Genomic DNA, 144,179 nt, shown 5'->3' on the forward strand with positions numbered 1-144,179 from the left:
TTATTATCAACTTGAGTCTCAGGCCGTCCACGGAGCTTGTTCTGCAGATCGAAATTTCCAGAACGAAAACGTTGGAACCAAAAACGAACTGTGTTTTCTTTTGCAATACGACCGCCATACACATCATTCACCCTTCGAGTCGTTTCCGCAGCACTAGTGCCACGGCGGAACTCGTACTCGTAAATAATGCGATATTTTAAGTTTTCCATTTTGTAAAATGAGTGACGCAAACAGAAAAAAACAGAAGAAAAAAAACAAATGAATGACGGTCATCGAACCACAAATACATGAGTCTATAGCTGTACAAATTTGAATTTGGAATTCCTTACCAAAGAGGAGAAATTCGTGATTAAAGTGGCCAGTACGAAAAACGCCAATTTCATATGTAAGGACCTAATATTATCAATTAATCAGGGGATTTAGACTGTAAATAGTTTTACAGGAAAATGGTTACTAATATCTAAATATAAAATTTAGTTCACACCATCAACTTTTATGAGACAAGACCATATAACACTTAATCTATACAATGAGATACGAAACATTATTTACAATAATTAGCACAAACGATATTATAATTTATATTTACGTAGTAAAGTCGATGTACCTTTCACTTAAATGTAACGCATCACTTGATAGCACTATGTGTCCGTTCAGAGTAACGCTTCTTCGAGTTGATCGAACGTGTCGCACCATCAGTCACTCTCGTAAACCGTAGAGTTTGAACTCTGGCGGCGGCTGTACGGCGATGAGAACTCGATCCTGGTATCAGGGAGCCAGGAGTACGCAGTGCGCTCGGTAGATGCACTGAAACAAAACAAAAATATATTTATAGTAGCCATCCATAGTTTTTTTTTTAAATGCGCTTTGATGAGCTTTGAATGAGCTTTGTTTTTTTTGTATGGGTGCTCCGATACAGCTGTCATTGTCTATGTGAATATTTTATACGCAGATTTATTACCGAGTTATTTCAATGGCCTATATTGCAGTTATCCCGCATTGAATTAATTGCAGTTCAATGGAAACTGTTAATTATTCTAATCATGATTCGAATTGATGATATAGATAACTTAAGTACGTGATTATCGTAATTAAAATATTTAATTTATATTTCAGCCGACGAATTTAGCACTGTGTCAGATCTCTTCTGTTAATTCATTTAGCGTTGGCCAGTAAAATCGTTTTTAACTATAAATTAATGCCAGTCTATTTACAAAGGAACGTTTCGATCGAACCTTTCCTGTGTCATTCAGAATCTGATGCGAGAGAAGTAATTAATGCCTCCAGTAATTACATTCGTCTGGTCTTTTATTTTAAAACTACTATTTATATTAAATATATTTTTAATGTTATGTCGTCAAACTTTAACATATAGAGCCCTTATGTAACTAAACTACTAACATTAAATATGAATAAAGAAACATAACTCCAACACTTTAAAGGAAACTCCAAATAATGCAGTTCGACATTGTTTCCTTAAACGCTTTGACCGCCAATGATTGATATTATGGACGTCAACGTTGTTACAAATGAGTATGATGGACTCTTAAATATTTGTTATTTATTTGTCAAGATCGAATTTTGGAAGTCAACGCACAATCATATTTCAATAATCATTGTTTCCGGGTGGTTGACATATTATGTGTAAGCTAAAATGTAATTGAAACACTATCAAAGTTCTTTATGGTAGCACAATATGTTTGTTTATGTATTTCTGTAATGGTGGTTAAATATTATTTGAAGTTTAAAGCAAGATTCGATTGAGTTCCAAATTTCAAGTTTCCGTTGAATAGTTACAAGGCAAGGCTTCAACCGAAAGAGCCAACTTAGTGTCGCCTTGTTTCACGTCCAATTAAAGTTTACACCATTCGAAGCTTAACTTTCAACATTGCTTTTGTAACGTTCACGCTTTTAATGGAAATCGAGAGCAATATTTACATAGAGACACACGCTCTCTGCCGTAGCTACGTGGAATTAACAAAGGCTTGCTTACCTCTAGACAAAGGTAGCTGTTTATAATAATATCATAGTTTGTTATACTTCCCAAATATAAACCTTAGCTTAGTTTAGGAGACAATGTAGTATTTTCTTCTTGACAGCAATATTTTGAATATTGTTATTTATTGCATAAATATTTATAATAGTTTATAATTTTGTGTTTAGAATAGAAGATAGGGTAGTTTAATCTTTATGATTGTAATTGTACAAGACCAATTGTATAAGACCAATGTGGTAACGATATTTTGGGTTTTTTTGCATACATTTTTTTATAAGAGTAGGAGCAAACGATCGGCGGGAACACCAAGGTGATCATCGACGCCCATGGACATCCGCAACACTAGAAGAACTGCAGATGCGTTGCTGGCCTTTAAGAAAGATATTTGTTCGCTTCTTGAAGGATCCTAAGTCGTACTGGTTTAATGAACCGCACTGTTGTGTAATGTCAGCCATCCAGATGGTATGGATGATACCTGGCGGTCTGTCGGGTCGTCCGATGACGAAATTCGGCGGCAGGAATCGTTCCAAACAGTTCTTCGGAACACTCCCCGTGGTATATACCTACGATAAAAAATACAGAGGGAACTGACGGGCCTCCACAAGGCCAGAGTATCGAGCCGATCGGTAAGAAGCTGGTTTTGGGGTGCTCCGGCTCAGAGGAGCGTGCAGTATTCCATGTGGGGCCGAACTTGCGCCTTATACAGTTGTAGGCGGTGGCTCGGCTGGAAATACTGCTTCGCCCTACTGAGTACACCCAGCTTTTTGGAGACCAGCTTGGCCTTGTCTTCCAAGTGACCGCAAAACTGAACGTCACTCGATATGTCAACGCCGAGAATACCGATACAGGCTGAGGCAATCAGGGGAGTGCCCTCAAAACGAAGCTCTACGACAAAGGGTTTTTTTATACATTTGAACTATATCCTGAAAGTTAGATTTAATCGTATTTTTATTGCAGTCAATAAGCGTGTACGTGCGTAAGTGTTTACTTAAAAAAATCATCAAATTTGTACATTTAAAGAATATCTTTATCAGAACAGCGGTAGCGAAGACATTCGCGCCCCCGAGTGCCACCTACATGCATTTGTGTAAACACAGCCGCTGTTTAACTTTACCTTGTCTAAAGTTTGTTATTTTAGTGGGAGCTTCTTCAGAATACAGGTCAACGCTATTGACACGCCTTCTTAATGTGAAGTGGTAATGTCGAGGTATTGTTATGAGAATTCTTTTATTTTTTTATAACCACAGTTGGAATTTATGGTGTAATTGCTTCCACCAATAATGCATTTACGTAATAAGATAACATCTTTATTGTTTGATGTATAGATGAAAGAAAGATTTGTTTGAACAAATGATTGATTATTTTACAAAGTGTACGGTGTTAGATAACGTTGTATGTTATTTTATGACTATCGAAATATAGAAAGTGTATAATCAAACTTTGTATACCATAGACTTGTATAGAAAATAGCTCAAAAATACTATTTTCTACTTTGAAATAAATATTATAAGCTAGTAGAAATTAAACAACAATACTATCTATTGAAAGTGACGACAACATAACGTACTCGCATTGACCTCTCCTGTGAACCGCACGGGAGGTCGTTTGTGACACTATTAAAAGGAAATGAAGACGGCATCAGAGCCACGGCGCGAGCAAAATCCAATTTGAAATAAGTGCCTTCTGAATTAATCCGACCACTTTGAGCGAACCGGATGAAATTTCTGGTATTTTTCACGTCCAGCAATAAAAACGAGCCCTCGACGAGGAAAAGATGAGTAATAGCTCGCCCCGAGTTCTCACGGGCTGTAAGGAATAATAATATTATGCTCGCACGATGGAAATGTTTTTAATGTTGACGCGGAAAGCAGCAGTGAAAACAGTAGAGTAAAAAGAATTAACCGCGAACAAGCGGAATGTGTCTGAAGATGATTTAAGAACTTTAGAGTAAAACGTTTCTTGTTTGAGGGTGAAAAATATGTGGTAAAATTTTAAATAAACATTATTGTTCGTAAGTGAATAAAACTTAGTCTTTTTTTCGCGGAATAAAATGGTTCACATAATTTTATGTGACTGTTTCTACATACATATAGCCAACTGAAATCTGAAACACAACAAGGATTTGCAGACGCTCGAGAGCTATACATCTATTGAATCTTCTTTCACAGTGGTATCTTGGTATTTTTCCTTTACAATTCTAGAACCATTATGACTGTTTATTAGGAATATTAGTTTTTATATTTTACATCTGTCATTAGTTATGGCAACAAGCGCGTTTCTTGCGCCATCTGGTTTAGTTGAAGTTCAAACTAGATCAGTTAGCACCCGGTCTTAACGCCTGCTTGAACATTTATGACTTTGAATTATTAAGTTACAGTTGGCATGTGAAGTTGAATGGGATCATATTTTGTTCTTGCCTTACATAACTTGTTTGCGTGTCGATTGAAGTGTATAACCGCATTCTAGAGCCGTTAAATAATTTCTTTAAAACTGCAGCATAGTTTACATGGGAAAATAATATGTGTGTATACCTTTTTTTTTTTAATTGTTGCCAATTCCATTGATTTAGTTAGCTTTTAGTTTTTTAAGCCGATTACTTTTTTTTAAACATAAAATTCTGCGATATCTACGTAAACTTTAACATAAACGTATACATAATATGCATTAACAGGTTTTGTTAAAAAATAAGTGCTAAAAGTTGTAAAGAAATGAGCATTTTATGAAATAACTTTGCACACTTCATATCACCATTTTATTAAAACGTTTTCTGTACAATAATGTGTAGACAAACAAATTAATATTACTGACTTCGAGTAATATAAATAAAGATTACGTCATTGTTAATTATAAATGAAAACGTGAGATATAATTTATGAATGGTAGTACTCAATAAACACTGGTTAATCGGGCCCGTATAAATTATGCATAGTCGGATTACAGTCGGTTTTGTGACATCTCTAATGTGTCATTAAATTTTAATAAACCGAGATTTAACCAATGTAGGGCAAACTTCCCGTCGGTAAATAATAAAACAGATTATTTATGTATGGATTTCTGTAAAATATTCGCCTTTGTAACTACGTTAGTTATAAATAATAGGCACGTAGTTTACATATTGTTTACTATTGATGTTTGTTAATAATAAGAAAGGTAATGCCTTTGATACGATAAAGATCTGTTAATGCTAAGTACTACTTAATTCTTTGCATAAGTTATTAATGTAATTGAAAAAAAAAATGTTTACAATCTTTACAACAATTATTACTGGCAGGTTTTTCGACAGAGGTGTGTTGAAATACTTTTAAAATACCCTGTGATTATTTACTGACTTTCAGATTGCAAGAAAAATCGTAAATAATAGTAAAAATTTACTCTTGTTTAATCTATGACCACTAAAGAACTTTTTTAACTATGTGATTTCATTGCCGAAACATGTGTGCCATTATATTGAATAGATAAATTTAAAATTTCTACGTAAATATATACGTTATTATTATTATATTGTGTACGCATGTTATATAAAGTTTCCCATGTTTTCGTAATTGAGAAATCTCTTGTTACGGTTTTGCAAATCGAAGTTCCAACCCTTAAAGTCTTAACTTACTTTACCGTCCTTATTAAATTTGCATGATACCCTTGTCCCGTTAAATAGATTAAGCAGAGGACAAAACGTATTTATTCATGATTTAGAACAAAATACACATTGTTTATTGCTTTGAAAAGGGTACGGTAATGTTTTTTATCTATGTTGTTGTATTATCTATCGAATCGATTCAAACTATGTATAAGAATAAAGTTTTTTTAATTAATAATTGTGTTTTAAGTTTCACATAACATAGACTATTTTATTAAAATAGAACATGTTATATATTCGTTTAAAACGATTGTAGTCATTTAATATTGTTTATGAATTGTTAATAGTTATCGATAAATTAATTAAACTATTCTTAAACTACTCGCGAAAAAAAACAAAAATAGACCCAATAAAAGTTTTATAAAAAAAACTTTGACATTGAGGAATTCGATAAATGTCGTTTATGTAAAATATAGTAGAACCTAAATAAGCGGGAATGATTTGCCAGTCCCGAAGAACGACACCTATAAGCGAAAAACTCAGGTTATAGAGATACCTTTATAAACGATAAAAATATCACAGTCTTAGTCTCTCGCTTATCCATGTTCTAGTGTATACATATATAAAATTGTGAGCAGTCACCGCACAATAGCTAGTAAGCTATAAAACAAAAGCAACCGGTATACGTCATTCTTCGGTGGCATAAGACGAGGCACCGAGAATTGCCTGAACAAACACTTGCAGCGGTCAAAATGGAAGCTCTGTTGTGTCAAAATGTATTCATTTGTACATCAAACGTTATATTGACCTTAGAGAACTTGTTCCCTCGATGTAAATATTGAGACAGTGCGAGTTAGTAAGATGTAGTCATCCATTCCATGATTGTATTCCTTCTAATCTCATTTTTTTAAATTTTTATTACGAATATTTGTAAATTAATTGGAATAGAAAATAGAATGGAATATTTTAAACTAAAAATTCTACTAGACTTAGGTTTTTTAACATTGCTTGTGCTTTACTTATTTGCAAATAAGGGAGAGAATAATTAGCAAATTTTTACGTAAGTAAATTCCGATTAACCACTTCAAAATTCAGATATTGAATTTTTTAATAATCAAACGAGTTGTCACATGCGACTCTTTCCGCGCGGCATAGAAAAAAATTACAAGTAGCCTTTGTGTTCTTACAGACTATGTTGACTATGTTGAGCCGTTCAAACATCCATCCATTCATCCATCTAATTTTCGCATTTCTAATATTAGTAAGAAATAAGATTATGTTCTCCATAACGTTTACTTTATATCTTTGTAATGTTTACTTTATATCTTTATACATTTAATCAACAGTATGTACAAGCTACACAAAACACAAACATCAAATTGGATTTAATTTCCAAAATTTTGATTCAGTTCGTTAGGAATTAATCACGTACCGTGACCAATCCTTAATAGTTGAATGCAAGTGAACGTTTTGTTTTCATACTAAATACTATTTCTTTTAATTTTAAAGCCCGTAAAATTATAAATTGGTATGAGACCTTTAATAAAAACGATTACTTAGATCGGAATGTTTATAGATATTTTTCTTATTAAAAATACATGAGATACAATATCAGGCTATAATTGCACAAAAATAAATTAATGAAAGTACAAAAAGAATGGAAAAACGGGGAGTTTGTGTGCTTAGACAATTTAATTCTCAATTACACAATGACAATGGTAGACGCCAGCAACAACAGCATCAGTTACACGAATGGTCGGCTCGCCTGGTGCAATACCACGACCACACAGAAGACAGGCGTGAAGTGGAAGTAATTCCGTGTTTCGTCTAATGAGTTTTCATGCCGAAGGGCTAATTTTGGTCCTATTTTCTTTCCTATCCTTTTTATAAGGATAGGATGGGAAGGGAAAGAGGTTTTGACACAGAAGTGGTCGAATAGGAAGGGGAAATATTCTATTTCTTGCGTATGTCTAACAACAGCGGTCGCAATATCGGCGAATACAGATGGCCGCTAACTCGTTTACCACCTAAAATATAAAAAAAATGTCGTCTGATTTTTTGGGTAACCCATTAGCGTGGATTCGATTTCTAAAAAAGATTGCTTAATTAGCTAGATGAAGTAGAAGGTTTTTTTAACGACTGGACTTCTCCTGTCATATTTGTGTCCTTAGTGAATAAACGAATAGGTGTTGTCATTTCCATCAAGTTTTAAGAACATTAAAGAGGCGAGAATATTTTCCGCAAGTGCAAAATCAACCAGATTTGAATTTGAAATGTGTGTTAAAATAGCTGTTTTCCAGTATTCCGTGGCATTTTGTCGCTGTAAGTTTAAAAAAAAAACAATAGATGTAGAATGCAAAGACACTATGAATAAGAAAGAATGAAGACAATGCATTAGTATTTGCTGTGTCGTTTTAAATATCCAAGTTGTATTCAAAAAGACGTTTCCTGTTTTAACAAAACCAGTTCAGTTTCCTCATTTTTGTTTATGATACTGAAACAATATGAGCTTTAAATTAAAATTAGGGAGCAACAAGAATCCGAAATAACACAATCAAAAACTATATCTATATATATAAAAGAAAGTCGTGTTAGTTACACTATTTATAACTCAAGATCGGTCGAACTGATTTAGCTGAAAATTGATGGGGAGGTAGCTTAGAACTAGGAGACGGACATAGGATAATTTTTACCCCGTTTTCAATTTTTTATTCCGCGCGGACGGAGTCGCGGGTGAAAGCTAGTCTATTTATATAAAAGAAAGTCGTGTTAGTTACACTATTTATAACTGAAGAAGGGCTGAATCGATTTGACTGAAAATTGGTGGGCAGGTAGCTTAGAACCAGGAAACGGACATAGGATAATTTTTACCCCGTTTTCTATTTTTTATTCCGCGCGGACGGAGTCGCGGGTAAAAGCTAGTTAAAAATATAACAATAACCCTGAAACGGTTTAAACTCTTATACCTTTTTTATTCTAACGAAGATCAAAAATTTGACGGCTGATTTTAATTTAAGTTTAATTAGTAATGTTCAAATTATAACGTTTTACTATAAATCTTCTTTCTCGGGTATTAATAACGAACTCCTTTGGTGGTCTCGTCTATACTAATTAGCATGCGATGCTCTATACTTTCTCATATCATGCGTTAAATGTTATACCCCATAAAACGACTCTCGGCATTTTATTACTCATCCGAGTCCCACTCCAATGAATTCCACTTTTTCTGCATTCCTAACTTCAATTCGGTGTTCTTTATTATTCTTGTTAATTATCAATACATCTTTAATTGATTGCTAATGAGTCTTCTGGTAACATCAAAACTTTATCTGTGTACATAAAGTCACATGCCTGTGTATCTGTTTGTTTGAATCTTATAAAAAAGTGTATAGATTTGTGACCAGTTTTTTGCCTAATGTCTGCCTCATGTTTTGCCTTATCTGAAGGAAGCTTATTGTATAAGACGTGTATGGATTGTAAGACATCGAGTCATAAAAAGATATTAACGTAAATGTTCCTACTTGGACGGAGCCGGGGCGGATCATTTAACCGGATATTTCATTATAACAAACATATTTAAACTATTACAATAACCGTCAGTATAATTAAGATCAATTTCTTTGATGGTAAATCGTTACATATTAAGTGAATTAGTTGAGATGTTTATTTAAGCCCTTTAATACGTTCATTGTTAGTAAACCTTGCAGTTGACGTGTGTGTGAACAGTTATTGGTAATAAAAACGTTAAAAAAAGTAATGATATGTTATTAAGCGAGGAGAAATAAATTAAACGTTCAAATAAACTGTAATCCTCACGCGAACCCTATGCAACCAGCGGATATAAACGAGGGAGTGAAATGTATCCAAACGCCGTAATGAAGCAGCATGGGAACAAAATTATAAACAATTCCCGAAATCTGTATAACAGCTAATTTAGTTTAGAGATAAACGGAATCTAAAATCCCAACAGATGTTGTATCAGCCCCATGTCGGTAATTGTAATATGCAAGAACGGACACGTCGAATAGATGTGGGGATGATAAGGCTATTGTTTGGACTGAAACGATATCTATGGTTACCGAAATTTAATGAAAATTCTGTTTTGAGCTATGTACTCCATTGTTATGTTATCATGCCTAAGTGTAATATTACACGTAGACATGATATTTAGTTCATAGAAAATATCAAAATAACTATATGATCTGTTTAATTATTAAGTAATGTATCATAGTTTAACAAAATCGCTTCTTTCATCTATCACTTCAAATATAACTTTACTAGCTTTTACCCGCGACTCCGTCCGCGCGGAATAAAAAAAAATGCACACAAGATAAAAAAGTTCCTATGTCCGTCTCCTAGTTCTAAGCTACCTCTCCATCAATTATCGACTAACTCAGTTCGACCGATCTTGAGTTATAAATAGTATAACTAACACGACTTTCTTAAATATTATAGATGTAAAAAAATCAGATATCAAAGTTAGCAGAAGACAATTGAATAAAGTAAATCGTTATTGAAATGAGTAACTTTTACATTGAATGAATGTTTTCATGCTGATAATAACACTATTCTGTGGATTTGATTGAATCCGCAAATAGCTTCCCATGGTTACGCCTCGAGTGATGTAACAACGTTTGTTTCAAATATATCGACGAAGTGGGTGTATAAATAAATAAATAAAAATAAGGTTTAACTTAATATTTGAACAAATCAAAATGAAATGTTGCATGTTGGCCATGAGTATGATTCCGAATAAACTATCACTTGTACTGTTATTTCGTATTTATATTAGTAAGGTCAACTTTCTTTACTTTGAAGTAAAACTAGATTAAGATTTTGTGACATTTAGTCTTGATGATGTCACTGATAAATTTGTGTTCGTTCAAAAGTTCGTGATAAAATATTATTACAATAAAAAAACAAAACTAAAATCGATATCGATACAGAATTATTAGTGGTACAGGCACAATAATATAGGGGAAATGACACAGTGCGTGATATGCGGAAATGTATTTAATGAAAGGCGAGGGGTGCGCCGCGCCGCCGCCGCGTGGGTCCGCACTAGCACCCACACATGCCCGAGACATGTAAATACTGCTAGCAAAAAGAAGTAGGTTATAAAAGGCGGGAGTATTAAATGGTATGTTTCTTTAATAAAAATGTTTTAACCTTTAGGAACTATTTCATTATATGACATAGGTATTAAAAGTTAGAAAGAGCATAAATGTAAGCGATGGCATAGAGTGAAAAATGTCAGAAATCTTTTAAGAACAAAATTTTTAAGTAGGTACTCCGACAAAATATTATTTTCATTGCTTTTTTTAAGGTAACATAAACATTTTACATTTCCAGATGTTTGTAAAAATAAAACAATATTAATATAGAAGCACAGCGTGACATAAAATTACTACCACACATGTGATGTACTCGTTTAACTGATTTCTGTACAATTGTAAAACCATTAAACATATTTTAACAAACGTATGTAACATATTGCACAGATGTAGTTGAAATAGAAAGGTGAACTCCAATAGAACGAGCAGAATTTTGAAACTTAAATGCTTTCGTTGCATTCTGCAAGTCCCGCTGGGAGACGTCTATTCGCAGAGCATCTGGCAAAAGCGGTTCACAAAACTGTAGCATTATTTTATTCATTTGACAATAGACGACATGGCCAATTAACGAATTTAGCAACATTTCACCCAAATAGCTTGGAGGCAGACCGATAATATGGGGCTACAACCCCAGGAGACGATGCCTGCTATTCGAACTATTCGATCGATTCGATTAACATACAACGATTTCCCTTTGTATAGTCTCGTGGTAATTTTAGAATAGCAATTTGCACTAGAGCCATTCGAGCGATTTGCGCTTACATTATTAAGTATTATTAAGTGTTATTAAGTGTGGCCTGTGGCGATAATGTATGGACACTTATTTAGTCTAATTTCGCTATAACTGTATGCTATGTTGAATTTTAAAATTTAGGGTCATTTCGGTCAGTCACGTTGCTCAATCCATCATCATTATGGATTCTAAATCGGATTTTCGTTAATGTAAAGAATAAGAAGTTTTAAAGTCAGTTACAATTAAAACTTTTTAGTTCGAGAAAAACCTAGTTGCAATTCTTACACTATCCTTGGTCTGAATAAGTTCTCAAAAGTGGGTCAAAGAACTTAAGCCGTTCTTATTTCTGAACTCAATTATAATTTTCAGGCTATTACCACAATAAGATCGGTGAACTATTTACCACCAACTTTAATACTGCTTTGTATCATTTTTCGATTTACTGCAGTTTAAGAACAAAAGACTTGAACAACTTTAACATTAGAGCGACCTATTTACTTAGGTCTACGTTCATTAGAAGTTTAGAGCGAAATCTATTGTGTCTCTTGATATAAGAGAAGTTACTTCTTAACAACTAAACTTTAAAAATCCAAGCCCATTTTGTTTCCGTAGAAAGTCTGTATTATTAAATACCAGTTTATTTAAACATAACAAACAGCAAAGTGCTTTGCCCAAGATATTTAAGTTCAATATTGGCAATATGGCTAGCACAAGTCATATTAAAATACTAATATTAAGTTCTACATAGGTATCATGTCTAGATGCATGTATGAAAGACGTGAGAGGTGGGTGCGAACCGTGCAAAATGAGAATGCGTAATCAATTCCTACCCCTCTGCTTTATAGAATCAGTTCAATGCCATAGAGTATAAGGGTGAGTTCGTTCTTTATTGCAATTTTAACTCTCAGCACTTGTCTACTAAAGTTACGTAAAAGGTAATAAAATTTTTATATTATCATACTATAGTGCACCAAGAAATTATTTTAATGTGTTTTGGTATGAATACATATTTCTATTTTTCATTCCGGAATACAAATCTAGTAGGTTTTTAGTATTTTTGAATACCATTTTATATCTTATTGCATTATATTTTTTGGTTTAAATACGCAGATAAATATTAAGTGACTCGTGAGAAAAACAAACATCCAACTCGGTAATAAATTATAACCCAGTCGCTACAATGCAATATAATGACCCATTTTTGGTCGTTAATAAAAAATAATTCATAAAAAATATACGCACCATAAGCGGTGGACTGCAACAAAATATTGTAGTGTAATAAATAATGGTACACCCCGAATTTAGCGATCGTTGTGTGGGGCACACGCTCGACTAAATTATTGTACAACCCTACGTTAGAACATGACTCTCAATTCATTGTATGACATAAACGTTAGCACCGATGATGCAATACTTATAATTTACAACCACCCCGCATTTTGAATTAAAAAATACAAAGAGACATTCGAGATTATCACATCTTTTCATGTTTAATTGTACACAATGGGTAAACAACAAAAGCCGCGTCCTGCGTGCGTTGTCGCATACGCGCTCTGAAAGATAGCATCCATTCGTCGTGGCATCGACTTTCTATGCTCGGTGAAATTTAAATGATAAAAGTTTGAGGATACCCGTCGCCGGCTGCACGTGAATAAATGAAGATATATTAATCCAGTCCGGGTTAAATTGTTATTAAAACTGTGATTAATGATCGATGTTAATGGGCTACAGATTAAGGAGCGGACAACACGCGAGTAAGATCGAAATCCGGCCCGTACACGACACAAAGGATATTTATCTTCATCATTAGCATGTTACTTTGGTTCAAGTTTAAGTATATGCTTCATAACACGCTTTATAATGACTTAACTACGGAGATTACTCTATTTCTCCAATACTGATATTGTATTTTTTAATGCTAACTGTTTGCACGCTCAAACATATTTGAAATAAAAAGAAACATTACCTGTTGGGATTTTTTTTAATACGATAAACGGGCAAACGAGTAGCGTGAACACTTAGGTATTCAACGATGCCCATACATCTAAAATACTAGAGGAACCGCAGATGCGTTGCTGGCCTTTTAGAAAATGATATATAACGAATTATGCTTAATATGCTATTAATAAATGCCGCGTATGAATAAAAAATATAACGATTTATATAAAATTAGAAGAATCTTTTCTCTGGTTTCTAAAAAACAAAATTGTCTGCTGACAATAACTCTATTAGATTTTATGGATTGTGGAAGATTTTATTAATATTTGCTTAAAATATGAGTTAAATACAGTATAGTATAGGATATAGCAAATATAAAACAATGAATAAGAAACAAAACGTTGATTCGATACGGAATTTCCTGTACCTATAGTATGCTGTAAAATTTACGATCGTGTTTACTTTACGGCGATATAAGTTTGTTTATCATACAAAATCGAAGGGAACCAAACTCCCGGGGCAACGAAAGCGGATAATTCTGTTTGCCTACTGACAAGCGGTTAGACTTGTACGTGAAATGAAATTCTCTTTTACTGTAATGAGTTAATAATACACGGGATATTTTCTCCACTTTGTTTTCTTTCCTCGTATTAGCTGAGAGGTTATCAAGCGTATTGGTAAACAAATAACTACATCATGCTTCTTTGTTTGGACGAATTCGGGTGGCCGCTTGCTCGTTGGTAAATTAAAACATATAAGGGGCTTTATATAAATCTATGTATTTTATAGAAAAAAATGTATCAGGTTAATCCTTGCAGCAGAGTGAGGTGGATCTTATCTTAAGTATTATCCATCGAGAGCGTATGATATAGGTCACGACGTGACGCGACGCATCCTTCACGAGACTTGTAGGTACATTATGTGTTTTGTATGACGTCTCCTTCCCATATTTTACTATTACTTCTTAGTCTTTAGTCTTTACATTGTATAAAATAATAATAAGTGATCAAGTAAAAACTATTAAAAACTCAAGAAGAAAAACAGTAAAGGCATTGTATAAAAAAACTGTGTTGCTAATTAGATATTTTACCGGTTTTCGACGTGTTATCAAAATTTTACATCCAAAATTGAAAAAAGCAAGTTGTACTATTTTACAACCGGACCATGTTAGTTTGATTATAACTGTGTGCAATCGTATGAAATCAATGAATGGCCAATAAAGTGCCTTTATTACTGTCTTTATTGTTATGCAGTATGGCACCGCAAAGGACGCCAAGTTAAAAAGCGTCCGCGTACAGTCGTGACGAATGAAATTTCGATAATAAAATTAGCATAATCAATGCATCGAAGCCATTCATGTACCCTCGCGACCGCGACGCAAGCTTTCCGACTCATAACGATGTGTACCGAAGTTTACTGGCAACGTTCCACACAAGTTTACATATGTACTTAATGCACATGGAATTGAAATTAAGCATTATTTTATGCAAACGACCGAGTCTAACGACAATTATTGTGATACAATCTATTTGGTAGCGTGTATGACTCTTGTTGATTATTGAAACCACACTCAAGTCCTCGCTATTAATTTTTTTGTGGTATGTTATAAGAAAAAAACAATTTGTAAATGAACTTTACGTCACTTGAAAACGTTGTTTAACGTTAAACGTTGTTATACGAAACATTGTTTTTGTCCATAAAAGTATATTTTTAAACTGCATGGGAACTAAAAATACTGAAAAGATAAGAATTCCAGCATTTAAAATACTACATATTATTCGAAATTACAAATTAATACCATGTTATTCTAATACAATTGCTGTGTTGATCAGATCCCGTCATACATTCGCTAGTGTTGATATCAAAGTATCTAAGCACAATGTCTGACAACGGCACGTTTGAATTCAATTACGCTGCACTGGCTCGCTTATAAAGGAAATCTATACATGAATCATTTATGACATGACTATGACGCGATCTCATCAATCCAACCTACATCCATCCATCTAAAATTTCTCATAAGTAACATATAAAATAATATTAATTTTAACGTTGGGATTTTTCATAACTTTAAGATTAGGTTTTCAATTATGAAGCCTGACATGTATGAGACTGCCGACTCCCCGTAGGGAAATAGGCAGGAAGAAGTCGTTTAGATTTTTTCTGGCTTAAAAACTTTATTATACGTTTACATTTAAATTATATTTCATTTCATTCTCTAATAAATAAAGTTTCTAAATGACAGATGATGATATAAATTTATAAATATAATTTATATTAATTACCTATATATTTATATCTGTATTACGATCAACATGATTGTACTCAATACATTAGATCATTATTGGCTTATTTGTAATTAAATACAGTATTAATACATATATTTCCTTGTATATATTGCTTAATTACTATGGGTCTGAGCAATTAACTGTGTACGTTGTATATAGCTATATATGTACTTGTATACATATTGTGTTGACAATATCAAAGCTTTGTTGAGCCAGCTTAATTCCGGTTCATCGGTGCGACGCCGCTCTTGGTTATACTGAAACTTGGATGTGTTATTGTGCGTGCCACTACCCAGTGTGTTGCAGTATTGGTAAGCACTTTTTTTAATTAACAATTTTTACGTGTTTGTATTGTTGTCTTGAATTAAATAAAAATGATATGGATCAAACGATTATTTTCTTGTTTAATAGATAACAACATTTTCTTTTCGTAATTTACAAAGACTCTATGGTATATAATGTAAAACAAACCTAACGTATTTTTAGTAACGATTGAGGTTAAAGTCAGCGACAATTGTCTAAATAACACAGTTTAGTAAATTATTCTTGAAATTAATGAATCTAATATCAATTTATTGCATAGACACTGCTATGAGGCCTCCGACTAACACAAGTCAACTGAACTAATTAATTTATTGTGCCATAACTAGTTGTATTGGTGAGTTATGTCTGCTCTGTTTCCATCGTAGGCGCCACAACAACATATGCTTTAATATAAAATATCGTAAGTTATAAACAAAAAATTATAATTACTATTTGAAGCTATCAATGAACTAACATAATATAATATAAATTATTCAAATAATAAACTTTAACAGAAGACGGTTACTTCTAGTGCGTAGAAAGCCTAATTCTGCATAACAATTCTTCGTACTCGTAGTTGCTTGTACAAGATAATGGGGAGCAAAAGCATAAGTTCACGAGGTAACTAAACAAGCTCTTATTAGAATTTATGACAATGAACTAACTTTTGCGCGGCGAGAAGTTCGTGACGTAGCGTGTAATGGAAACAAACTGTGGCTCCTCACAAATTTGATGAAGATTTATGTTATTCTTGCTAAATCACGTGTGTTTTATCCAAAACAGCATTAGACTTACAGAGTGTGTTTCTATTTTTGTCGATGATAAATATGTATGCTACAATTTTTCAGTGTAATGTTTCCGAACGGTGCTGACAGACAGCTTTGACACCTTCTGGTGGCATGTTAACTAGTGCAAAAAACATGGCCGTCAATCAACTTATCTACAATTTTGACTGAAATTATACACTAATTTCATACGTTATGTTAAGAGATATTTTAAAAATGTGTAAGTAAACTTGTTTATGTCTGTTTGAAAAATATTCCGATGCTTTTGAATTTAAATGTAGGGAAATACAAATAAAGCCAAGGTGATACAGTAAAAAAATGTATACGTTATTGTTGGAAACATGAATGTCTCTTTAATACGATAGAATGGAAGTCACCCCTAACCATTAAACAATGCTCTATAAATAAACAAGAACCATAGAGAGCAGATTAACTACTACAAGCAATGTGGGGATGTCGTTGCTTTGTATACAGGCAGTATAAAAATATTGCCAGAGATACAGTTCGTTCGTTTGTGACATAATATCAAAACTTATAGACAACACGATGCCACCAGCCGTCCATAAATCTATTTTATAGTAAACGTTGATAACGATTAGCAATAGCGAAACTATAACTTGGCAGTGATCCACGAGCTTTACAGTAAAATTATAACATATGGTCTTTGGCACGCATGTTACAACGATGCACATGCTACGTATTTGAATATACGACGTAATATCGTGCGGAGTACTTCATAGCACCATAAATCGGGACTCGTAAAGTCATCCGACCGCGTTGCATCACTAAAATTAAATCGTTCAATTAGAGAATGAATGAATAGTTACAACGATCATACATGTGACATATCTTGCATTGTAATAAGTTCAGTATTTACTTATTATATGTGACAGAGTATAAATAAGATATATTATGAGGAAAATTTGGTACCACAAATCGCAACCCACACCAGCAAAGTTCGTGATTCTGTAGTGTGCGGGTTCGAAACTTTTGATCCCCTGACATAAATCTCCATCAGAAAATAGGGAGGGACGTAACCGGCTTAAGCTTAACCGTGACTAGTGACTCGAACGTTATTTTAAATATATTTATAATAATGATAAAATATACAGGGTAATTTCGATCTTTATTTATTTTGTAGTAAAGTGAGTTTTGACATAACAATGCGTTATTTGTTCGGGTCGCGTGCGGGAATACTCAAATATTGTTTCATATTTCGTCTCCGATATCACTGTTATTTTGGTAAAAAGATTTGTATTATCCAAGTTAATAATCCTATTCCTTTAGTCGGCTTTAACGTTGTGAGTGTACTCTAAATATGTGAACATTATTTGTGTTATGAGACGATATAATCGGCTATTATAAAAATGATGGAAAACATACGGGAAACATATTTATATACATATACATGTAGGGAACAATGATTTATAAGAGACTTTAAAAACATCTTAGGTAGGTAATGTCTTTTTCACATTATTTATAGAAAGTTATATTTTTTAACTGAAACGAAACCAACAAAGTATGATAAAAATAGAATTTAATTTACAAGTAACACGAAAAAATAACGTTCTTTGGCCTAAAATGTGTATTGAAATAATAACTCTCTTCTGTTCTCTGCTGACATAGTTCTCACAGTGCAATATAAAGACATAACATTTTTGTAAACTTATTTGTATTTCGTAGTTGCTATTGTTACCGAAACAAAAAAGAAACATTTTTATTATCTTAAGCACGAGGCTTTGTTTTACATTGTCTTCGCTTGCATTTAAAATTCTAAGGATGTATGCCAGAGTTGTTATGAATTAAGAGAAGGTCATATATTTCATTTATTATTTACTAGCAGTTACCCGCAACTTTGAGCGAAATTAAAAATCTAATTAAAATATAGCCTCTGTAACCTGGGGATAGTATAGCGTTTCAACAGAGAAATTTTCCAAATCGGTTCAGTAGTTTCGGAGCCTATTCAATGCAAACAAACATCAAATCCTTCTTCTGTACAATATTAATATACATCCCAAGTGCTTTCGATCTCATCATCATTTAACATCAGGTGGGATCGTGGTCTAGCGCTAGTTTATTCGATGTAAAATATATATGGTTCAGAATTCAGTGATCGATTAGAAACCTTAACTTTTTCGATTTTATTCAGAACAAGATAACAATGCCTATGTTTAGGTCCTTTGAGTCACTGCGCTGGCGGAGTATGTTCAGATGTATTTCTTTTCAGCTCCATAAAGCACTACGTATGTCTTAGTTAGCATAGTTACACTAATAATTACACAAATGACATTAGAAATATTCGTTTTATCTATAGGCCATAAAATCAACCTACACAGTGTTATTTTTTGAAATATAATATGTTTATAGTCCCCAATTATAATAATGACCACGAAAATTTCTAAACATTGTAAATAAAATATTTCAAAATATCAAATGTGCAAAGAGAAATTTCCATCTCCCTACACACCCGTATCAAATACGCTCGTCGTATCCATGCCACAAATTTGCGTTAATCATGTCATATTATCACAATACTTTATGTGTATTCCGAATGCTCTTGTGGTTTGGTTTTCACGGACGTGATTTTACGTTGGAAAGTTGTAGATACGAAACATTGAGAAAACAGACAATAAACAGACAAAAAATGTTTTTTCAAAATAAGTTTATCTTTGTAAGCCGTACAATACTTCTGGTATAATTTAATCGTGGCTATCTAGGAATCAGGTCGGTTTAGGTTCACCTTAAATTTTCAATTTGTTAATATTACTTCATTAATATTAAAGTTTAGAGTAAACATCATATTGTTAAATTTATTAAAAAAAAGTAACTATGAATTTATGTTAAAAATCATAAAATATAAAACTATAAATTTAATTGAACTTTCGCAAAAATATTCCATTCTAAGCTTTCGTCTACGCCATTCATTGTCATTCCCCTGCGGTATATTGAGTTAATGGTATCATTTGGCTGTACTTCGAACTTCCATAGACGCCTGTTTTTTTTTTTTTTATTTCTGTCCATTTGACAGATATCGATGCCGAGTACATTGCCTCCAAATGTTCTATGGACAGGTTGAGAAAGGTCCCGTAAAACGATTTTCGTGTTTCTATCCTTGGAGTGTGATTTATTATTTTTTTGATATAATTATGCCTACACACTTAGATTTTGACATTATTTTTAAGTGATTTAGTGCAATGTGATCTTTTTTTTAATTCTTCATGTGTTTAGGAAAAAAATAAATACCTACTTATTACTATTTTTACATTATCCGCATAAAATCATATAAAATCAATACACCAATGAGCCTATTAGGCACGGATAATTATTTTTTGGTATGTAACTACCACAAATAAAAAAACGTATGCTATATTAGATCCTCCAGAATCAAGTTTTTAAGCATGAATCCTCAACTAAATATCCACTCACAAAATTTCCATACAAGCCATTAACCAAATAATATATTTCAATATTGATTAATTACACGTTAACTCGACCGTAATATAAATTAATATCTAACGTGTAAATTGGATACAGCGATATATCGGGTCGTAATTATACCGGCAACAATAGAGATACCCGACCACATAATCGCGTAGTCACACAAATATGGGTGATCATCAAAGAGTCGTGTACGTAGATGCGATCTGCTTACCTTTAGGCAATACATTTCTAACGTACAAATTTGTGGAGTATATGATAAGATCTTTTTTGTTGAACAAACAAAGGTATTACTTATGTACCATAAATTATAGAAAAGAAATCTACATGTTCGTATGTGTTTTTTTTTGTTTTTAATAAAGAAAGACTTCTAAATTTGATGCGACGTAAGAAAGTAATTTAAACATAAATATAAACTGTTTGAGAGAAATTAAACCTATACCTATGATGAGCGCATAAGAAATTACGATATAAGATAGGTTAGGATTACACTAACATTGTGTAAAATTTGAAATCTAATAATTACGAGAACTTATTATCTGTCATTTCTAATATTTTTTAAATGTCGTAAAATTTGCTTTTTAGACATAATTGTACACATAAAGGACATCTTAAAATATTTTATAATCTTTAATGTTTGTACCACATTCCCCAATGTCGTTCATACGGCCAGGAATTAAATAATAACCAGTGAGCGTTGAATTTTTCAATGGATTCATTAAAATTTTATTACAGTCGACAATTATCGTTAAAAGTAGCGGCGGTACTATAAAAGGAGCATTGTTCTTAATGTTTCAGCTCTATAAATTGACGCGGTATTTATTATTACTCCGATTAAAATAAATACAGCCCTCGTATATTGACAAAAACAACGCAATAAAATGTTAAATGCCTCAGCCTTATTCAATGTTAATATTGTATTTAGATAATTTGGATATTCTGCACCCTTATTAAAATTATTTAAAAAAATAATTTAATATTAACGTAATCCAATTCTCGAAAAATGAATTGGTAAAATAAATATTAAGTAATAACTTTTAAAATTTTACAATTAAATACATAAAATCGTATGGGAATAAAGTCTCTTACACTCACTCAAACAATTGAAAATTGCGAGATGTTTGTTAAAGAGGGGGGAGGCTCTTAAATTTTCGCTCGCACAAGCGTCGCGAGTTCCCGGAGTGAGCGCGACCAAATCGTATTCAAATTCCTCGATCCCGACACGAGATAAGCAAAATCACGGGATAGGTTGAAAGGGTTAAGGAAACCTGCGGCGTGCGACCGCATAATTCCGTTTACCGTGGGGTGTCGCCGTTCATAAAGTTCACGAAGATATCGGCTTCGTAGGAAACCTCTTACATGCAAATTTTGTCATATTTCCTACTAAGTATTCGCTGGATAAAAAAGGTTAGATAGCAAATGTGCATACCCTTGTATAGCTTCATTGTAAGGTATAAAAATCGCAGTTTCATAACTTATTTTTGGTTTTTCATTGCCTATTACAATATCAATGAATATGCGTCTTGGCTTTATATTACCTGAAAATATCTTAATTTTTCCATCGCTTTTAACAAAAAGTGCGATGAGAAACAATAAAATAAGTAGTAAATGGCAAGGATATGCAATATATGGCATTAAATACAGTCGAACATGGATAAGAAGAACTGGATAAGCGAAAAACTTCTATAAGCGAGAGTCATTGTCCGATGCCGACGAACTACATAAGCGAAAACCTAGGGTTAGAGATATCCCTCTATAAGCGAGAAAAATATCGCGGTCCCTTGGACTCTCGCTTATATAGGTTCGACTGTACATAATGTGTCTGTGTTGGGAAATGTGAAAATACCATATTATATCAAACAGTATAATTTGAAAATTCCTTATAAAATATTCTTATAAACCAATATAAGATCCTCGACGACCCACGTATTACAAAAGGTTATTATGCAAATATGTTACGCTGTTGGGTGTCACAGTTTATTTCACGTACAAGGTTTTTTACCCGGGGTCCGACCGTTATTTAGGTGCCCTAATCCACGGCGCTCAAATTCAGCGGCCGGGGGGTGCAATAGCGAAAAAATAAAGGGTGATTAAAGATAAATAAAGCTAACGTAAGCGGGCGACCGGAGTAATTTGCAACTGTACATCTAAAGTTGTAAATTAAACGTAATTTTAAGTTATCAATGAGAAATAATAATAGGAGAATGTTTTTCTGAATGAGATGGGAATAATAAGAATGTATACATAGTAATAGACGCCTGTGAGCCCAAATCCTTAACGAGAATGTCTCTGTAAAGAATTTATTTTCACAATATTGAAGCTATCTTTCCAAAGGTTTACTTGAAACTTAATTGATTCGCACACATTCTTTCAAGTCGTGGATACCGTTCAAATATTTCTATAGCTGTAATTCATAAAGGTAGAAAGAAATATTAGTATGATGTTGAAGTGCTATTTTGATCGTTCGATTAACTTTATTTATATATTTAACAATTTAATGAGGTAGTCATTACACGAAAATTCAGTTAGAAATACATGTTTTAGTTTAGCCACGTACAGCTACGAAAACACGGTCGTCGCAATGCGGCATTTTCAAATAATTACTGATTCCAGATAAAGAAGGACTAGTATTAAACTTAAATACACTCCTTCAGCAAGCAATGTAAAGAATTGGTAATGTGGATATCTTTTGCGGAATCCAAGTGATCGACGTACGCTTGTTCAAACTTATGTCAAAATAAATAAGTAGGTGGCTACCGTGCAAGTCCATCACCACTTCTCGTTATGCGCAATAACAAGAAGTCTAGAAAATTATATAGCTTACTTTATAAAGAGAAAAACCTATTTAAGGTATACGAGAGATGTTCAGTCATTTTCCTGTTATAAAATATTTTTCATTTTGCTAACAATGCAGAAGTTATTTATTCAGCTACGAGCCACAATAGTCATCTAGATTTATTAACTTTTTCCGATACCAATTGCCTTGAGACTATTTATTGAAGAACATTAATAAGTGCAGTTGCAGCTATTGAATAAATAATAAACATTCACAAAGTACCAATTTTTGTCTTTTTAAGCTTTATCAAAATGAAAAAGGATTTTCAGATTGCATTTTTTATCGGTTGTGATTGCATTTTATGTTTGTTATTCTTTTTTATAATTAAAAGTAAGTTGAAATGTTTAATTGAAAATGATATTATAGAGAATTTATAATTTTAAATAATTTAATAAGTTATAAACGTTTAGAATTGATACATTTCAAAAAACGTTCCTATTGATATTGTTTTGTTATTCGTCATTTCAACAAATAGGTTTGTGAAAATGATGAGGCAATAAAATATGTCGTTCGATTCGTTTGTTTATTACAACTGTCAGCGGAGCACATCCATCTTGTTTTAGTTACTATTTTTCGGAGTTCAATAAATTTCGATACACTGTAAAAAATATTGTTTTCTGTAGTGCGGAAATGGGTCAATAAAATGCGTTGGTGATTTTTATGAAAAAAATAAAATAAAAAATAAAAGCGAAAATGAGAATGAGGTTACTCCAAGTAGGATTGTATTTAGAATAGATATATTAGTTTTAATTTTTTTCAAAACTAAAATCCGCTATTTATCCTGACTTTGGATCATATGTGTTTAATTTTAACTTATTCTTTAATTATTTTTTACAGGTATATTAAGTACCAGCAATTTCTTACTTTTAAGCGTAATTTTATTACAGAAAATCAAACAAAATATTCTATTCTTTAGCTATTTCTTTAAATACCGATCTCGTTATAAATTAATAAAAATCAATTAATGTTAAAAAATCATAATAAAACCATGATAATGTATAAAAGCTGCAAAATTTAATGCAATATTTATACATGAGTATGAAATAAACAAGAAGCATTTCCTAAATATGTTGCGTACTTTTCATCACGTAGAGTCTGTATATCTCAAGGGGATAAGCTCTATGAATATTTTTAGGTACACGAATTTGTGTTACAAAATCAACGAAAATCGTATCTTATTTTATATTTTTCTTACACCAGTACTGTTATATTGAACCTTGCTCAATAATAATGCTTGCATAACATTTCTGTAAAGGCGCAGGATTATTTAGACGTCGCGTTCCTCTGAGGTTTGCCTTTTGTTCTTGTTAAGAGAGGATTTTCTCAAGAATTAGATTTGAAGATTGGATCCTTAAGATTCCCCTTTTAGGGTGTCATTGGAGTTTGAATATTTTAGGTCGAATGACAGGGTTTGCTTCAGAAGATTTTTAGTATTACGCCACTCTGTCTTATTCAAAGACAATGATAATATTACTGTGCTGTCCTGTCCGCGACTCCGTCTGCGCGGAATAAAAAAAAATAGTCCTTTGTGTTCCTCCACACTACATTCTTCATCTGTGCCAAATTTCATCGAGATCCGTTGAGCCGTTACAGAGATACCTTCTAACAAACAATCATTCATCCATCTTAACTTTCGCATTTATAATATTAGGAAGATAAGAAAACCTCATTATCTTATTAATTAATATAAACAAATAATTTATATTATCTTCAATATATTATTATGTGTAGGCGTACGTCAAACTATGTTTATAAGTCATTTATATGTTACAAACACAAGCCGTGTCCGGTCAAATTTATATTGTTAAAAATGATTTTTTGATTGGACTTGCGGTAATGGTCGGTTGAAGGAAGTAGCTAATATAGAGTTGCTACAAAAAGAAAATATATCCACAATACATTATGACATATCTATGTAACAAAAAAAATGTGTAATAATTAGTCTAAATCTTTGTGAATAAGTATTTAAAAAATGATTTATTTATTTAATGAGTATATTTCAAATTATAATGTAATTTATTAAGACAATAATCGGAAATAAATAACTATAATAAAAATGCTTTTTTTAAAATAGTAAATATCATATAGTATGACTCTAGGTTCCGTTTGTAGCGACGTAAGTACAAGGCATTTTTATATCGAACAAATTGTAACTAAACATACTTTTAAGTGCTAATAATATAAAGATAGTTATGTTAGTTGAAAGTATCCTGAATACAACTTTTAAAAATATTTCAAATTATAAAACATATTTTATTCGAAGTGAGTAGGACAACTCTTTGGTATATACTGTGAGGGTGTTTGGTCATCGCAAGCAAGTAGGACGTCCCGCTGACGGTATACTTACAGATGTTATTGACCCTGCCCTATTGTTGCCATATGCCAGCCGAATTTCTTTAAATAAAGATTACGATATATTTTTTACCCATAATTTATATAACTCCTTTATTTATACTTTTATTTGGAGACTGGCAGTTTCATTTTATACTATATAACTCGAATTTCCTTATATTTCTGTTGTAGTACAAAATAACGGAACTAAATAACAACTTAGTACCGTACCTATATGACTTATTGAAGCATTAATGGTGAGTATTTAAGTATTGCATTGCTAAATAAACTTTAGGATTCGGCTTCCAATAAGTTTATTTTCCATTCTCGTCAAAGTTAGATTGGTGAATAGCGAATAGTCTTTGCTTATAAGAGAGAAATAGCTACAAACTGAATATTATTTAGTAGTATGTAAACAAAGAGCCTGTATAAAAAAACCTAGTTTTAATTCTAGTGCTTACTGCAGTTACCTTTTAATTCAGGTTGTTGCTTTAAAAAACATACAAAGTTATAGCCTGAAGCTTCTACTATTGATTGCTTGTTAAAAATAAAAGTCTTGTCTTGCCGATGCTAACTAGAACCCGTATATTATCTTCACATTACGTGTCACCATATGGTGATACGAATTATGTGATGCGTTGAAAACGGACACGGCAATCATGCAAAATAACGAACAAAACAAGAACTCAAATTATTATCCCATAGACAAGGGTGGACGTGATAAAAACAGATCTTCTAACACGTAATTACGTAATTGTGCGCCTCGGCCGCCGCGCCCGAGGTAACGATGCCTCACGAATATGGGGCTAACCAGAGAGTAAAAAACTAAATTGATGTCGATATCAAAGAATGGATTTGCTAGCAAGTGTTGGTATTCAAATAATTTTTCCTCTCATATAAATCGTACATTCATTAATACAAACATTACTAGAGCATTATAAAAAATCGCAACTCTATTAAATATAGCATGTATTAGTAATCTGCTTAATTGAAAGTTAAGGGATGATTAATACTTGTTTGATATATTATTTTAAAAGCTATAAGGTGCAAAATATTAAGATGGGACACTTTACATTTAATTCCAGAGAAGTTCTATAACATTATGTGATAGATTTCGTGTTATTAAGGAGAGCTTAATTTTTGAAAATTAAAAGTTATTATTTTTTTTTCTATCAAATTGCAAGTCTTATCCATATATTGCAAACAGATATTCGTATACATAGAACAGAAAGGGCCGAAAAACGAGTTTAATAAGAAGGTGGAAGTAAAATATTTTCTGTACCGGAATTGTTAATAACTGTTAGTTGCGGTCGACCGTCTCCACTGGCCATCGACGATTCCCTTTTAATTTAAAGCCTGCGCAGGAAAGAGAATGTTAACAAGACACCGCCTAATAACAGCTTGCATAAGAACAAACAAGCCTCAAAAAACGATATTCGATTATTTTAACGCCATATGGTATGCATTAAATATTTTGCGTGGTTCTTAGGATTATGCATTTTTTGTACCTACCTATTAATTCGTTTTATACATAAAGGTCTGTAGTTATTAAATCTCATTTAGATATCTTTTAATCTGAAATTATTATTTAACGAACAATGTCAACAAACAATTGTATTGTAATATTAGTACCAAAGGAACTTACAATTAAAGAAATTAGTATTAACTTATAGAGAAAACTAAATTATTTGTTGTAATCAGTTTTATAACTTAACTAGCTTTCGCCGCCGAATCCGTCTGCAACGGTATTAAAAAAAACTTTGTAAGTCGCCTACGTGTTCTTCCAGATTATGCATCTATCCATTCTAACATCCAAACTTTCGTATTTATAATATTAGTAAGATGTGCTTAGGACTAGCTTAATATCGAATTATCTGGTGATAAACGTAATAGAAATATCGGCGTAATAAGCCATATTCGATCTAAGACTTTGAATTAGTTACGTAGTTAATATCTGATATTACTCTCCTCTATTGATGGTGAGCTTATAACCGCCATTCTAGCGTTATGCATATTAATGAGTTCGCATGTTATTAGTTGGATATGTTATACGATCTATTTAGTATGCCCTTTAGGAACGATGCTTGCTCCACTGAGCTCGAGTATGATGTGTTATTACCTTATAAATATTCATACAAGCGTAGATTTCCGTATAAATTTGTTTATTTTTCTTGACTCATATGAAATTTACAATGTTCTTTTAAAATCAATCATATTCAAATAACAATCATTTGAGAAAATTAACGACGTAATTTAAAACAGAAATAACAGCTAAATCCACCTAAGCTTGAGCACTAAAAATTCAAACATTTCTTAATTCTCCTGACTTGTACAGTACCAACTTAACGATTTACTTTATTTCCAGTTAAAATTTAAAAATACAGAAATGTAATATAATTTTCTTGTTTGTTGGTATTTCGAGTTTATGGAAGATATTAACATTTTTCCCGAAGCATTTTCATAATTAACATTCAACAAGGGGATGATTATTTTTCTTGGTATTTAAAAAAATATTTTAGAAACATTTATACCCTATAATTTTATGTCAAAAAGCATAACGCCCAAATGTTTGGTTAATCTGATAAATGAATATCAATTCACGATTTTAATTAAACACAATCGAACATACATAGTTAGAAGATAAATATTATTTATTTAATCGACTAACGGTTGCCTGTTCGTGTATTCTATCTAATCATATTTCTCAAGTAATTAGCCAGTCAAAACTTTTATCAAGCACTTTAATGGGATAAGATCTTTTGACCTTACATTTACGTCAAAGATTATCTCTTAGCGAGAGTGGCGACGTTTAATTACGTTATCAAATATTAACGTCTTCAAAATAATGTTATTTTGAACGAACTGCTTAGAAACTTAACAATGAACAACTTTAATGACATTGAAAACAGTTTCCTTAATATGGTTAAATATTAAACACGTACACAGGAATATTTTTAATGTACATAGGTACCTATCGTAATATCTAATACTGCAGCGATCGGTTTTTTTTTTTTTTTTCAATTATTAAAAACTATTTTTTACCGATGTGATGATAGTTATGGATATAGTATTTCTATGGATCTCTTTAAACCTTTAGGTAGCGTGGAAAAATTGGCTTTAATTTTTCTTTATAGTTCATGTCACGAAGTAACTATTAAACAATAAATATTAAACGTAAACAAAAATACTGTGAGACTGATGTACAAAGAATTTCCTGTTTGTTTTTAAACACAGTACGAAGAACAATATATCAATGGACAGGTTTCACCAAATCTTCCAAAAACCCAACAATTTCTTAGAAATGGACAACAATTATGATAATTATCACGCCATCACTACTTTAATCTCCAAGACGGCCATAACAATAATTAAGACCGTATAAAGTGCTATCGTCACGAAACCAGTAAAGTTCAAACAAAAACACTGTCACCGTCGAGTTCTTGATTTCGATTTACGACGCCTAACCGCTGTTCAACACAGATTGTTTTTGTGCATCCGAATATTATGGAGCTTGTCATTAATAAAATAGTTTTAAAGTTCAAAATTGAATAACATCGATTTAAGTAACATCATAAAAAGTAGACAAACTAAAACTCGTATCAAAAAGATAAAGTATCAAATTCTCACAGGGCCATTACAGTTTCAAAACGAAGACGCGGCAGCGACTTTCTTCTAAATTTAAATGGATTATAATTATAAACAATTACGGGCTGATTTAATGAATAAAAAGAAGCGATGAAAAATGCGAAAGATAGAGATAGTCAATCTATCATACAGCGTGTAAGAAAAGGAAGTGATATAAAGAACGCCTACGTAGTATCTTCGGATATACGATTCGGCGAGCGATAAAAATCGCCGGTCTTATTCGTCAGTCTTTTTTTAATTACTAAGGGGTCCGACATGTGAATCGAGGTGGCAGCGGCCATTGTGTTGGAATAAATACGACGGTTATAAATGATCGAGCTTCCGACATAGACACTGAGAAGGACATATGATAAAATAAGATTCGAAACGGAAGGGTAGAACTTTTATATTAAAATAAGTTCGGAAATACTACGATTACTAAAATATTTTCATTCCGATGATAAGAAATTTAAACATTTATCCCAGTTATTTAGCCTTTTAAATATAAATTGGGCACGTTTTTATTCAGAGTTTAGTGAAGAATTGCGATATTATAGCATCAAAAATATAAAACCTAAACTAAATTTACTTTATACTTTTCTTCGGTAAAGATTCGAAGAGTATCATTAATAATATATCATTTTGAAATCTGTGGATACGTTCTTTCCAAAAACCATACAGTGAATTCATTTCAACGAATTATAATTTGCATAAATTAGTAAAGTTTAAAACTGTATAATTTAACGATCTGAATTTAAGTTGCGGGAAATTAATAACTATGAATTCTAAGTTCAGTGTAATTCATTACTTCGAAAACTTGTTTTACTTGTAATTATTTGTTTGTAAATAAAACATAATGCAAATTACTTTCAGCAAATCGTTAAAAAACAATATTCTTAAGAAATTTAAAACACACGAACTTTCTATACTTGAAACAGTAACGGATTGAATAATTAACAAATTTGCTAGTGTTGATTCAATTCTAGCACAAAGGTCTATTGTGATTCACTTGTCATAAGTTACAAGGCTACAAGGTTAGATTTTCTATGAATCGATATTAATATAAACATATACTGAGTTCGCACAGGTACATAAAATATATATATGTGTCTATTTTAGACCGACTGGAGGAAATATAGAAAATAATTAGGCGTGTTTTCCTAAACGGTTTTTCATCGATGAAACGTATTTTGTATGAAAATAAATATTGATTTAATTAAAGTTTGAAAATTTTATATAAATTTATACCGCATACCCGGGAACCAGGAATACAAGCAGGTGGCAAGCCTATGTGAACTCTTTGCTAAAAAGCGGATTCAAAACGCAATAGATGCTTTGCCATTATAGAAAAAATTACAATAGGGAGGATATGTGACACGGTAAAGGACTCAAGCACAAAGGTTTTTAAGAGAATGACAAAAATATCTGATCTTCTATTGTGTCTTATTTCGTTTGTAATAAGGTTTATTTTAGAAACGATTAAATTTTGAATGCTAGAAATTTTAGAGCAGCACTGAGTGATCGTGAATGACATGTTCAAAAGTGTCTCCGTTATAGGTTTTTTTGACAATACCCTGTAATTGGTGGGTTGGGTACCTGGGTTGCCTGGCATTGTTGTCCCACAATGCATCTGGTTCCATTACAATGAGGCTGGATGAATTTTAAAGTAATTTACTCATTGAATTCATCGAAAACATAAAAGAATGCAATGATTTCGAAAAAAAAACAATATTGCTTAATTTTATTGTAATGAAAAAAATTAAATATCAACAATAAAAACGTCATATTTTTTTACGTACAAGATAATATATAAATTACCCTTCAGTTAGGGAAACGAGCGGAAAATTGAAGAAAATTATTTACTAACCTGTTTACCATGCAGAGACCCCGGAGTAGACATGAAAGAGATAAACAGACAGTTTTAGGTTAATGCTTGTCATGCAAAAGAAGTTGTATTGTACTATGATGTAGAAAGATATAAACTTTATAAAACACTTATATTTTAGATAAGGTATACTTTTATTATGAAACTTTAAATGTAATATATATATTTATATTTTTATTTATTTGTAACATAAATAATTTCTCTCTAATTAATAGTATCGTATAATTTAAATAAAATCACGGTCTTTGTATTATGAAGATAAAGCTAAATCTAATATTCCCCAATCCACTGAAAGTAATAACTCTTTAAAAGAAATTTCAAGTCGCCAACCTTTAAAGTTATTCGACCGCGTCGATTTTAAAATAACATTTTAGTCTAATAACTGAAATTTGCGAAGAACCCTTAATTCCAAACGGAGCTTTTAGTTACGACGAAATTCGTAAACCACAACATCTGGCGTATACCTTTTATCAGAGTACTCAGAGATTGCATTTGTCTACTTTCCTTGTAATTTATTAAAGCAAGCCAAAGTCCTTCAAATTTCAATTTTCTTAAGGTAGGTATTCGTCTGTCAAAGTAAGCAAAATTTTCTGGGTAGTTTCGACGTTTCGTCACAAAATTGCGGGACTTCAATCTGTTGTCTCGCCTGTTCCGGTACTATCGAGCTGTAACAGCTATTCCGTACAGATGCGGATTGTGGGATGAAGAGGCGTAAACTCGATTTCACCGCGACGAAATGAAATCTCTTTAAAATTAACATTAAACGCGGACAGGCCGAAAAGTATGCTCAAGGAAATTGATTTTGATGAGGGTAATATAATAGGAGAGGAAATTTTTGCATATTTTTATTGTAAATGAAGAAAATTAATGCCACTGGAGATTTTGCATGGAACAAATAGAAAATCCAAATATTGTACGCATAGTTGGCTATTCTTTTAATTTTAGATTTATCTGTTTAAGATTGAAACTTAAGAAGATGATGGCAAATCTAAATTAAATTGACTGGGGAGGTGATGGAAGTATAGGAAGGGGACATACCCACTTTATGTAAGTCCCCTCCTCTGTCCATTAACGGTATGTAACACTGACAATGGTCATCTATATTATCGTGAAGCCGCTTGCTCGTTAGTCAATCTCCGTTCCTACAGTTTATTAATTTTGACGCTATTAATAAAATAAAATGACGTTAAGTATTTTATGTCAGTGTTCGAATCGAATAAAGAAAGTTTTCATATTTCCTCTTTTTCCTTTCTTTCTTATCGTTCGCAGTTTAGCTTATGTGTGTTGAAAGTATATTTACGCTGTATATGTTTGGGGAAAATAAGCCATGATGCTTGTTATATCCTTACCTCCATACTTTCCTTCGTGTGTGCATTGATTTTGTTTATTTTATTGAAATATACGATATTATTTTTTTTATTTTACATTAAATAATATTGTTAAAATGTATCTGCATTAAATTCTATAACATAATGTATTGAATAGAGAAAAAATTGGCGCTGAAATTTGACTATGAACTGTCTTGTTTACTTTAAAACAAAACCTTATATCTCCGTTAACTATTATGATGTAATGCAAATTGTAACTGACATAATATTTTCATACGCGATTAGAGTTTATCTTTTTTTATGTATGACTATACGAAATTCATCAAAATCGCAAACAACCTTTGACCGTATTCGAAATTGTTGCTAATCCACTCAGTTACGAGTTATAATTACTACTCATGGGTAGACAATCAAACGTATTCGTACAAGCATAAAATTGGAGACGCTTAATAAATCAAACACATTATATTACAGTTGTTTCCCTATCCTTATTGTCTCTCGTTGGGTATTATTTACACAGACGGTAGGCACACGGGGAGTAAGTACGCCGCTTTTCGAAGAAATACCACGAACGAAATGTCTTGGCACGCTCGAAAACACTTCAATTTCTCAGTCCTAAACAAATATGTTACCGGTGTAGTAATTGCTCGACGTATTTACAGGCTTTTATTGAATATTGCAAAGCAAATATTGTTTCTGTACGACTCACTTGTCTACTGCAGCTGTGCTGCATTGTTACGCATTTTTTTATCTCCCTGTCTACTAAAAGTTAATTTGCCATACATTCGATCATAATTATATTTGCTCTATGAGACCCTTGCCAGGAAAAAAAATGGATGGTTTAAGTTGCAATGTACACATTACATGACATCTCTAATTTCAATAGTCAGGAAAAGAACTCGATTGACTAGTTGTATTGACATTCATGAAGAAAAACAAATACAGAGTGTTTTTTCCCTTAAAAGATAATCCATAACGTTGAAATTCAATAAATGAAGACTCTAAGGTTAAATTTCATTGTGAAACATTCGCTGAAATGTATATTAGCTTAGACTAAAAAGTTATGTGTACTTAAATTTTTGGCATTTCACCACAAACTTGACTTTGTTCCGCCCATAGCAACACCCACTAACAACCTAGTAGCTCCACCATCGTACAATAAACAAGAAAAAGATTGCGAAAACCGATATGAATAAACGGCACCTATAGTCGGCACTCTAAAGTTACAGAGCTGCTGAGAGACTACCGTGTAATTCGAGATTATAAAGGAAGCTTAGGCGACAGCGCGGGACAGTCTAAAAAAAACACTTTCAATCGAGCGAGAAAGAAATTCAATATGTTAACGGAACGTGGATTAAATTTGCACAATCTAGTGGCGGAATCGACAGCTGCTGCCTAAATTTTAATACTTCGAACTTAAACATTAAGTAAATGGGAAACAAAAATATCATATACCGTAGCATATGCTTTACGATTTCATTAAAACATCCCATGCAGTTAAATTAAACAACCATCTACCAAATATTTCCCATAAAATGAAGGAATAAAGGTTTATGGTTATAGGGATGTAAAAAGAGAAGTCTCTTAAAATAATGGAAAAATCGTAAAGATTACGTGGCTTACATAACTCACTTAAGTCTCATAATAAATCTTTACAACAACCTTAAATTCCTTTAACAAGAAATTAAAACTAGAATATTGATCTATAAAATATTTCTTGTAATCTCATGATCGAATTTAAAGCTTCCTGTGTTCACCTAAGGTTTTATCTACGATATAGTTTTCCTTGTTGTTCCCTATAATAGAGTAAGAAGAATAGAGATACATCATAAATAAATAGTTAGTTTAAATAACTATACCAAAAGAGCAAAACTATTCACTTAGTTTATTTTTCGTCTTTCATTTTATTTTCAGCCACAGTCAATAAACCAAAAATTCTAGCTAAAGCGAATATCAAAGCTAAAAATTACATATTATGTTGAAAAAGGTCTCCAGATATAAGTAATCTGACACTGTTCTCGGACCACTAAAGGGGAAAACATTAGTTGGAGTGTGCAAACAAGTCGAGACGGAACGACAAACAATCAACCAGTACCCGGTCTTCGATGTGAAATCGGATACAAAACGGTCGTAGTCGCTTCTCAAGAGCTCGTTGCTTCACCAACAGTAGCGGATTTTGAAAGGAAATTGCAAGAAATTATGATTTTTTTTTTCGTGATCGGGAATAAATTATGGTATTATATATGAAATTATTTTAGTGGTTATTATTTTAAGATATGTGATACAAAAATAGAAACTTGTATTTTGCTATTCCTCTGGGTAATTACCACTTGGCTTTAAATCGTAATATTACCATCTATACCATTACCAATAATTGTGAGTTGTATGTGCATACCTTCAACCTGATAATTTCATTTAATTTTATCTATATGCATATACATTCAAGAAATAAAAATGATTCAGCAGTCTCTTTATAACGTCAGCTCCACTTGCTCCAAAATTGCTTCGGCTCGGGATTGAAAATGCGTTTTTATACTCATTCGCGTAGAACGTTGAATTTGTAAGGTAGGCAATCTGTAATGATGGATCACTGCGCTGACTCCTTCAATATCGAGCGAATGATTACTCAATCTGACGAGCTTCGATTTATAAGACCACTTCATCTTGGTAACAATTTTTTTCTCACATTTAGGACTTTTTCTAATAAGTTTATAAAACGTGTATTCATACTTTATGAGGTAGCGAAGTCTTATCGTTTATTAAATCTATCGCACAGTATATTCATAGAATGGAATATTTTTTGTTCTTTTCTCACAGTATTTTTTTACTGTAGATATTTTTAAAAGTTCCTTTGCCAAATAAAAAATTACGGTAGACGCTTTGGTGACATTTCGAAGATCTTATCCGGGTTAAGCGACTGAACAATAATGGTTAGGAAAAAATATTGATATAAAAACATAGGTTAAAAAGGACAGTTTATAAACCGTTGGTGTGACAAAAAATGTTGTTAATGCTAGCGTATTCATAGTAAAGGATTGGAAGTTAGTAGAATAAAAAAGCTGAAAAGGCGGCAAAGAACGTATTATTTAAAATGTTTAATAACAGAGCGGCTTATAAAACTAGCTCAGTGTGTATCAGCATTCTTTCTTTGCTTTTTGTCAATCTGATCTTTAGATATGATATCGCCCTCGGCCGTTGGGCACTCTCGTTAATGGGGTAGCTGAGCCCGCGCCCGCATTATGTGCGCGGCCTACACACGCTGGCGACCCTACGTGACAAAACTTCGACCCTCCCCACATTCAAATTTCTGAAGGAGCAATTGAAATCGGAGATCGTAAAAAGAATTAGAGCGGGGCCTTTTCGAGCGCCCGTTTTGTTTTGTGAGCGCTCAAAGCGGGGCTTCCTTTGAATCTCGAACAGCCATCGATGAGGCGGTGGGGGACGTTCTTTATTGGGTTTCCCTATGACCTACCAATCGGCCCGTGCGACATCACGTAATCTAATAGCTTATTAATGAGGGGAAGCCTTCGATAGTCCCCTATTCTCTATCCTAGTGAAATTTAAAATAATAGATTCCATCTCGTTCGCTTGTTTTGTTCTTTGTATCGCCGTCTTGTTCCTGTGGTTCGAACAGCAAAGTGGGAAGGTCGTTCGCGCGGGTGATGGCTCCGCCCATTAAAATTGTAATACGATAAATGAGTGAAGTCGTGGCTAGTTCAAGGAACCGGCTTCGTGGATAACAAGTAATACCAGGGCATCGCGTGAAAACAAACGGCAAAAACTGCGCAAAAGTCATATACAGTCTCTCATTGCTAAACTTTATGATCTGCGTTCGGCTAATTCTCAGTGCGCCTCAGATATAACCGACGTAATCTTTATAAGAAACAAATCAAACTACTTTTGTTATTATTTAATATATTTTTGTGAAAGATGGCCATGGGTGAGTTTCCTTCCTTAAAGGTACAAGTTTTTCCTCTTTCTATTTCCTAAACGAGCAATTATTTTTAGTTCTTGAAACACATGAGAAATGTTTGCAAAGCTATTAAAATTATTCAACATCAAAATACCGTCATAAAATAAAAGTATTTAATCGGTTATAACATTGATTGGTAGCACCACAACATGAAAGTTGCATTAATTTAGAACTTTACAGATGACGTAATGCTTACTTTTCGATTTAAGTTCATCAAGTTACCATTAAAATCTTAAGGGAAATTGAAAGTCTCTAACTAACCCGGTTCCAACCGTAATTGCATAAAATGAAATCGTATAAAACTTTTGAGTGCAGTCTTATTTTTTGTTCCGTAATAACCATGAAAATAGGAAATGACTTCTTAAGCTCAACTGAACGTACCGTAGCCAGTTGCAGTTAGCGTAAAATCGAAACAGATTTTGTGTTTATTAAAAAAAAACTAATCGATTGCTTAGAACAAAATGTAAAGACCACCCCTGAAAGGGATATTTTTTGTTTGAGTACAAAAATACATCTAGAACTTTTGCCAATGGAATTAATATAAATTAGTTAAAATAAGTGCGTATATATTTACTGTGACTAACTAGTATTATAAATGTGAATGTTTAGTGGATGGAAGGATGGATGTTTGTATGAAGGTACGTCCTGAACGGCTCAATTAACTTAATGATTGAAATCTTATTTAATGCGCTAGTAAAATCTGAGAGATTGAAATAAAAAAATACTTTATAAACACTTTAATAAGACAACGGGTGATATTGAACATTTCAATAATTATACTTCATACTAATATTATAAGTACGAATGTTTAGATGGATGGATGGATGGATGTTTGTTTCAAGGTATCTCCAGAACGGCTCAACGGATCTTGATGAAATTTTGGCACTATTGTAGATCATAGTCTGGAAGAACACATAGGCTACTTATTAAGTTTTTTTTTTAATTCCGCGAACGGAGTCGCGGGCAACAGCTATTAAGTACATATTTATAATAACGACTTATAATATGTGTATGTAGGCTGCAAACTATAGCCGTAGTGTATTGCCACACATGATGTCCTGAACAGCCTAATGGACTTGTCATGTCTATTGGAATATGTAACAAGTTGTTGAATAATTTATCATTTTATTACTTTATCAGGGCTATAGCACAGCAATGGAATACTTAATTCCGGTAATACCTTATCGTAAGGCCGAAAATTTTGATTTATGTGATGGCACGCCTGCTCTAGAACGAGGGAAGTTACGTCCACCGGCGATTCCGGTTCAGATTATAATGAAAAATATTGTGCTCGTGTGATCTCGGTGATATATGATGTCGTTTACTTTATCGAAATAAAAACAAATGTCCGCAGCTATAAAAATAGTCGACTGAGAAATGTGTTATCTTAGTGTTAATGAACTTAAATTTTTCGGTTTATCAGATGAGCTAGGGTCATAAATACATCGATTTTAATGTTTACGAGCAAAACTAATGCGTTCAGTTAGTAATTACATGTTAAATATTAAAATTTATCTCTAACATTTAATTTTATTGGATTAAATATAGCACGTAACTTTACACTATTTCAAAATGAAATTTATTTAAAAGCAATTTTTGAAGTGTCATTATTCTAACTTCAACTTTACGTTTAACTACATTATCAGTTATTACAAACTTTACATTAAAAATGAAAAGAAGATTGCTTGTGTATTTTTAATGCTCATATTCAAACAAAATATCATTTCTAAAGAAATGTTCCTTAGAGATAAAGCTGCCAGAGATAAATAAAGCGTGACTACGTAATAGTAGAGTTTCTATGATATGCTAATTTAACTTATTTAATTTAAATCAACACAAATTGTGTCATCGCATCGATTGGAATTTTTGAATGTTTTTCGCGGAATTGTTTCATAGCGGATCCTTCTCCGAATTAGTATTAGATGATATCTTTACATCTACTAACCATGCTTGCTACATTCACATACAGTTCCAAACAAAGACAAAAACGTCTATTGAAAACAAAGTGTAACAAATAAAACCACATGTAAATCGTTAAAAAACATGAATTGTTACATTTACATAGAGCACGAAGACGTTTAAAACCATTCCGTGTTCCATTTTTGAATATGTGAACGCATAATTTTTGAATATGGAATGAAAGTTGAACAAACACAAAAGAAAGTACCTGTTCCTGCGTTGTTCGAGCGCCTACTCGCATTCGCTATGACAAATATGTTTCTATTGTTGAATGACAGCAGATATTCTTAAGAAGAAAGGTATATGTTACTTAAGAAATATCGTTTTGTCGCTACTTTGTATGGGTAAGGTATATAAAGATAAGTAAAAGCCTTCACGTAACATTAAAGGGTTAGTTTTTCAAAAAGTTAAACCACAGATTTATAACAAATAACAATTAATAATCTTTTCATAAGATTTTGTTTTAATGTATTTACAGTGACTAATTGTACTTTAAGTCTTATTAGAAATGGGTCAAGGAAACTAGTGGTAAGTGAGCAATTAATGAGGTTTTGGCCTCGTTTTATACTACTTTACAATTCTGGCCGCAATTACACTGGATGGTTTTCACGACATACGAGAGAAAAGCACTTAAGAAAAATATGAGTATAAAATTATTCTAATGTAATTCTTGACTTACGGTGACTTAAAATAAATTCTGAAAGCTATAGTGTGACCTTGAATTCTCTCCTTTAACTATAATACATATATTATAATTAAGACATATGACTTATAAATTAACTAGTTTAGGAAACATATCATCTCAAATACAATATTTTTTCTGTATTATCAACAATTTAATAGTATAATAAATCAACTTTTTAAAGCCTGAGATATTCAGATAGTGAATGCAGATACGATATTTATTTCATAATATTATCTATGTAAATATAATAGAATAAAAAAAATCTTATGTAAATAAGAAGCAGTGTATTAAAATGGAGGAGGCATTAACAATAGAAGGCAAACGTCGGTAGTTGTAATTGATTATATGTTTATGAAAGACCACGCCTGCCAATCACTGTGCGGAATAATGGAGGCACAATGAATTTATGTAGATTAGTAAGTATTTAATGAAGCTGTCACATGCCATGGCTTGTTGAGTAAAAATAAACTTAACATTATAAGGGTTTAATCATTTTCTAACAAAATAAAGAAACTATTTTTAAAGCAACTGATTATTTTTAAACTGTAAAATACTAACTTGTTAAATTTATATTTTATCTTTTTTAAATTAAAGATTGAATGTGGATGGCTATAAAGGTAGAGGAAGACCAAAGAAAGTATGGATGGATTGTGTGAAAGAGGATATGCGTAAGAAGGGGGTAAATTCAGATATGACGGCTGATAGAGATGTATGGAGGAGTAGTACATACTGTGCCGACCCTCCATAGGGATAAGGGCAGGTTGATGATGATGATCTTTTTTAAATTAAAGAATGCTGTGTTCTAAATATGTCAAATTTCCTACAACAAGAATTTTTAAAAGAAGATTTAATCAAAATTAAATAATTTATTGTAATCTTAAAGAGATAGTTGAAATGGAATCATGAAATTCAATTAATCTACATGAATATTATAAAAAAGAAAAAATTGTAATTTTGTATGTTAGGAATAAGCTAAAAACTACTGGACCGGTTTTAAAAAATTTTATTAATTAGAAAGCTACATTATTACACATTAACATTAGGCTATATTTATAACTTTTTTCGTCTGCATCATCTTTTTTTCTTTGACTGTGTCCACAGGAAAAAGTTAGTTATAAGTATATATTCAAAAAACTAAAAACATAAAACACAAATATTTAGGTTAGTCTCATTTCTTATCAGTTAACTTACTTAAGTTAAGCAAATTAAAATTTTCTACTGAAAATCAGTAAACAGTTGGCGAGATCCCAAAAGACGCATTGAAATATTTTTGTTCTGGCTTAGAGTATAAATCTTTTTTAAATGGCCAGTAATAGAAATAGGGTGGAGTTAAATACAAATGACTACGAATGAAAGAGTGGAAAGATCGCGCTTGGTGTCTATAATAGCCGTTAACTGTTTACTAAAATAGAGGCACTAACTCCTTATAATCCATGGGATCATCGTTATAGCTGCTCATGGAATTTCGGGTTAGTTCGTGGTTCAATGTTTATCATTTTAAAATAAATATTTCTCTAATATTTTATAACTACGGTTCCAGGAATATTGAATTGGTGACAAAGAGTGAACGAGTTACGTTATATGTGTGTATTTAAAATAGAAATAAAAATTCACAACCATGAAATAAGGCATTGCTAGCCGAACTAGAATAAAGGAAAACGAGCATTGGTCCACTCCTAGACGGTTGCGTCGCAAGTGGACGTCTCGCGCACCGCGCGCTCTCAACCCATACAAGCGAAAATCACGTAACCTTTTGTTGGCAAATTAGTATTTTCATCCCGCTCAATCAGCGATGTTGAGGCGACTGCGAGTGTATGCGACGTGGTGCCAGGGGCATGACGAGTTGACGATTCAATGTCAACCTTAACCGTTTATGTTGTTAAAAGATCTTAAGGTTAGAATGATCAAAATTATAACACCCACATTTTCGTAATTCTTAGCGTATTCGGTACATGTCACAACTATTTAGTATAAAATCGGAACAAAAAATTGTTGTAGCAAAAAAAAAAAACTAGGACGAAAAATATAGGTAAGTATTCTCGCACCACATACCTCACGTACTTTTTTCGTAATCGGCTATCATTTCAGCAAAGGTTCTGAATACGTAAGTACATTTATTTTTGAACTTCTATATCTATTATTTCAGAAGGAATGACAGTAACACGTTCGCACTGTTCTTACAAAGTATGGAGCTTATTCTCTCATGATTTTATAAGCATTCGAGAGTAAGACATGGTACGGAATAGACAATGGCATACACGATTGACGAGGGTTGAGGAGACATGGAGAAACTTCATATGTAACTACTATTGATGTGTGAGAAATTACGTAATGCGTGAGCCGAATTCTACTTAGTTTATTTAACTTTTATATATAGTTTTAGTAATAGTATTTTAGCATATTATAAAATTTTATTATCCATAATATAAAAACATAAAATAACGAGAGTAAACTGATAACGAAAAAGTAGTTTCGAAAAATTTCGATAGGCCGAAACGCGTTCATTCATACTTTAGTCGTGTGGCAAGATAAATTGTCCCGGCACACAAATAAACGCGTCCGAGAGGGAAGCGAAGGCAACAAAACCTCACGTATAGCAACGTACGTACGTCTTAAAGGATAGGCATCGTAATTTATTATGTTCACCTCGCTCCGATCCATTGACTTTTGTGGTCGTCCGGAAAGCATCTTTTGTCGCCATGTCAAGAGACCTAAGCGGCCATGTAATATGAATTAATAAGCACAAAGGATCATTATAATGCGTTTATTTGTCGCCTCGAATTCTTGGGGTTTTGATTTTATTGTCAGTCAGACGAGTGTCTTTGTTGCGGCCTGGAACAAATTTTGTTGCATCGCTCGAGCATCGCTAGCATCGATTACAAAGATTATTGACAGCCGTAAATAAATTATGTACATTACGATGAAGGTAATCAAGCAGTTAGTTTGATAGCTTATATAATGACGTAAGATGTTAATTAAGAATATATTTTTGTATTTGTTAATATGCGAGGTATGTAATTTTAATAGTACAAGAACCTTATACCTTAAAATAGTCATACGTGATAGCTTAAAATAATAACTGACGTTTAGCTACAGAATATAAACGATTTATAAAACTATTTGCAGCAGAGGCAATTTCAATAAAAAAAGTTTCGCATCTCTTTAACATTATCCACATTTTGCAATCACGGTAATGTAGGCGACCCATTTTGCTCGGTGACAGGCCGCGCTACTTTATTTGGTTCGGTTGTCATTTGTTCATTTTAGCCGCTTCTCCCCGCACCACCTTCATTTATGTAATGTTTCATATCAGTTCTGCATCGCCTGGATTATTTTAAAACTATTTCCAACCACTACACGATTTAACGCATATAGTTTGACCCAGATTGTATTGATAATGTTTCACATTTTAACGATTTAATGTCGTAATTTATTTCTACAACATTTTGAAAGTCTTGGAAATTAGTCTGTCCTAATCGTAAACTGTTAATATCTTATAGTTAAAATGTTATTTTTTACTCATTTGTCAATAACATCAGGTTAGTTTAATTCTTACTATATGGTCTCATAGTTGACAAGGAAGTGTCATAAAACAGGAAAGAGTCGAACTCAGCTCTTTGTTTCAATGTCGTATTATAACAAAAAAAAATCCTCAGCTGGAACTGTAATCATATCGTCTAGTAACTACGTCGGTATGAAATCTATTGACAGTTTTTGTTCAATTATGATTTTGTTGGAACGCCAATTTTTTTTCTTAGTACTGTACCACCCAATAATTCTACAATAGCTTTAAGCTGCCAAACATAAAAAGCTTAAAGAAATTTTGTCACAAAGTGAAATAAAAATTGATTCAATTTTATAATGTAACAAAGAACTGAAAGGGATCATGTCAAATGTCTCATCGGATTTATTAGAAGATTAAGAAGTTACAATAAAACACTGAACTATAAAGAAGCTAAACGTCGCATGTGTTGAAAGATAAAAATAAAGAGAATTAGGGACGTCGTTATAAGTTTTAAAGTTCATAGCTTTTTAATTTTTATTTATAGAGACGCTTTAATCCTACTTATAAAGTTTAAGTTATGAGAGATAGTACCCCTTGGAACTCAAAATACAGCTTTATTTCCCAATCAAAAGAACCTGCAAGTATACACAGTTTATTGAAAAATATGTACAGTTAAGTTGCAAAAACCGTATGATATTAAAATGAGTATTCTTCTTTGTATATATATTATATATTTATATGAAATTCTTTACGTAGATACATAAAATATTATGTTGACAAAACTTTCGACATCTGTATTACAAGCCGATCACGTAGAAAAATAGTGGCAAGCTTTACTGCGCGATACGAAAACCTCTGAAGTAGGCAGTATAAATATTTACCAGATTTTACGTCCACTTATCCATAACAATGGGCGAAACTGACTGTATCCTATATCATTATACTTGAGGGCACTTCATACAATCTCATGCATTCGATAAACATGCTTTTAGAATAGTATTCTAGTGATCTGTTACGAATTTGTTAGTAAAATCGGCATATTTTAAATTAATAGTGTTCATGTCAATGCTTGTATTTATTTAACTGTAGATTATAACTAGCTGTCTGTAGGATTCAACCGAATAAAGTGACGTTCCTTTGTTTATATAATTAACTGTGGGTTTCTGATTCTAAAATTTCTGTATAAAACGTGTCATTATCGTTGACAACATACAGATAGTAATAAATTTTAAACGGTGATTTTTGTCTCAGAAACTCGAAGTTAGACGTTCGATTAAGGCAGGTATTACTTGAACAAACTGACTCAACTCAACGCATAAGAAAGTCCGAATCAGTCGTGTCATAATGATACTATTACATATTCGCTTCGCTTTTTTGTGCAAATATTATAATAATAGGAGTGTAAAATATGCTCAATTATTTTCTTCCTGCTAAAATGTTTACACGGGATAATATTATTCTAGATTGTGATGTATTACCTCCCCAAACAAACCCATCAAAAGGGTTTAACTTAGTAATTAGAAAGATATAGTATATTTATACAACCATTATGCGGTTAAAATGTAAAAATTTTCCGCTTTGGTAACATTCCTAAAAAAACAACGAGGAATTAAAGAAAATTAGTTTAATGGGCACAGTAAGTAATTTTACAGAGTTATCTACCATATTATGACCCGTAATAAAAACATAAAATGTAAAATATCTATTTACTTTCAAATTTGGCACAGTAATTGTTTATTAAATTTCACCGGCAGGAAATTCTAGGCAGGAAACTGCCAGGAAGATGGGAGAAGGTGACTGATAACGGTTGTGAATACTTAATAGATCAATGTACCTTATTCTTTTATTTAATGAGAGCGAAATTTACATCGAATTAAGTAACGGAACTTTTGAATCGACCTAATGAATAGTTAAGAAGAGGGCAGTATTTTAAGGAAAACATTATACATAGTAGACTAAGTGTATGGTATCTATGTGACATGCGCTAGGCTTCGCCACTGCGTGATAGGGCGTGGTCCAGGTTCCTATATTTGGCGATACACTGGGCAAGTCTTCAAACGCCCCGAGTCAAATCGTGTCCATTGTAAGTAAAGTATGAGATTCTAAGATCGTACTTTGCGGAGTCTTTGCATTGTCATGACATTTTGCAGTTTTTTGTGTTATTTTTACATGCACGACGTGAAACTTAGATAACCTTTTTTTTTTTCAAATATTATTGGAAGTTAATAAATTGTATATTCTTATGTTAGGAGGATTTGTAATAGCACTTGTAAAATTTTAGCATTTTATATACGATAAGCCTATCATAGAATAAAAACCTATCAAAGGAATGCAGATTATCCAATTTCAGTCTTGTTCATTGTAAAAGAAATTACATCCGTATCTCATAAAAAAGTCAACGAAAACAGCTGGCATGTTATTGGAGCACCCAGTTGTTGATAGCAGCAATCTAAATGACAACATAGTTTACTAACGGGTCCCGATGACGCTAACGAACCGAAATTTAATTAAAAACGTATCACACAAAACGGCTGTAGATAACTCGTACATGTACAACGCGGTTAAAACAGAAGCCTGGCATTATAATAAATTACACACTAATAAATATGTAAAGAGGAAACATTATTATTAATAATTTAAGCACGACAAAGAAATACAATTACTGGATGAATTTTTAATTAATTATTCAGTAATTCGTTAAAAAGTGAATTTTAAAATAGAATTAAATGTAAAAGGATAAACGTTCTAACGACAAACAATATGTATTTTGAAAGTATTACCTATAAATGTTTACATATTTCTATTTTTAAAATTAATAATTAATGAGACATACATATTTATTTTTAATATTCTATTAGGAAAGAGATGATATATAATCTTTACTTCAAAGTTTAAAATTTAGCAAAATTATATTTACGGCGTCCACGTAGCAGCCATTTTGATTTGCAACGGTTGCGCGAACCCATTTGTTTGCATCCAGGTGTTGGTTTGACAAAACAATCGACCCTTGAACGCGCCGAGAACGGAGGGTCCATTCATAAAACTGTATAAATTCTCCAAAAAGTACGCGCGTGGTGTTACAAAAAATATATCGTAAGAACGAATCGAGGCGGCAACGTTTCGATAACAGGGTAATATTTCATAATATTAACTATTTAGGCTCGTGAAGAATGGGTGTGTCGTCGAAATTTATAATTGATCAAATCGTATCGTTTTTATTCTTGAGAACTTTTTACACAATTTCATTTTTTAGTTAGAATAAATGGTAGTGAAAAAATTTAATATAAATTTTGGAATCATTTTAATTCCGAGTTAGTGTAAAACGTTCGTGTAAATGTGAATATGTAATGTGGTCTTACAATAGACAATTACTTGAACACTTTAATAATGGTATGTTTGGATAACAAAGCAAAATATTTAAATACCTATCATAACATGGACGACCAGTAGCGATGTACTAAAATTTCATTTTTTGTTATATTTTTATTAGCCTCAAGGAGTGTTTACAATACCCTCAAAAGGTCGAAATCCTCGACGCTCCGTCACACTTCAATACAATAATTAGGTGTATATTTTACAATTTGCCAAAGATCCCTTTTGTTATCTTTATGTTGTAAGTGGATTTCATAGTGTACAATGGACCTTCCGCGTCACACCGCTACCTTTAGCGTCGGTACGTGTGTGAATAATTCTATTATTTGGCATCGCATCTGTCAGAGAGCTTTGAGACCGTAATTTTACAGTTTAATCAGCGTTAAATGCACACAAGGAGACCGCGGCGCGGCAAGAAAAAATCTGAAAGCTCGCCGCAGACGGTCGTCTCGAGAATTCCGAGTTCATAAATCATACGGACCTCGATAATCTTCGCAATAAAATACGAGAATACTCCGGTAGGTCGATCTTGCCTATAAACATAAAGCTTCTACATAATATTTAGGCAAAGGCGAGTCCTTTAGTACGAGAATGAATTTTGCTTATTTAACAAATATAAAAGATTGGTTTTTGGTAAGCACTTTTTTAAAGAAAGCCCTGCCTGCAAGTATCGATTTGATTGTTGACAAAAAAGGACAGAGTTTTCTTAAATAACCCCTTTGAAAGAAAACATAAATTAGCAAAATTACGAAACCTACAATAAAATTTAACATTATAAAAATGCGTCTAAGTAACAAAACTTGCTATGAAAAACCAGCAAAATTATCTATAGACCAGTTAGCGGCTGTATTATGTTAAAATAATAATACAAAATTAATTTTACTGACATTTCAAAGTCTCCTGCAATTATTGTGATAGAGCTAGTCGCTTTTGACTTCAAAGAGACGTCAGTTCGGCCATGAATCATAAGATGATGCGGTTAGACGAAAATTTGTTCGGAGACACAAAGATATGTCATCTATTAGGGCTCATTGTGCGTGTGCGGTGACCACTTAGCGTGTAGAGGAAATAATTTATTCAGTGTACTTGTGATCTATCTTGGCTTTAATAAGACATTTAGATAGTGCTTCATGAAATATTTCTTAGTTGATTTGAATATTTATCTACATTATTTAGTGTAAATTGCAAATTTATAATTTGGTTGCACTTGTTTTATGTTTACATTTTTTATTCATTTTAAACATACAAAAATGTAAAATTAAAATTTTGTTAAGATAGAAGTATGTTTGTAATCTAATTCGTTTGTTTACTTAATAAATGTGTCAGATCCCTATTGAAACGAACTAATTATGAACTGTACCTAATAAATTGGAACGAAGCAATTAACGTTATATTGTACGGTAGCCGATGTTAATAAGTTGACTTCCGAGTAGTCGCAAAAACACCAGATGCGGGGTCGGTTTGGTACATATAAGCTGCATTATTAGTTGCTCAGTAATGTTTTGTTTCGTTTTTTATTTCCACGCTTTTGCTAACCGCGCGCACTAAAACACCATCTGTGTCCGCCACGGTCCTCACTGGTACACACGTTCAATGTGTTTGTACAATTTATTCGTAGTTCAACTTACTATCAAAAATATATATATAAATTACAATTCTTAATTAATATACAGAGGAAACAAAGAATAGCGATGAACCAATAAATTATTGAGAAGTATATACATATTTTTTATAACAACACAATATTACACATTGATGACATACTGTAGTATTTTTATACACTGTCTAAAAATTTTACCTCGGTTGTTATCAAAACTGTCCAACACACAACTGTAAAATGTTTCCACATTTCTGTGGGCCTAGCACGAATATTTGTGACAATCGCCTTCGTATCATCGTCAATATGTCAAAATTAGTATGAGATTTTTTGTGTAGTTTACGATAGAGACACTGCCCAAATTTTACTATGAATTTTAACGATAACGATACCATGGCGATTGTCACAAAGTTTCGTGCTAGGCCCACTGAAAATAAAAATCAGCGTAAAACATCGGCAACGTGTACGTAACTGAATTTAACTTAATTATAACACTTGTCTATAGCAAGTGACGTTACTTTGTGTGCGTGTGTGTGTGCGTGAAAGGGGAAAGATTTATTGCATTCTGACTCGGTTAGTACGGGGTCGACTTTTTGCTTCATCTCAAAGCTAAATCACTGAATGATGGAGAAATACATTTATGTAAGTTAGTAGCTTATGATTAGTTGTAGACACTAATGTCTATATTAGATGCATTAAGATGTAATTGTAGTGGGAATTATTAGATTATAACAATTTATGTACCTACATACATGGAAAATATATGAATACATATTGTTTAATCTAATGTATACTTTCTTGTACAAATTACATCTAAAATTGTATTAACTCGACCCTTAAGTATGAAGTATGTATGTATGAAGTGTAATTATTATCAAGAATTACATAACACATCATACATATATAAGTAGCTAACTAGATAACTAGAGTAACGATGTGACCAGAAGTGGGCTTCGGCCTCCGATACAGATAATAAATTAATGATTTTAATTTGAGCATGTGAAGTGTTACGCATTAAAACCTAATTATCGCTCGGTTCTTTTTACCCTTTTACCCATTAAATTTAACTCCGAAAAGTTGGTAATCAAATGTTTCGTCATATCAGTATTAATCTGGTTTAGAAAATATATTATATTAATAATTGTATTCTGATGAAATTTAAACAGGGTGTTTGAAATTTTAATTTTCTTTCTTCGATATTATGTTACTATCATAAATTTATCCTTCATGATTACTGTTAATTTCACAAAAATACGACCACCTCTAATCTATTAATTACGTTTAAGGTTTATAAAATTTATATCCGACTCTTTATAAATATTTCTTTGCACGATGTAAGAGATAACGTACATTATTTAAATACAAAATATAAATCTTTTTTCGACTAACTCGTATTATTTAATGTATGAATTAATAAAATAATTTCATAAATGTAAGTAGGTAACAAAAGAATCGCATATCATCTGTAAAAAGTATCATTAAAAAGAGCATTATCACTTCCAAGTATGAGATCCCAGATCTTATAATGTAATCGGAGATATGTTAGACTTAATTTGAACGCTTATGAGGAATGAATTGAATTGAGAGTTCTCTATAACACCGAAGTATGTAGCCGTTCACTTACAACCCATGACTTGTGTGATGCTTTGATTTTAGAATATTGTTTTAGAAGAACCGTAATGGATTAAGAGATAAATAAAAACTCCGTGAAAGAAATGAAGATTATCACTATATTAATTGTAAAATTGGATTGATTTTTTTTTTCACTGTTTATATCAGAATATATTATCAGAATATTATTTTTGGGACAGAACTTTTAATATGTATTTGAATAGGGTAATTTTAAATGACGAATTTTATATGACTTAAGCATAATGTCTGTCTACTCAAAGGTAAAACTAATATTGAGTAAGAATTTATATTTCTCAACAATAACCCCATTTCATCTATTTCAGTTTTCAGGAAGCATTAATAAAAGTGTGACATTTTTAATTTTGAACGTCATAAAAATTCGAATATGTCTTCTGTATCTCATCTCCATAAAAGAATCGTGCATCATAAATTATGCCTGTTGACAAAATGGTTCGTAATATCCCTGCAGCGTTCTTACGTCATTTTCCAAAACTCATTTAGGAGCAAATGTTCCTTAAGCATCCTCGTTGTTTTTTAAGGGCAGGTTTTTTTTCAACGCATCTCTATCATCAATCTGTTCGGCTTGAATACTACTTATTTCCTTGTTACTTCTTTCGTCCTGCTCTTTAGGGTATATACAGAGGGTAACAAATAGATAATATATTATCTATTTTGTCTTAGCCGTGACAATAATTAATGACTGGATTTAAACGCTTCCTCACGCCCGTGACATTAACATAAATAGAATGATCTTCGTTCGCTTCTTGCAGCCCCTTTGATTCTGGTATTTTTAGCTTAGCTGGCTCAACTTTTGTATAATAATTTGTTGACTGTACGCGCTGCGTTGTAGTCAGTACTTTGATGTTTTGTGTTAAGAGGCGTCTGGTGATTTTCAGACTAACAGATTTAAAGCCTCGCGCGGTGTTGAATTTGTCAAGCGAATCTGTTTAATTCAATCACCTGCACCATTTTCAAACGCTAAGAATATGTTTAAGAATGTGCTTATGGTACATCTAAGCCGATGGTCTAACTATTTAAAACTAGTTGTCACTCGCGTCTCCGTCCGCGCGGTATTAAAAAAATGAATAAGTAGCGTATGTGTTCTTCCAGACTATGTTCTATATTTGTGCCAAATTAAGATCCGTTCAGCCGTTCCGGAGAAAGCTTCAAACAAACATCCATCCATCCATCCATCCATCCATACATCTAAACTTTCGCATTTATAATATTAGTATGAAGTATGATAGTGTCATTGACGGATAAAATAATTTATCATACATGAATAAAATAGTATTCGTTATAATTATTTTGAATTATTTTTGCGCAACTCTTTTAGCTATTTAACAAGGCAAGACAGGATAAACATACTGTTAAGCTTTCACCATTATAATTTTATCGAGCCCAACAAACAATACAAAATGATTTGACTGATAAATCTTACCTATTTACGCCTCGGCTCAGTTAAATTCAGAAGACATTCCCTTTGGGGATAAACACGGCAAAGAGACAAATTCATTGACGTGGAGTAGGATCATAAAACAGGCGATTAATGCAAACGGCAGTCGCTTGACAAAGAAACAATGCTGAAGGTACGCCGCAACGCGACGGCCGCTCTTATACGTCTAATATGCTTTTAGTGAAGGACTTTCTTGAATTGATTGTTCTAAATCCTAATTAAATTGAAGGTTGTGTTTTATATAGATTTCGCGTCATTCAAAATTTAAATATAATTTAAAAATAAGCTATATTAATTCTTACTTAAAAGTGAAAAAAGAAGTCAATTGCTTTCTTGTCTCGTTATATCGATATCGTTACGGGTAGACAACAATTATTGTGCTTTAAAATAAATTAGAAAACATACCATTATTTAAAAGTTTTGTTTTAGCCAGTTCATTTATTGCGTCTATTGCAAGCAATTCCAAACGCAATATGTGTCCCTGTAGACATTTGGGAAAGGAAATTTAAATTATCAATTCAGTTAATAGTCCGCCGCGGGCCCTTTAACTCGCCAGTTATGCATACTTTTAATGAATACTAAAACAGATTTGCGGCAATTTTTTTTCCAATGCCATAACTTTTATAATTAAATTCACGTTGAAAATAAAATGTGGGGATTATTAATTGGGGATTTATTGTTGGTTTGTTTACAACTAAACTTGTTTAACTAACAGCTTAATTAATACTTCATTAACAATGTTACATACATATATTCGGTTATCGGCTCGGTATTTCTTTGTTCTAATTTTGATAGGTTCCAAGGGCGTCGCCAGCCGATGATGTAGGCTAGGTATAGGATGGGGTGGGGGGCAGCTACTTATAATGTGGTCTTATTTGAAGTAGTTTTTATATCTATTTTACATTTTTCAATTCTCTAGGAGGGCCCCCCATCTAGGGGGTTCTATAATGAGTGATATATTTTTATGATTCTTCATTCTCATTATTTCCTAGGTTTTCATGATTGTTGTATTTCTCCTTGTTATTGAAAAAATTAACATACTAACATTTTAGTCTAGCCCACGAAGTTAATTATTCTTAAGTTAAGTTTTTTTTTCTAATTTATAAAAATATATAACTATTAATGATAATATTACACATCATATAACTAATTAGAACTTTGATGTTTTATGTAACATATTAGGATTATGATATCTTGTCATACGACGATCTTCTCCAAACTTGTTAAACTACATAATAAAATATAATTCTTGTAATACGGACACTTGGTGAGATTTTTATTGATATTCTGAGAATTCATGCGTCAGACATCAGTGATAGTATTATAGCTTCGCTGATTTACGGCATAATGCTCGTGGGTTTGGATCTCCCACGGATAGTATTGGTACACCCATCTCGGATTCTTACGTAGTAAACTCGACTCAGTACGAAGTAGGTAGACTACAAATAATTATAATCTACATATTTGTAAAATATATTTGCAGCTCCGAGTTAAGACTTTTTCTGGAGAAGTAATTCTAAAGTTACTTCATATTTGCAAGCTCGTATTAGAACGACAGCGCTCGCAAGATAGAAAGGCTGCGAAGGCAAGCTTGTGAACAGTTAATAAATTCAGAAGCCTCGGGGACGTATTATGCAGCCTATGCATAACTGAACTGCCTTCTGTACGCATATATTCAGAACTGCGTTATAGCAGGATATTATTAAAAATGCTTAGACATTTTAGAACGGCATAATTCTACCATTAAGACATATTAAGTTATACTTAGGTTTTATTACAGTTGTAAATATGTACAATTCTTTTAAGGGACTCGGGGTGCATTTAGTTGATTTTTTTAATAGGATCAAATGTGTACTTGTTTAATTTAGTAACTCCAAACTGATTTTATCTGTATTTTCTACCGTTAAATATGTCATATAATTTTTCTAAATTACCACCATGGGAAAAGATTGGACATATGACAATGAAATTGTAAAGTTTTTGCTCGGCCTTCTTATCTTTACTTATCTTTCGTAATGATGTTGTGTGTAGTTTGTAAATTACGTGAATCTTATGTACGATAAACACAATATAAAGGAGTCGTCACACAGATAATAGAAAATACAATATTTTAATAAAATTAAAATTACGAATTTTTAGCGTAATATTGGAGAATAAAATTTATAAATTGCTCGTAAAATAGACTCTGTTTTACAAATTTTCAATTTAATATTTGTTATCAAAAAAATGTGCTAAATTAATTCAATTACTAAAACAGTATGTAATTCATGCAAAATATAATCTCTTACTTAGGAATTCTCGACATGTGAACAGGCGTCTTAAGTCACATAACTAGATTATTATATTATTAACTGATTACCAGTGCGATATAAAAGATCACGTCGTGTATAATAAGAAAAAAATTACAAACTACGACTTCAACGTGACTATAAAAAATTAAACACGACAATAATAATCTTGTTATTTATTATAACAAAAGTTTAAATAATAAAATAATACGTTTCGAAACCATGTTTTTATGAAATCAATAATTTGTTTGTATCAGATTATTAAAACATTATCAGCCAATGAATGCTTAATATTGAAGAATTTCATAAGGATTGCCAGAAAGAACCTGACTGCCTCTATCCATAACATACTTGTATTTGAATCTTGATCACGAACAATCTTGTGATAAATGCTTAAGGTTGATAATTAATCCGATAGTTAAAAATAATTATGATGCAAAGTAAATTGTAAATAAAAGTTAATCTTTTCGAAGTAAACCTTTTACAATTTGTAATTTAACAACATTTTTTTATAACATGTGCATATTACGGTGTCCAATATCACTGTAATTATCGAAATATCTCACATTATTCGGTATCGTAAAACGTGTTGAACATTTTCTACTGGATGTTTACAAATAAATTGAACGTTCAAAATATTTGTATCAACCGCAATTAATTTAAAAGCGAAATGTAGCTTCATAACAAAATTAATTTATGATAATATTCCGTTATAAAACGAACACTTAAAATTCTTGTTTTGGATCTAGCTATTTTATTTTTAGTCGAATGTAAAAAACAGAATATTTTAAGTTATTTCACATCTGTCATATAAAATGTAGAATATATTAAATCAAAACTAGAGTAGAACTATTTTTCATTAATTTTCCGCTTTAATTTTTAATTCACGTGTCAAGTCTGATGTCTTTGTGTCTTTTTATTATTATTTAATAAATTTTATTAATATTTTATATTGTAAAGTTATAGAACACTCATATTAGTCTTAACAAACTTTCTCACTCTTCATTTAATTTTAACAGTTATATACTTTATAAGTAGACTGAAAAGTAACGGGTTTTCAAAACATAAATTAATAATAAAGCAAGGAATAAAAAAATCAAAACAGTGAAATCTAAAATCTGATAAGGCATGGATGGACGCCAACCTAAACAGATAAAATGGCAAAGGGATAAAAACCAGACAGTTCAGCAATAACTTCAATCTTAAAAACGTTCTACATAATCGTGGGCCCTAGGACATACCATTTCTTTCTTTAGACCGCAGGACTCATTCTTCAATTATTAAATTCCACCATCCAATACATTAAAATGGAATGTGAAACAGAGAAACAATGGGCGACCGTAAGAAATATGAATTTATTAGAATTGAGACGTATAGTTTTGCTATAGAAAACAAAAATATTCCTACCATATCGGACGTCGATATAATTTTAAATGGCGGTCACTTTATTATTAATTAACAAAAAGATACGATGAATTATTAATACTGCGAACCCGATCTGAAATAACACGTTATTTATGGTTTCATTTATATAGCAAAAAGTATGTGCTCGGATCAACATTACGAACATACCTATATATTTATCTCAAGGGTAAAAGCTAGTTAAAGATAATAAACTAAAGGGAAAATAATTAAATGTAATCAACTATCTTAAATCCTTACTAATATTATAAATGCGAAAGTAACTCTGTCTGTCTGTCTGTCTGTCTCGCTTTCACGCAAAAACTACTGAACCGATTTAAATGAAATTTTGTACACAGATAGTCTAGAGCCTGAGGATGGACATAGGCTACATTTTAACGCGAAAAAGGGGTTGTAAGGGGTTGAAAGTGGGGGTGAATTATCGTCATTTTTACAGGTAGAAGATTGAAACTTATTTTCAAGGCTAATTTGATAAAGATAAATATGAAATTAAATTTTTGGAAAAATTTTACCCCCAAGGGTGCTAAATAACAATAGGGGATGAAATTTTGTTTGGCAATATATTCGGTTTTGTTGAATGTTTTCTTTAATATGTTTTGCTATTACCCTTACCAATATTTAGTCTAGAGCCAGAGGAAGGACATAGGGCACATTTTAACGCGAAAAAGGGTTTGCAAGGGGTTGAACGTGGGGGTGAAAGTTTGTATGGAATTATCGTCATTTTTACAGTTGGAAGCTTGAAACTTATTTTTGAGGATGCTAATTCTATATAAATAAATATGAAATTAAATGTTTGTAAAAAATTTACCCCCAAGGGTGCTAAATAACAATAGGGGATGAAATTTTGTATGGCAATATATTCGGTTTTGGTGAATGTTTTGTTTAATACGCTTTGCTGTAACCCTTACCAATATTTAGTCTAGAGCCTGAGGAAAGACGTAGTCTACATTTTAAGGCGAAAAAGGGGTTTGAAGGGGTTGAAAGTGGGGGTGAAAGTTTGTATGGAATTAACGTCATTTTTGCAGGTAGAAGATTGAAACTTATTTTCAAGGCTAATTTGATAAAGATAAATATGAAATTAAATTTTTGGAAAAATTTTATCCCTAAGGGTGCTAAATAACAATAGGGGATGCAATATTGTTTGGCAATATATTCGGTTTTGTTGAATGTTTTCTTTAATATGTTTTGCTATTACCCTTACCAATATTTAGTCTAGAGCCTGAGGAAGGACATAGGGCACATTTTAACGCGAAAAAGGGTTTGCAAGGGGTTGAACGTGGGGGTGAAAGTTTGTATGGAATTATCGTCATTTTTACAGTTGGAAGCTTGAAACTTATTTTTGAGGTTGCTAATTCTATATAAATAAATAGGAAATTAAATTTTTGTAAAAATTTTGCCCCCAAGAGTGCTAAATAACAATAGGGGATGAAATTTTGTTAGGCAATATAGGTTTTGGTGAATGTTTTGTTTAATATGTTTTGATGTTACCCTTACCAATATTTAGTCTAGAGCCTGAGGAAGTACAGAGCCTACTTTTTAACGCGAAAAAAGGGTTATAAGAGGCTGAAAGTGAGGGTGGAAATTTGTATGGAAGTATCGTCATTTTTACAGTTAGAAGCTTTAAACTTATTTTTTAGGCTGCTGATTCGATATAAATAAATATGACATTTGAAATTTGTAAAAGTTTTACCCTCAAGGTTGCAATGTAACAAAACGGAATAGGGGATGAAAGTTTGTATGGGAATATGTTTATGTGAATATTTTGTAAGTTTAATATTTTTTGGCATTTTTTATAAGTTTAAGTAAAAAAAACAACAACAACATAATTCTCGACCCGTAACCCAGAGGGGTAGGCAGAGACCCAGGACCTACATTTGGCGCGGTCCGGGCACACCTCTTTCTATGTTCTTCTACATACATCAAAGCATAGCACGTTGGTTAAATAAAATAATTAGCTCAAAAAAAATGCTACCCAAAATAGTATTTCACGCGGACGAAGTCGCGGGCACAGCTAGTATAATATAAAAGCTAAAATATATCATTAAAAGGAGTCCCTTTAGGCAAGGTTCCGAAGATACTGGCAGCGTTCCCCCTTTGAATAGCTAAACTAATTCTTTGTCCGAGGTAGCTGCCAGCTCTTCGGTCTCCTGTGATGTCGACTAACCTTTTTGCTATTTCCTTAAAAAGCTTTCTAGCGCTAGGACCCCACGGACCAAGGGTCTCGACACCGAATGGGTCAAATTCGTATTCGGTGCCCAGACCCCTGTATTTGCAAGCTTTATCTCAAGTGTTATAAAAAGAAGTGTTATAACAGTAAAACACAATTATTTGGAAAAGTAAAAGTATACGTAGTAGAAATGTGTCGAACAGTATAGAATAATAAAATAGAATGTTCGATTATTTCTGCTATCTAATAACAATCGTTATTGCCTAAAAAATGATGTAGAAATTTAATGTTAAGTCACAAGTTTTTATTGAATAAGTACTTCAAATTTAATTTAAAAAAAACTATCATTTTTTGCAGTATCGTAATCGATTAAACTGTCAATGACCGGAACTGCAAAAAGTTTATTGAATACATTTGTGTAAGAACATGCACAATGCTTGCATTCTTAACCGCACCAAAAGAATACCACTCGAGTCGTGGCGAGTGTTGTAAAATTTCTATTACACCCTTGAATCGTAAAAATGTCACTAGACAATAAGCTATCAATCATTCGGCAGACGAGGTACCCTCCACTACTGATTCGACGTGAAAAATAATATTACCGGGCTGACCCACTTCCAGAGATTTGCATTCAGGCGGGGCTCGGCAGCAATTTATCATACTTCATGTACCAGCAAAAAATATTGTACAGCTTTTGCGTAGGAACGCAGTCGCCCCGCGCCGCGCTCACTTTGTATCAGCTAAATAACATCGCGCGATAAAACATGCCGCCCGTTTGTCTTTTGTTTCTTGTCTAAATCCACCGAGCAGTTGAATCTAGTTTTTACGTTTACTCCCAAGTCACGTACAATGGACCACAAAATTATAATAACTCTATTTTAAAATAAAATAAAAAATAATACTATATGCTCATTACGTCTTTTTAAGGTAGACAAACCGCAGCATAAGAAAAAGGAGGTGGTGGTTTCCCTCTCCATAACTAGTGTTATTTTGTATGCATATATGTTTATCTTTGTAATAAATAAATAAACTAATCTAAAATGTTATTATGTAAGAAGCAATCCTTGTCAAAGTAAAGGTCGAAGGCAATCAACGAGACGCCAGCTTCTGAGCGGTGCGCTAATTACTGCATAAACCGGTGCTCCCGCCCTCGCTTTTAAGGCAGGTTTCCACTGTAGGTATCATACTTCCGCGAGGAACGTTGTCAGACGGCTGACGATGTCAAACTGCTTGAACAGTTCAAATAAAAAATCTACATGTTATAAAATGTTAACATTAAATAAATAAAAAACCATGCAACGCGCATCGATTTTAGAGTTCAAAGTCTCCGACTCGCAGCGACAGACTGGTTCACGTTCTGCGGGTTTGCAGAACCACGTACCGTGGAAACCCACCTTTACTTAAAATGACTTTATCAACATGTGCTTCTTGCTCATGTAACTACATACAAATATAAAGTACTAAATTTACATTAGAGAAGGAAGGCAATCTTACATGTTGTTCTTATGCATATAATATGAGAGGAAGCACATAAACCAACAGCAGTATTAAATAACAATGGGTTTGTAAATGTTTCAACAGTTGTGCATAGATGGCGTATGAAAATGATTAGAATAAACCAAACATAAGTTAAACTATTGAAATACAAGATTATTTTTAGTTTAAAAGATATTTATTAATTGATAACGAAAACTAAAAACTATTATAGTAGGTACCGTATCTCTGCCGTTAGCGCTTCAAAGATGTTATAAAGCCATTCCTGAGAAAAGTTTTAATGATCGTTAAAAGTCCATCCACAATATTCAATCGCAAAAACGAACACGAATTAAAAAAAATATTCAAATTTAAAATGCGAACAATTTCCCGGCCGAATGTTGATAAAAACGATTTACGCGGAAAGATTCTGATATTATAAATATCCGACTTTCTTTCACGAAACTTGCGCCTGAAAGATTTTCAGTTAATTTATTTCCTACAGATTAGACTTTCAAATGCACGAGATTAACATATAAACACGCTCAAATGGATACTTTTATAATCTCTATCAGAATTAGCAACAATATTTGAAGACTTTTCATAAACTTTCTTTCGAAACCTTTCGCTCAATTTTTAGTTTCATCTAATTCCCAGTAATGTATTCTCCTCTCTGTATAAATAAGGTTAAAATAAATGTAACCCGTCTATGCCTCGTATTATCTTGCCCTGGTGACAGTGAGACATTTATAGTTTTTGCATATTTTATGCCACTTTTCTTGGGTATATGAAAGATGCTTAGGTGACCCTTTATTGTGCCTAAAACCGACTTACGACCCAACTTACATCTTGACGTAAATAGATCAGCTTTGGCCAGACCTTTTAGAGCACATAATCCATTAGGAAATATTTAGATTCACTTAAAATTCCCTTTAAGGATATACAATCATCAAAATAAACATAATGGTATAAAAAAGCGGACTGCTATAGTGCTTCTTATACTCCTATTAGAAGTATATTTTTCTCTTGTACTTTGCCTAATTTTAAAAGATACAGAAGTTATTTACACAAATTTAAGACGAGGTCCACACATATAAAATATTTTTTGTTTTTGTACGTTAGTAGCTGTTGCACAACAGACGGACGAAAATTAAAAAAAAATGTTTTATCATAATAATTAAAAGAAATAACATACTGACACTTCAATTTCATTAGTTTTATAGATAGTTTAAACAAAGAAATTTGTTTTGCAAAAAAAATACTAACATTAAAATAGATCGAGATGCTTCTGCGGTAATGTTAACATGGAAATGGCTATAGAACCCTTAATAACAGTTTCAAATCTATTTATGTCAACGTTTCCAGGAGACATGAAGTTGATGATGATTATGACTTATGTAACGCAATCATATGTAACGCTTGATACGGACATTGGCTGATGTAGGGTCAGAAAAAACAGATAATGTTATTTTTTAAAATTCTACACCGTTGACAATAAATGGGCTATATTCGAATAATACTTATATGGAGATAAATTCTATTTATACAATTTAATATTCTTTTGGAAAAAGATCAGATCTCTAATCTGAAAATTTAATCCATCATCTATACGTTTACCACGGATAAAATAATTAGAAAAAGGCTACAAATTAATAAAAAAAAACACATCTTAAATGGGTAAAGAGCACGTTCGTTCTAGGCTGTTGTTATTTTTTTCATTTTATAATAGATTCTTCTAAAAAAAATCCGAGGAAAGCTTTTGTGAAATGCTTTTGCCGACCGTACTATGGTCGTTGATGACGATTATAATAATATACCGTAACATCCAAGACGCCATTACCACGGTCCAGTGCGCGGTACGAGCACGGCTCGTTTGTGTCTGCGCCGTGACCTTATACACGATGCGACGCGGGAAAACCTCCAATTGTATTCCTTACCTCGTAGCTTTTTTAGAATCTGAACTCTTTGGGTAATAAAATAAAAATTGTCTCAAATTTGTCTATTCTTTATCTTCTACTATTAAAAAACATTGGTATTAATTAACAAAAGAACGTGTTCATAACCCTGAAATTAACTACAGAAACTGCGTAAAATATTGTCTTCCCACTCATTATCTTAGCAGAAAAAGAGATATCAATATGTTTGATTTAATGGTGTTTCACCAATGGAAGCCAACGGTAAGTAATGACTCAAAAAGAACAAGGGAGAAACGAAAATCAATTTTTGACAACTAAATAAATTTAAGCTCGCCATTTGATTACATCTTTACTGTTATCTATATATTTAAATTAGTTGTATACATCAATACAAATCCCTTACGTATTCAAACGATGACTAAAGATGTATTGGTATGTATAACCAAATTACAGCCACAAATCTGACCAGAAGCGGCCGGATCAACAACCGAAAGCAATAATCATTACTAACTCTCGTCTCATCAGCCTTGAAAAATGTTTTATTGTCTCGATACGGCTCGTTGTCGACTTGTTACAGATAAAAGAAAAATAAAAAGAGGTCATCAAAGTCGTATTATAAACCTCAGGCAGTTCACCTCCGATGAATGTGGAGAAAATGATTTCACAATAATTTTATAAGACATTGAGGGCTTTAATTCTCTTAATGTTGAACTAGTATTTTTTACGTTTGGAAGATCGTATAGTGGCACATGGACTTTTAATTTTATGACGAAAGATAGAATTTAAAAAAATTCTTAAATATCTTTCGTGAAAAATGAATTTATATTTTAAAAATCAACCTTCTAATAAAAGCCAATATTAAATATTATTATATATTGCAATTAGTTTTTTCGTAAATTGTTACTGTTACAATCCATAGTAATATTAATTCTATAAGATTTTCTCTTGAGAAAGTAAAAGAAACGTTTTTTCTTAAAAAAAAAAAATACGCATCAATGAATACATAAGTAAAGCAAATCCACGTCTTTGAACACAGAAGGGAAGAGATAAGGACGGCAATAATAAAAAGAATGCCTGTTATCAAAGCAAACAGCCCAATACAGTAGGATACACAACGATCAAAATAAAATGTTACGACTATTTTTTCAATAATTCTTCGCAACTCGCCTTCAAAACGCAATAAAAATACCCACACGAAACTGTTATTTCTTTATTGTTATGGCAATCCAGATCTCGCCTGTAGACAAAGCGAAAACCAGATAAAGTCCATAGAAAGTGTATTTTCCCGTGAACGTAATAACTTTTTAGGAGCACCATGAAAATAACTTTTACGATTGTTAGGAATTAATATCTGAAAAACTGTTTCGGACCTTCATATCTTTAAGAGGCAAGCAACGGGAATATAGTTTTTAAATGATTATTAAGGTTTTAGTATAATTTTCGCGTTTTAACAAACAAATCGATTCACTATTGCAAAATTTCTTAATTTAATATTGGTAAAAAGATTTTCTTTTTAAAAATAATCACATGTTTAGCATCAAATACTTTTAAGTTTTTGATTTCTCAATAAATGCTACAGAAGACCTCTTCACGAAGAGAAAAGCCTTTTCATATAAATTTTTAATAGCCTCACTGCTTCAGAAAGGGTGCTTAATTTTTCGACCGGAATTCGACATTATTTCCCTCCGCTATTGTTTGTCTTACGATTACCGTGGCCTAAATTGCCCGGTTAACGTAGAGTTTTTCGTTTAACTTGCCCGTTTCAGAGCGAAATTTAAGGGGTTAAGAATCTGACGCTAATCGTAAAGTACTCACTTTTTCTTTTTAAGAAGTTAAAATTTTATTGCTGTTGCTGTCTGCCTATGTTAAGAAGACGGTGTTTTGTTTTGGTTATCTTTGAGGAAGATATTATTATTTTGCAGGAAATAAGTTATGTTTTTCATTGAATAGTGCTTGTAACTGATTTTCAGTAATAGTTAAACATAATTTTTTAATACTCAAAAAAATGATCGCATAATTTACCGTAAGAATATATTCCTGATGTGACAACAAAAACATCTGTGTAAAATTTCACTAGGAAAAAATCATGACCTTTTTTAAAAATTTTATCCGATATTCGCCGATTCCCATGGACTCTGAATGTACACACATCAAAAAAGTCTAAGCAACACATAATATTTCAAGATATTAATCAATTATTATATCATTTTTTACCAAGTAGGTAATACTTATGTAAACTTTTTTTGATCTATAGGACATACTGGCTGGTTGTGGAAAAAAAACCAAGTATCATTTGTTTTTTTTCACAAATTCAAAAGCGAATGCATTTGTTCGAATTTTACAGCGTTTTCTTTGCTTATTAAAATTTAATATTCGGTATCAATTTTAAGATTCAAACAATAATAAAAAAAAGTTTTGAACAAATTTGAATTTTGAGACATCTTTTACGTTATGGAGCGACGTCATTTGAACGCAGATGAAATGCAGAGAGCTGTAGGGATGTTGCAAGCGGGAAGAACTCAATCTCAGGTATCTCGGTATTTTGGTATCAACAGAAGCGTTATTTGCCGTGTTCATCAGCGTTAAACTAACACGGGAGATCCTGCTGAGCAGCACCCAGGTCGAGGAAGGTGTACAACAACACGGCAAGATTGATACATACAACTGACTGAAAGACGCCAGCCGATGTTAACCGCCCGAGAGATAGGTTTGAGGCTACAAAATTCAAGTAGTGTTGTTGTTAGCTGCCAAACTGTGTGAAATCGATTGCATGAGTATGGCCTACGAGCACGACGGCCAATTAGGTGCCCACCGATACGTCACGGGAATCGCGCTCGTTGAAATGAATGGTTTAGGGAACACATTATATGGACCCGGAAACAATGGGATAAAATTTTATTTTGCGATGAGTCTAGATTTGGGTTCTAGCCTGATACTAGAAGGGTAGGAGTGTACCGTTGTCCTGGAAATACTGAAAGACTGAGGTGGCTTCAGGAAGTGCATCCATACAACGACTTAACAGTTATGGTATGGGCGGGTATTATGAAGAACAGACGAACAGAGCTCGTTTTTGTAAATGGTAACATGAACGCTGTAAATTACGTTGAGGATGTTCTAAGACTTTATGTCCATCCATTCGCACAAGTGCTTGGCTTCGATTTCACCTTGATGCATGACAATGCGCGTTCGCATACAGCTTTGCACACACAGGAGTACTTGGCAAGGGAAAACTTCCTGGTATTGCCTTGGCCTGCACAATCGCCAGACCTCAACCCCATCGAGCATGCACGGGACATGCTCCAGAGACGTGTTTTAAATGACTTGGATGGAGTGACAGCAACCCAACAACTGATGGACTTACTAAAATTTCATTGGGAGCAATTACCGTAGGATCACATTAACAGTCTCATCGATTCTATGAATAATCGGTGCCAGCAAGTTCTCCATAACAGAGGAGACCACACTTTGTATTAATTTATGCAATTTTTGTACAACCATTTAATTTTACTTAAGTTTAGTTGATTAGGCACCTTACTTTGTACTACGTACAAACATTCCTTACTCGTAATTATTGGTAATTAAGATTATTAAAAAGTAAATAAAAAAAAACAATTGTTGTTTAATATCAAAAAGCATTAATAAATAATAAAAGTACGAAAATATTAAGGATTTAATGCGAAAACACATTGTAAAATTGAAATTTATATGTGTTGCTTAGACTTTTTTGATGTGTATATTTTATTGTACAAGTAATTTGAATAACCATAATTAAAAAAAAATAATAATAACTGCAAACTAAACACTAAATGTGTTATTATAATCCAAATTAGATTTTACGGGATCCTGAATGGATATTAAATTCAAATAAATCGTTCTCTGTTGAAGCGAGATCGTAATTTAATAAACGGCTGAACGTACACTTGTGGCTGCGAGTTGAGCACATGAGCGTTGCTCAAAGCACCAGTTACCCACTGATTTAATTAAGTACCATAACTCCAGTTTGTGTCATTATGAATCCGATATTCTTGCAAAACTAATTTTTCGAAAGACAAATTAATTTAAAATATTTTATCATAATATAAACGAAAATTAAAGAATAATTCTAAGGTTCACAAAAAAGAACATTTTATTTTAATTGCAACGACACTGGTTTTATGACAACAAAGAAAAATATATTTTTTGCGACCTTTTGGACACGTCAAAACCAATGTGTGTTGTAATGTGTAAAGTTAACGAGATCAAAAGCGTTTCGAATAGCGTTAAAAACTTTAAAGTGCAGTTCGTGTGAAACTACTAAAATATCGTAACATTTATTTCGATAAATTTGAGAGCCATTATTTCGCTATTCACAGCTTTAAAGTTCATATTTTACAAATTACATAGAGCTGGTAGTTGACCCACTTCGTGATTTATTGTGCCGGCGCGCCGTCGCTATTTATCAATGACCTGATATTGGTTTGACATTGAAAGCGACTGTGTCGTTCAGCTCCGAGCTCTTCATTTAATGACATCTAACCGGCTTAGTAACGTAATGGAACATATCTCTATATTTTCTATGAGATATAAAGTTACAAAGAAGTTTATTCAATAGATATGTACTCTCACGAATTATGTAACTATAATTTTTCATCTTAAAATTGAAAATTAAATAAGAAAATAAAAATCTGGTTTAAAGTGTTTAAAATTATAAAAAAGAGCTAAAAAAATTTTTTTTTAAATCAAATTATAGTTTGTCATAGAACTAGTTGTGTAAATAAAGTGCTAAGTTAAGTAAACATTACTTGTATTGTCTGTGGGTAGTAAGTGTAGTTAAAAGTACCCATAAGTAAGTAAATTATTATTTTATTCAAACACGCTAGATGTGCCAATGCTTTATTAAAATGCTTAAGTTTATTATAACGTAGGGCATCACATCATTATCGAGCGATAGCAAAACATATTCTAAACTAGGTGTGAAGCCGACTATTACAGCTTAATCGCTATCTTGGAGGCCAAACTATAAACTGAATTCTGGCTTATCAGAAATCGACCAACTTAATTGTGGCCGAGTGCTTGTAGGCTCTTAATTAGTGGAAATATTCAGTCGTTATCGAGTCAGATATCTTTGATTTTAAATGCAATTTTTCATAAAATAAATAGAAAACAGTATACTAATAAAATATGTCGAACCTGCAAAATAGTAAAACAATAATAAATGTCCTTTGGATTTAAGCGGTACAGATCATGAGTGGCCATTTATAGAATTTTTTGATGAAGACAGGATTGTACGGCTTTTGACGTGTGTTGATGAATAAATATGAATCAATGTAGGTCTAAAACGAAAGTTAATATTGCTGTAATCTATATATAGCATTAGCATTTGAAGTAAATTTAAAGACCTCAAGGCTAAACTCGCTACAAATACCGATTTCCTAGAGAGAAATGCCTTCTTGCAATCACATTAAAGACAGTTTCATTATACGAAAAAGTTAATGTTGCACAGCTGCCCCGGAGCTTCCAAGATGTGTCTCAATTTTTCCTTATGAAATATGTTTTTGCCGACCGGTCCGCTGCCGAGCTATTCTGTTATTTTGTTTTTGGTTTAATCGGCAGCTCAATCATTTAAGATAAAAGGATTTATAATTTTATAGAGATAAAGAATTGCATAATTAATTTGCCAATCTTGAATCTTGACTATACAAGTCATTAAATCAAAAAAAAAATCTTCGTTCAACTTGGAATATACATACATTATTTGTGTCCTGATTTGACATATCTCAGTTAAACCCAATCATATTAATAAATAGTGTGATTACATTAGTATGAACCTTTTATTGAAATTGATAATACAGCCGTATAAGGCCATTCAAATTTTCTAACACGGTTGATCTTTAGTTGTTCACTGAGATGTAGCTTGTAGGCCTTTTATTCTCCGACTGGGGCGTAGGGAAAGGGAAAGGCTTAAATTTTAATTAATTTTTCACTCCACAGACTTGTTTAATAAGACCGGAGGTTTAGCTGTCGAAATACTTTACAATCCCTTTACGCAGGGAACGTTAAGATGTGTTTAATTAGTATCATGAAATTCGTTTTGAATTAAACATTTATTGCACATTTCAAACAAGGAGTTTGTTGTTGTTTTGTCACGTTTTAATTAGTTTATTCATTTTAACAACATGTTACAGCATTAATTATAAAATATTATTTCCCCCAATTACAGAATACACATTATTGTGATATGATTGCGTGGCTATTGTAAAATTAAAGTTATTTAATTTAAAATATTTGTAAAAAAAAACATAGATTTCAGGTTTATTACAAACGACATAAAAGGTATTAGTACCTTTGGTAAGGTTAGGTTAGTAGGTAGGTATAAGGTCAAATTAAGAAATGACCGTCGCAAATTATCAAGAATTTATAAAAAAAAGACTGACTTGTCTATAAAAATTCGTACCAAATCTAATCTAGTTGTGCTCTGGAATCTATTTTAATCATAATTCAATAATTATAAAATAACGCATAACTTTATGAGTATTATCTCTCTTTACGAATCTCGATACCGTTTTAAATACGACCGTATTGTTAACAAAGGTCTTCCAATTCATTTGCTTATCTATTTAAAAAAGAGCGGGTTGCTTCGGTGTAGTACACATTCAAAGCCAATGGAGCTTAATGTCACAAAATGTCAGCGCCGGCTCATCCATCCACCAAAACATGTCGGGCCGCAATGAATTGAGAAAAAAAATGTAAATATGCCCGACCATGCGAAAGGACGCGTCGAGTACCTGCGTATATTCGATTATATTTATTATCTCGTTACAGGGGAACGTTTAATGCCTCTAGCTTAACTACGAAGTTTTCGGCTCAAAGACTTTGATAAATGATTTCGTGTATTTTTTTTTACTGAAATTTTTTCGAAAAGATTATTTATGATACCTCAGTTGAAATTTCCAAAAACAAAGGTCTTATCGTGTTGATGTAACGTTACTATAATAACGGTATGTTTTAAGGAACTGCTCATTAAATTGTATGACTTTAGAGAAAAGAAATTCTCGGTTTTCACACCATTCTTTATAAATATATTTGTATCCTTATCATTTTAAAAGTATCGGTTTTCAAAGTTTTCCCAGTATCCGAAATAATTAATAATACAGATCGCAAAACCTGCAAAATGGTAATATATATGTAAAATCATAAGAAACAAACTTCGGCAGTTGCTCAAGTTTTCCGAAGTTATTAACTCACGGAGAAGGGGGGGGGGGGCTTACTATTGAAATTCAATACGGAACTCGTAGAGCCCTTTTTTCCTCTAACAAAGTGAACTCGATGCAAAATCTTATTCCCCCTTTAGTTCGGGAACTGTATTGTCAAAGAATTAAATTCGCTTCCCACTTATGAAAATATTCTTACATCGTACATCAAACTAACGAAATAAGGATTATAATTTAGCACATTTGTTTGCTAGTAAAGTTTCTATTTAATTCCAATGTGAATTACATTACTCAAGTATGGGTTGGAAATAAACGTCCGCGACTGTACGTATTTTATTGGGAATATTACATAGGATAGTATGCTTAAATATATTTTTTATTATATGCAGGGTGTCTGAGTTAGTTGCCAAATGGTGTACTATAATATCGGTTGAGTTGGCTACGAACTATTGGCAGCGGTGTTAGACTGAAGCCTACATTTGCGAGGAAACATAAAACCATTCCCTTGTAGTCGAATGTGTGTTATGGGAATACGAATAATATTAACGTAATATAAAGGTTATTAATACTGTCGGTTGAAATTTAAACATCCGGATATATTTAAGTACCTATTGCCATAAAATTCAATTGATGGTGAAAAATGACTATTAATATTTTATACAATCATTTAAAAAATAAACCATAAAGATATAAAAATATTCATGTAGTTATATACTGTAATAAAGTAATAAAAATTCCTAGCAGAAATTTTCCTTACGTTGACAGCTTTGTATGCGACCCTTATACTGATCCTTGGAAAAAATAAAGGAAAATTTTCTCCCTTAGGTCGTATTTCAGTTTCTTATTGATAAAAGAAGCTTTTTTTCTATAGTATAGTAATAAGTAACAGCAGCTAACAGGCGTCTTGTTTTAATGAATAATACGTAAACCAATAAAGATTAAGACAAATTTTGTAAATCCCCTCTCAAAATCTTACTAATTTTACTAATAATATAAATGCGAATGAATGGATGGATGGAGGGATGTTTGTTAGGAGATATCTCCAGAACGGCTCAACGAATCTGGATGAATATAATATTCGGCATTGATATAGACAATAGTCTGGAAGAACACATAGGCGGAAGAACACGGAGTCGTGTACCACAGCTAGTAGTAAAATAATAACTAGCTCTCTCTTTCAAATTCTCTGGTGTGAGGTGTTAAATGGTAATACGAAGAAACACGTATCACATTGGATAGCTAATAAGTATTCTATTATTATTATATAGACAAAGTAACAATAAATGTGTCTGTAACGGAGAAATCGGGAAACGATATTCAGTAGCATGCGTAGGTGTTAAATGAACGGTTGGATATACTCGTATTATCGACGAAATGTCAAATATCTTAAGAGAGGATATCTTCGAGTATATGTCAGCCAGAAAAGGAAGAGCTCTGAAGTGTCTTTGTTGCTTTATAAATTGTTTTGATTTAAGAGTGGATAGATGTGGAGGTCAAATAGTTGTGGCGGCATCACTCACGTGTAGGGACGTGGGAGGTACATTAGGAAAGAAATCAAGATCGTCGCTGCAACGGAAGCCAGGTGATGCATAGCACCCGAGTACGCTCTCTCAATCGCAAGAACCGAGATTACATCGCGTTCGCTTTCTAGCGCAAACTGCTACGAAGCGTTTCTGTTAGATTTGTTTGCCCCCGCGTGATTCGTCTTCCATGTTTGCTTTCTTTCCTTTACAATAAAGTGTAGCGGATTTTCTTTTTCTCTTCTATTCGCCACACTTTATTTGCCTGGATTTGTTTTTGTGTTAAATAAAGTTTACCTTAAGCTATTTCTATTTTCTTTAGGAGACAACTTGATGATAAGATAAATTGAACGTGACGTTTTTATTTTGTTCATGACCATAAAGTATATTTTTAATATGAATACATTATCATATACATATGAATGATTTATTGGTATTACGTAAGTCAACAAATGGAAAAATAAAGCTAGAAAATGGATTTTGATGATTCCATAAACTAGAGTGTTAAAAATAAATTGAAAACACTTTATAAATTTCATTATAATAATAAAGAATGCAACTGATTACATAATCAAGTAGTATCATTAATTTTTAATACTTCTATAAGTAAAGTTGACTAGCGCACACGAGCTTGTATCTGATTTCCTAACAGATATACTGAACTGTTACTGCTTCCAAGTAACAGATACATTATTAAAACATTTCTAACGCTGTACAGACACTTTATCAACACTCAGAGCACTCCTAATTACTTGAGACAATATTCGAGATATATATTGAATACAATATTCATCCGCTGATTGTATTAATAGACACTTCGCGTTAAGTGGTAACTTAGAAGTCTAACCGCACGATCTCCAATTAACTTAATGGCCATCAATATACGAACATTCTAATTGTTATTCCGCAAATTCTCCGGTAACTTGTTTTGATGGCGTAATCATGGGAATGCCTAACTTTATTTATTTGGCGTCCTTATTCCGCACAAATTAATTTTATAAATTGATTGCTTGGAATCGTATTACAATTTGTGCGAATATAAAAATAAAGTAAGTAATATCGTTGATTCAAAGTTCAAAAACATAATTGAAAAACAATATTTTGAACGTGAGAACTATTAAGTGTTTGCTTTACATAAAAAAATATTAACGATTTTGTAATTAATTAGAGCAGTCTTAACTTCAAAGTGAATTTCATATTAAAGCAATATAAAATGTAATTTTAACATTTCTTTATTCTACTGTTGCAGAGATAAAGTCCAATGTGGCTTTCGCTTACAGGAACATTTTTTAAATTGTTTCAATCAGTCACTTCTACTTATAAATTTGCTACGAAAACAGGCCTTGAAAATTGTAACTTTCCAAGGCGAATCTAAAGTTTGACTTGAAATATTTTCCCTATAGAATTCGAGTCAACTTAAGTAACGTAGAAAAGTATCGGAAAATCATGCTCTCCTGTGCCAGCCGTAAACGTTCCAAACTCAATCTCCAAGTACTTTATAATCGACTAAACTCCTTTGACCTTTAACAAGTTGAATCCATCTTTGGAATGGAAAGATAAATTTTTAAATTTTCAAGTTTTCGGTACATAAGCCGTAAGAATAAACCTTTTTACAAATTAATTTGTTAACAATTATTTACATTAAAATGCAATCATAGCAACATTTTTTGATTTTTGGTTTTACTATACAAGTCCTAATAAGGTACAAAATACGCAGCTTCGTCACAGAAATGTTTCACGGAATAGTTTCCGGTAAGCGGTGATCATTCTACATCGGGAGAGTTGTTGCTAAATGCTGCTATGTCCTATAAACCAATCTCTACGTATCTTAAAGGTTTCAGTCGTATATTATTTCAAACATCGCAACCGCGTAACTCTATCTAGTGCTCGAGATAAGAAAGTAATGTCGGTCGGTGAAGAAAATACGCAGCATTCTTTCTTATATCCCTACTCATTATCTTTTAACGCGCCGCAAAACTTATGTTGCTCCTACATTAAACACTATCTGCTCACTTGAACAGCATTTTCCCGGCTCAGGCGCGTCCCAGCCCCCGATCAGATAGCAGGCCCGCACGAACCGACACTATACACTTATTTATTTACCGCACTAAGACGATTATTTACGATGTAAAGCGTGTAATAGCTCCCACTATCCTCTTATTTTACTTTTTTATAAACTAGCTTCCATAACATGCATCATTTGTGCCGCGCTCCGGTATTGCAATTCCGAATATAAAAATATTACACCCTTCAGGCTTCACTTGCTCTAACGATTATATCTTGAGTACTTGTTTTGTTCATTATTTGATATTCTAGAAAATTATAGACATTAATAATTTTTACTCCAAACAAAATTCTCGTGAGTTATGAGAATTAAGGAAAACCTAGCATTCAGAAAGAAACAAGCACTGTTAATTATTAGGCTATTCCTAAGCAAAGTAAAAAGACTGATGCCGAAAATGAATATTAGTATCACTTAGTGAAAATTGTGAAAATTATGTCAATTTTATTCTTTTTTTACGCAGTGCTTCTTTCTTTGTAATCTGTTATGTCAACGACGCTCATATATGTTTCATAACTGATCAAAATTACATTTTATACATTAAGATGATAAAAATACGCACATTAAGGAACCTATTTAACAGTTGGCCGATAAAATTTTGCTGCGAAATACATAAAGTGTACATAAAGGTAAGTTCGTGCTTCGACAGAAAAATCGCGAGTAAATTTTATCCGTGCAAAACGGATTTTGGATAATGTCCTCCCATTAGAGGTTCGGAAAATGTAATCTTTTGTACACTTTTCGCTTTATGATTCTACTTCGAGGGGGAGGAATACTTCAGTAAAGTGTAAAATAATACGCACAATTGTCGTAATTACTGAAATATCTGTTTTCGCTAAGCCCGGAATCGAAATACAAAAGGGTGCTTTCATATTTTACGAAACATAAAACATTTAATGATGAGGTAGAGATTTCAAGTCGCAACTTAACAAAACATTTTGATCCCTTCGATCTTAAATTGTATGCAAGATAGCAAGATGCAAGATAGCAAGATGCAAGATTAAACTAAAGAGGTTATATCCTCTTCCTATGCATCCCCTTGACCCGTCAAATTCACTTCCCCGTCCCATGTCTTCGTTATAAGAAGTATCTCATCATTAGGTATATCTTAGGGCCATAACCTGGTCTGCTCGGAGTAAATATATACAATAGGAAAACATTACGCAACTTTTTTTGTTTGTTTTTAAAAAAAAAACTGAAAATTAACTCATAACTAATAAGTTAAAAAACATTACAATATAAAGTGATGACCCAATGAAATATTAGGTCCTTACATATGAAATTGGCGTTTTTCGTACTGACCACTTTAATCACGAATTTCTCCTCTTTGGTAAGGAATTCCAAATTCAAATTTGTACAGCTATAGACTCATGTATTTGTGGTTCGATGACCGTCATTTATTTGTTTTTTTTCTTCTGTTTTTTTCTGTTTGCGTCACTCATTTTACAAAATGGAAAACTTAAAATATCGCATTATTTACGAGTACGAGTTCCGTCGTGGCACTAGTGCTGCGGAAACGACTCGAAGGGTGAATGATGTGTATGGCGGTCGTGTTGCAAAAGAAAACACAGTTCGTTTTTGGTTCCAACGTTTTCGTTCTGGAAATTTCGATCTGCAGAACAAGCCCCTTGGACGGCCTGAGACTCAAGTTGATAATGAAGAGTTGAAGGCTATTGTGGAAGCGGATCCATCGCAAACCACGTCCGAGTTAGCTGCAGGCTGCGATGTTAGTGATAAAACTGTTTTAATTCACTTGAAACAAATTGGGAAGATTAAAAAGCTTGAAAGGTGGGTACCTCACGAATTGACTGAAGCAAACCGGCAAACGCGCGTCGACTGTTGCGTTACATTACTAAACCGGCACAATAATGAAGGTATTTTAAACCGAATCATTACCTGTGATGAAAAATGGGTTCTTTACGATAATCGGAAGCGATCAGCGCAATGGTTGGATCCTGTCCAGCCAGCCAAATCCTGCCTCAAGCGAAAATTAACCCCAAAAAGTTACTTATAAGCTTTTGGTGGACTAGTGCCGGTATTGTTCATTACAGTTTTCTCAAATCTGGCCAGACTATTACGGCTGATGTCTATTGTCAGCAATTGCAAACCATGATGGAAAAGCTAGCGGCTAAACAACCTAGGCTGGTCAATCGCTCCACGCCACTGCTGCTTCGCGACAACGCTAGACCACACACTGCGCAACAGACGGCTACTAAATTAGAAGAGCTTCAATTGGAAAGTCTAAGACATCCTCCGTACTCCCCGGACCTTGCTCCAACAGATTACCATTTTTTTCGAAATTTGGATAACTTCTTGCAAGGGAAAAAATTCAACTCCGATGGGGCAGTCCAAATCGCCTTCAAAGATTTTATTGATTCCCGTCCGACTGGTTTTTTTAGTAAAGGGATCAATGAACTACCTATGAGATGGCAAAAGTGCATAGAAAATAATGGTTCATACTTTGATTAATTAAATATATCATATTAAAAAATATTCGACTTTTTGTTCCTCCCATACAAAACGCCAATTTCATATGTAAGGACCTAATATATAGATGGCGTTTTTTCCTATTGAAGAGAATGTATCATAAAATCCTCTTGTTATGCCATTTAACGGGTGGCCGGCATAAAACGATTTATAACTCGGTAAGGAAAGTGTTTCGTATACATTGAGAGCAATAAATATTAATATAGTAAACCTAAACTTTCGTTTATGACCGTTCCTTTGTCGTATCGAAAGTATGACGATGGGCTACCCAACGGAAACTTATTTATTCTTCAAGGACGAAAGTGAAATCTAACTTATACAATATGTCTACATAATGCTCTGTCCCATGCTCGACCGAATTATGTTTTTGTTTGTCAAAACAATGACAAAGTTTACAATGGTTGTTAAGTTTCAAAGTAAACAAAAGATGAAAGTAAGAAAATATTGTTACCAATATCATACCTGCATTTTATTAACTTGTAGAATAGCAACCAAATCAAAAATATTTACTAACATTATTGAACTACGGTTTGTTAGTCTTAAGTGAAATGAACTAAGCTAATGTTTAACATGAAGATCGGTGTTTTATTGACGTAAGAAGTTCGATCTTTTTATTATTAAGGATTTAGTTAGGCTGGAAATAAAAAGCTAAATCTATAAGGATTTTTCCTTAGTCTTTCGCACGGGCATTTAACGCGCGATAAAAAAGCGTTCAAATAGAACAAATGCATTTCAAATATGGTCATATGGCAGCGCTTTAAAAACGTGACACTTTTTTATCGCGCAGTGTTGCATTTTGAGCGCTGGGCGAACATAACAAGAGTGATTTAAAGCGGTTTTAAAGTTTAACGCCGTGAATTAGCGCTTAATGATAATATGTTTTCTTGAGGAGTATGAATATAGAAGTGAATACCCAGATATAACGAAAATGGTGAGAAAAACATTCTTTTTTTTTTCAGTTTAATAAAAATGTAAAGCAGATTAAACTCGCTCTTTGTGCTTCACTTGAGCGCAAATTGGTCCAATTTCAACACTTCGTTTGGTGTCAAAGTAACAAATAACTGAAATATAGAGAAAGAAAAAGTATCCTCAAAAGGAATGGAACAGAAATTGAATACTTTGTAATACTTACTAGAAAAATATGTAAGTAATTGGTTTCGTCAGTTTAAAGCATGTTAAGTGTTTTTTATAATATATTTTATCCTATCCATAGCTTTGTTATTAGTACTCGAAACGATTGCTACATATTTGAAAATTTCTTCTTGCTTTTGAAAAAAAAAAAATCAACTAAATGTAATATAGCGCTTTACTTTTCTCGAAAATGACTCACTCGAGAATGAATGCAGATGTCATATATAGTCGAATCTGGATACACGAGAAACCTCTAAAAGCGAGAGTCGATCCTGACAGAAGACCTCCAAAAGCAAGAAACTCGGGTTGAAGAAAAACCTCTATAAGCGAGAAAATTATCGAGATCCCTTGGACTCTCACTTATCCAAGTTTGACTGTAGGAGAAAAAGTTACATTGCAACAACATCCGAGACAATCCTGGGAATGTTATTTTTCGATACCAAGGCTTCGTAACACAGTTAAGTCACATTTCACTTCCAGAATACATTCTGATTACTGTAGATAGTTTTGACATAATATTTTATGTTTGAAATTTACAACGACCATTGTAGTCTCACAGAGATACTGGTATTTTATCACATTGTATAGGAAACCAAGATATAAAGATAGAAAAGATAGAAAAAAAGATATATAAGATAAGGCCAAATGTGCTGTCTTGTTTTTTGCATAACGGCGAAAATAATTTAATAGTGAGAGAACTATTTTCATTCAGGTTTTGGATTTTATGTGTACCTTAAATTATGAACTGTTAAACATATTTCATCTCCTAAGGTTCAACTTACAATTATGTTAATAGAATTTCAATTCAAATTTATATTTAGTTCAATTTGAAAAAAACAGATGAGATTTGTCTTTAATTCAATTCTATTAAAGAACAAAAGTTTACTCCGAAATAAATCCCATTAGTTGTTCTAGGCCCGATCTTCTTACCGAGTTACAATAAAACAAAGTTGATTAGGAGCGACGCGATGTTCCGGCCATAACCTGATATAGTTTACTATAGAGATACATCTCACGGCGTATGTAATGCCCCAATAAAATGTTTATTATTACTGCCAGTCGTTTTAATCACATTAGAAGCCTTCACTAGGCGTAAATCGTATACAATGAACCGAAAGCAATAAACTCAGAATACCGGATTTAATTAAGGACGAAATGCGACACGACGCTCGAAACTGGAGTAAAAGTTGAACGTATAACCGAATGCGATCCTAATTGCGAAATAAAAAAATAAATAAATGCGAAAGAACACGGAAAATAAAGACTAACAGAATTTCATTAAGCGTGCCTACGTCAGCAAACATTACGTTTCATACGAGGGGGCTTTGCTCAATGTGTGGCAGAGGAAACAATTCCCAATTTTCTCTCGTCTTCCCCTTTAAGCAAATCCGCACGAATTCCTAATCCTTATACGCTTGGAGTCCCGAAGGATCAAAGCGAAGACAAACAACTCTAGAAGCGTCTGATTTTTACAAATAAAACTTTTTTATCTTAATTGTCTTGTCCGTAAGTAAGTATAAAATGTGAATTGTATAGGTACTTTAATTTCACTCAATATAAAATATCATTATTTTGAATATGAATGAGTATCTTGATGAGGTAAAGTTAAACAGAAAATGAATAGCAAACATGTTTCGTAAATTATTTCTGTAAGGGTAAAAATTAGGTAGCTCTGTCTTCCCACTTGAGTTTACACGATTTTTGAATACGAAGTTCACACGAACAGAGAAAACATCAAATTCTTTTAAATGTTGTAATAAAATCATAACAGTTATATACATAAAACTCACAACGGTAAAACATGAAGAGTCCATGCGGTGACAAACCAAGATCATTCACCTCAAAGACATTTAGTAAGAAGCCACCTCTAGATGTAACTGAATAAATAAAATTCTCTCTGCGAATCACAGCACCATTCCCTGTGTCTTTATGTCAGACGGAGCCTCGTTTAGAAGCCACTACGATGGGTCTAACAGCTTCGCCCGCTTAATTACCATGCCTTGGTAAAATAAAAGAATAGTTACTCGCTTCCTTTCCGATTCTTTTTCAGAGAAATCTTTATCTATTCCTTCGCTTTCGATTTCGAGATTGTTAGATGCGATACTGTTCTATCCTGATTATAAACCTACGATTTTATTTATTATTCCAGTGTTAATTAATATAATTAAGTTTACATTAATTAGTATCCTCAGTGTCTTTAATTCTTATATTACATTTTTATTTCCAAGTAATTGGACAATTTAATTTGGACTTTTTAATAAATTCAGTATTTTTATAATTTGGCCATCTATTAATTTTAGGTGTCAAAAACGGGCAGTTGTAATTTAAAAACACATTAGATATTTTTTCTCAATATTCAAATATTATACGTAATTTGTCTGTAACAAATGACCTGTCATCTAAATCAAGCTTAATAGTAGTCTCTAATTTTATGCCTTGATTTATTCAAATCGAATCCAAATAATTATTTTTGAGCATGGACGCCATTATTTTAACCATTGTTTAAGATGGCTGTTGAAATATGGGCCGGCATGGCCGAATAAGCTGGCTGATTTATTCGTTACTGTAGGCGTTCGTTCTTCGTTTAACATTCATCGTCTACATGATAATTAAATTTGACCTCGGGCGTTACGAGGGAATACTATTGCTTCGTATTTATGATCACAACGAAATTTACTTGACACATTAAAACACCAGGTGCCGAATCGTTTCTAGTGTCGGCAGTAAATATTGTTAGCGCCGCAGCCGAGATCGGAAGGGATTGTTCTATTATTTGTTACTCTTTTGTTATTTAAGCTCATACTATACTATACTATATTACTATTTACTTAAACGAAATGATGAAAAACATTGTTACATGTTATAATCCGATTTTAGTATATAAATACGCAGTTCTGACTTTTGCCTACGCCCATTCGCAATAGATATTATACGCAATCACATTAATAATCATCATTTGTCTTAGAAATGATGCATAAATAACCGAGTAACCAATTTTATTTTTAGATTTTATAAACAACAAATTATATTTTTCAACAGCGCCATTCATTCTCAACATTTCTGTAATAAAACAATCATACATTGATTTAGTGCTCAATGAATTCTATATAACTATGGCATAAAACTTTGGTCGTAGCGAAGTATTGTTTTATGCGGCCCCTAGCTTTTAGCACTAGTTTAATAATAGGTTATAGGGAACTACTCATACCCTCATAGGTTCGCTTTGTTATGAACCAACATGCTAAACAAGGAAAATTAATCAAGTTATTTAGTCTATTATTGGATATATTTTTCTCGTTAATTTGTTCACTAACTAATTTAACATCAATTCCTTTATTCTGTTTTATGTAACGACAAAAAATCAAATTATTGTATTTAGTTAATAGTGTTGTTTATTGATATAAATTATTATAGGTATAGAATTACGGTAATGTTATTTTGATTTACTTTATTTACTTAAATTTATATTAAAATTATTTGCAAAAACAAACTGAGATTTATTTTATGAATAATTAAGTCGTAATTTGTAGAATTTTATCAAAGTATTACGCTCATTGATTTCTTTTTAATTATTTGGTAATGACATTTTATTTTAAAATTAAGTATATAATATCCAACGAAACATGACATGTAACATATCCTACAAGCAATATAATGTATAAATTTAAATAATAAGCCGATTAATTATTTTTTATAGCTCAAAGAGTAATTCATTGCAATGATCTTTATCTATATACAATTTCGATGCAAATATTTATCACCTAGTCAACCTTACAAAAAACTTTGTCGTGTAAACCTTATCTCTATCGAAAAATAATGATAAAAATAAAATCTTGTATATTTGTGTAAATGTGGAGATAGCGAGGTGTGCCACAATGATGTCAAATGGGTGATTTCTACTATACAGTTACTAGTGGTAGTGTTTTTGTATCAGTATAAATCCAAATCCCAGATGTCTAAATGAATACAGCTAGAGATTAGATTTAAATGGTACGGTATATTATTGGAAAGAACAAGAAAATCGTTTGCGTAAATTGGCAAAACTCCCACTTCCGGTTTCTGTTTAGTTACTTCTTTCAACGTGCATTTTATAATTTAACTATTTTACATGCACGTTTAAATTTGATTAAAATTGATGGCGTTTTGATGGTCGCCCCCCTACGTTCATTGCTGTTAAGCGACACATAAATACGTTCACAGATCTCGTAACTGCTACAAAAACTCAAAGGGATTCAATATTGCGGTGATATGTAGCCGGATACAGTGCCATTAGTACGCCGCTGTAAATTTTACAAATTAGTAGAACTATGACAAACTAAAATTAATGAGATTTTGTCGTCGCCCTGTTGAAGTTTTTTTTTTTTAATTTCATTCCGTAAATGCGCTAATGATCTAGCAGATGTCAACACGGCCACTAGAAATGACTGGTTTCTTTTCTTAATATTATTTTCGTGTTATTTTCGGCATATATTCAGGTCATTGTACTGCCGTTATAGACGAGCGCTCGTAATCTTGAATTGTAGTCAGACGCAGAATATATGGTCACCTTATAGGCAGTGTTCGATTCGATGCCAACTCTGTGAGATTTATAGTTCTAAAATAGTCGCTGTGAACTCATGGAGATATTGAAGTTTATATTTTCATGCACACTCTTGAATAACTTTTTTGGATTTATAATTCAATTTAGATAACGTTACAAGTTGTACTTATAGAATATTTAGTTGTAAAATTTTAACTACATTTTAGCATAAAACTTAGCTATTTTTTACTATCCAACAGAATAACAGAAATTAAATTTTTCTAGTGGTCATAATGCTTTATGAAATATTTTTATGATTGCTGTAAAGTTCGGTGCTATGATAGTCAGAGTAAAAAATAGAATAAACTGTGCGATTAGCATTTCTATTTTTTTTTTTTTACTTTAACAAAATCAATTATCGAACCAACATTGAACATTATTTCGTGTTTTTCATTCAAATAAAATTGTGATCAAAACCAAAATAAAATAAAAACTATGTGATTGTTTTCTATTTGAATAAAATTTTAGCGATCAAATTCGCAATTGTTATTATAACAAAGGATCGTTGTTAATAAAAATTAAATTCAGTGTACTAACAGTGATGAATTCAGTTCGGAAATAAATAGTTTTTTACTATGAATAAAACTCCTAGTCACCAAGACAAAAGAATAAACTAATTATTATGTAAATAAAGTTAATTTCGTAGGCTTTAGCAAAATGTGACCGTCTATATTTCATCCTACTATCTACGTCAAGGCATTGAGAAAGCTATAAATCAAGTTTGATAGTCAATTATTGGCACTCAGATCTGAAATCTGCCTTTAGTCTTTAGGCTATCAGAAACGAATACTCGTACCTTTGGGATAGGCCCCTACTAATATGCTATTCATAAACTTGAGTTTATTACAAATGGAGTTCAAGACATTCCCTAGGGATGTTGTGATTGGCGGGGTCTGATTTGATAATGCCTAAACTCCACAAGTGTAACATTAATCCACATGTTATCAAGTACTGACTTGATTTTTCAGAGAAATCCACTGAAAACTGCACTGAACTTAACTAGTAATTAAGTACATCACATATTTCCAAGCAAGTACTTAAAACTTCAGTGTTGGGAAGGGGTAAAAGAGATCGTATACCAAACTAAGAGACATTTATTATTAGACAGATGCCAAACTAAGCTTAACTCTTACGTTAGGAAACTATAACAGAAATGAACCCGCCATAATGACGGTCCCCGAGCTATTTAATGCTCACCGAAAATTCTAACGTTGACTCCACATTCTTCAGAAGATTCAGTTAAACTAATGACATTAAAAAACAAAACAAGACACGAAAACTTAATTGAAACTAACAGTAACATAATCTGTGCATTACTGAGAAGCGTCGTACAACATTCTTTGTATTCAAATTTAGTCTGTTTATAATCCGAGACGAGGTTACATTACAACAACAAATTTTGTATTGGAAAAAATGTTGTTGGCCAGTTGTAAATACGTAAATAAAGCTGTGTTCCTTCTAATAGAATTGTGAACAAATAGATGCGTTCGAATGATTCTCTATTGGGACTACTAAATATTTTTCGAGAGCAACGGTGCATGTGATTAAGGGATGGGACATTATCTACGTCGCTTTTGTCATCGATTGTCCTTGTTTTGTGGTCTGTGGTCGACATTTTTATTTAGTTTAATATAAAATAATCCTTAAACATAAGTATTAAGGTACAGTTTACAACAATATGTATCTTAAACTATTTGTATCGTGTTACGCAAACCCAATACCGTTGGCTAGGCGAAAGCTGATCTTCTCGGTGACATCTCAAGAGAACGTAAAGGATTATCGAATGACAATATGCCTTTTTTTCAACGTTAATGTGTATTTATACGACGGCATTCAAAGAGACCCGATGCTTTTAGATTAGGATGCTATTAAATTGCGCATGCGGCCTTTGTCGTGACATATGGCGTTTTCCAGCAGATGGCTCTTTTGTTAATCTAGTCAGTGTTCAGAAGCCTAAGCAAACCTTAACCTTAAACCTTTTGTAATCCATGCTGGTTTTATCCTCAATTAAATAATGATTAAATGTATTATATTAAAAATCATCATTCTTCATATTTGATTTTCACTAAGTTTTAGTCAGATAATTAGCAAGATACAGATTATAATTGGTGTTGAGAAAATCTAGTTAACTTGACTTTAATGTTAAAAACAGTAAATAAGTCTATTCAACCAATAATGTTGTAATATTTAGTGAAATACTTTATGTATTGTGTTATAATTTAAATAGAAATCCTCATAGTAGTTAGTCACTAAATCAAATTTAAATTTAATGTTCACATTTAAGATTTAAAATTCACAAATAAATTTACTGAATACATACGAAACTAAATTAAAACTTAATATTCAATAGGATCAAAAGGGTAGCCTGTAAAATTACTAACTAAAACTAAGTGCTAATTATTCACGAATTTACAAAGGACATTTAAAATCCGACCGTCGATTACTAAATTCCAAAGTTTAGCAAATGCTTGCGGCTCAGTAATTACTATTCAAACATACAAACGTTGAAAACTAAATTTTATTCCAGATAATGCTATCTGCGTTTCCATCCCTTTTAAAACTATAAAGTAAGTTAAATTATAAAACTAATTCCATTATCCCGTTCTCGTCCTTTCCGTGGTAATGTTCACGCTTGTATAAATTATTGCCTAAAACTGAGATAATCCACGTTTAATGTTTATTTACTTAATAATTACATGTCATTTCCCTGCATCAACTTCAACCCTGTGAGGTTTGTCCGATCAATGTATGGCACTGTCTGCTGGTTGACATATTTTAACGGATCATTATCAAATTACTTCCAGTGGGACGAGACCTTGATCTTACGGCTTCTATTATAGATCGAATTAAACAACTATGGCCTAATTTGTAAGTAGCCATGGAATTTGGATAGCTTATAAACCTTTTGCTTGTTTGCTTTTAAGAACTATATTTCATATTTAAAATCTAATCTAAATTCTACCCAGAATCCATTAAGCTAAATTCTCACAAAACCCAGATCTTTTTTTAAATACAAGTTACCTAATTCTTCAGTAAACATTTTGTAGAAATATTTTTAAATCTAATTTTGAAGATCCACTTTCATTGGTAAAGTAGGTTCTTTTCGTTTTGCTTTTTTGGACAATCAACTTTATGACTTAAATCTTATTTAATGCCCTAGTATAATCTGAGAGGTTGAAATAAAAAAATACTTTATAAACACTTTAATAAGATAACGGGTGATATTGAACATTTCAATAATCATACTAACATTATAAATGCCAATGTTTAGATGGATGTATGTTTGTTTCAAGGTATCACCGGAATAGCCCAACGGATCTTTATGAAATTTGGCACAGTTGTAGAACATAGGCTTCTAATCAAGTTTTTATTAATTGCGCCCAGACGGAGTCGCGGGCGACAACTAGTTAAGTAATAAATTTAATTTTATAAACTACATAATTTCGTAAAGTAGGTATGCTTATAAAGGTTTTAGTTTCACATACTTGTATTTATGTTTTCTAAAAGGATTTCAGTGTCTTAATTACCAATTCCTTTTTAATTTGAGAGAATAAAACTTAAGTCCTTTAACTTTCGATTACAAATATAGCCGAGTCATTTTAGTTATGAACGTGTCTATAAAATGATCGTAACTTGATCTTTAAACTGCTGAAGTTCGACTATGAATGTGAGATCTTCGAATATACCTACATGTTCCCGACCGCAGCCGGAATCTCGCTAGATTTCTAATCTCTTACCAATAACTTATCTATCTCAATTCATAAATAGACGAAAAGTAAATATATAGAAATCCGATAAAATCATACGACAGACCGCTCCGCTTTTGCTGCGGATCTCGTAAAAACAAGTTTTCCCATTATTCCTATGTTGGCCCGTCGACGTCGTTTTTGATAAGGGTGCGAATGGCAAAAATAAGCGATGTTGATTTCGTTTTGATTTGTCCGCGTTCAGATAATAGCAGTTTAATGAGTTGATGAGCGGCCACCATCGCCGTCCTATGTCGATTTATGCCAACTGAATATTGCGCGAATTGTATGTAACTGATGTATTGACATTACTTGGCTATTCGTTAGTACTTTTTATCTTTTTTTGTTAATTCTTAGATCGTACTTTTAGGTTTGGAATACTATATTTAAGTTATTAAGTAATAATCAAAAAGGACATTCGTTGCGAATTTTTTCTATTTAATTTTTAAGGTAAAATATTTCGTTTAGTAAGCTATTTAAATTTTTCTTTAACTTTTATGATTCTCTGAGCAGTGGTATGTTTATGTATTTCATGTTGTCTGTGTATATCTTTAGGATTTTAAAAACTTGCAATTATATGTATCAAAATAATAAGTATAGGATGAAATGCATAGTCGAAGTTTATTACAGTGTAAAGATAGTTGTGACAAAATTAATTTCGTCCCATGTAATTAAATGTTGACTAATATATTAATAAATAATAGCCAACTAAAAAAAATATAAACTTACTATCGAAGGTAACTTTTAAAGTTTTCCAAAATTTAATTACCCCTACAATGTTGTTATTAAAAATAATAAAATGGAAATCAAAAAATAAAACAAAAAGAAATAAAATTTTAAAATGTGTATATTTCAATTTTTCATTTGATAATATTTTCTTTCATATCAATATTTACATATATTTACAAAATCAAATAATCTACATCAATAAAATATTTACAGGCTCCATAAACTTATTGTTATTAATACTCATAGGCTAGATATTATAAATGCATCTATACAAATAATTAAAAAGTTTAAAACTTTGGCATTTTATATTTTAAGCGATCCAATCGTACATGTAACAATTGATGTAACATATTTACAGTGGTCTGTTTCGTATCATCTAGATTTTTATCGCAGAAACAAGGAATCGAATCCATAAATTAAACAGAAGTAGCAACTTAATTTACAAATAAATGCGATCTTAAAATAAAAAAAATATACAAAATAAATACAGATTATGAAACAACTTAACTTATTATCACTTTTATTCGGACTAATACGCTTGCGCGTTGCAGTAAGAGCTGAAGATTACCTGCGTTGGAGCATACGCTACGCCCAGAGCTGAGCGTGCGGCGGCAGGCGGTGTGCATGGGCCTCGCGCGCGTGCACGCCGGCCGGCACCGCCAGCGCCTCGCCCAGCAGCGGCGGCAGCTTGCCTGGCGGCGGCGGCGGCGGTGGCGCAGGCGCGCGCCCAGCCCCCACCGGCGACACTGACGCGTAAATGTTCACAGTTGACCTATGATATTGACACTTCCTCAAGTCCGGCATAGCGAACCTTAACTTTTGCCAAAATTGTCTATCGCCCCACTCTATACACGTATTAGCTTTTAAACACAGTCTAAGCTCAGGATCTATATCCCTGTTCGGGAGTTCACCAAGCAATATGATTATCAGTCTTCTTCGTCTCTCTTTCAACACCTCGTGTAGCGCCGTTTTAAATTCAAACCGGCACCATTCGTTATTAATGAAATTTTTTGATAACACTATTATGGTTCTTTTCGACGATTCGACCGCCTCTATTATTGTGTCTGCAACGTAGGCTGAGGCGTTAAAGTCGCGATAGTGTAGGCAGAGCCGGAAGCTCGGATCGGTTGATTCCAGGCCGGGCGCTAACATCTGAGCAACAAACGCCTCGTCTTTAACGCTGTAACTGATATAAGCGTCAAATAGACGGTCCTTGTCGGCTTCTTCGTCGAATGCAGTGCTCTTATAACACATTCTGAATCCACAGTGGTAGTAAACCCAGACACGTAGCTCTCGCCGCCAATAAAATAAGCCACATATGAGGGCGGAACTCAGAACAAAAACGCACAAAGATATTAACAATAATGGAAGGTAATCATTTATAACTTGATTTTCTATAATCGAAGAACTTCCTCCGACGTGACTCGTACAAATGGTGGAGTTGAAATCTGCCATGAGAGGGCCTATAGTATTAGTTACGTTATCAAATATGCACGTAATTTTATCAGCGTCTTCGACTTTACCCAAATTATTCTTAAACCAATTTCTGAATTTATGTAGATATTGGCAGTCACACGACCAGGCGTTGCGTGATAAACTTATTTCCACTAAATAAGGATTCATTGTAAATTGCCAAACAGCAAAGCTGTAAATTTTATTTCCCTCCAATCGCAACACTTCCAAATGCCTCAATTCCATAAAGGTTCGATTGTCAATGTAATGTATTTTATTATCCTGCAAATGCAGCTCTCTCAAATTCTCTAGAGGCGATAGTTCGAAACCGAGTAACTCTTTTATGTTGTTCTTTTCCAAATGTAAGACCGTCAAACGCTTTAGTCCGCTAAACGTGTTATTGTACAAAGCGTCAATGTTCGAATTATTGGCATACAATATTTTCAAATTTTTTCGACCAATGAAAGCGTGGCTTGTCAAGCCTCCAAAGTTATTACCGTCAAGGTACAGTTCGGTGGCGTCCATAGGTATACTGTTAGGTATTTCTGCGTATCCCGCCGCCGAACAGTCTACAATGTTCGCAGACCAGGGCTGGTCATGGTAGCATGTACAGTTAGATGGACACGTCATTTCACAGTCACAGGCATCAAAATCGCAACAATGACATAATGTAAAACAATGAGTTTTATATGTACATAAAAACTGAGATGATTCTGCCTCGATAAGCGGAATATAAGTCCTTTCTCTATTATACAACAATTTACAATAAATACTTTCCAAGTCCATTACCCTAGGGTGCTGCCTAAGGTGATCGAGTTTGTTGATTCGCTGTAGCCATTCCATTGTACAATCGCACTGAAAAGGATTTCCGCCAATATAAAATTCGGGCAGGGGTCGCCCTGGATCGACCGGCGTTAGCCGAAGCGCATTGAGATCCATACTAGTTATCTGATTTGCATACAAATCGACTCTCGTTAAATTGGTTTTTCCGACGAAAGTTTGAGCTTCAACTTGCGTAATTTGATTATCGTTTAGAAACAGCAGCTCGACGCTACTGGGCACGGAGTAAGTAAATATTTTCGTCATTTTATTAAAGCTCGCGTCTAAAGTTTGTAAACGCAGCTCTTTATCCAGGCGGTAATTATTACCCAATTCTTTGATATTGTTACTGTGAAGATCTAGCCACTGAAGTGCAGTTGGGATTACAGAGTAGTCAAACCATTCTATTTGGTTATCTGACACGTTTAACCACAACAAAGAAGGGATATTTACAAACAAACCTTGAATGTCTTTTAGGTGGTTTGCATCCAGTCTTATGGCTTGTAAATTAGATAACGTTTCAAAGGCATTAGTGTCGATGTGTTTTATTTTATTTCGAGCCAAATTTAAAATCTGCAGAGTTGGTAAATCCGAAAATACTTCTTTGCTTATATTTTCTATTTTGTTTCCAATTAACCGCAATCCGTATACATTGTGTAAACCAACGAAACTATGTTCTTCCAGTGATGTTAATTGATTTTCGCCAAGATCGAGAGTTCGTAGCAGTCGCATATTTCTTAGTGCAGTTGGGACTCTCTTCAACCGATTGCCATTTAAATTTAAATCTTGTAATGAAGAGGTATTGCGAAATGCCTCAGGATGAAGTTCTTCAAGATGATTATTATCTATTGATAGTAAAGATAGGACATATAAACCGTTTAAGGCATAAGCATCAATGTGATTGATTTTATTAAAAGATAAAATTAGCGTGTGCAAATTATTCATAGGTGCAAACGTGTCTGCGGCTATACTCTCTAACATGTTATGTTGGATATTTAAGATTTGTAGAGTATAAAGGTCTTTAAATATTTTTGGATCCAACTTTGTTAATCTATTGTTAGACAAGTTTAACAATACCATCCTTATAAGACCAGTGAACGTGTTCTCATTTATCCAGGTACTTGTCAAATGATTGTTTGATAAATCCAATGCTAACAATTGATCCAAGTTAGCGAATAGACTCGGTGAAAGAACACTTATAGAATTATTCTGCAAGTATATTTCTTTTATGCCAGGCCGACAATCTTTGAATAAATCTTGTGGTAGGGCGACAATCTTATTGTTAGACAGGTCGATAATTTGTAATTGTTTTAATCCAGCCAAAGCCTTGTCAGCAACCATTGAAATCTCATTATCGTGAATGTGTAATTCCTTTAACCTTCGTAGAGCCATAAATCCATTTTCTGGCATCAACACAAAATGATTACTAGAAGCATCAAGGACTTCTATATCTAAGGAACATGAAGCACGTGATAAAGAAGATGCTGAAGGTGATGGTTCGTCTTGTTCACTTATTAGGGCTTGATGTATTGCACGTTCTCTGAAGCCCAAGTCGCTTACATCCTGAAGGCGGTTTGCAGATACGTTCAAGTATACTAAATTAGTCAGTGGGCAAAATAAATTTTCGGGGAATGACCATATATTATTAAAACTAAGGTCCAGCTTTTCCAACTGCCGAATAGCTGTAAAGCTTTCCGATGCTATCTCTAAGCTCATAGCGGCCCACTCGGTGTTTTTCGTTCGAATCGTTAAATTTCGGAGATCTCTTAGGCCGGACAGCACGCCAGGCGGCCATCGTCCAATTTTACAGTTATCCAAAACCAGTTCACGCAATTTCACTAAATGAGAAAAACTTCTGTCATCTAGGGAGCTCTTGTACATCATCTCTTCGTTGCACTCTATTCTCAATGACGTAGTGTGTTCTGATGGGATAACACTAAAGTTTGTCGTATCAAACTCACTATTTATCGTGCGAAGTTTACAAGTTAGGGAAACTTCATGTGCATCGTTGGGTCCTCTCAGCCACCACTGGCAATCATCAGGGGCTTCATATTTTAATGGCAGTGAACTTTGATCTGCAAAGTTGAGTCCAATAACAAACCAAAATAAAACATGGCCAAAAAGCCCGTTTCTTGGAGACACTTGCTGGAGAGACATCGTGATAAAAATCAAATATCAAGAAGAAAGAAAACAAGACACGGTAAGCTCAGTGTCATGTTTTTTCCGTCGGCATTCGTGTGATGCGTCCCCTTGCCGGATGTGTAATATCCATCAATTTAGATGTCTTATTTCGTCGTCAATTTATTAAATAGTCCTTAGTATTTTATAGCACATAATTTGTTTATTCACCACAGTTCTTATGTAGTTCACGATAACATAACCAATTTATGTCACAAAACAAAACACATTTTTCATAGTTCTTGAAGCACAACAATCCCGATAACAGTTCTAAATGAAAACTTGTAGGATAATTAATTTTCATTTACGAATTAAAGTTCGTTTAAGCTCGTTGTTAAAATACGTGTTGATAAGCGCGTCTTTACGAAATCGTTCGACCGTTTAAGCGTCGAGTGGCGCGACCGACTCCCAACGCTGCGGCAAGTAAACTGAATGCTCGCAGAGGCATTGCAGTCGCGTGGAATACACGCTCGTCAGAGCGGCGGGATGAGGGGTGTGGGTGGGATATTCCGAGCAATGGCGAATGTTCACGACGACTTATTACAATAAATTATTTTTACGGAGCTTTAAAATATCCGAATGCAATCTGTTCTATGAGCTTTGAATGAACTTAGACATCAGCTACTCCAGGAAGCTAGGTCACAAAATTTACATATAAATATTCAATAATGTTAATGAAAGTAGGCATTTAAATAAATTATAATGCAAGTGTATTACAATTTATGAGATAAGTATCTCATTGTGGGATAAAATGAACGATCAAGATTTAACATAATTATGTGTTTCTAATATTGTTCCGCTCCATTGTGGATAGACTCAATTGTTAATAAACTAATGAAATGAGATTCGAAGGCTTTTTATTATTTTAATTGCCATCCTTCTCTTAAAAAACTGAATATTTTTATAAAAGTGCGCTAATAGCTGCCTCATACCGTACCTAATGTTTTTTTTTCTTATTTTTATCACAATAGTTAAGTAGTTTATGTATATACTACAGATCAACTTCAAATTATTTAGTATCAATGAACTTGTCGAATGTTATGAGTGATAAAATATTCTTTGACCCATTAGACATCACGGTTATGTATCGCAATCTGATGTTCTAGTAAGAAAGAAGAGTCAAATATACTCGTACATGTTTTTAAATTTAGATGAAATATTATGTTATTTATTATATCAATTTGGGATTTGTAAAAGTAATATTTAACTAAATTAATATTTAAGCGGAGCGAAAATTTATACAATTTGTGCTCTTTACTACAAGCAACAATACTTAATATTAACTTAAATAAACCGTACATTATTTTTTGTAGGGTTCAGAATCGATCTAACCATAATTCACGTTACAAAACTCAAAATATAAAAGGATAAAAATAAAGCTCCTAAACCAATTTTAGACACATTAGATTTTTTCATACGAATTTATCGTCAACTGAATAACACTTTCAAATATCACAAAAGAAATCCTTACGCTCAAAGCTCAAGGAAAGCGAGATTAAAAACCAACCCTTTTAAATTTCGAATGGCAAAATTAAAATCTAGCTATGGAATAAAAGTATTAAGGTTTTAAGGTAACAGAATCAGTGAATGCTTTAACAAAGGAGGTCTGTGTTCACGCTCCACGGACCACACTGGATGTTAGACGGAAGATTTCATTTTAATCCTTTTAGTTAAGTTGACTATGAAAAGATAGATGTCTTGTCGGTTTCCGTATTTTTCTTTTGTCACTCGGTTGACGTTTATTCTTGACGGAGAACTTGTAGGGGTCTGAAATAACTTTGCCGGTGAAACAGATGCTATACTTTCATAAAAAGGATTTTTAATTAAGAAGGTTCTATGCAGGTTTTATAACGACGTGAATTTCTTCCTTATTCATTTGCTTTTTAGGATTTATAGTTTTGAATACTTTTCTGTATAATTTCAAAAACACGATACAAAATGTACAGTGAAATGGATGAAAAAATTACAACCAGATAACATCCCTCATGGTTATATATCAGATTGTCGAAGTTTATTAGGAACGAAGAACAACAAGTCTTACGTCATTTGGCAGAATGACTAATCCGCTATTGTAACAAGCTTTATGTAAAAAAGCCGTTGAAATAATTACATTCCTGGCAACACTTCCCGAAAACACATGTTAACATTTTGTTGTCTTAAAAAACATCTATCAAGGAGACGAAGCGTGTTAAAGTTATTACACCGGAGTGTTTCACATCACAATCTGTCAGTCACAAAATGAATAATGACGTATCGTTTTCGCTTATATTCGCCGTTGGGGCATCTTTTACCTACACATCGATACGTCATCGAGAAGTGCGTAGGTTGAGACAGCGATTAAAATAATCCCTCGCAATCAAATTATAATGGCTGTAAAATAATCGATTCGCAACGGACTGTGTGAAATGACTTTTACAATCTTAATTGCGCTTGATCACATAAATTTATCTTATTAAATATGTTACTGCAATTATTTTTAAAATACGGATTGTTATATTAACATTTTAATAATTCGGAGTCGATCGAGATTATAGATATAAAAAAACCTAGCAATATCCCGAGCTTATAGAAACAAACGATACCTAAGTAAGTAAAAATCGAATCATATAATTTTTTTTTTTAGAATAATTAGCTTATTAACTAACTTATCTCAAAAGATTGCTCAATTAAATATAACACTTTTTCTAAAATACGTGTCTTTGTGCAGCGGTTCTTATTATACGATGACCACAATTTTATACACATCCCGAACTATGTGCCTAAGCTCTTTTTGCTTGTGACTGGAACTACCCAGATAGAAAAATGTTAAAAATGGTATATAGTTTTTCTTTTGTTTCTGCGAAATAAGAGAAAGATAATTCTATTGCAAAAATGTCTGATAAACCCCTGAACAATAATTTCAAAAGATAAAAAATATTATACAAATAACATTTGACCGTTGTTAGCATATTTAAAAAAGACTCCTCTGAGAGCAACCTATAAGAACATAAAGGATAATAGCATTTAGTCAAAGCTTTATTTATCTTTTGAAAGATTTCATTTTCTTAAAAGTCTCTTGCACTGAAACATACCGTCTGACCTTTCATTTTAAAAGAGACAATAACATAAAATAGTGATATTGAAAGCTTAGCCACAACTATAAAAAGGGCTTTTATTTAGAATATAAAAGCAATATTAGTAAGTTTTATTTTTTAACAAAGATATTTTATTTCACTCGACGGTGCAATTATTTTAATCGAAAACTGTTTTCGAAATACAATTTAAATTCTAAATGTTCTTTTAGAGTTATGAGCGGTATACGGCTAAAGTTAACTTTATCAGGCTTATAAAGTATATGGATAAGATAAAATAAACGAGTTATTACGTTCAAGAAAGATATCATTAGAATGAGATATTTGTTTATTTCTCTTTATTTACTTAGATCATATTAACATTTCAGATTTATTATTATAACTGAAACAAAAATATAAAATATGACGTTGCTTTATTGTTAACTTTAATTAGTTGTTTGATCAACATTTCAAAGATTTAACAATAAACTTAAATACCAAGGGAGTATGAATTTTCATTGTTAAAAGACTAAGGTAGAGAAAGGTCTCAGGGAAATATCACTGAAATAATCAGTAACCTTCGAACTTAAGAGAAAAGTAAGAAAAAAAAGTATAACTATATCCAATAATAAATAGCTTACAATATAGTCACTTTCATTGAATATTTCACTTCTTGTAATAAGTCATATAAAAATTAAGTTATGTATGTTTATTTCCTGTCTTAACGCATAAATAACAAATACGATTTATAAACGACTCTAAGGCAACGTAAATGAAAAAATAATTTGACAAAGTACAATAAGTTAACGTAAAATGAAAATAGCAACGATAAAAAGCCTAACTTCCTACAGGAAGTTCTTAAAGTGCGAAATATTTCCTTCTTAGGGTTTTTATCGCGTCTATGTTGACAGTCACGGCTACCAAAAATATTATTTCGACCAACCAACAATGACCCAAAGCGGAGAAGGGTAAACATAGCATACAATAAGAAATTCCATTATTCACAAAACCGACAGCGTACAAAATTATAAAATATGAATCTACGCGGGACGCGTGAATCACTAAATTAAAATCCTTGAAATCTAATCAGACCAATTACTTATGCTTCTTTTACGTTTTCCGTCTCGCTCACGTTTGCAATAGTTTCGTATAATCTCTCTCTTAATCAGCCATATCTTTAACGTTTTATAAGCAAGATATGTGACAGGGGTTGGTCTGCAATAATTCACGTGCCCTGTCCCGAGGCACCCACGCTCAGGTAGCAAGCATTATCACTATAGGCGTTGTTCAAAAATTTAAAAAAGGTCGTTGAAGACAGTGTGAGGAATGGAGTAGATATTAATATTTTTTTTTGGAAATGTCTGTAGCTTTTCAGTATGTTATCGCGCATATCAATTATCAGATAATTTCAAGCTTGATAATGCTTATATGATTATTTTTTTATTATAGAGTTGTTATTTGTACCGATTTACTAAATTTTAATACAAAATTTTCATAACATATTAAAAATTGTAGTAATATTAGAAATAATAATATACTTCCAAGTAAAAAAAACAAGATGAGTAAAATACCTACATACATCGAGTATTATACATTAATTTAAAACATAAAAAACTTTTTGATAATTATCCTTATTTATGTTATATCAAAAATCTAAGATGAAATCCTCTCCACTCACGTGTTATTACAAAACACACGTCAAACTATGAAACATAAAGAAGCGGCCCGGAGATGAACTGCTAAAAAAATAGTTGAACAAAAATATTAATCACAAAAAAGAAAAAAACTATTGGTCTGAATGGTCTTTCTGCGATATGCCATCTATTGTGCCAATTATGAAACAGTTCTCGTGTTTTTGTCGATTTTTTTTTTTGTAGAGCGAATATCAAAGTTAGGTGGAAATTTGTAGACGGCCAGTTTCTTTTGACTGCGGCATTATATTCTAATCATCACCTTCTAGAGTTGTATTTTTGATTTCAAAATACAACAAATTGTGTCTTAAAATATAATAATCACGAATAAACTTAGGTCTTCAGTTTAAAGTCTAGATTGTATGCTTTTAAGTTCTCTTCATTTCTGTGGACCACTGGAATAATCTCCAATTTATCTTCCAATGTAAGACACACATTGACAATAAAGCTTTTGTTGTGGTAACTTTCTCTTGTTCGAACTGTAAAGTTTTCTTCTCGATAGATTAAATTTCAGATAAGGTTTGCAATTGAGAGTCGCATAAACAACTAATTGGGACTTATTTAATAATTTTGATAATTCTATATAAGTGACTTTTATTTACAAATTATTAAGTTAACTTGAGCAAAAGACTGAGAAGCAGAGCAAGATAAATAACTTAAAAGTTTTATCGCTAACTATTACAAAATAAAAAGGTATGATATAGACGGTCTTTTCGAAAGGAACGAGCCAATTATTTAGCTTTCGATTAAAGTCAGTAGTCGCTAATAGGCACAAAAGCCTTTCAACAAGCCGCTGAATCTAAAGGTGAGTTCACACGGACTCTTGAAGGTCGTTTACTCATAGCGTTATGTGGCTAACCACAATATCAATGCATATATGTTAGTAGGGACGTAATTTTATATTTCATTTTACTGCATCTTTCCTTTTTTAATTATACTGTATTTATTCAGCGTCTTTTATAATTAATTATTGTTCTTAAATTGGCTTGTGGACTTGATCGGACAATGTTTTGGTTCGATTTATAAGTTCCGCAATCAAATAAATGAGATTATAGACAAGAATTCAAAAGATAGTTTCGGTATCGAGTACGAGTCAATCGTATCCCACGGGTAAAATTAGTGAAAGTTGCTTGTCCTTGAGCTTGCTTTTTTAATTTATTTGTTTCAAAAATTCGAACTTAGGAAAAATGCATAACTACAAATATTTATGATCGGACAGAAAAAGTATTTCTTTTGTTTTTCATTATCATTAGGTTATAAAAAACATAAATTATCTGAATATGTCTATGAATGTGTATAAATTGTCCGCTTTTAAACAAAATCACAAAATATTTTGATCATAAAAACATTTACCAAAGCGGTTTTTGCGATTAACTGAATATTTTCGTATTATCCATCGAATAAGGTAAAATTTTAAAATTTATATATTCATCCCAAAAAAACTGTAGGTTGTAGAAAATCATCACATTATACGTAACCTTCGCGCGTTCGTATTCCTTGATTATTTTATTTAAAATGCTGTTTCTGTCTAAACAAAAAATGCATGCAATGCGTTCCCAAACGAGCCGGAGCCATCGCCTCGGCCGCCTCAAAGCAGGCAAATTATACCACGCACAGCGGGAACCCTACCTTGTTTAACGCCATATATCGAATTGTATTCGGTCACTTAACGATTTATCGAATTTTAACCGCTTCAAAGAAATCTTATTCAATATCGATTCCTGTTTGTGTTTAAAAAATTATACAATAACTTTTACGAGTTATGGTTGAATCGATAAATTGTACAATCATAGTTTTCTAATTTAAATTTTAAAGTTACACAAATATTTCCATGTTTTATATAAAGTGAACAAAATATGCCATCACGTAATTCAGTCAAACCTGGATAAGCAAGTCGTTGTTCGGTTCCGACGTACGACCTTCATAAGCGAGAAACTCGAATCAGACAGATTTCTCTAAATTTGAAATATAAACATGAAAGAAAACACATGTTTTGCCACAAATAGATTAGAATTATATTTATAGAATTAGATTAGAAAATAAGAAAAAAAAAAATATGTAAATATGTGGCATACGTTTAATTTACATTTATTCCATAACTCCACAACGATTTGGTCAGAGAACATAGTCTACTTTTTACCCTTTTTTAATTCTGCACGGACGAAGTTACGGGTAAAAGCTAGTGCTCAAAGAAAAATACACTCAAAAAGGTGTTATAATAAAATGAAGGTATATTCTTCTCTAATTATAATACTAAGGATTCTTCAGAACAAATAATTGGCATGAGTACACAATGTAAATAGATTGCTACGCTGATTAAAAAAAAAACATGACTTCAAAGTTACTATCAATTAAAAATAACGAACCTAGTTTCAAAGCATATTATTTTAATTTAGAAAGAGTCTTTGAAATCTATACGTTACAAAGTATTATAAATAAAATTATTAATAATAATTGGTGTAATTTAATTAGAACTTAAATAAATTTAATTACAAAAATATACGATAATAGATGGCGCCATAAGCCTTCTGTATTGTGTTCATTTTAAATCCCGTGGTCAATAAAACATGCTATACATCGTCACAACATTGTAGGTATAAATTTTACATACAATGAAAGCCTGTTATTGAAAGTTGGTCCTAGAGAAGGATAGGTTTCGACGCAATTATTAGAATTTTAGATATTCAGAGATCTGTGTCTACAGTGTCCTCATTTAAAAACAAGGCTAAGTCGACAAAAATCTCTTACCAGGCATACAATAAAAACTAAATGATAGACATAATGTGTGTAAATGTCCCTACAGTACTTCGTCCGATCACATATAGATAAAATATATTTGAATTACATTTTACCTGGTTATTGATAAAATGACGTGTTTAACAAAAAAAATTCTCCTAATAGACCAAGATTTGGAACTTTGCGCCACAGTAACTTTTATTCAGCTCCAAAAGACCTATCACATGTATCATATGTTGCAATTGGAGGGTTAAGCTATGATTTTGCATCATCCTTAATAAGATAATTATCTATTTACTTTAACCAGTATAAAAGTTGTTACTCTTACCGTTAGTTTTTGACACCAAAATCACACCTATCGTCATCTCTATCATTATCTTTGATAAAACAGAGACAACGATATGTTTTAAAAGGAGATTTGATCTCAGAACCCACGGACCGATGCTTTATAGTATATTGTAATATTTTTGTAAATATTTTACTACATCTGTATTTGTGACCAGACAATGTATTGTGCAGGCGAGTAAATAAGTATTTATATAGGAAAGACCGACCGACAAGAGAAACTAATGGAAGAAAATTATCTATTCCTTTGGTGTACATATTAAAAGGGGAAAGCAAAGGGTTCAATCCCGAGACAATGTTAAAGCCTCCAGGCTAAGTGAAAATGGGAAAGTATGTACCTAACAAAGGATAGAAGCCCACCATACTTTTGATATGTAATAACAAAAAGGAGACATGCTAATTAAAGCATTTGCTACACTCATTATTAAACATATCATTTCCTAAAACTGCATGCAATAATTGAATATTTTAAAACAATTAATAAAAAATATTGCCGATTAACTGATTTGTACGTGCAATGATGACATTACGCATAACTAACGCGATTCATATTTTGTGTAAAGACCCAATGTATTATTAATTAAAATGTTATTTATTTGTAACGTTCCATCGAAAATTAACACCTACAATATTGTTACATTCTAAAACACTACATAATATAGGTATGTAATCTATATCTAAAAGTGAGTACAAAAGTATGTAGAAAACTTAATTAGCTATAGAGAAGACAAGTAATACAGCTACCGAGACTAGTATTTCATCAATCATGGTTCGTTTGATTGATAATGCAACGTGAATTACTGATAGATCGAGCTGCCGACCGCTGGATTACTCATCTCAATTTATTTACATGTGTTTATACTACTTGTTGATGGCGGCGGTACAAGATTTATGTTTAGAGAACTAGAAATATTCCGACTCAACAATTTTTTTTATAAATCGATGAATTTGGAGACAATTTTTGTATGGCTTGAAGCAATCTCAATTTGAAATAATAGAGTTCTTGTAGCGATGTCATGTGATATTTAAGTCATCTTCAAAATAATTTGATTAAAAAATTGGATTTCAGTTAATTTCTAAGCTTGTAATGGTACTATATATTTACAGAGACTTTTAAATAATTTTGTTAGACATATATTTCTTACTTCAGAAGTAAAAAAATCAGGTGTAAAAAATGCCTTCTCCACAAAATTAGAGATTCATGTAGTCGATCACTGATAGGAACGCTAACGAAGCAACGGATATGATTGAAAATCAACGTAGAGGAATGATGTCCTACACAGAAGCCATTATAAATCATATAATGACAGTCTCTATACATCAAAATGCTCGATTATTTGATAAGTTCACGCGACACGGTTACCTACATAAGTTACGAATCAAAAATCTAATTCAATTTTATATTACAGGTTTATCATTCATTTTTTTAGGAATAATAATAGTCGTCTCAAATTGAATAAGCTTGTTTTGTATTTGATTCATTCTATTGTATTAAAGTTATTAGAAATATAAGAACATCTTGATCGAAATCTTAGACATAACAAAGATACTTATCATTCGAAACTCCTTTGTTAACTTTAAACACGATTATTTAAACAGAGAGATTAATAAGAAATAGTAGCTTACTATCTCTTGACCAATATACTAAGTATTTAAACTATAGAAGGAATGTACGACAATTCTACAATAACGTATTGATTTATGAATCTAAGCAGATGTGATTGAAAACCACGAATTGCTCAGGACCGGACATTGATTCGATACAAATTCGATCATTTAGTTACACCTCGTTGAGTCAAGGACTCTAAAACTCATTTCAAGTACAATAAAACAGTAAAAAACGTAACAAATTAACAGAACCCGTTCCGTAGGACCCCTAAGGAGCGGCTCTCGCATTAAGTGAACTAATTTATATCCACCTGTATCATAAACAATATTCGAGTAAGCGATACGGAATGTTTTAGTGGCTATTAAATATTTTATAGCGAGAGATACGACACAGATTGTTCTTTAAAAACGATGTCAACAATAAAGAGAATGTCACTTCAGTTAAGTAAACTTAATCATAAGTTAATTTCAATACGTATCCCTGAAAATGTATTGATTCAGTATTAGAGTATAAAATTAGAGAAACATAAATATACAAATATTTGTTTTTTAATTGCATTGATTTTCAGAGATTTTATGTATAATGTCAAAAGGCATAATTTTTGACAACTTTATTAAAATAAATCTTACTAATATTATAAATGCGAATGTTTAGATGGATGGATGGACGGATGTTTGTTTGAAGGTATCTCCTAAACGGCTGAACGGATTTTGATGAAATTTGGCATAGATGTAGAACAAACATAGTCTACAAGAACACATGGGCTTAACACGTTTTTTTTTTATTCTGCATGGACGGTGTCGCGGGCGACAGCAAGTACTACAATAAATTTTCATCCCTGAAGGACGTTTCGTATGGTAACTGTTGATATATAAATGGTACATAAATTAGTTTCCTTTGGCGCCGTTGGTGTTGTTACGGCGGTGGCTCACACAATATTCCATTTCGTGTGTCAGTGGGGGGCTCGACCGTTTCAATCGTCGCGTCAATTAATCACAGCGCGCGATGTCATCCGGCATCGACCGACAACGTGACCGACAAATTTATTGTACTATGTATTTTTTATGCATCTAACTCAATTGGAATTAAGACGACGTCTAACGATACACGCATTCTTAGACATTATTCTAACAAATGATTTACTTGTATTGCGACAAAGTAATCTCGTTAGTGAGGCACTGTTATCGCGGTTTGTTCTATCGGAAAACATGTAAAACCTATTTAGGTACACAAAAAGACACATAGACAAGGATTTTATGACACTTTTTGATTTGATAGGGAGGCGTTACTAAGCTATTATAATTTAGTTTAACTTTTGCCCACCGGGTCAGTTAAAAATATCTGACTGTAATCGCTTTTTTGGTAGTTTTTCTTTACGATATAATACCCTAAGTGGTTGTTGTAAACTAAAAGTAGAACCTAATTTTTCTAATTTTAAAATGTAATGCACTTAATTTCAAAAAGTTTCCATCATTAAATAGAGACAATATCTCGAGACTCTTAATGAAGTCTACTGTATTATTTACTGAAGAGGTAAACAACATAAAAACGCTCCGACTTAGAAGTCTTTTGAGGAAAAACTTTTACAAGAAGCTCGCCCATAGTTGTTATATTGAGGTTAAAGCCTTAAGTCGCTAAAGATTGATCCTTTTCATTTAAAAATACTAGAATACCTATATAGGAATATTTTAATAACTATATACAAAACATAGACAAATACAAGAAATAGAATATGAACATAACCCATAAAACTAGTGCATTCATACCATAATGCATATTAATTAAGTAGCTTTTACCCGCGACTCTGTCCGCGCGGAATTAAAATTGAAAACAGGGTAAAAATTATCCTATGTCCGTTTCCTGGTTCTAAGCTACCTGCCCTCCAATTTCCAGTCAAATCGATTCAGCCGTCCTTGAGTTATAAATAGTGTAACTAACAAGACTTTCTTTTATATATATAGATGAGATTGACTGCAAAAATATTGAATGAACCGTGATAATATTTACTGTTATTTGAGGTAAATAAAAAATATACCCGACTAATATTAATTTATAATTGAAACATTATTCTGCAATATATCAATCAGAATTAGAGCGACGGGCAAAGCTTAAAAAGTTTGGAGTAACAGCTGATTACAAATTTTGCAAACTGAAATTAATAGCCACTTACTACTTGAAATGTAAATCATATAAATAATAATAAAGGTGAATTTAAATTAAATGAAACACTTAAAAACAAAATTGCTCGTGTAGTAAAACAACAACAAACAAGTAAAAATATACCAAATACCTTGAAAACGTTAATTACATACTTAATCGATTTTTTTACATGTTCATTAAAGTTCATTATAATTCCAATGGAAAGGAAAAAAAAATACAAGTAGCGTGAATTGGATTGAAATAATGATCAAATTAAAGCTTGGCAAATTGATAATAGTGTAATAATAAAAGGCGGCGTCGAATAATCTTGGAGAATTTTCAGATCATTTGTTATAATGTTGGCATCTCGCAGTGAGACGAATTTACTTGAATTATTTAGTTCTACTTGATATATTTCAATCTCGATAAATTAATTGTTTTTCATAACTTAATAAATTATTCGTAATATCTTGAAGACTGCGATCAGGGAGGAGTGGTGGCGGCTTGTGAAGTGGGTCAATGATACATGACAACCACGATCAGGCTGGAAAGACTAAAGTGATGAAGAAGAACAACATTTCGAATTCTCGAACTGAGTTCGAACTTAATTTTAGTTAAGTTTCAAGATTATATAAAAAGAAAACTACATAAGTAAGCGATAAAAGCTATCCGACTTTTAAGACATAAGATATGATTCATGAATTAATTTCAAGTCAAACTTCTTTTAACTTTTAATTAAGCGCCAAGACACTGTAGTTACATAGGTGCTGTGTGATAAATGTCAACAAAGAGGTGGTCCCAACAATGTACAAACGCACGAGTCGCCACGCCGGAACATAAAAGCTCTCTTGCGTATGAACGTCTGGATCATAATGTAACTTGAGTCGTACCTAATCAAAGACGTAAAACGGAAATTTATTGTGTGCAGTGTTGCTTGGCAAGTTTATTGTGCAGTGCTGCGACTCCAGCAATTACTCAACTCTCTCGTATACACTCGGACCTACATAGCAGTTTATGTTATAAACGATTTCGAAGCTACTATGAAATTATACCAGAATACAATGTTGAACACGCCGGAGGAATTTAAGTTCGATTATTTTAGTAAGGTATTCTCGGTATCGACTCAATATAATTGATGCACCAATTAAAATGTTTAAAATTGAGAAGGTGCAATTTAACAATTTCATTAGATACTTCGAAAGTAAAAGTCGTATAATCACGCAATTTATAATTGTACAAGTTTAATTAAATGCAATTTAGTTGTATACGCCACTAACATCATTTCAAAAAGTTTTCCCATCAACTACCATGAAAATCTGCTACAAGAAAGAAAGAGATTAGAAACTAACAGCTCAAAGGGATCCGTCAAGTAATGTTAAAAGATAAAAGTTAACAGTTTTAATTTTAAAGTTTTCCGTTTCACCCGCGTCCTCAACGTTTAATTTCCGGGCGAGAAGTTATCAACGCGTACTAAGCCAGGCGTTCTAAAATGGGCAAAAGTGACGTTTGGTCTTAAGTGCTGTCAGCTCAAATCCAAATCCACTGTGAAAAGCAACATACCGTTGACTTTAAAAGAATTTTATGTAATATTAATTCTGCTATTGAAATAAAATGCAATATACCAAACAATCCGATACTATTCTAAAAATAAAGATTTGTACAAAATCTAAATTACAATAAACCTGCATAAGGTAAAGTAAGCTTTGCACTTAAAAACAATACAGAAATTGGTAACAACATTTAAAACATAATTAGCAATATATTCCACATGTTCTGTTACTCATTCGTTTTTGATGTTCACAGCGGAATACGCTCTCGAGGTATCTAATAATCTTTTTAGCATATAATTATGTTCGGCTTCAAGTTTGAGGGCGCCCATTACATCGCTTCTCTACGCCTCGAGTCACGTCGGGGCCCGACGCTTTGTTGAACCCCTGTCACTCCTCGCCTTCTATATGTTTACATTCAAACATAATTAATGTGTATAACTCTTACGTTTATACATGGCTATAAGAGATGAGATTCCCAGAAGCAGACTTTGTGTAAAACTTCATTATACCTAGTATACTCTTCACATTCCATTAAGTGCTTATTTTGATATAACATTTTCCTTCTAGAAATTTCGCATTTGAAATTATTTATTTAAATAGACTATCTTACAGTCCGTAACTATGAAATGTTAGACATTAATGAGATAGGCATCCTACTATTTCACACACGACTCAACTTGAAGTTCAAATGTTCACTCGGTTGGTAATAACCACCTTATTTAGATAAAACCTCAGGCAGTTCCGACGCAGGCAAAACGAAAAACTTTTGCTCTTTCCAAGATAGTCATTAGGAATCTCTCGTAATGTGCGATGGTCGACTGTAAGTCGGTTTTCCAATCTCTCCATAACTCCACGCGTAAGAGGATTGCCTCTTCATAAGGATATCGCAACAAATTGACGGTAATTTCGTTTTTTCTTCTCACGAATACAAGTCGGGATAGATTCGAAAGCAACATCACCTCGGCCAGCGGTTAGAGTTCATTCGATGGGCACAGTGGAGAGAAAAATTATTATTTTAAAGACGAATGACGAAAGACGAATTATTGTGTGGATGTTTGGTAGAAGATAGGCTGCATGGATCTAGATGAATTTTGGTATAAAAGTAGAACCCAGTCTGGAAAAACATAGGCTACAAATGATCCCGGAAACGTGTACAGTTTTCGTGAGATATGTTTGAATTACATATTTAATCGATAACTCCGCAACAGTTAAACAGATCTTATTAATATTTCGCACAGATAGGGGACATAGTTTCCATAAGCTACTTTTCAAGGTTTTTTTTAATTCTGCGTAGATGAAGTCATGGGCAAAAGCTAGGTAGCAAAACTTTCTATTTTAAGCCAAAAAAAGTGTCAACTCGATCAAAGTGTTTCACGCTAAGACATTACAAACATTGTAAACAGTGTTTTTTTAGTCGTATTGTTAACATACTTCGGCGCTTTAAATTATCCCAGTAAGTTATCAGTCGTTGACAGACATAAACAATAGCAGAAAATGAAAGTCAACATTAAAATAGTCATCGAACAACCCAATGACAAAACAGTGCTTTGTTTACGACCCATACAAATTGCTGTCAATAAAACATTTTACAATCCATTTTTACGTAGAAAACGAAATTGTACTATTTAAGTAACTTTGTCATAAAATAGTTTCACTTTGTAATAAATCATTACTTTTGTATAATGTAGTAAAAATAAATATTGACAATGATTAACATTACAAAAGAATCTGTTTGTTTCTGTCATACTTTGATAAAATTCCCGGTCCCTTATTCCCGGTAGGCCTTTGAGAAAGTGAAAACAAGAGATAATGAGGCAAAACTTTCTGCAGGCTGTTAATATATTAAAGCGTTGTACGTAACATGAGCTGGTAGATAATGCTGGCTCCCTTATTGCAAAGGTCTTAAATTGTAGTGCGGTTTCAATGCAAGTGCCTCTGACATTAAATTATTGTCGCCATGCAACGTAACACCGCCTATAGTCGCATGTACACGTGCGCTTGGCTTAATGCTAGCTGGTTATCTAACGTATGCTGGCCTATTAAATTATTTCAGCCTTGCATGTAATAGAGAATATGTTTGTACCATTTTAATTAAACTATAAAGTAGCAATGCCGGCTATTTGTCTGCGCGGAATTAAAACAAAATCTAGTAATGAATAAAACCTATGTCACCCGTGGTTATGTTAGATTAGTGTAGCTTCCCAACAGTGAAAGAATTATTCAAATCAGTTTAATAGTTTCGTAGCCTATTCAATGCAAACAAACAAACAATGAAATCTCTTTATAATATTAATATAGATAGTGCTTATAATTATAGTGTAAGTACTATTAAAAAGTATTCAATATGATTATTTTAGTTGATTGAATAAAATGTTACCACGTTAAAGTTTCGATAACATGTTTAAAGCGTCTATAGAATTCGCTAGCCCAGTTCACACATTAGATGCGAACAATTTGGATAATAAAGGTCAAAGTCCGGCAGTATCATTCGTAGCTCTATAAAATATTCCGTGTGTAGTTATAGCTAATTTTCATCACGCTTTGTATTTATCATGACTATCATTTTATTTTCAAGCGAAAGATTGGTATTATTTTTAATGATTCCAATTTAATACCGTTGGTTAACAGAGCTTTGTTTACGAGCGCTTCGTAAATAAGGTTCATTATTGGTCAGAGTGAAATATTGTTGATAGAGAACAAAGACGTGCATACAACTAAGCAAATCTTGAAGTGTTATTTTCTAAGAGCCTTCTTCTTCAAGAGGGTTCTTTTCATTTTTTTTATAATCATGAAAATTTATATGGTATTGACCCTAGTGATAAAAAGTCTTAAAAATATTTTTGCTCAGATAATAGTTGAGGAAAGCTGTAATGAAAAGACATATAGTCTTTTAAAGAAGACAAATCTTTCAGAATTACAGAATCCACTTCAATTTTCCAAAAATGTGTAGTGTCTAAAAGTTATAGAAGATATAGGTTGATGATTCTCGATTGACATGAAACAATCGATATTCAGAATAGCGCAACCGCATACGAGTCGAATAAACGATTTAATCATTCACTTAATTACGAAATTAATGCCGGAACGCAATATACCACCGCAATTGTAGGTATAGTGCGGAATTACCGCAGAACGCGGCGAACAGCGATCCAGCCGAAAATGAGAGCTTATGTAGAAAAAGATTGTTAAACCATAAACCATTAATGAAAAATCACAATTTTTCCTTAATAGCCAAACACGAACACAAACGTTTGTCTACAATGACAAGAGATTCACGTAGTACTGTAGCAGATCGATTACCCCATATATTTGTATTTCTTCTTTCAGCGTGCATTGTACTAGTGACTTAATCTGGCTTCGACGTCATCATATGTGTCAATCATATTCACGAGTTGTTTCAACATTCAGCCGTAGCGTCTACTGAGATTGTTCTAATTCGTAAATTTTAAGCCAATTATAATAAAACATATTTAAATCTCACGAATGTTATTAAGAAAATGAGGAAGGTGCGAATAAAGACAAAACGTAAGAAACAAATTACGATACCCCTCAACAAAATAATTTGAATTAATGGAAGCGCGTTCTTAGTAACGTTCGGGCGGCGGCGGCGGCTCCGCGGAGTCTTAAAACGAAGTTACAAATTAAGGCTGACATTTCAATTACATTCTTGTGCAACTATTGTCTTCGCGGGGAAGCGTCTAGAACACTTAAAGCCCTATCTCACTTTAACGTCCCATGGCTTTGAAAATAAATAGCAGCGCGGCCAAGTATTTAGTCTCGCGCAGCGATTGCCGCGTCAAAACTTGAAATTAACAAGCTTCCTTGATTTGATTAATAACGTTACAAAATAAAAATGAGCATTTATTTTTATTTTTAAGCGACCCACACTGTTATGTTTTCAAGTGTTATTAGGAATTTAAAGGTTCCATGTTTATGGATGGACTTAAGTGGAGGAAAGACTGTATGCAACTAGAGACAAAACTATTCGGAAGTAGGGCAGGAAATTGTTAATCAGATCTTAGTAATCGTTTTCCAATTTTCAAGATATTCTACATTATTTGTCTTAAGACAACTTTCCTGAAGGCAATGTTCAGTCGAACAAATAAAGGTGGCGTGTATAAAACGTTCGAGGACCTAAGGCCAAACGGCGTCGTAACTCTGGCAATTAAGCCGAATTAAAAATAAAGTCGAAACAAGCGCAACTCTACAGCTGTTGATTAAGCGCCATCTCGCGGCGACCCCATCAATAACAACAGTTTAATTAAATACTTTTATATACAACTGAATAGCCGGGTCGCTAGTCTCGGCGTTTAATTTGCCTTTTTTATTCTTTTTTATATTCCTTAATTTTTTGCTTAATAGAGTTGACGGTGCGACTCCGGCGACTGCTCGCCGCTAAATGGGCGTTTGAAACAAAGAACTCCCTCGACTCCTATGTTTGCGCCGCGAAATGGGAACGCGCTTTGTTTCAGAATTCTCTAAATAAATAAAAGTTCTAGTAGATAACTAAGAATACAAAGACATTAATGAAGTAAAGCTCCGGCCGATGAGATACTTCAAAATGTAAACTTCTAGAATTGATTATTTAATAAAAAGTAAATGAAATTTATTCCAAGTTTATTTTCATGAATGAAAACTACAACACGAGAAACAAAATAGTGTTCATGAAGGACGGTTTACTGAATCTTTGAATTATAATTTAAATAAACAAACCCATAAATTAGTATTTAATAACGTGAAAAATATGTATGTCACGGTAGCATTCGCATAGTAAAGCCATTACATAAAGCCCCGCTTTTATACCGTTAAGATATTTTATCAAAGAAATATATGCGTTTTAATTAACTATCAGATTAATTAAAATGTAATTAATTTTGTCGAAGCTTATTACTGTCTAATAAATACTAATTTATCAGAGTAATTAATTAGCGTTATGATAAAATCACATTAAAGTCACAGTATAACAATAAAATTGCCTTTAATTGTACTAAGCTATTAACTATTTGTGGTAACGAACACGTATAAGGACAGTAATGTCGGAAATGATAATGACATAATGGGCAAAGGAAAATAGACCATAATGTGACTGAATTTGTTTATATTTGCATATGCAACGGTTACAAAAGAATTATGTGAACCTTTCATTAAAAGCATCGCAAGTAAAAACATAAACCCACACGTTACGTCGACACAAAGTTTCAGTTTTGACCTCCTTTGTTAATAATAATAAGGTCTGTAATTGTATGCATTAATTTTCCTGACCACTGACCGAATTTAAGGACTACTCAACCCAAATAATAATTAAATTAACATTAAATTAAAACGGCTATAAATTTTGGTCAGTGCGATTGAAAGGTGTAATTTGATTACAGGGTAGTGCGGAATAACAGATAAGATACGCTTTTAATTATTTGGACTGGTTTTAAGAGGTCATATAAAATGTCTTGTAACATAATGATGCTTCTCAAAAATTTCATAACTCACTATAAAATCAATTAGAGATTGTCTACTCTTTATAGGTTGAGCTAGTAGCGAAGCTGTTATGCACATTTACAATTGCAAAAAATTTTTACATATCAAATAAAAACAATGTCCTAATTACATATGATATAATTTGGAGTAATAGGAAATAATTAACACATATATTTCGTAGCAAGACGCAGTGCAGAGCACACAGTCACACTGTGGTAGTTACAGTTTGCGATAACTGCTTTGAAATGATACTGTGTCTACAGTTGGAATACTGCCAGTGTATACTGCACTGGGTCGAGTTGCTTCTTCTCACGTAATCATTTTATGAATGTTATGAGCTTCACGTGCACAAGATACCGTTTGCAACGACCAACGTATTATTTATGCGTTTTCCGCTCTGTGTTTAGAAATATGTGGATATGATTGTAAATAAAATCCTTTTTGTCGCTAATCTTAAAGCCATTTATACGCGAAAAATAACATCCAAGTAGTAAGTACCTATTATAAATTTAAATGTCTCAAAACTATTCTTATAAAATGGGATGAAGTGGTGTAAAATGATATACAAGAAACAAAATGTATAAAATTCTAGACCGCTTGTTTACGTTGATCTTTCGATCGTCAAGCCCACTCGATTTTTTTTACTGTAAAATCAACTAATGGTAAGCTAAGCTGCCGTTAATCACTACCGTCGTTGTCTTATAAACAATTTAGATACATTTACGTATATAATTTATAAAAATAGTGTAAGCATTTTGTGTCTTATCTACACAATGCTTATCGCCGCAAAACTCGGCAACTACTTTTCATCTTAGTTTTTTTAAAAGTGGTTCCTTCAGTCGCAAACATTTACGTTGAAAGAGTTTTCAACGCGATTTTGCAATTGAAATTGAGCGAATCTTGTGCGGGACGGCCGAGAAGTCTTGCGATGCGTAACGTAATTGTCCATTTCAACTTATCCTTCCCGTTTGAAATATTTAAATTTCTTCCCTCTTCCTCTCAAACAGCAAAACGCTCTACTTTCTTTGTTTTGTTATTATAAAACTCTGCATCAGTTTTCTGTTTAAAAAGAAATACTGCTTTGTTATATTAAAGAGAGAAATTGTAACTGTTGAGTTTTTTCTTCCTGCAGCGTTCTTTGATATTATATTCCGTCGTTATAAATCTCTATGAACAATTTTAGTTCAAGAAAACTTAGTTATTATTTTTAGCTTCCCCAATCGGTAGAACCACTTAACCATACCGATGTCCTTTGATACTATTACGATATCCACTTCTATATTTTAAATAATCAGGACTTTCGTTTCTTCTGCTTCAGGACTTTCGTGCTGTATAACTATACTTATCATAAACATCTTTATCAAGAGTTTCAGTAATAATAGTGTAGTTGTAAATCGAATATTACGAGTATATTTAGAATTCTAATAATATCCAAAACAATTATTTTTGTAAAACAAATAAAATTCTGACAGACTCTGAAGTTGGCAGACATTCAATTCGTGTAAACATCAGTTTTGACGTTTTTAAAATGATGAAACACATTTTCTAGAGCAAATGTTTTTTTTTTCTTCATAAATTGTACAAACATCACATGGGAATGTAGACGTTTTAAATCTGCGAAATTTATGATAAAACTTATGCATATGAACATATTCCAGACATTTAATCTAGTAGAATGTGAGAGGGTTGAGTTGACAAGGATAATTTTTGTACGATTCTCTGAAGACCACCTTGAAATACATTAAAAGTAGTTTATATATACTATAAATGGCCTGCCATTTAATATACACCAACCAATTCATTTGATTCATTGGTATCTTAGGTAAACTTTAGATATTAATAACATCAAGGATTTTTCACAAAACCGCACTTCATCCGAATAGTAATTTAAGTTATTGCTAACCTCATATTACATTACTAGATCCTGTTGCTTGATAGATTAGTAAAGTTCCCGATTTAAATAACGAGATAATAGAACTGTCTATTTAGCTACTATAATTAAACTCTCCACGAAATATATACGGAGTACCATTTACCATAATAAGTTTAAACAAGGCTCACTTTCTCCTAATCATGTTTCCCGTGCGTTTACATTAGGTTCGGGCGCAGAGATAAAATTAAAGTAAGTACCGTTATAAAGTTGTTATTTTTAAAAGTAAATAAGTAGCGGCTTTAACTCGTGATGGCTGCCCCGACTGCCAGCGTGGCAACTTTAATTTGTTTCAGTAGTTAAATTTGCGGCAACTTTAACACCGCCAATATTAAATGGAGCTGTTTTTGACGTTTTATTTTTAGCGTAAATTCAAATGTTTGTGGTGTTTCAGACGTTAGAGTTAATTTAGAAATAATTTATACTTAAATTTTCAGACACTTTCATATGTTAGCAAACCCAACACATATATGGCAATTTTGGTCCTTTTATATCATTCGTTCGTTATTTCTTCCTTCCTGTGTGCGTACTTTTTATTAATACATTCCTCCAATGTGAAACTGACTCGCCCGTTTTATTTTGCTGTGATTCTGCATCATCATCAAGCGAGAGCGGCGCTATATATATTCTATGTTTAACAAATGGTCCTTCTAGTCGGATTTTAACCAGCTTCATATGGATTGACCTTATGTAATATTTAAGCTAAAATTTGAAAAAATGTATATTTGTATATTTGTAGAAAGTAAAACTGTTACCATTACCTTCTTCTCTAACGTAATCCTCTTGGGTAGGTAATTATGACTGAGAAAGTGGGACCATACCGAAAACAAGTAACAGAAAAATTACTTTGATCACTATGTTCCAAGGTTGTCGAGTTTAATGTAGGGAAGCAGTAAAGAAACCTCACGAACATCTATTTAGGTTAACAAATCTCTAAAGTTAACAGTCCTATTAACTCGATCTTTCCGTGTGTAGTAATGTCGAGTAACATCTTAAACATAAATGATGTATATGTGAACGCCCATAGACGAAGCGGTTAATTATCGACTGACCGCACTAATGTGATAACGTCCGAGGTACGGTTTTGACGGGTTCATCGCAACGAATGCGTAGCCGTTAAAACGGAACCGCAAATTAGAATGCGTCTTAATTAAACGTTACACAAACAATTTTTTTTTATAAGTAAATAAACATAAACATTGATCAAAAGGCATAAGTTGAACATGCATGTGGACTTAAAATAAGAGATTAGTTGTACTTATAAAGAGAATGGCGATGTTAGTAGATAAATCATCTGACAAGATGCATAAGTTAAAAGTAGTATGAAATGAAGGCGAACGATCTGAGAAAATAGTTGTAAACATTAGCGTAGTGCACAAATGAGTCGCAGGTGACAGGTGTTATCGTAACTAATCAAGTTTTAATTTTAATATAATAAGGACGAGTACTGGAGAAAGACTTCATTTACCTACTCTCATTAATTAGATAAAAATAAGAAAGTCTACTGAGTTCACATGCAATTTATTTGAATACGTAACTTGAATTATCTTACGTGCTTCAAAAGGCAAAGCTCAATTAGTAATCTAAGTAATTACAACCCTTGAATTTATGCCGCGCTTCGGTTAGGATGCGCCAACGCAACACTGCGCCGGTAACAAGACAGCGTAATGATACGGCCCGGTCTCTGTCTGTGTGTTTCACCACCTGCCCAAACATTAGGGAGAGGACATCTTTGTTATTCGACATTAGATTTATCGATAATATCACGAAAACACAAATTTAAAAATTATTAAATGTAACTTACATTTTTTTATTGGGCATTTAGGGTTTTTCTCTAGTATTCAAAATTAATCAGTTAAAGTTTAAAATGAAAGTATCTTATAAATTAGGGAAAATTTTCATAGCAGTGTTTGGTTGATGGAATAAAATACACATTAATTAAAATAAAAAAGTGATAGATAGCATAATGACATTCAAGACTATAAAACGTGGATCGACTTAAGCGATAAACCAATATCGATATGATGACTTCAAAATGGACATCCCTATAATGATACCTTGTTAGCGGCTGTTAGTCATTCCTTTCCGCGGTGAGGCCGTGCTAAGGAGATCGAGACTCTTAATTTGGGTTATAAAGGTGTGATTTTTGGTACCGACAGGAAGTGTTAAATAATTATTTAAATCGGTCCCTTATCGATCGAGCTTAAGCACGTAATTTAACCTTTAAAAGGGTTAATGTTTAAAAAAAATGGAGATGAAATATTGACATTTTATTACAAGTCTTACAACTAAATATTATCAGGTCTTTGTAAAGATTCTATAAAGTTTTAGGTAATTCAAGGACACGCAAGGTTTTTGTTACATTTTAGCATCAAGTCAATAAAAGTTGTCGCTTTCGATATAACCTGTTTGTCTATTGTTAGATCTTCGCCAAGTCTGTTTATGTGTCAGATAACAAAATTACTGGATCACAAACATTTCACTTTATTACTTTATTCTCATTTTATGTCGACACAATCTAATAGAAAGTTCGACCAAGTTCTCAATTCACACCACAAAAAATATATTTAATACTTTTAGTCCTAATATAATAGATGTTACCAATAAATTATTTGGGATGTTATGAAACATTTGAGTCTACGATTTTTATTGTGACAACATTTATATTTCAAACCGGGTGTCAGAATATTGCCATTCCTCAGCAGAAGCACGCCTTTACCGCGTCGCAGAGAATATCGTCCTCTTTGTATCAGATTTATAGCTATTTCATGAACTTTATTTACTTTTATAGATGCTTGATACCAAAGAAGTGTGGGCTATAAATAACGCAGTGAGGAGGTCGGGACACTAGCATACACCGTAGTGAATAACATTTTCCTCTTATTATGTTTTGGATATAAATTAAGAAGATTTATGATAATTATGTCTTCTATACCATCTCCTATCACAGACAATACCCATCATTACACACTTATTGCCAATAATGCATAGATATTTTATTAAGTTTATAGGTGCGTTAAATATTTTGCTCCGCAATGGTAGGTATATAAAATGTTGATGTAAATTACTATACGTTAAAACGTGTGTGGTACGTGTTATACTAAATTAACTACAATTAAAATATAAGCGAACCAACTGATTTCCTTTATCGTTTAACAATGCTGTAAAATAAATGCATGTACAAAGGCTACTTCATTTTACTTTCTTAATTGCCACTTTATGGCACATTGCTGTTCCGATGTTGACTTGAATGTGATTCGTGATTAATAGGGCATAGTGCCGAATGCTATTGTACAATTTATAGCTTTACAATGTATTTTGGTAGTAAATTTTATAATTAGTCCTCACAAGTTCCCTTATTTTAATGGAGCGAGCGCGGACAGTCTATATTTTTTGTTACAAGATAAAGATACTTTTGTCCGAACATTTGGTCAAACAATGTACGGTCAGCAAATAATGATTATATAGGTAAAAGTAAACAAATTTTTTTCTTGTGCATTTTTAATCATTTATTATGTAGCTGTGGTAAATTTGGAATTGTAAATATATTCAATTAAATCTTTCCTTAGTTTGTGAGTCTTAATTATCAGGTAGGGGACTTGAAAAATCTTTTTAAAGGCATGGGCATTATAAATGCTAAAATTGAAACGTATTTATGAATTTATTAAGTAAAGAAGATAATAGAATTTATAGAAATTTGTGTATTCACTTACCTATTAGAATAAAATTGTCTTTCTAATAAATTATTACTTATACAAGAACAAGGGGATAAATTAATTGAAGACAAAACGAAATTCTAAATTTATTAGCAGTCAGTACAGTTAAAACAATTCTAGAGATCGTCGAATTTTAACAAGCCGCTTATCGTATAATTTGGGTCGGTGTAGCGCTTTATTGTTAGGCAGCTGGTGCGCGAACCTCTCTACGTAACAATTTTCAAATTTAAAAATAACTAACTATAAGAAGTGGTTATATAGGATCGCGTTTAAACTTTATTGGGTAGCCATTAATCCGACATTAACGAGCCTAAGATCGAACCGGCTCCAATACGATGGCAATTTGTAAAACTAAAGGGACCGGGGACCAAGTAAATGTTTTGAAATAGACCCTTAATTAGCTTTTATTAAATGTAATACATTTTTAAACATTCAAAGACCCGATCGTTCTGTTTGGTCCCGAACTATATCCGAAATGATTAATTAAGAGTAGTTTAATCTTAATTATGATGAAAAAAAAACATTCCTACAATTCATTTCTAATATTGTGGCTCAATGGGATGTGAAAGTTAATTAAAGCAGCTCCATAAAGTTTTCAACCGAATATCGTTTCTACAAAGCAGTTTTACTGTTTTAATATTAATATTGCGTTGCGCTGCATATGTAATTTATGATTAATATTCCGAAGTTAATTTTATATAACTAAGAAAAGCACAAGGTTAGGTAGTTAGACTTATATTGTATAATAATCCCTATAGATTTCGTACATTAGTATGTTAATTTAATAAGTGTTAATTACTTACGGGCGCACCAAGATGTTTTTTATTAAAATATATGAAAACCAAACTAATACTACTAAGCTTTATAGCTTTACTCATAAAAATGAAAGTCAAAGTCAATTGTTCAACCGAAAGGGAATTTTACAAAACTAAGACACAAATTTACAATTTAAACAATTGTTTACAACACCAAAAAGTGAAACCTAAAAGTAATAACATTTATGATCCAAATTGTTCTAAACAATATGAAGTGAATGATGAATAGTATCCCTGTATTAACCAAAACAAAACAAGTGTGCTGTAAAGTAAGTGTTGTAAACATTGTTTATAAAACAATCCTGACCAGACAGCTACAAGTAAAAGTTTTCGACGAAATTCTCTACCACCCTTTTGGCTTCCTTAAATTGTTATAGCCATAATAAGCGTAGAGCGGCTATGTGACTTTTATAGGCGGCAGTTCTCTCGAGTTTCGGCAATAGCACGTTTTGTCACCGGAGCAATTACTGGCTACGGCTGTGTTTCAGTTACACAATGAACGACTATCCCGAATGTATTGCGTGAAATACGTGAATAATATTTGTAACATTCAGGGTATTAAAATGATATGTACATTTATTTTGAGTACCTAATAACTACTTAGATACGATGCAGTTAGTCGCTATTTATAGAAGTATGTAGTAGCTCTCTTAACATATAATGAGAATAAAAAAAACGACTTAACAAAAAATAAAACATTTCAAATGAACATTGTTGAGAAACTTTTAATAGTATTTTAGATAAGTAAAATTAATATCAGAGGTAACACGAATGTTAAGAAAATTATACTTCGATGACTGAAATGTTTTATATTTCTGGATTGAATTAAATTACAATTAACCTTTGTATATAAGCTAACATAAGAATCGAATACAAAAGCACGAAAGAAATCAATTATTTGGTTAATTCTCGTCTTTATTACAAAGCGTTCCCTGGAGAGTTTCCTCAAATCGTCTCTAAGCTGAGTTACGTGTAATTAATTACCGTCTTAGTCGAAGAATTCCTTCCGTCGTTGGCGAGACAATAAAACGCTTTCAGATTATGATATGAAACGTTGAAAGCTAATTCGAGTCGTAATAAATCTGAGACTTGTTAATTACCAAACGTCTTCGGAGGCGGTCGTAAAGGGCTTTCCCTTTTGTTTTAGGCGCAAATCGTTGCTTACTTCAAAGGATGTTTCATTATTAAGTAAAGGGAACGCGTCGACCAGCGACGGCTCGGTATTGTAAACTAATTTTTACTTCAAAATTGCAGAGTTATCTTTTCTCTTGAATGTTAAAGTGGTTATAAAAATTCTAGACCAGACCCACCATCCCCGTCTTACTTTATAAGAGTGCTTTCAAAGGAAAATATGTCAATTTCTTTAACGGAATTAAAAAGTTACCTACCTTTAGATTAACGGACTAACAAGTTAAATTTTCTTCTTTAATCCAGCCCTATTAAGAAACCCTTGAATGTGAATTACTTAATAAAAGCTTGGTCTAACTTTGTAAATAAATTATTTCAATTCTTTTGTAACAATTATGTTTTATTTCTCTCATTAAATTGGTATCAAGTAAAGTTAAAATGACTCTTAATTTTTTTTTAAATATGTATACGAGTTCATGTATTTGAAAATACGTAGTGTATTCGAATGTGATATGTACTTTACATTAGCAATAGGCGTTCACAGTAAAGTGGGGGCCGGCACAAGTGGAGCATAACCTACGACGTTTTTGTTCTATAACGAGCCTTCAAACTACATATTATTACGGCCTCACCGTGTCAGTCCCACATCAAGCTTACATCCGCCCATATTCCGTCATTTCTTACTAACAATCTGATATCGTTTGTTTAAACTGTCTTATTTAGACAACGTTCTAAACAATTCAATTTTAATGAGTCATGTATATATGTTTAGAACTTTGTTCGTTTGCAGCTAGCGTTTATGGATTTAAATAATGATTCTGTAATTATTTTTTGACAGATTAATACTGGTTTATAGTCCAAATAGTTACTATTGATTCGAACACCTGTAGTATATGTAGAAAGTAGCTTGTGAAGGCAACCGTTGATGTGCTTTTAAGTAGATATCCTTGCTTTGATTGATGAGTGGTATTGTCCCTCAATTTGTTCGACGTTAGATAATTGGGTCGGTTATAAATTAGAAAGTGATCCGAATTTGTTTATCTTAATTAAGACAAATGACTCTGTGTAAACAAAACAAAATACTGGGTCTGTATTTAATTTAACGGTTTACCTTTGTGATCACGTTTTTATTGTGATTTCGTAATGACCAGTACAAAATGTATTCAACGTGTTTGAATATCGTAAGTGAGATGGATGGAATCTTTAAAACATTTCTACTCGGTCGCAAGATTTAGGGAAAATGCAATAAACCTCTAGTGTGTCGTAAATCTTGACGTGGAAGTAATCTGTCACAGTTGACTCTCACATTTACATTTATTATCTTCTCAGCATAAAGCATGAAAACATATTTTATGCAAACAATCGAAAATGTGTATAAAACACATATAGTAAAACATTATGTCTGTTTTTTATATGGGATAAGCGGACAAACGAGGTGTGCATCGACGCCAATGGACATCTGCAATACCAGTGGTACCTTAGATGCGTTGCCGCCATTTAATAAGCAAAAGCAGCACACCATCCTTCATATGATACTTAAATTACTAAATTACAAACTTATGCAATTACCATAAGACTTAAATATGTTTATTTTGAATAGCTTCTATAAATTTGATTGCAATACAGAAACAAGACAATGGTTATCTAAAATGCGAGGTTTAATTTCACCTTGGCAATGGACATACCGAGCTCTGTGCTGACTTCATTAAACGCTGTAACGCGTGCGGGCGCCGACCTACGAGTACAACGCAATCCCAAAACTAATCTCTTTTGTTTGCATTTTGTACGAGAGCCAAATCTGAAACGTAACTGGAATCAAGCGGAAGATGGACGAAATAAGCGCACCGCATGATTGTACTCGGATTGTAAACATTTCAGACCGGGTTATTACGGACTTTCGCAAATCCTAACAAAGATTTGTAATGATTATTTGATCTGTTAAATACGCTTTATGTCTCAATTATACACTGTGCAAGATGTTTTGTTAACAAAAAATGTTTTTGAGCAATAACTTATTATTTTTACAATTTTGTAAACATTATATCCTTATTGATGATTTCATGGTAAATTATAATAAACATTTATATAAATGGGAAATAATTACAATTTAATTGAACTAATTTTCTTGACAGTTCACTTGCGTAGTTTTTATATTTTTGTATCTTTATAGCTACGTCATACTCATAAGTCAAAGTTTTGCCAGATAAAAAAGATTTAAATTTAGTTGCGAATTGATATTCCACAATTCAAAAGTTCTACTTAAATGCCGGTAAGACATTCTAAAATATTTTGACAACATTTCTATTCCACGTTTATAAAAGCTGATTCAGCTGAGCCATCAATTTGCATTGTGCCGTATAGCTGACTCAAATTCCAGATTGTGTTACCAATTTATGTGACATTCTTTTTAGAATACGATAAAGAAATTCTATTTCCAAATATGTATTTCATGTTAACCTTTGGCAGGTATTTACTGAATAAAAACAGCAGATTATGGATAAAAATATTGTATGATAATAAAATTTGCAGTTTAGAACATAATGGTTTTGAATGTTAAAATGTTTGTTTAGGATCGGAATTTCGTAAGTAGCTTCGGTGGCGAGATGTGCTTATCTTACCATTGTAGGTGTGATTTTGGGAGTTATTAAGGTAGACAATAAAATTAGGTAGACAAATATTTGGGTTATGACTATGAGGTAGGTTTTTCACGTAGTGAGGTAATAATTTTAATTCTTTCTTCTTTAAAATCATTGAAACAAATGAATATAAAATAAAGTTTTTATTCACTCATTTTTCATAATGAGTACTATTAAAAAGTCATTGTTAATTTAATAACACGATTTGATGAGTATTTAACAAAATTAATGAAGAGCCTTTTCCAAATTTTCAAAGCCAAAAATTGTTATAAAAATTTGGGAAGATACATTTTTATCGTAGGAATAAAATAGAAAAAAATCTCACTTTGTATACGAAGTCTGACATACAGTACAAAGCAAATTGTACTTATGTAAAGCAATGGACTGAATAAATTTATGTAAACGCTTTGCACGAAAATAAATTATGTAAAATAAAGTCCAAAATGCAGAAAAAGTATCGATTGACACTCTGGAGTTCGAAGCCTGCTATTTAGTTTAAAAGGGTCTTTTGCATAATCGACGTTTGTAACAGGTGCATTGGCAACTGATTTAGGTCCCATACGAAGTGACAAGGGAATCCTTTGCACTTATAAGGTAATATGCTGTGGCCGCCATTTTTATTTATCGTCCAAACACGACAGGGCGCGCTGTTTACGCGCTACTTTAAAAGGAGAATAACTTAACTTTTTATTCTATTTAGTTTTCTTCTTTTCAAAGCGGCCTGTACCTACAAAGGTTGTTTTCTTTTATCATTTAAAAGCAAAACAAAGAGAATTTGTTTCGTTTTTACTATCTTAAATTGATTCATATATGATTTATTTTACATTTAATAAAGACAGATTAATCCTTGCTAAATAAATACAAGGAAAATACCATTGAAAGTTTGTAACCACTCAAATATACCTGTAGCCATTAAGCGTATTTTTTTTACTTACAATTTTATCTATTGGCAGTTGGATTAATTACACAGTATATTTGAAAAAATACTGTACATTTCTAAAAATAAATATAAACGTACAATTTTATTAGATGAAACGATCTCGTATAGAAAACTGTATTAAATTTATAAAGAGAATTTAAAATGTAGTTTAGAGAAACAGTAGTCAGTGATTGTAAAGAATATTGTCTCGATAGCGCACAAGGCGAGCCTCCCACGTTGCGACAATCTATAGATATCACCCTCTGTCGGCTTACAATGAAACAGATGCTACTGGGAGTGCCTTTCTCTTAATCTATACCTTGAATATTCATTCAGAAAACATTGTTTACTTTTTAATGTGCTTATCTAAGCAAAGAGATAACAACCATCGGATGTTAAACTAAAGGCTTAAAGATTGAATGAAAAATTAAAAACTTAACATTGAGATTAGGATGATTTTGTATCTTCAGGATATATATTTAAACCACGTCAATGTGTTACGATTAGTGTTTGTTTTCAAAAAGAAATGAGACTCATGACAATATTTTTTACTACATTTTTTTCTTCGTTTTTTCTTCGTTTTTTTTTTTTTAAAGAATGAGATGGCCTTCATTATCTTTTTCTACATTTGTTTCCAAAACGTAAAACCTACGGTATGGTTAACACTAACTGCACAGACAAATCATTGTGTTAAAAGATCATTGACCATTTGAGCTAACTCAAAGAAGATCCAGTACAAACTTTAGCTTAGTCTAATATATCACAAATAGTCTATACTTCGTGGGGCGAACACCTGTAAATACTTTTCCGAAGTAAAGAAATCCAATTAAATACATCTTGATATTGCCCCGACAGATCATTAAGGTATACGAGTACATGCCTTGTTAGGGCTCCTATTTATACTAAGGTGCTAACACACCAAGAGTCATGACTTAAGGTCACTTGTTCGACAATCGATCCCGTTTCTAAGGAACTCATGTTTAATACTAAATATTCGCTGACTTATTTTTAACAGATTGGCCTCAAATGGAATGATGACTAGAATTTTCTTTCAGTATTATTTCATGACTATGATTGTAACCTGATGTATTTACACAATACAACTATTTTACTGTTGGATTTTTGCCAAAATATCAATGAAAATTAGCCGACTCAAGGATAAAAAAATGGTTTGGATTTTACTGACCTTATAAAGTCACATGATGTGAAATTGGTGCTATGAAATAAAATTACTGAAGAATTTTAGTATGAAACTATGTCCATTTTAATTATTTAAGAAAGCAGTGGCACTGTTCATTAATTAAACGTTCACCCTCGTTATAATCAACACCTGTTCTAGGAAAACGTTTAATAATGACGTCAAACAGCAGCTGCGAGCTTGTGGCAGAACGTCGGCAGAACGTTAGCTCCTTTCGCGGAGTCTGCAAAATTAAAACTAAATTAATTGTTCGTGCTCCGGCTTAAATCAAAATGAGTGAACTGAAGAGCTTGTAGATGTAACATTTTAATTGTATGACTTAAATTCGTTGATACATTATATTGAAGTATTTTTTATATAATAAGGTGGCAAACGAGCAAGCGGTCACGAAATAGCGAAGCGACCGCTACCCATAGATATCCACAATTGCTGATGCGTCGCCTACCTTTAATCGACAGAGGAGGGAATGCACAGAAAGATGATATTCTCTTCCTATGCGTCCCCACCTCCATCAAATCCACTTCCGTATAACAAAAGGGTGGGAAGGGAACGTGGACTAAAACTAATCCTCCGGCACCACACTCATCAGACGAAACGCCGAATTGCTTCCACTTCACGTCTGTCTTCTGTATGGTCGTGGTATTGCACCGTTCGACCCAGCCCATTCGTACACCCAACAAATATTGTTGTTGCGGGATCTACCACTGTAACAAATATGTAGTAATAATGCGTTCATGACGTATTAGTCGTCTTTTCATTAGAAAAAGAATTACACTCATGTAAAAAAACTGTAGAGATCATTTATACAATTCTGCATTTCGACAATAAATGAGGCTCCATCCCGTTGCTAACTTTTGCTCTATAACAAAACTTACACAAAAACAACAGTTTCGATAGGCTTTTTATTTTGTATTTCACTACTCCCTACTAATTATAAATGTATAATTGAATAACTTAATAAATGTCTTCAAAATATTCTATATAATTAAAAGGGAAACAGAAGCTAATGAGATCATTTGCGTAAAGAAAACTTCTATAAAAAGAATTCTTACAAAAATCCGAGCGCGGTATTAATGGAGCTAATTATAAAATGTAATCGGAATCGATTCATTTATACGATTGCGCAAGCATCGAGATCTCGATTACAGACCGGCTTACTAACCACCTTATTCGAGTCACTTCGCCGAATGATCGGCCGATTCTTTAATTAGTTGCTTATCAAGATCGATATTCGATGGGAGAAATCGATCCGTTGAATCTGAACTTTAAAATAATCTATTCGAATAAATCCACAATTGCATACGTAATTTTTATATGATAAGAATTTAATCACATTAATTTGTATTTAAATTTTTGTTACACGTATTTGTAGCATTCAATTCGAAATGTTAAATTCCTGATCTATGCCGGATACAAAGATTAGTGAAGAGGAATTTTGTTGGTAGCAAGTTCCGATAATAACCGTAAATTCCAATTGAATGTCGGTCTTTATTACAACAAAATAACGATTATGTAAAATCTAAATAATTAACGAAACACAATGTAATCAATATTGATCTTAGATAGGTACTTCAAAAGATGTACTTTTAAAAAACAATTACGGTTACATCTTTGCCAGTGAATTTGAATCATTCTAAAAGAGTGAGTTTTTCTTGAAATTGTGTTAATTCCTTCATAAAAAATAGTTAAATATTTAAATAAAAATATTTTCATTCTATAAGTTAGTCGTTGGCTTATTAACTATTCAATTAAACGGCGGGCAGTCATGTATAAGGCGGTACCAATCGTAAGTGGGAATTAAAAATAACGTCCCTGTTTCCAATCGAATAACACCAAGTCTCATTACCGGTGGCGGCCGATAGTATCTCGAAACCTGCGTCGTTGCTCTCGCTGTCACATCACAAAATGTCCACTGAATTGTAAAAAGTCAGATAAAATCTTAAAGTTACCTTCAATCCTAACGTGTGTAACGAAAAAAAAACTCTTAATAATTTTATGAAACGAGAGCAATTCTGTGCATTGAAGCCATTTCGACGATTAACATATGATACAGTATTGTTTAAAAAATATATGGAGTTTGAGGGAAGAACTGTAGAGAAAGTTTCTGGTTCTCTTGCGAACCCAATATTACGGTGTTTTCTTGAGCTAAAATCATGTTCTGTTTTAGTTCTTAAATAAAGTACTAATATTTGTTTTAGTGTTGTTTTTTGTTACCTACGTACATTGTTTCTAAATGAGTCCCGTTATCTATATTTATTGTAAGGGGTTCATATCCTAAACAGTTTACTACAAAATTACATAATATCAACCGCCTCTTCAAACGTTATGACTGCAATAAAACTGCAGTTGTAGGTAATATTAAACAATGTCATTGTCCGTCGTAAAACAGTAATAGCCGTTTAAACAGTTGCCGATCAATACGTATTACGATCACTACCGGAGCAGAATCGGGCTGGTCATTAAACTTGACAATAAATTAGTAACAGTTCGCATTAGTACACATCCCGTTTCCGTTAGTTTACGATAGTACTAGTATGAAGATATCACGGTTTTAAAATTTCGTCGTCAACTTTCACAGAGACCAACGATAGCAAGCCACCAAAGACACGCAAGGTAATCTACGCATAAGAAACTCATCTCTATCAATTAAATTAAACCTTTCTTATCTTTATTACCTTAAAACTTACCTAGTGTACCATATTCTTGACATTTATTTGAACAAGAAGATTTGAATGATATAATATGTTTATCTTTATTGTTATATAGCCAGTAACAGAATCTTTGTTGTTGGAATTTTTCTACGCATCAATTTTTCTCCACTCTTCTGTTTTTTCATCGTCCTCAGTCGAGCCGGACCCATTTGCTGTTCGAATATTTAAAAACATACATGTAATTAATGCATCAAAAATCAGACAGGAATTTTTCTTTCATTACAATTAATCACTATAATTAACAAGCCATTCATATTGTCAGGATAATATATTTAGTACTAAGTGGAATTTGATACGCGAATGTTCCGGCGCAGGCGTGAAACTCGCGCAGCGGGCGCCGCGCGTGCAATATTTCAAACTCACCTCGCCTGCTGAGGCCTTGTGGTATATCGGATTCCTTTACCGGTAATTATTGTGGATATGATTTACCCTTTTTGCTTTCTTTGCCTATCTACTTTGTCTTTATACATTTATTTTTGTCCGTCTGTATATCATACATTAATATAATATATATCATATTAACTTCTTAAAATTTAAACTGCTTTTGTAAGTTTCTGATTGCTGCTTATTAAAGTGCTTGTAACTAGAAATAGATTACCAATATAAATGTTATTAGCACACATAACTTTTCTGTTAATAGTCAAATTATTGATATCTCGCCAATATTTCAACATAACATGAAAGCAAATTAAACTTTACAGACTGTTTATTAAGAGGATCGACATAATTTGTGAGTAAGTAATGTTCAAGTTATTTAACTTTACCTAAAGAATTAGCAACTGCCAATGCATGTCAAATTAGTCCTAAGCTACTGCCACATCAGCTCTTATATGCCACAGTCAGATTATGAACGTCAGTATAAAATCTCAATATACATTAAACGAAATTTGTAAATTAACCTAATCATCGATTTGAACTTAAACTTCAACACAAATAAAATATCAGTTCACAATTAGACGATTTAACTTTGACAGTTTAACAGTTGAAAGATATAACAATTCTCTAATTTTTACATTAACAAGTTCACAGTTTTCTGTCACCTTTTTACTTGACAAGATAGATCATAAATAGCCAAAGTTCAAAGTTTAACAGCAACTACAGATATTTTAACGTTAAACTACATAGCGGTATTTGGTTGCACAGTCACTCATCAACTGCGACTCGCCTCAATCTAGTAAACTTCCTCTACGAAACATATTAACTAAGCTTTGCTCCTAAACTTAACATACTTTGATAATAATTTGGTGTCTAATAGATATCGCTTTAGTGACAAACTTCATTTATAATTAAAGAAATATACGAAGATAATAAATACAAAATAGTAATTCGTAGTAATTCAACAGTGGTAGAAGTAACAACAATATTTGTTGGGTGCACGAATGGGCCGGGTCAACCGATGAAATACTATGACTATACTGGTGCCGGAGGCCTAATATTAGTCCTTTTTCCTTCCCACCCTTTTCCTATTAGGAAATGATGGGAAGGCGAAGTAGATTCTGTGCGTACCCTCCTCCGCAGATTAAAGGTCGCATCTGCAATTGCAGATGAGCCCGCACGTTCGTTTGCCACCTTTTGCTATAAACAAAAAAAAAAAATAGGACCATAATAGAAAAACAAACATAGGCACTCACGTCTCTCACGTTAACACACACACACATCTTGTTTATACGATGAAATATAATTAAAAAAATAGAGTAACTAAATTTACGTATTTTTTTTTCAAAGTAATTGATATTTCATTATTATTGTTTAATGACTACAGGGCAGTGTGTTTAAATTGGCAACTTGAAACTAAGCGCTGCGAAAGTCATAACGCTACACCCTCTCATTAAAAAGCAACTGCCTTCGGAGCATTGCATCTTGTTTATTATTCGTATGTAATACTAGACGAAAATTATAATAAAGACCAAGGGATCCCTACAAGACGAAAGATAACAAGCTCTCTATGCGAAATATACGGATTAAGATTATAAATTGTAGCGGTTAAAAGAGCGTTTTTGAAGAAACTAAATTAAATAGGCATAGGATAGTTATATATTTTTTTGTATTAAAGGATTAGCACGAGGCAGACATGACGTTGATACTAAAATAATAATAGATAGAACTTTTCTAGGTCGGTCTTTAAAGTGAAGTGAAGTCGGTCGCCTTTTTAACAGAGAAAATAAGAGAGTCGCTTAAATATCTTATTATGTAATGATATTGGGTTCAAAATGTTTTTTATAAGACCTTATTAATTAATATACAAAATATTTATTCTTTATAAAGTTAGTGCATCAATAAAATTGCTGTAAAATATTTTCCATAATTATTACAACTTAAAATACTTATTAGATAAACCGCTCCCATCTTATCACTTAAAATGTATTTGAACTTAGTGTAGAGTTGATTTATGCCCACATTCGGTTCGTGCGCTCCGAATACGTTGTAACTGTTCCTGACCTCAACGTCTCATCAACAAACGCTAATCCCACGGGATCAAAACTTTGAAGGGTTTTACCACTTACATGTACCAAAAATGTTCAAAATTAATTTAAACTAGGCATGTACTTGAATTATTTATTGGTTTAATCTCGTAACACATTCCTAACTAAAAATTTATATGAGTATATCTCTGGAGATAATGCGAAGTTAACAGAATGTGTAAAACGCTATAGGAGCGACGTTTTTTGAAATTTTGGTACCATGTATTACTTAGATATAGCAAGATATTACTTAAGCTAAAACTTAAGACCTTTAAAAATGTTTCTACGTTATAGCTTCGTTTGCTGGTACATTTACAAATATATTTTTATAATTTAAAATGAGATTTTCATTCACATTTTAATACACATAATAAATTATTTCCCCATACATCATTTAGTCGAAAGGTTGGAATGTGATATAATCCGTTAGTATTTTAACAATAAAATACGAACGTCGACAATTGTTCGTGAATTGTATTGTAACAAACGTTCTATGTCGGGACCGAAACGAGGTTAAAAGCGAGCGAGGAACAATGTTTTGTGAACATGTCGATCAAATGTCAATTCAACACGTGAAGGTAAGAAAATGTATCGACAAGAATAAACCTTAGTATGAATACGTAATGCGTCCTTCTTTTGTTCTACGATAATACAATATTTAATTTTATTATGACTTGACTTAGTAAATCTCATATTTTTAACTTTCAATTTGCGAAATTCTTAGACAATTCTAAATCTATGGTTGTAGAAACCTAATCATAATGCTCTTCTAAAGTAAATTAAGTTGAATTTATATTTTTTGTAAACAAAAATTATCTATTTACAATTATTTAAATCTTGTCGAGGAAAAAATTACACGATTAAATTTCGCGCATTTCATTTTTGTAACTCCATGGTCACACGTCAATCTTTCCGAAGAGTTAACGAGCTGGCGCTCTGTGAACTTAATAAATTATCTTAGTCGCCTACAGCGCGTTTCCTAAGGAAACATGAGATAACATAAAATTACTTCAAAAGTAACCCATTTCGAAACGAGGTTTCAAAACCAAGGTCTGCGTCGCTCTGTGAGGGAAAACATGTGACGTACTCCCGTAGTTAAAGTCAGCGATAAAACTGGATTGCGCTTTGTAATTTACTATTGTAAATTCTGTTAGCTGCTATTGATTTAATGATAGCAGATATAATTTACGCAATTTTAAATTTTAAATCTTTAATTTTACTGCGAAATGTAATATGGGAATATGAAAAGTTCTACATATGGCATGTTGATTATTGTAGTTTTATTACCTAGGGGCGTAACAAATGGCACGAAATTAAAAAAAAATACTGTGGTAGTCGTTCAATAAGTTCCCAAGCCCATTAGAATCAATCATGTAGGTCTCCATTATAATATTTCTACGTGCATCGGTGCAAGTTGTTGCCGTACATTTAGAGGTTCGTCGGATAAACATCGCGTCGTGAGCGAATGTGGCTGTTAACACGTAACGAGGTGTGGAGTATAAGCCCACCAGTCATGATCATGTCTTAGCCAGTTATTCGCCGACCACTGACCTCCGAACCAGTGAAAAAATGGCGTAAAAACATCAGAAGCAATTATGAAAGTGATGATTATATTACAAGTGAATAAAGTCTAATTTCGCTTGCAATGTAAATTATTTACAGCAGTTTTATGTTTAAAGGCGGTAGACGTCGGTACAAGCGATAATTTGTATGCTTCATTGTAGTATTATCTGTACGTGTTCTACGTATAACAAGTGTAAAAGAAGAAATACCAGTGTATAAATAAGGAAATAAGAGGGCATAAGTTTTAAAGTTGCGTTCTGAAACGAAGATAAAAATCGCTCTGTAATTATATAGATTGTTGTAAAAACAAACCCGACGATAATTTTAGGTTGTTTCTTGCGTTTGTATTGTTTTACAAAAATGTAACACTGTTTACCTTGTTTTGTTAATACTATCTAACTTTTTGCTCTATAATTACACACGGTTGTTCATTTTAGCGTAACAACCTTGCATTATGACTACCAATTTATTTGAATTCTAATTGGACACAAGTCATTGTACCTATCATCTTTTAAAAGTTTTGGTTATTATTACTTTAATATCATCAAAATAAAAATAAGGCGTGAGAAAATCGTAACCTGGTAATTGCTAGGTTTTAAGACGAAGAATAAAAATGTTACAGAAATTTTTAAGTACTTAAAACAATTTCAGAATCTATGATCTGGTAGGAAGTACCTGGTATATGTATAAGCTCATATCAAAACCGGGTAACGCAAACATTCGTGAGCTCGACAAAGCTCTAACGCAGCCTTTGTGTCTCATCTCTGGTGTTGATGGAACACTCGCGGCTGATGCTTCGATTAGTTTATTAAATATATTTTTATTTATATTCATACCATTTAAAATAAGATTCTTGCCTAATGTGATAAAAAAATTCTTCTACTAATATATAAATATAATATATCGGATTACAACGGATTTGTTTAGAATACTCTTATAATCAAAAAAATAACTGTATTGTAGTCTTAGTTGAAATTTATTGAAATATTTTGTATCGTACTAAAAAGGTCCTATAAATTCTTATGACATTATTTTTGCATTCATATATTTTCATTTGGAAGTCTTTGAAATTGAGGAGCAGAAGGGCGTCGTTTGGACATGTTATGCGGAGGGATGATGACCACATAAACAAAAAAGTAATGAGATTGAATGAGGATGGCTATAAAGGTAGAGATAGACTAAAGAAAGTATGGATGGATCATGTGAAAGAGGATATGGATGAGAAGGGGTGAATTCAGATATGATAGCTGATAGAGATGTATGGAGAAGTAGTACATACTTTGCCGACCCTCCATAGGGATAAGGACAGGGTGATGTTGGTGGTCTTTGTTACCTACCCTTCTGGGTTACGTACGTGATTAAATTATTTTAATATATACTTTCAGTTTCGATCGAATTGAAGAAATAAACGAGTGCTAAGATTTAAATGAATTGCGCTATTCTCTGACACTAAATAACAGTGGGCATAAGTAGCAACATAAAGCCGCATCGTTTACCGTCGGCGTCCTCTCCTGTAACTCAGACACAGCAGATTATGCACTGCAAAATGTTTAAAGTGACTCTGTTGAATTAAGCTTGATTGTTCACTTTATTATTTAAGTTACAAAGAGGATTTACGTTGCGCAGGTTTAACATTACTCAAGAAAGTTTATCAACTAAATTCATGTTTCCATTAGTTATTAGGTTAATTAATTGTTGTTTGTTTATATACGTGTTAAGAATCATGTACAACGAAAGGAATACAAAATTTCAGTTCATCCATGATTACATTGAATCGATTATGTATGTGTAGCAAGCCTAAAAAAACTATGGCATTTTTTTAAACTTACCAACACAATATTTATCAAACGTATATTAAGAGTCCCAACTATTGAAATTTTATTCTTATACACGTTCATAAGTTGTAAGTTTAAGTAAATACAATTAAATTTTAGTCTCCCATCCGGTGGTCTGCGAGTAAATACGTAAAGTGATAACTTAAGCTATTAATTAACTAAGTTATCTAACCAAAAGTCTCTAAGTTATCTTTAATATTTTTATATAGTTAAAACATTATCTCCACCCATTTTTTCAATTGCCTTTAATGTCTCAAGATTTTTATCTTACTGTAATTTACTCCATTTGTTTTAATGTTAAATTAGTTTTTATACCAAAGCCTTATCAAAATCAAACAGGTCTCATATCAGTAAAGGAATATTAACTTGATTTTAGTTTTCTCTATAAAGACGAGAATAATGATAACTTGAATTAAAAATTAACCTGACTATACATTCAAAAATGTATTCATTCATCACTTATATTAAGTTGATATTATAAAATGTACACTTAACTTATTTACTTAGTGTAAGTTAGGTAAGTAGTAATGAAAGTGGTAGGTCCCGCAACAATATTTGTTGGGTGCACGAATGGGCTGGGTCGACCGGAGCAATTCCACGACCACACAGAAGACAAGCGTGTAGTGGAAGCAATTCCGTGTTTCATCTGATGAGTGTGGTGCCGGAGGCCTAATATTAGTCCTCTTTCCGAAGTGGATTTTGCGAAAGAGAGGACGCGAAGGAAGGGAAAATATTCTCTTTCTGTGCGTCCCTTCTCCGTTGATTTAAGGTAGGCAACGCATCTGCATTTGGATGTCTATGGGCAACGATCGTCTCGCTATTTCGGCGAATTCAGGTGGCCGTCTGCTCGTTTGCCACCTTTTGATATAAAAAAAATTGGTTGTCCAATTTAAATATTTTCACAGATATTTTTATAAATCTCTATTATTATTATAATATGGATTGTATTATATAGTACGGTAATATAATCTTTGTAATAAACTATAGTTAAACGCTACGTATACTTACGTACGTACTAGCAGTTAAATAAATATTCGCATTTTGCACAGGTGATGCACTTAATATTTACGATAACTTCTGATTCCAGTAGGAACATTGTTACACAAGAATAGAGTATGAAGTTATGCTCTGGTAAACTAACAATATTCATGCTTGGAGTTAATGAAAGCATGCTTGTCGTTTAACATGCAGTGTCGTGGGCAGTTGAGAATAGACTCCCCAGAGATAAGGTAGCAGAAATAGCTACTTAGGTAATAGAAAAGTGAATTAATTATGCAGTATACTGTGGTTAGGGGTGTTTTAGAGCGTTAAGTCGCTTATAGAATATAAATGGAACGATATTATTTAAAATAGAACGTTTTGAAAATCGTATGAGCTTCTTAGGATTTCCTAGCTCACGTTTTGATTATTTTCTAGTATTTGATGACTTCTTACAATGAAGTAAATCATCATCATGCAACCCGCACTAAGCCAGTGTAGTTGACTATGGCCTAGTCAGTCCTAACTTAGGGTAGGTTCCGAGCCCCTTAGTGGAGACGTATAGAGAGTCGATGATAATGATGATGATTTCTAACTTTAATAAAGTTCCCAGAATATAAAACAATGTCTAAATAGAGTTTTATTTCATTTCTCAGTTTCGTAAACTCGTTTAAATACAACCGGCAGCGATGTCTATGGTCATTTAATTTCCATAAAAATGCATTACAACACGGACGAATTATAACTAACGAGCAATTCAATCAAAAGCAATGATGCTCGTCGAAAACCCATCATCAATTCTATAGGGATAAACAAAAAAAACTAGCGCGAGAGTAGAAACGATTGATTACATAGGAATTCAATCTCGACGGAATGAGTGACCGCGCTGGCCCTTTTCATTCATTAATTAATCCGAAATACGCGGAACTCACAAAATAATAGTCTCTTAAAGCGATTACTCACGTGAAAGCGTCAATCGCACTTGTACAGTTGTCAATTAACCTCGGATTGCGAATACGAATACGTTAAACGGCGGCGCAATTGTTTTACGCGTTTGCACTGATAGTTTTAATTAGGAATACCCTGTTCGCACGTCGAGATTCAACAAAATATTAATGATGGTTGTGTTCAATTTTTAATCACTGTCAAATCCATGTACGATTGTCTACTACAAATGCCTAATACATTATATTATCATAAGATGTTCATAAATAAAATCTTACTTTACTCTCATTATAGAAAAACTTAAAATATAACTGCCCTTAAAGCCGTTAATTATACCTTGCAGAGTGGATACAGAGTTAAGTATTGGTCACATCTTACTAAGATTATAAATGCAAATGTTTGAATGGATAGATGGATGGATGTTTATTTGAAAGTATCTTCAGAACGACAGCTCAACGGATCTCTATGAAATTTGGTATAGATGTAGATCAAAGTCTGAAAGAACACATAGGCTATTTATTATGCTTTTTTTATTTCCGCGCGGACAGAGTCGCGGGCGACAGCTAGTAATTAGAAAAATAGAAAATGAACTAAAAAACTAGAAAAGTCATGTTGATGAAGTACACAATAATTTTCTTTTGTATAAACGATAACAAAATCATTTCGCTCTTGATGAACAGAATATTTCGTCAGTTCGTCTCTCGCAATCAAACCTCGTACTTCACTAATTGTCTTTCCGATTGCACCTCTGCAATTAACCGCATCAAGCGCACCGCTACCCGGACGGAATTGCCAATCAGTTAATGACTGTGTATAGATGTACTATCCGTAATGTTGTTTAACACTCAACTTGTTTGACATATAAACGTGACTGTTTGAAATGTACGCTCTGGTATTGTCATGACGGTGGTACCTAGCGTTAAAGGAATACATCAGTGTTCTAAAATTTGATCTCTACATAAATACATTAGATACTTGAGTAGCCGTGGGTTTGTGAGACCGAAATCTTCGTTTAAAAATATTGTTATCTCTGTTTTATTAAAGATAATGATAGCGATGATGATATGTTTACAGAGATTTTTGTCTCACAAACCCACGGTTAAAGAAGGAGTAAAATAGTATAATTATTTTACAACAACCACTATCATCATATTCGGTCCACCTTCAAAAGTTTTAATTATCTAATTAGATATACCATTAAATATTACATTTCCCTCAATATTTTAAATATTTAGATATAACATACGCATAATTAAAAAAAAACCCTACTGGCTGAAACTAATTGATTAAATAGCGCCATCTACTGGTTGCATTTTAAAATTTTAAAATTCTTTATTTTAAATAAACTTGTTACGTAACACTTTCTTATTTTAGAATATTGGTACTCGAAAACATTTTAAAAATAATTTAGCAATACAAAAAAGGTATTACGATTGAGATTCGAACTCGTCTTTCAGTAATTTAGAAATTCATTGTTTACGTACACTACGTACACGTCTTATTGTACGGATCTGAATATTGGGCCACCAAGGTTTCCGATGAAAGAAGATTGCATGTAGTTGAGATGCGTATGCTAAGACGGATGTGTGGTGTGACAAGGAAAGATAAAGTTGATTGTGTATATCAGAGGAAGTTTGAAAGTAGCGCCAGTTATCGAGAAATTGAGGAGCTGAAGGTTCTAAAAAATAATAAATAAGGTAAATGTGGATGGCTATAAAGGTAGAGGAAGACCAAAGAAAGTATGGATGGATTGTGTGAAAGAGGATATGCGTAAGAAGGGGGTAAATTCAGATATGACGGCTGATAGAGATGTATGGAGGAGTAGTACATAATGTGCCGACCCTCCATAGGTATAAGGGCAGGTTGATGATGATGATGATGATGATGTACACTGTATGTGTATATTGTATATGACACGCCGGGGAAGAAGAAGAATCGAATAACACTCTAATAAATACTCGAATAATACTGACTCGTCAAAATCGATTACGTCGTTTAGGCTCTGGGCCATCAAATAGGTATTTATATAAACAGATACTCGCATACATAAAAACCAAATCTAATACGCGCGAAAAGCAGTATCTCTTGTTAGTCGGGTAATCAAAAGGAGAGGTACACATCCCCCGTATGATTATTAAAGGACTAAGTTTGTGATATAAGCTCTGAAGTTAGATGCTTCAAAGTTTAGCGCAGTGCGTTAATACCCGTTAAACGGCTAGTCTTCACCTCGTAAACGTTTGTCCGTTGAGAACTTCGATAATTATAAAGTTTGCAGACCATTTGTAGTACGTTCGCCGGCCGCTAATTAGACCGCAGACAAAAATTAATTAATTCTCACTAATACGGGGAACACCGCAGGACGCGCTTGCCTTTCGGGCTATCGTCGTCGCATTAAGTAAAAAAATATCGTAACTCGAATGAAATAAAACTATTAAATTCAGAATGAGGTATTATGATATACCAGTTTTAATTTAATTTACAAAACTGTTTGATAAAAATTTTGACGTCTGCATTGATTATAAGAGTTTCAAATACATGTGTATGGATTTTCTTGATCTGACAATTCCTGTCAAGATACTTTGCTTAATAAAGTTATATTACCATAAAAAAATTCAACCATTTTTAAAAAGCACTTTTAATCATCTAATAATATCTAACTTATTAGTTTAACAATTTAAAAACGTTATTATTTTTGAATTGCTTACTTATAAATTTCGTTTATAATATCACACTGCAAAATTATTTTAATTAATAAAAAATGGGAGTTCACAATGTGGTTAGACGGGAAATCATTAAAGGTTCTCATTAGTCCATTTACCGAGGTGCATGCGGTTTATTTAGCGAGAGAAAAAGAAGCTAAATGTTTTCCGTAACGAAGCTCTAGTCCAGTCTGATGAATAATAATGTTTATTTAACAAAACAGCTTTTGTACCTCATGAAAACAATGAATTATATCGAGCGATAGGTATAAGGAACACAATTTTGAGCTTTTAATGGCTTCCTTAAAAACCGTAGGAGAAAGTAAACCAAGTTAATTTAAGCGTTTTAAAGTCTCAAGAAATGCAGCACACAATGAGTGAAGCTTGTGTGAGTATATTGTTATAGATGGGAAGCGAGTGGAACAGAGTGGAAAGGAATGGTCTGCGGACTGTCCGCGCGGTGTAGGGTTACATGGCAGCCGCGACGGGTGAGAGGTTTCATCACAAATTTAAAAAAATTGGATAAGGTAAATGTTGCTTTTATGAGATCATTTCTTGATGAAAAATTGTATTTCAAAGTATTTGTTAAAGTACAGCAATAGAAATTAATATCGTTCAACGTCGCTAAATTGTAGGAAATTTAATACTATTGTTTTATACGTAACAGTTTTTTTGTTAGTTAAATGTCTATGAACTTGTATTTATTCCATCAGATAGTTTATATACATTATTTTGTTAAGTTGTTATAATATTGAAATTATAAAATATTTCTAGATGCGAAAACATGATTTGTGTTATAACAATATCATTGTTTTAATTTACTCTTAATAATTTGTAACGTAATGTCCAAATTAATTTTATAGCTCACTGTAAAATCTATGGAAGTCTCACGCAAGCGTAATCTTATAGGTGCGGAGGCGCAGAGCCACAGTGGCGGTCAAGCCGAGCTCAAGTCGGGCCGGACTTCATTCAAACTCACTGACTCTGGAATTTGGTGACGTAACATAATGACTCATGATATAATTCAGTATGATTGAATTATACGAAGAGTAATTAAGGTAGGGAAGTTATTTGTAAAATAATATTTTCTTGATAAAGTAAAATGGATCTCAAGATACTATTTTAATGTTTAGTTTTGCAATTGAGAGTACACATATTATAACTGTAGGTCTGCATTGTTATGATACGTAAGATCTCTGCAAATAGATAATTATAAATTATAAAAAATTGTAGCTGAAAATTGAAAAAGGTAAAGACAAACTTAAAGATAAAAGTTTTAATTTGATTTTAAAATAAAATGTTTGAATTTTCTGTATTGTCTGATAAAGCTTTTTTTAATTACATACGAAAACAATGAAACATTTTGAATTCCATAACTTGTTAAAATGAACAAAAAACTTCTTTAGAATTTAATACGAATAATCATAGAATATATTCAATGCTAATCTATTCATAGTTTCCTTAATGTAAGCGGGGGATTAGTAAGCCAGTAGGATTATGACAATTGTGAACATTTCGCCATTGAATTTCCATCTGTGTCGAACTATCCAGCCGTAAATATCTATTAGCGTATTCCGAATCAAATTAATTGCTGATTCAAGTACATTTGGTATAATTAGAGGACGATATTCTAACAGCTCCTTGTCATTATTGATAATATTCTCTTTGATTTAATTAATCAATAGACACATATTACAACATCAACAACAGTAACATATCTCACGCCGGCAACATAGAGGGGGTTGTATATTCAGTAAAAAATAAAGTCTTCGGCACATATATACGCGTATTATATAATATAAGAGCGTCCGTGGCGTCCGTAGCACTTGACTTGCAATCTGCAGGTCCTGGGTTCGAATCCCGCCAATGTGTTTTTCGATTTACATATGTACATTTATCCGACGTTCGTACGGTGAAGGAAAACATCGTGATTCAACCCGCACATATGTGTGAATTCCCGGGAGAAAAAGACGGCGACGCGGCTCGCAACCCGTCACGTTCCGTCTCCCGAAATGGAGAAATGGGGATTGCGGAAGTTCATTTGGCCACACCGAATGGAGGTCCGTGATCTCTGCCTACCCTTCTGGGTTACAGGTGTGAGTTGTGTTTGTTTATCATAATGTATTATTTTTAAATTAATTTTTTTAGTTCAGAGAATGACAAATGTAAAAAAAATTTTGCTAATAACTTGAAATCTGTTAAATGAATGTTCTATTAAAGTTTGATTAATGAAAAATTATTTATTAACAATAAAAACTATTCATAAAATGATATTTTTTATATAATGATAGGTATGTGTCAATTATCTTTATTGATATAGAAACAAATTATTTCTTTAATTATTTAAATTCCATATTTTTAGTAAAATTCAAATTAAAATAAATTTTAAAGATGAAGTCTGCTGTTTTGTAATTATCTTGAACTTTCATCTTCTCCAGAGGTTACTAAGATATTTGCCTCGAATTTAATTATTCAACACGTGCTCAACGCCTGTCGAGCCTAATACAAAGGCATATAATTAACATAATTTTGTTAACAAATTTCGTTAAAATTATAAGTTTACAAATTTGAAACATTTCAGAGGTACAGAATTTATAATATCACAACCTAAAATAAAATATTACATTATCAGGTAAATAGTTTTAATAATGAATAAAATAAATTAGTTAAATTACGAGTAATTTTAAAAGAAAACTGTACATATGTCCAAAGTTAAGTTCATCTTTCACAATTTGTTAATTTGAAATATTATAGACCCTCACATTGAAGTAAATACCGTCCGATGCTAAAGGATGTTCTCTTAACTGGCAACCCTTACCTGATGTGACTATGGTAAGTTCTATAGACGTAACAGTCAACATGTAAAATCAGTCTTAAACCAACTTTGTATCAGAAACTGATTAATTACTGAATTTTATCATTCAATTTGAAAATCTTAAAATAATTAGTAACCCAAGATATCAAAGCAAAAGTCATTTACTATAACCAGGATCAAGAAAATCATTACGTTTGAGACTTTTCTACGTTTACAAAATACAGGGGGAGGTTTATTTCCACAAACTGCTACTAACCCGAGATAGAGTATGAAAACAAAAACACAACTAACTAAGCATTTCATTACAAAAGGCTTAATTTCAAAAAGCTCGAGCTTGAAAGAGGATTTACATTTTTTAGCCTCCGGAGAAAACGAGGTTGGACTTAGGAGTACAAATTTAGTATTTATAAGATTCTGGGATATTCACAATTATCTTTTTATAAGGTTTTTACGGGAACATTCCTAGTAAAAGTCTGATTAACTTTGTTATTTCTGTATTAAGACTGTTCATTCCATTCAGTGAGCTACGGCATTGTTACCATAGTATTATTATTACAGCGATTTAAATAAGAAAAAGCTAATATTCTTATATTACAAGGTAACGGTGTCTAGCTCGATTTAATTATTACTTCTTCATTTTAGCTAATAAGGACATTATTGATGTTTCTTTCGAAGACAAATATCTAGATATAACTCGTTTTCAACCCAATGAAATGTTAAAATATAGAAAAGGATTATAGCGATTTACAGCAAATCAACATTGAAAAAATTAAATTTGGGAATTCCAACTACATTAAATATCAAAATGCCGCAGCAAAATATGCACGAGTTAGTCGGGAGCCAAGAAGGATGGACGGTCGCGTAAGTAAGCCGAGCTGATTTTATACGACATTAAATTCCAATTGGGGACTTACCCTTAAGTGGAGTGTGCTCTGGAATATTAGTAATGTGGCCAGCAATGCCAGAAATTTCTTTCAATTTCCAGCAGTTACCGAATAATTGGACTAATAACGTTGAAAATTGATGTACTGATTTCTATATCTTTATACCTAGTTTAGATCTTTGACTGCTCTGTAACAATCTCTCATAGCCAAATAATTTACTAAGTATACATATTTATAAAATTGGATTGTCTGTTTTTGCATACTTGTACCTGCTGTGTTAGCGTAGTTGATAACGAAAAACCAATTATTAAAAATTTTGTCTGTATGTAAGGTATGTATGCGTTTGTCCCGGGTAATCTCCGGAATTGCTGGACCGATTTTGTCGTGACTTGGCCGGGAAGGTAGCTGAAGTGCGCGGGCATATCATAGGCTGCTTTTTTTAAATTTTGGGCTGACGTAAGTCGCGGGCGATCGCTAGTTACTATATAAAAACATCGATCTACTGCCGCCCAATGTACTCCCGCAATCATAACCTTATCATCGGTCCATTTTATACGAGGCCTTCCTACTCGTAAGGGTACCCAGGTGGTAAGATAGTAAAATTTACCAAAATTTACGTAACTGCCATTACTAAACATAATATTATTAGGAATCCAAGTTTCTTCGAATTTAATTCCATCTTCATGCTTTAAAATAAATTATTGTAACACAACGAAACACATAATAGCTTTTATGCCTGCTATACAATAAACGGTTATGAGGATGCTTGCTAAAGTATTCCAAGATTGTACAAGTTTTAAAATTAAGTGGATTACTCCACATCCAAAAGAGAATACTTGTAAACTTTCGCCGTTCTCGATTCTTGCCTTGGAAAAACAATAAATCGTTCAAGGAGAACAAATAACTCGACTTTACAAAATTAGCTCAAACTTAATTGTTGAGAACAGAATAGAATTTGTAATTAACAAAGGACTTGGAAGACGACTTTTTAAATTTAAAATCAAATATAAAGCAAAAATGCAAGTAATTCTTCTGCGTAGAGTTATATCGAAAGTGCTAGAAGTTGATTGTAAGTTGTTATGGCAAAACTTATTTCATAATACATTTCAATATAAATTCAATCGATGGATCAAATATTTTACACTGAAATGACTTAGGTAGAGATGGATTCTATAGGTTTGTTGGACAAAAAATTCAAGGGTCTCTTCTTTTAGTCACGTTAAGTTACATATAGGTATTTATATAATACCAATAAAAACCTGTACTCTTTGAATGATTAAAAATTTGAAATTTGGAGAGGACATAATGCGGTAAATAAATTTATGTTTAAAATAATTGTATAATATTTAATCTACTATAGAAAATGTTGTTAAAATTTGTTCTTCTGTAAAAAAATATTTCAAACATAAAAAAGAATAAATTTCTAATGTCAATATGACGTGCTAGTGTAAATAACAAAATGATAAGTTTATTTTACTCGTTTCAAATAACAAATTTTATTTTTATACATTTACTATTTTACGGTGTCAAATGTAACCGGAAACCAATAGAACAGGAATGGGTATTATTAACAAAACCTCAGGAATATCGAACAAATACAATTAAAGACTTATTAACAAGTCCTTCTATGCCTAGGACTTTTGCTCCTGTTTACGATGACATTAGCCGTATTAAATTTGATAAATTGTTTCCATCAGACCCATTTCTTTATGACAATGCCACTGAATTTATAACTGCTAAACCTGGCCATCGGTCTATTTTTAATACATTCTCATCAGATACAACATTGAAAGTTGACCAAATAAAATATTCGGATGTAATACAATGCTTGTGGTGTTTTACGGACAGAGGTTTTATGTCAGATGAAGGTTGTTACAGCGGTAAAACGTGAGTAAAAAATAATATTACAAAATGTCTTAAGTCACAATTTATGATTATATTTAACGACAAATATGTATTAATAGAGTATGATATGTTTGTGAAGATAGAGCTATTGATTTTATTTTTCTTTTATTTATTTGTACACTGTGCATAATAAGTCCTAAGATTTTTAATACTTACAAAAAAAATCACAATATTATGTTTCTTCCCTTAAGACCAGCAAAATTAAGATGTTCATCGAATGAAATATGCTATACAGAGCTTCATCCACAGTACATAAGACGCGGTTGTTTCAAGCCGAATAAAATGAATAAAACCTTTGTATGCAACTGTCCGCTATGTAACGATAAAACTGTGTACCAATCAGTTTATTACGAATATAAAAAAATTACTGATTGGGACTACCATAACAAGCGAATTCAAATACCAATAGCAGGAATGCAGTTAATATGTAAAACTTGTGAAACGAGAGGCCGTGATGCTCTTACTGATGACAAATGCAGGTTTGGCTCAATGTAAGTAAATTTGTAACCCTTAGCAAAACGACAAATACCTATCCGAGTAACGATTTTCGGTAAAAAAATATTTATTATTATTTTTATTATTATTTATTATTATTTAAAGGTTCACTTGTAAATTTATCACAGAAAATAGGTCAATTTTTCCCTGTTTATGTCTACTAGCTTAATAATGTCTTCTGCAGACAGTCTGCAGGTTCCCAAGTCTGCAGAAAAGATAGGTTTACTATCGTTTTTTTTATTTTCTAAAGAAGTGAAATCCGACACTTTGTAATTCAATGTAAATTGATGGTAGCGGTAACTTCAACCGTTATATCTGTCTATATACAGATTGGTATTAAATAATTGCTTGTCTACGTTATTCACTGTAGTCTTATTTTTCTAGTGATGATTACGTCGTTTGTGGACGAAATCAGGTGTGCTACGTGAATCATGATGAGGAAAGTGACTTTGTTACAAGAGGATGTATAAACACCCCAGCTTATAATTCCATGTTTTACTTATGTAATAATTCGTTGTGTAACTCTAAACCATTCAATATACCTAAAATACGTTCAGAACAATTACTCTTAAATGACATGTCCCATAATCATTCTATTCATACCAAGAGTACTGGTGTCACCGTAAATTACCTCGGTGTATTAAAATTATTATTTTTATTCAAAGCAGTATTTGCTATCGTGAAACTTAACTTGTCATAGCCTTAGAATTTTATTTCTAAAAATGACATCTTTTGATATATGTATACTGTCAGAATGTCACAATTTTACTAAAATAATGAGAAGAATTGTTTTCAATTTGCTTTTTGTAATAAATTTGGTGAAATGCATTGAAAAGCAGACGCCAAAAGTCAAAAACCTATTGCCTAATTTTCGCCGACAAGTTGAAGAAATTCCAGAAGAATTTACGAAAGAGAAAAGTGAGGATGACTCAAATATAAATTTAGTTGCCTTCCTTGTTAAAAATGCTAAAGAAATATTCGGTGAGACCTACGATAATACTGATGTTGTAACTAAAAGCTCAGAAATTACTGAAGGCACAACATTTCGCCAAGAAACAACATCACTCAAAGATAGAAGAACATTACCGGTAGACCGAACATTTTTTGACGAGAATACATTTCTCGAAGAAAGACCAGCTCTCGAAGAAAGAACAATACTCAAGGAGAAAACAATAACTGAAGAAAAAATATGGCCTAAAGAAAGCACATTTCCCCTAGCAAACATATTTACTGAAAGAGTATCATCTACAGATGAAGAGACATTTAATAAAGAAGGAATGTTACACGAATTAGTGACGTCTTCTGTACCGTTTCCCGAAAAAACGTTATTCGCCGTAAAACCATCGAAAAATCTGCTAAGAGATCTAACCAATAATACGATTACTGATTTTACTACTGTATGGTCACCATCTTTAACAAATCCATTTGGTACTATTTCATCTACGACCACTACAACTACGACAAGTATCCCTTACTCTATCTCCAGTAACTCCTATTCAGAAAATCCAACAACGCAGTCATACAAATTACCCACAAGAACCACTGGTATATACTACACAATAAATGTTGAATCAATAAAAAGCGAATTATTGAACATAACGAATGTTCAAATTATTGAGAAAGGTAAAAACGAACCAATTATGCTTACTCGAAAACAAGACCACATACATGACGATATTTCTATCTATAATGTACCAGTTGCTGGAAAAGAAATGGCCTCACTAAAAAGATCTTGTGTAGTTTGTAATAATATTCAAATGCACGAATGCAATGAACCTAAAAACAAAATGTTAGTATGTCATTACCTATTATTACTTTTCCTTGTGTTTGGAATAATCGGAAGAATAAACATGTAGTTATTTCAATTTTAAAATTTTACTCCACACCTACCCGATTATACTATGCACTACTTCTGGATTTAATGTGTACCTAAACTGAAAAAATAATTAATGCTATGTATCGAAACTAACATGCCTTTTGACTAACAATTTTTTTCTGTCAACAGGCTTCCACATACGCGTTGTGAAAACGAAGAAGATTTGTGTTACACACAACAAACTCCTTTTGGCCTAATAGATCGAGGATGTTTCAATGTTAATCAAAATATAACAACTTACGTTTGCTCCTGCAATCTTTGCAATTATATTCCGATATCCGATATGCCTTACAAATTTTCTAAAAGGAAAGATTGGCTTGACAACATTATTGATATATCGAGAACAAGGGATTTTCGCTCGTCTATTTTTAAAAACATGTCGTGCTTAAGTTGTGAAGTTAATTATACTTCACCTTCTTCCATACTCTTGGAGCATATTAACTGCCAAGATGGTAATATGTAAGTATAAATCAATCATTTTTTTTTACTAAAAAAGTATTCTTGTGACAGAATCAAAATGGCAAATGGTGCAACGATTCGCCTAGAATTACTGCCCATGAATATCTGCAACATAAAAAGGACTGAATTGAAAACTTTTTTTTTCCCGATTTTAATCGTACGCGCTTGTCTTAAAGGCCGTATTAATAAAAACACTTAAAAAATATATCAAAAGTCGTATTTGAAGATCATTAAGTTACTTGTTTCAGTGGAATGTTACCAAAAGTACAATGCGCTGATGATGAAATTTGCGGCGTCAAGGCTCTCAAGAACAAAGGTTATGTGTGGCGCGGTTGTCTCAGGAGTCCGCTCTACAACTACTGGTGGTCATTATGTGATAGTGATTTGTGTAATACTGATAACATTGTATCTTTATACGACGAGATTCGATAATGCCATTGTAAATGTAATTAGTGAAAATTAGTAGTTACATTTTTAATTTTCTCTAAAATCAATTACAATATTAGTAACCTGTTTACTATTATTTTTCGAAATACTTTATTGCGTGTGTGCATTGTTGTCTATTGCGTTGTCCTAGAGGAAAATTCTGGCGGAGCAATGTCTTTTAGATAAGATTGTGAAAAAACGGAAAGTTATTGTTATTGTTATTACTCGGCTTAGATATGATTACGATCTAGTGATACTATATCTATAAACATCTTAGATAACAATCTTTATATTCAAATACTTTAAAAAGCTTTTGTAAATAAATATAAAAGTTTTAAAGTCATAAAAAATTATTTTACTATTTGCGATTATAAGGTGAAAGTATTAAATTAAACATTTGATTGCACCTAGTTTTATAGAAATGTAAAAACATATTTGCCCGTAATTTCTCGAAGAGTATTATTGTACAACAATATTTACATTTCCCATATTTAAGTAATGAGTAAAAACTTAATATGATGTATTACGTGAATTTAAAAAACTTAGTAGGTATATTATGGTCTTCTGTCAAAGGTAGAATACATGGACATAGGCTATGTTAATCTGCAGAGACCAACGAGCTAACTAGAATATAATTAAATTACACGGTCGAAGAATATACCCCTTTGAAGGATTGGGGGAACAGAGCTGAACCTCGAGTCGCTGATCTGGAATATCCAATACAAACAGTAAATTTTATATTTCATTGCACAAATCTCTAGCTATAAAAATCTCTAGGAATTAACTTTATTTGATTTCATGTTAAACACGAACTTTTAATTTTATGAAATTCATAAATTCATACGGTAAGAATAATTTTAAGTATGTTATTACTCATCTGTATTAATGGTTTAAAAACACTTTTCCGAGTTTGGTTTTTGGGCACTATTTAAGTAAACCGATAAGAATACCAATAACCATATCGTGTACTCGAAGACGACGAGTTTCAGTACGAAGCTTTTTTAATTTAATCTGTTAATATTCGAGAAGTGCTGACATCAAAAGTCGACCATACCTGGCGAGCTGCCCAGCTCTCTGCGACGGAACTTTTGGCTCCGAGCCAAATGATAAATTAGTTACTCTTAATCAAGACTTTATCCAGTTACGTATTCATAGCAATAACATAAGTGGTTTAACATGTTTTTATTTAATCATTTTAACTTTTTGGTAGATGGACAAAAAAACGTGAGATTGGACTGTATTGTAAATTTTTAAATCGTTCTGTGTAAAAGTCCGCGGCCTCAAGAGATAGGTTGAAAAACAATAGCTATGTGAATCGAGTTAACGCGATGTATAAACACTTGAAGCAATTTTGCCACTTATGTGTTAAAAGCAAATAAAAATAAAATGGCCAGTATCACATTGGACGTGATAATTGTACATCCTTTTGATTACTATTGCTCTAAAGGAGAGCAGATAAAATGGTAATAAGAGGCGAAGAGTGCAGAAGGCATGGCCGACAATGTTGCCTCAAGGCACCTGCCTCTCTTTCAACACGTAGAAAATTGTGTATTTAATGCCCACCTTAAGCTTTGGATCAGACGCTTCTTTGATAGCCTGAAAGGTTTTGATGTACACAAACGTTTTGACTTAAAGAGATATAATTTAGCCGCGGGCTCTGACGCGTTGTTTAACATTATTTGCCTTATTCAACCAGATTAGTTTTGTTTGTATACAGGAAGTTGATTTAAACTACATATATACAGGTTCCGAAATGTGTTGTTTTTATGTCACATTATGTATATGAAACTACCGGATTGTTTGAAAATGATAATGGATTATGGGATGTTCAAAAATATCTGGAGTTTGAAATTAAATTTATTGTTATACAACATCGTTTCCAAATTAGATTTCTTATAACAATTATGCTTAAAACAAATGTAACATAAGGACATAGACCTAGTTTAAAATTTCTCTTTATGCAATTCACTACCTAGGGTTTTTTATTGAAATCTTTGTCTGTTAATTGTTTGGATAATAATATCATACTTTAAGCATGTTACTTTTAAAGAGCTCTTCACTAAATATTATCTTCACTACAAAGTTTTATCTAAAATCGTGTCACATGATACAACTTTAAAAAAATTAATATAGATCAATATCGTATATAATTAAACTACCATTAAAGAAATATTGCTTTGTTATCTTCCGAACAGTTCCACACGTTCAGCGTTCCTTGTAATATATTGCCGACATAAAATCTTGAGATACTGATAGATATCATTTCTCGCATAGTTTCCGCTCTGGAGAATCCCCGATCCTTCTTTCGACCTGACGACGTAAAAATATGGTAAAATTACAAAGATAAGGTCCCGCCAAGATCAATCAACGTCTCTAGCGTCTAGTATATTTATAATATCAGCTTCACAAAGTTGCTTATTACAATGTTTTTTTTTAAAAATACAAAATGAATGTAAACATTTTTTTTAATTGTTAATGAAACTGTAGACTAGTCACACAAAAAGAGAAAAATTAAGTAAGCATACTCGACACTAAAAGAAAATTTTAAAGTTCTATAACTGATTTTTTCCTTTCTATAAATATTTAGCATCAAATCTATTTTGTAATCAAATAAAACGATTTGAAAGTTTAAAACTGAACGATCAGCCCAGAAATTCCGATAAAGTAAATATATATATACGATAACTCACCTTAAGTAAAAGTTTTATTTGAACGTGTCCCGCATTATCATGGAAACAAATTATGATAAAAGTAAAATAATGTTAGAGAAAGAAACAACTGCATTCTGATATGTTATAGAAACACCGTTCGGGGCGTATTTTATCCGAATGTTATTGAACGAGATAAGATTTCTAGGTTTTATGAGAGTATCAAAGAAATAACACGCGTCATACACCGCCCGCGATGGAGTGTGTTCTTACTATTTCATATAACATAGTACGCCCATTGGATCGTTCTATCAAAATTTTATTATAAGCAACTGCGTACACAGAACTATGAATAAATGTATTGTGACGAAACATTTTTATTTAAACAAATCTTCTAATAATAGTTCACATTATTACATTTTGAAAGTTTGAACGCATTGTAATGTACCAAAGTATCTGCCATGATCTTTAAATAGTGCATTTTAATCTGCATATGTGTTACATTTTCTAGTAATTTCTCAATTAGGAAGTTACATATTATACATGAGTAAGAGAACAAAATAAGCATAAACAAAAATATTTCTACAGAGAAGGTAGTAATTTTCACGTCAACTCAAAGTATAATGAGAACGTTGTGACTACACGAGTTCGCCTAGTTCTAGGTCATTTGTATTGATGTTTGGCTCCGCATTGTTTCGACTGTCATACCATTCATCAATCAACCGGGTACAGTTAGCTTGAATGGGCCAGTAAGATGGTATAATCACAGTAAGCCTATATCCGACGATATTTGGGTTATTCAGCTTTAGATATGGTAGGACAGCTATTGACAATACAGGTCTACTAATGCCATAACTGATAGATATTAATTATTTTACTGTACCTATATTGTATTCATATTTATTTTCATTGGAATAGTTACGGTAAAATACAATATTAACAATTTTTACTCACCATGATAGTATTTAATTCGATAAACATTTTTCGAAAACCAACAAAGTAATTCCATTTTTAGTATTTATTTCAGTAGTTG

At 32.5% G+C, this 144,179-nt stretch overlaps 2 protein-coding genes across 2 annotated transcripts; one reads left to right on the plus strand and one right to left on the minus strand.

The window, feature by feature from the left end:
• Positions 1-608: 608 nt before the first annotated feature.
• Positions 609-87,809, minus strand: LOC106711537 (toll-like receptor 6). The gene is made up of 2 exons (XM_014503877.2): positions 83,631-87,809; positions 609-807 (listed from the first exon to the last, which is right to left on the minus strand). The coding sequence occupies exon 1, from the start codon at positions 87,488-87,490 to the stop codon at positions 83,648-83,650; it is 3,843 nt and encodes a 1,280-aa protein (XP_014359363.2). The 5' UTR covers positions 87,491-87,809; the 3' UTR covers positions 609-807; positions 83,631-83,647.
• A 48,545-nt stretch (positions 87,810-136,354) lies between these two features.
• Positions 136,355-140,504, plus strand: LOC106711354. Its single transcript, XM_045680100.1, has 7 exons — positions 136,355-136,406; positions 137,035-137,217; positions 137,586-137,733; positions 138,122-138,359; positions 138,577-139,526; positions 139,743-140,072; positions 140,321-140,504. The coding sequence occupies exons 1-7, from the start codon at positions 136,355-136,357 to the stop codon at positions 140,502-140,504; spliced, it is 2,085 nt and encodes a 694-aa protein (XP_045536056.1).
• Positions 140,505-144,179: the final 3,675 nt, after the last annotated feature.

Source organism: Papilio machaon, chromosome 11 (assembly GCF_912999745.1).
Source record: "Papilio machaon chromosome 11, ilPapMach1.1, whole genome shotgun sequence".
NCBI lineage: Eukaryota > Metazoa > Arthropoda > Insecta > Lepidoptera > Papilionidae > Papilio > Papilio machaon.

Coding starts and splice junctions, on each gene's coding strand:
- LOC106711537 (XM_014503877.2), bottom strand. CDS start 87,490: ATGTCTCTCCAGCAAGTGTCTCCAAGAAACGGGCTTTTTGGCCATGTT.
- LOC106711354 (XM_045680100.1), top strand. CDS start 136,355: ATGCAAGTAATTCTTCTGCGTAGAGTTATATCGAAAGTGCTAGAAGTT. Junction 137,218..137,585: donor AGATGAAGGTTGTTACAGCG/GTAAAACGTGAG, acceptor TGTACCAATCAG/TTTATTACGAATATAAAAAA. Junction 138,360..138,576: donor CCAAGAGTACTGGTGTCACC/GTAAATTACCTC, acceptor ATTGAAAAGCAG/ACGCCAAAAGTCAAAAACCT.